This window comes from Arachis hypogaea, chromosome 8, assembly GCF_003086295.3.
Source record: "Arachis hypogaea cultivar Tifrunner chromosome 8, arahy.Tifrunner.gnm2.J5K5, whole genome shotgun sequence".
NCBI classification, from domain to species: Eukaryota; Viridiplantae; Streptophyta; class Magnoliopsida; order Fabales; family Fabaceae; genus Arachis; species Arachis hypogaea.
Genome location: NC_092043.1, coordinates 46629525 through 46747820, shown reverse-complemented (window position 1 = coordinate 46747820; position 118296 = coordinate 46629525). Strand labels below are relative to the sequence as shown.

General features: G+C 33.1%; 9 protein-coding genes, 3 long non-coding RNA genes and 1 other non-coding gene across 34 annotated transcripts; 6 read left to right on the top strand and 7 right to left on the bottom strand.

Moving 5' to 3' along the window:
* Nucleotides 1-19646: 19646 nt before the first annotated feature.
* On the top strand, nt 19647-21122 carry LOC140174623 (uncharacterized). The gene is made up of 3 exons (XR_011864360.1): nt 19647-20626; nt 20720-20756; nt 20939-21122. It is a non-coding gene; the product is annotated as an uncharacterized lncRNA (long non-coding RNA).
* Nucleotides 21123-31133: 10011 nt separating this feature from the next.
* LOC112707869 (protein AGENET DOMAIN (AGD)-CONTAINING P1) lies at nt 31134-35506 on the top strand. Of its 20 annotated transcripts, none has more exons than XR_011864916.1 (8): nt 31134-31417; nt 32011-32438; nt 32680-32973; nt 33929-34094; nt 34231-34281; nt 34412-34478; nt 34905-34986; nt 35102-35506. XR_011864916.1 is itself a non-coding variant. In XM_025759876.3 (4 exons), the coding sequence occupies exons 2-4, from the start codon at nt 32040-32042 to the stop codon at nt 34024-34026; spliced, it is 696 nt and encodes a 231-aa protein (XP_025615661.1). In that variant the 5' UTR covers nt 31134-31417; nt 32011-32039; the 3' UTR covers nt 34027-35506. The 20 variants fall into 20 exon arrangements, 3 of the variants coding, with proteins under 3 accessions (XP_025615661.1, XP_025615659.1, XP_025615658.1); XR_011864914.1 differs by having other exon boundaries at nt 34412-34730; XR_011864921.1 differs by having other exon boundaries at nt 32680-32878; nt 34412-34730; nt 34905-35506.
* A 2741-nt stretch (nt 35507-38247) lies between these two features.
* LOC112707868 (GTP-binding nuclear protein Ran-3) lies at nt 38248-40833 on the bottom strand. The gene is made up of 8 exons (XM_025759872.3): nt 40658-40833; nt 40486-40555; nt 40056-40112; nt 39840-39957; nt 39144-39233; nt 38858-39037; nt 38684-38761; nt 38248-38473 (listed from the first exon to the last, which is right to left on the bottom strand). Exons 1-8 carry the CDS (start codon nt 40763-40765, stop codon nt 38404-38406), a joined length of 771 nt encoding a protein of 256 aa, XP_025615657.1. The 5' UTR covers nt 40766-40833; the 3' UTR covers nt 38248-38403.
* A 5748-nt stretch (nt 40834-46581) lies between these two features.
* On the bottom strand, nt 46582-50745 carry LOC112707867 (uncharacterized). 2 transcript variants are annotated; one of them, XR_011864905.1, is made up of 4 exons: nt 50174-50745; nt 49982-50075; nt 48900-49396; nt 46582-47125 (listed from the first exon to the last, which is right to left on the bottom strand). It is a non-coding gene; the product is annotated as an uncharacterized lncRNA (long non-coding RNA). The 2 variants fall into 2 exon arrangements; XR_003156149.3 differs by having other exon boundaries at nt 50179-50745.
* A 1459-nt stretch (nt 50746-52204) lies between these two features.
* Nucleotides 52205-57704, bottom strand: LOC112707865 (BIIDXI-like protein At5g11420). The gene is made up of 3 exons (XM_025759871.3): nt 57515-57704; nt 56228-56728; nt 52205-52873 (listed from the first exon to the last, which is right to left on the bottom strand). The coding sequence occupies exons 1-3, from the start codon at nt 57582-57584 to the stop codon at nt 52347-52349; spliced, it is 1098 nt and encodes a 365-aa protein (XP_025615656.1). The 5' UTR covers nt 57585-57704; the 3' UTR covers nt 52205-52346.
* A 3044-nt stretch (nt 57705-60748) lies between these two features.
* On the bottom strand, nt 60749-62249 carry LOC112705436 (uncharacterized). The gene is made up of 2 exons (XR_011864906.1): nt 61520-62249; nt 60749-61422 (listed from the first exon to the last, which is right to left on the bottom strand). It is a non-coding gene; the product is annotated as an uncharacterized protein (transcript).
* Nucleotides 62250-69181: 6932 nt separating this feature from the next.
* LOC140174752 (uncharacterized) lies at nt 69182-70078 on the top strand. The gene has a single exon (XM_072200263.1). The coding sequence runs from the start codon at nt 69182-69184 to the stop codon at nt 70076-70078; it is 897 nt and encodes a 298-aa protein (XP_072056364.1).
* Nucleotides 70079-76819: 6741 nt separating this feature from the next.
* On the top strand, nt 76820-82847 carry LOC112707864 (potassium channel AKT1). The gene is made up of 12 exons (XM_025759870.3): nt 76820-77100; nt 77612-77977; nt 78398-78455; nt 78537-78848; nt 79132-79377; nt 79669-79767; nt 80282-80317; nt 80420-80605; nt 80905-81099; nt 81223-81298; nt 81624-82223; nt 82480-82847. Exons 1-12 carry the CDS (start codon nt 76862-76864, stop codon nt 82746-82748), a joined length of 2682 nt encoding a protein of 893 aa, XP_025615655.1. The 5' UTR covers nt 76820-76861; the 3' UTR covers nt 82749-82847.
* A 1116-nt stretch (nt 82848-83963) lies between these two features.
* Nucleotides 83964-87991, bottom strand: LOC112707863 (probable boron transporter 7). Its single transcript, XM_025759869.3, has 12 exons — nt 87657-87991; nt 87492-87574; nt 87159-87351; nt 86912-87050; nt 86652-86817; nt 86368-86534; nt 86046-86219; nt 85841-85936; nt 85601-85717; nt 85200-85507; nt 84737-85016; nt 83964-84596 (listed from the first exon to the last, which is right to left on the bottom strand). Exons 1-12 carry the CDS (start codon nt 87758-87760, stop codon nt 84336-84338), a joined length of 2088 nt encoding a protein of 695 aa, XP_025615654.1. The 5' UTR covers nt 87761-87991; the 3' UTR covers nt 83964-84335.
* Nucleotides 87992-90486: 2495 nt separating this feature from the next.
* Nucleotides 90487-91704, bottom strand: LOC112705433 (F-box/kelch-repeat protein At3g23880-like). Its single transcript, XM_025756263.1, has one exon. It carries the CDS (start codon nt 91702-91704, stop codon nt 90487-90489), a length of 1218 nt encoding a protein of 405 aa, XP_025612048.1.
* A 700-nt stretch (nt 91705-92404) lies between these two features.
* Nucleotides 92405-98640, bottom strand: LOC112707862 (probable boron transporter 7). The gene is made up of 12 exons (XM_025759868.3): nt 98344-98640; nt 97834-97916; nt 97532-97724; nt 96695-96833; nt 95122-95281; nt 94815-94981; nt 94541-94714; nt 94238-94333; nt 94025-94141; nt 93542-93849; nt 93040-93298; nt 92405-92935 (listed from the first exon to the last, which is right to left on the bottom strand). The coding sequence occupies exons 1-12, from the start codon at nt 98436-98438 to the stop codon at nt 92792-92794; spliced, it is 1935 nt and encodes a 644-aa protein (XP_025615653.1). The 5' UTR covers nt 98439-98640; the 3' UTR covers nt 92405-92791.
* A 2486-nt stretch (nt 98641-101126) lies between these two features.
* Nucleotides 101127-105727, top strand: LOC112707861 (uncharacterized). Of its 2 annotated transcripts, none has more exons than XR_003156147.2 (7): nt 101127-101850; nt 102315-102583; nt 104115-104215; nt 104430-104482; nt 104609-104664; nt 104742-104808; nt 105388-105727. It is a non-coding gene; the product is annotated as an uncharacterized lncRNA (long non-coding RNA). The 2 variants fall into 2 exon arrangements; XR_003156148.3 differs by having other exon boundaries at nt 102226-102583.
* A 2661-nt stretch (nt 105728-108388) lies between these two features.
* On the top strand, nt 108389-109552 carry LOC112705431 (F-box/kelch-repeat protein At3g23880-like). Its single transcript, XM_025756262.1, has one exon. The coding sequence runs from the start codon at nt 108389-108391 to the stop codon at nt 109550-109552; it is 1164 nt and encodes a 387-aa protein (XP_025612047.1).
* Nucleotides 109553-118296: the final 8744 nt, after the last annotated feature.

The window sequence follows — 118296 nt, the reverse complement described above, 5'->3', positions numbered from 1 at the left end:
ATAGAACGGAGGTTGAGAAAAGAGACACAAGTAACAGAGAACCAATTTGGATTTATGCCAGGCAGATCTACCACTGAAGCGATATACCTATTAAGAAGGATGATGGAGAGGTATCGTAGTAATAAAAGGGATCTACACATGGTGTTTATTGATTTGGAAAAAGCGTATGATAGGGTACCAAGGGAGGTCTTATGGAAGGTTTTAGAAAAGAGGAGAGTAAGGATCGCATATATTCGGGCAATTAAAGACATGTATGATGGGGCCACAACTAGTGTGAAGACTCAAGGTGGTGTGACAGAGGAATTTCTTATTGGTATAGGATTACACCAGGGATCATCCTTAAGTCCATACCTTTTCACATTAGTCTTGGAAGTACTCACAGAGCACATCCAAGAGCCTGTGCCATGGTGCATGCTTTTTGCCGATGATATCGTCCTTATGGGAGAGTCAAGGGAAGACCTAAATAAGAAGTTGGAGTTATGGAGAGAAGCTCTAGAAGTGTATGGTCTGTGCATAAGCCGTAGCAAGACGGAATATATGGAATGTAAGTTCAGTCTGAGAAGGGAAAACTCCAATATAGAGGTGAAAATTGGAGAGAACACCTTACGAAAAGTTAAAAGTTTTAAGTATCTTGGGTGCATCATACAGGATAATGGAGAGATTGAACATGATGTAAATCATAGGATCCAAGCAGGTTGGTCAAAATGGCGGAGTGCATCTGGTTTTATATGCGACAAAAAAGTGCCTTTAAAACTTAAAGGTAAATTCTATCGCACCGCTATAAGACCGGCTATGCTGTATGGTACGGAGTGTTGGGCGGCTAAAGGAGAGCACGAACATAAGCTGAGTGTGGCAGAGATGAAGATGTTGAGATGGATGAGTGGTCACACGCGATTGGATAAAATAAGGAATGAAGATATAAGGGAGAGAGTTGGAGTAGCACCCATTGTGGAAAAGATGGTTGAATCGCGTCTCAGGTGGTTTGGACATGTGAGAAGAAGACCGATAGAACATCCAGTCAGGAGGGTGGATGAGATGGAAGATGGACAAAGGGCGAAAGGCAGAGGAAGACCTAAGAAGACCATCCATGAGGTGGTCAAACGAGATCTACATGTAAACGGTCTCTCTGTAGACATGATACATGACAGAGCACAATGGCGTCGTTTGATTCATGTAGCCGACCCCACTTAGTGGGATAAGGCTTTGTTGTTGTTGTTGTTATATAGTATCTATCTATCAATTAATATGCAATTTATTTTAAATGGAGTTTAAGTGTCTTTCTTTTTACATGAAAAATAAAGCATAAGAAGCCAATGTTTTTTATTTTATTTCAGCCAATCTTTTTCTGTTTCCTTTTAAAATAACTTTTTTCTTCCATATTTCTATATATGAATGTGGTACAGGAAGAAGAGATGAATGGAATGAAAAATAAATGAGAGAAAAAGGAAATTGCAAAACATTGATAGGAATTGTATATTAAAAATTGTTCCTTGAATTCTTTTAATATATAGAAATGATTTTAGGGAGATTGTATAATGGTAAATAAATCATTCAGGTCATTGCAATTGTATGCTTTTAGGATCTTTGAACACACTTTATATTAAAGATATTTAAGTACAAATCATATATAAAAGTGATTTTTTTTAGAAGTCATGGCTGCACCGTGTGATCTTCTTTTATAAGATTTGATGCTGCTATAGTCTGGGTAAAGGACGTATGTTATGGAAATTAAATTATATTAAAGTCTTGATCATAATGTTTTGTTAGAACTTGATCCTGTGTAAGATTAGGAAAGAACTGTTTGGATAATCACATCTAGATGTGTTTCTAACTTGTATATGATTTGAAGTTGACTTAATTACTTTTGGTATGAGGCATATTGGTGTAAAACTGAAAGCAGAAGAGGAAAAATAAATAAATGGTGTTTTCATATGTAAAATTTTCAATTCATCATCATGCATAAGTTTGTGCTTCAAACTGCAAATGCTTCCAATTTTAACTTAGGGACCATATATGGTTAATGGTTTAGTTGCCCTTAGCACCCTTGCCACTTATATGTTGCGTCACTTTGAATTTCAACATGTATTCATGTAGCATTGTTGCTCGGTTATTTTAAGCGATAAACATGTCAATCTCTTCTTATAAATATTGTTTTTTCAGTCTGCTTCTCAAGTTGATTTGTCTAAGGATTATTTCTTGACAAGTTATGAAGATGTAATGTTCATACTTTGAATTTGTAAATATTGTATCTTTTGTTTTGTTTAATTGTGTTCATGTCTTGAGTCTTATTTTCTTATATTTTAATTGGTATTATTTTTTCCAATCATCTCATTCCCTAAGGCATTATCATTTTTTGACTGGAATCGTGGTGTAGGTTCTTTCTGTAACTGATAGATGCAATTGAAAATAAATTAGATCAAAACTCTCAAAAGTACTCTTGAAAAAACACAGGAGATAGATACTGAATTCACTAATGTTCATCCAATAGTTTATTAATGAATTACATGTGCTAATAACGTCACTATCCAATTACCACTACATGGATGAGATAGATACTGAATAGACATGACATGCAAAAAAAAAAAATTAATTTATATATAGCAGGGTAAAAGAAAATGATGGTAACTGTAAAACCCCACAAAATATTAAATAATTAATTGACAACTAATAAATAAATTAAATGAGAGCAAAAAAAATTAGAAAATTAATATTTATAATTTAGAGAAATAAAAATATTTACGGTACAGATTAATATACTTATTTTAAAAATTGTGGTTTAAAATTGGACAAATGGACTAAAACAAGTGAATAGAGTCTAAGTGGGCCCAAGTCCTATATACATACCCACACTTAATAAAATTTCAGCCATCATTTTCTCTATTTGAGTGAGAAATTTCGGATAGAAGAGAGAAGAGAGAGGTGAGAGCAAAAATCCTATCTTCACCATTTTCAATCAATTATAACTTTTTTAAAACTCCGATCGACGAGTTGTTTGTAGTCACAAATTCGCTTGGTTTCTTCTTCATTTTTATTTAAGTATTGTAGTGAGTAATTCGAAATTTCAGTCCCAGTTTCCTATTCAAGGCTGAAATTGCATTTTTGGTTTGGGTATTGAGAATTTTTGGTGATTTTGATATTATATGAGTTCTCTAGCTTATGTTCTTGGTGGTATCTATTACTACTTTTAGTGAGTAAAGGTAAGAAACTCTTTTTCTCTCTTAGTTCATCAGTTTATGAAAATTCTAGTTTTTAATATTGTGTCAAATTGTATAATATAATTGAAGGTTGTGGTAGGCTTAGAGAAGGGGGGGTTGAATCTATGCCTTCCTTTGATTTGCTGTTTTCACCCTTTTTATTGCAAAGTTACAAATCTGATTCTGTTTGAACTCAGCAGCGGAAATTTATGAGACAAATTATTTTTGTCTCATGAATATCAGAAAACAGAACATGACAGAGAAGAAAAAGCTAACACCAGCATATATCCTGGTTCGGTTGCTTTGTGCTATGCAACCTACATCCAGTCTCCTCCACAACTATGGAAGAATTTCACTATAGTTAACAGTATTACATACACCAATTTCACACTCAAGTTCTAACCTAACTTGACATTGGCTATGCTAACACTCAACTATTCACTCTTAGTGCTAACCCAACTAAGAAAGGGATACCAAATAGGTACAAGATACAAGACACTTAGCTAACCTAAAGAAATCTGAAAATAACTCTAGGTTTTTCTCTCAAGTGTTTCACTCAACCTTTTTCCACTCATGGCTTTTTCTTGAGCTTTCTCACAATGCCTTTTCTCACAAGAAATTACAGAAAGATAAACTTAGAAAAGTACATTACAAACAGTAAAACATGAAGGAGATTGATTTCATCAACAGCCTCTAAGCTATGTGAAAAACCAGCTTTGCAAACCTCTGAATTTGTTCTTCAGTGTTGGCAGAATGCTTCTTTGATAGAGAGCATTGTCCAAGTAGAGGAACTTCACAGGGAATACTTCACAGAACACAACTCTCAAACTCTGGTTTTCTCTCCTTAGTTCTGAATGAGCAGGAAGTCTTCTTTTATTCTCCTTGCATGTTGCTGGGATCTTCTCCCAAGGTCAACTTCTTGAGCTGTGTGCTTCACCAACTTACCACGTCACTTTTCCAGTTAATTCCCAAATTAGAAATTTGAGTCTGACTTTTTCTTGCTTGACCGAAAGCCTCAGGGAAGCAAAGAAAATTATTTTCAATGGTGAACCCAGATCTGAACCCTTAAGATACTTCTTGGTCCCCAAGAAACAATCTTGACCATTGATGTACAGTAGTGGTGAACAGAGATTGCTTTCTTCATTTGTCCCAAATTAGGGATTTCCAAGCTGTCTCCTTTTTGCTTGACCGAAGACATTTGAGCAGTATAAACAAACATTTTCAATGGTAATCCCAGATCTTGGCCATTGAAAAACAACTTGGTCCCCAAGACACATATATGACCGTAGATGCACAGCAGTGAAGATCAGAGAACACTTTTTCCATTTATCCAAAAATGGTAAGCCAGAAGATTTGAGATGAAGTGAAGAAAGTAAGTTGCATGCAAATGGAAATAAATCACCTTTTAATTTCTAACTCAACTTGATGGGTGATTAGATCTTTGCTTTATGATTAAGCTTTCTCTTTCTTTCTTCTCTGATAAAAGTAGCAGGAGGAACACAGCTCTCTTTCTAATATTTTGTTGCTGACCGAAGCAATAAGAGAGAGTGAAGACTTCAATCTTATATGAGAAGCTAGGTGGGATCAACTTGGGTAAGCATTTCGGGCTTGGGTTTGCTTTCTTCATATTCAGCCCGTTGGTTTCTTTGGCTTTGTTTCTTTTGGGTTCCACTTGACTAACCAGCCCATTAGCCTTGATGTTTTATTTTTATTCCATTTTGGGCTGCTAGACAAAGTCTTGACCTGCATTGTTTAATAAATAATTAGTAACATATCATTATTAACACTCCACACTAATTATTTATTTTACCCAAAAATAATGTTTGTCATCACTAATTAATTTAGTTAATTTCTTAACTCAACAATCTCCCCGTTGATGACAAACATAATTAAAACATTTATCAAAAGGAATTGAATTTGAATAGAGTTAAGAAACTTCCCTTTGAATGATGTCACTTGCTTTTGTGTTGCTCCCCCTTTCTCTTTCAAGAGTTGCTCCCCCTAGATTTATGCTTTCCTCTTTGTTCCTGTTTTACATTACACTTAAAGAGAGCACAATAAAGAGCTATACACATTTATCTTGTCTACGGGATATCAAATAAGCAACACTACATAATCAGCGAAATCAAGTTTTAATGCAGCAATCAGACAAAAATCCCAAAAAAAATACTAGTAGCTGCAGCAATGCCAAAAAATTCCTAGGACACATTTACCATCCTATTATCCTATTGCTATTACTCCCCCTTTTGTCATCAAGGGCGGATAATAAGCAAGATCAGCAAAAAACAGCACCTTATAACCTGGAAAAGAGAGTTAATGCACAGTCCTAATGAATTAACAAAGGTGCAATGTTATCCAAGGTTATTGCAGTCATCCAAGAGAACAAAACAGTTCAACAGTAGCAAAAGAAACAGAATTTATCAGACACAATGAGCAGACAGCAGCAACTTTATGAAACAATTCTTAGGCATCCGAACCACTTCCCTCCGAATCAACTTCTTCATCAGCATCAGTGGCAGGGTCTTCATCCTTTTGAAGGTTATCAATGAAAGTCATGATCACAGCCACCCTATTTCTTGACTTACGGAGGAAATTTTCGCGCTTGCTTGCTAGCTTCCTTTGCTCTTTGCTCATAGCAATCAAGTGATTTGATTTGAAGACAAACTCCTGAACAACATTCAGCAGGGCAGATTTCTAGCCAGTAGAGATATGGATGTCGCTTAACCTGAGGACACAGACAATAATGCCAACACAACAATCTAATGTATATACATGCTTATCTATAATTCTATGTTTGCACAAAAGTCTAATAATCCATAAAAGCACATATTGCAAACGACGGCAGCATGTAAGCAACAATTCACCAGTATAACATAAAGTTCAAATGACTTAAAGTCATCCAAGTTCAGTTCACAAACAAGTCAAACAGAGTTCAATTCATAAACCCAAGTCAGTCACCAAACACAAGACTAATCAAAACTAGTATCCAATAATCTCAGTAAGTCTTATGTCTTATCAAGCCTCATATATGCAATTTTCTCCCCTTTTGTTATCAAGGTGGGAAAAATAAAACAAAACAGAACCTGCAAAATAGTGTGTTAGAGGCATGTTAAAGCTAGATGTTGCGTTTTGAAAAAAAATTCAGAAGAGAAATAAAGATCATATTTCAACCAGCAACACCATAGATATATAACAAAACTCACAATGTTCAAATACCAATTCTTGGTAAAAAAAATAATTAGAACCAAAAAGAGAGTTTCATATCACTTGAAGGTTTCAAAAACAAAAAGAGACCACATGTATAATAAGATTCAAGCATGGTCCATGTCCATTTTTACACGACAAAAACTAGATCTCTCATTTCTTATTCAACAAATGTCTCTTTGACCTGCAAAATAGAATTCTCAAACAAGACATTAGCACAATTAAAACAGAAGTTGCAATTTTTCAAAAATTGAAATGATGATAATGAGAAATGTAGAAAAGACATGCACAATACATGAATAGGTTTGCAATTTGCAGCAGGTTACGAGAATTCTTGAAAAAATTTCAGAACCCTATTCCAAGAAGGTTCAGAGCCTAGAAGATAAAGTGCAGAGTGATGATTCTTCTTCTGCCCAGAATTGTCTCGTTCGAACCTGTGAGACCAAGACTTAACAAACACATCAGCAAAGCTCAAACAATGAATCATAGCTTAAAATCCCTAAACTAGTCCTAAGCATGCAAAATCTGTCTTCAGCTAATGGTTTAGTAAAAATATCTGCTAATTGCTCTTCTGATTTAACAAATTGAATGCAAATATCCCCCTTTTGGACATGTTCACTTATTGAGTGAAATTTCACTTCAATATGCTTAGTCCTAGAGTGCAAAACTGGATTTTTAGAAATATTTATGGCACTCATATGATCACACATTAAGGGAATATTTTCAGCATTTAATTTGTAATCAGCAAGCTGTGTTTTTAACCATAAAAGCTGGGAACAGCAAGAAGAAGCAGCTATATACTCAGCCTCTGCAGTGGATAAGGCCACTGTTGGTTGCTTCTTACTTGACCAAACATTTAAGGACTTTCCAAGGAAGCAACATAAACCAGAAGTGCTCCTTCTATCAACTCTGTCACCAGCAAAATCTGCATCACAATAACCAACTGCAGAAAAATCATCAGTCTTAGGATACCAAAGACCAAAGTTGGATGTGCCATGAACATATCTAATGATCCTTTTAACCGCAGAAAGATGTGACTCTTTAGGTTTGGATTGGAACCTAGAACACAATCCAACACTTTGCACAATATCGGGTCTAGAGGAGGTTAAGTACATAAGAGAACCAATCATCCCTCTATACCTAGTCTCATCAACATCTTTCTCATTTTCTCCCTTATCCAATTTAGAATTCGGGTGCATGGGAGTTCCCATGGTTTTGGCATTTTCAAGACCAAATTTCTTAACTAATTCCTTGGCATACTTTTCTTGATGAATGAAAATACCATTTTCAGTTTGTTTAATCTGTAGCCCAAGGAAAAAATTAAGTTCACCCATCATACTCATGTCAAATTCACTTGTCATGAGCTTTCCAAATTCAGTACAAAGGGATTCATTTGCAGATCCAAAAATAATGTCATCAACATATATTTGGACTAAAATAAAAGAATCATTAGAATTCTTGATAAATAGAGTTGTATCAGTGGTGCCTCTTTGAAAACCGTTTTTCAAAAGAAAAGAGCTAAGTCTTTCATACCAAGCTCTAGAAGCTTGTCTTAAACCATAGAGAGCTTTAGACAATTTAAAAACATGATTAGAATGCTCTTTATTTTCAAAACCAGGAGGCTGCTCCACATATACTTCTCTATCTATCACACCATTTAAAAATGCACATTTCACATCCATTTGGTATAATTTAAAACCACAAAATGCAGCATAGGCTAAGAGAAGTCTTATGGCTTCCATTCGGGCAACAGGGGCAAAGGATTCATCAAAGTCTATTCCTTCTTCTTGGTCATATCCTTGTGCCACTAGTCTTGCCTTGTTCCTTGCAATGCTGCCATCTTCTCCCAACTTGTTCCGGAATATCCACTTGGTGCCGGTCACTTTCTTTCCACTTGGCCTTGGAACCAACGTCCACACTTGGTTCTTTTCAAACTCAAGAAGCTCATCCTCCATAGCCTTAATCCAAGATGGGTCACTAAGGGCTTCCTTGACATTTTGAGGCTCCATTTGTGAAAGAAGGGCAATGTTTGAACCTTCATTTGCCTTTCTAGTGGAAGACCTAGTTTGCACTCCATGAGAGACGTCCCCAATGACAAATTCCTCAGGATAATTCTTTAAGAACCTCCATTCACGAGGTCTAGTGGACTTGGAGGCAGATTCGGTCACCAATGGAATCTGTATGCTGCTGTCTGCAGAATTTCCTTCAGGTTCATGAGACAAAATGGAATTGTCTCTTGAATTTTCAGCATTTGCTGTTTCTGGTTCAGCTTGTCCAGAATTTTCTTTTCCAAGATTCTGAGCTGATTCATCATCCTTTTGAACTTGATTTCCTGCATCACCATCTTCCAAAATGCTTTGCACCAAGTTAGTATCACAAAATGTAACATGTATGGACTCTTCAATAATTCTAGCATCTTGATGATAAACCCTATATGCTTTACTAGTTGTGGAATATCCTACAAACAAGCACTCATAGGCCTTTGGATCAAATTTTCCCAAATTTTCTTTGTTATTTAAAACAAAACATTTGCATCCAAAAATGTGCAAGTAATCTAAGTTTGGTGGGTAGCCTTTCCAAAGTTCATAAGGGGTTTTCTTCAAAAATTTCCTTATGATTGTTCTATTCAAAATGTGGCAAGCTGTGTTAACCGCTTCAGCCCAAAGGAATTTTGGAACATTGCTCTCACACAGCATGGCTCTTGTCATCTCTTGTATGCTTCTATTTCTTCTTTTCACAACACCATTTTGTTGTGGCGATCTTGGACAAGAGAAATTGTGAGATATTCCAAATTCCTCACAAAAGGATTCAAACAAATTATTTTCAAATTCAGTTCCATGATCGCTTCTTATAGAAGAGATTTTCAAATCCTTTTCATTTTGAATCTTCTTGCAAAAAGGTTCAAAGACCGCAAAGGCTTCATTTTTGTGTGCAAGAAATAAAACCCAGCCAAACCTAGTGTAGTCATCCACAATTACTAAACCATAATGTTTACCACCTAGGCTTTGAGTTCTTGTTGGACCAAATAAATCAATGTGTAGCAACTCAAGTGGTCTTTTAGTAGAGATGTCTTCCTTTGGTTTAAAAGAACTTTTTGTTTGTTTTCCCATTTGGCAAGCATCACAAGTGATGTCTTTGTCAAACTTAATCAAAGGAAGACCTCTTACTAACTCTTTCTTTACAAGTTTGTTTATTTGAAACATACTTGCATGGCCCAATCTCTTGTGCCACAACCACTTTTCAGATTCTTTAGAGTGAAGACAGGCTACATTTTGATCCTTTAGTTCATCAAGAGTAAGTCCATACATATTATTGAAACGCTTGGCAACAAACATCACTTCATTTGTTTTTTCATTAACAACACAACATTCAAGTCTTTTGAAAACTACTAAATATCCTAAATCACACAGTTGGCTAATACTCAAAAGATTGTGCTTTAAACCACAAACTAGAAGCACATCATCAATGAAAGTAGATTGCTCATTACCTACTTTTCCAACTGCAATGATTTTACCTTTGCCATCATCTCCAAAGGTCACAAAACCTCCGTCATACTTATTTAGTTTGATGAAGTAGGTTGACCTTCCAGTCATGTGCCTTGAACATCCACTATCCATGTACCACATGTCCTTTTTATTCTTGGATGCTAGGCAAATCTGCATGATGAGTTTCAGGTAGCCTTAGGTATCCAAATTAATTTGGATCCTTTGAAGTTAATCCATCTTGGTTGCCCAAGTGCATTGAAATCACAAACAACATTGTAGACCTTGTTTCCTACGACTCTCTTTTCAATGAAGCATTGTGCATATGAGTGACCAAATTTTTTGCAATTAACACAATGAATTTCTGGTGTGTGTCGCTGAAACTTAGGTGAGTTAAATTGCTTGAAGTGATTAAATGGTTGAAATTTTCTGGTTTTTTTGGGAAGACACATTTTCTTTAACAAATCGATTTTTGTTATAATTGTTCCTCTTTGCAAAACTGTTTTCACCAGAATTTTTAGAACTCTTTTGATTTTTCGAAAATGAGGTTTTGTTATAGAAAATTGGTTTCTTAAAAGCAGCCTCATTTTTCGAAATATAACCCAAACCTGGCCGGTTTGAACTCGGACCAGTTTTTGGTGAAATTTCAGCTTTATTTGTGTATTCTTCATCAGAATTTTCTTCACAAGTTGAAACATATCCGATACCTGATTTGTTTGGTATGGATTTAGTATTTGATGAAGAGGCCACAAATTTCATAGAGGAAGTGTTGGAAATAGCATCTTCCTTGGCTATGTAGCCTAAACCAGATTTTTCAAACAACGGTCTTTGACTTGCAAGTAATTTGTCCAAGTTACTAGAACCTTGAGCAAATTTTGCTAAGTCACCATTCAGCCTTTTAATTTTGTTATTTAATCTTTCATTTTCAGCAATTAACTCATGTGAGGGATCCACAATGTGCTTTCCTTTTAATTTTTCAAGTTCAGATTTTAGAAATCTGTTTTCTTCAATGATGTCTAAAGCACATTCAGTTTCCTTCACTTTTTCTTTTAAAAACTCATTTTCAGCTCTTAACACATCTCTTTCAGATCTGCATTCATTGTATTTGTCAAGCAGTTTTGAGGTGTTTGAGGTAAGATCATCAATAATAGCATGCAAGTCCTCAATGGTCAAATCATAATAGTTTACCTCATCGAGATTGTTGTTTCCAGCCATGAAACAGTCCTTGTCATCTCCTTCAGATTATTCTTCTTCATTTGAGTCATTCTCAAGATCCTCCCAAGCTGCCATGAGTACTCTCTTCCTTTCCTTCTTTCCTTTGTCCTCCTTTTTGAGCTTTGGACAGTTTGACTTGAAGTGTCCAACCTCCTTGCAATGATGACATGTCACCTTGCTCAAGTCTATCTTGTGCTCCTTTGAACTTGAGCCCTTGTATTTGCCTTTGCTCTTCAACATCCTTCTAAATCTCCTAGCAAAAAACAAAAGCTCGTCATCTGAAATACCATCACTTGACTCACTCTCTTTCGGTTCTATTTGTGACTTAAGGGCTATTCCCTTTTTCTTTGAGTCTGTGTTTGTGTGTGTGGCTTCATAGGCAAGGAGTTTTCCTCTCAGCTCATCATAGGTTATTGGACTTATGTTGTTACTCTCGGTTAGGACAGTGGCAGTGTTCTCCCACTCTTTTGTGAGGCTTCTAAGGAGTTTTCTCACCAAGGTTTGTTCTGCATAGTTTGTACCCATAGCATCAAGGTTGTTGATTATGATTGAGAATCTCTCAAATGCTTCATCAATGCTTTCTCCATCCTTCATGCTAAACATCTCGTACTCTTTTCGCAGCATATCAATCCTCGTTTCTTTGACTTGTTTGGTGCCTTCATGTGTGACTTGGAGTTTTTCCCAGATTTCTTTGGCTGTCTTGCATCTAGACACCTTCCGATACTCTTCAAAGCTGATAGCACAGTGAAGAAGGTTGATTGTTTTAGCGTTCAGCTCTATCTTCTTCTTATCATCTTCATTCCATTCAGCTTCTTCTTTTGGAGTCACCACTCCATCAGCACTTGTTTTTGTTGGGATCTTTGGACCGCTCACAACGATCTTCCATAGGTTGTAGTCAATGGATTGGATGAAGATCCTTATCCTTTCTTTCCAGTAGGAATAGTTCTTCCCGTTGAAGAAAGGTGGTCGGTTGTTTGACTGACCTTCAGTGAGGGTGTAGGCAACTGTGGTTGTGCCCAAGTTGTTCGCCATTGGATCTTTGCTCCAAGCGGTTAAGCTTGATTCTTGAGACCTTAGCTCTGATACCAATTGAAGGTTGTGGTAGGCTTAGAGAAGGGGGGGTTGAATCTATGCCTTCCTTTGATTTGCTGTTTTCACCCTTTTTATTGCAAAGTTACAAATCTGATTCTGTTTGAACTCAGCAGCGGAAATTTATGAGACAAATTATTTTTGTCTCATGAATATCAGAAAACAGAACATGACAGAGAAGAAAAAGCTAACACCAGCATATATCCTGGTTCGGTTGCTTTGTGCTATGCAACCTACATCCAGTCTCCTCCACAACTATGGAAGAATTTCACTATAGTTAACAGTATTACATACACCAATTTCACACTCAAGTTCTAACCTAACTTGACATTGGCTATGCTAACACTCAACTATTCACTCTTAGTGCTAACCCAACTAAGAAAGGGATACCAAACAGGTACAAGATACAAGACACTTAGCTAACCTAAAGAAATCTGAAAATAACTCTAGGTTTTTCTCTCAAGTGTTTCACTCAACCTTTTTCCACTCATGGCTTTTTCTTGAGCTTTCTCACAATGCCTTTTCTCACAAGAAATTACAGAAAGATAAACTTAGAAAAGTACATTACAAACAGTAAAACATGAAGGAGATTGATTTCATCAACAGCCTCTAAGCTATGTGAAAAACCAGCTTTGCAAACCTCTGAATTTGTTCTTCAGTGTTGGCAGAATGCTTCTTTGATAGAGAGCATTGTCCAAGTAGAGGAACTTCACAGGGAATACTTCACAGAACACAACTCTCAAACTCTGGTTTTCTCTCCTTAGTTCTGAATGAGCAGGAAGTCTTCTTTTATTCTCCTTGCATGTTGCTGGGATCTTCTCCCAAGGTCAACTTCTTGAGCTGTGTGCTTCACCAACTTACCACGTCACTTTTCCAGTTAATTCCCAAATTAGAAATTTGAGTCTGACTTTTTCTTGCTTGACCGAAAGCCTCAGGGAAGCAAAGAAAATTATTTTCAATGGTGAACCCAGATCTGAACCCTTAAGATACTTCTTGGTCCCCAAGAAACAATCTTGACCATTGATGTACAGTAGTGGTGAACAGAGATTGCTTTCTTCATTTGTCCCAAATTAGGGATTTCCAAGCTGTCTCCTTTTTGCTTGACCGAAGACATTTGAGCAGTATAAACAAACATTTTCAATGGTAATCCCAGATCTTGGCCATTGAAAAACAACTTGGTCCCCAAGACACATATATGACCGTAGATGCACAGCAGTGAAGATCAGAGAACACTTTTTCCATTTATCCAAAAATGGTAAGCCAGAAGATTTGAGATGAAGTGAAGAAAGTAAGTTGCATGCAAATGGAAATAAATCACCTTTTAATTTCTAACTCAACTTGATGGGTGATTAGATCTTTGCTTTATGATTAAGCTTTCTCTTTCTTTCTTCTCTGATAAAAGTAGCAGGAGGAACACAGCTCTCTTTCTAATATTTTGTTGCTGACCGAAGCAATAAGAGAGAGTGAAGACTTCAATCTTATATGAGAAGCTAGGTGGGATCAACTTGGGTAAGCATTTCGGGCTTGGGTTTGCTTTCTTCATATTCAGCCCGTTGGTTTCTTTGGCTTTGTTTCTTTTGGGTTCCACTTGACTAACCAGCCCATTAGCCTTGATGTTTTATTTTTATTCCATTTTGGGCTGCTAGACAAAGTCTTGACCTGCATTGTTTAATAAATAATTAGTAACATATCATTATTAACACTCCACACTAATTATTTATTTTACCCAAAAATAATGTTTGTCATCACTAATTAATTTAGTTAATTTCTTAACTAAATTAATTAGTTAAGAAATTGAGGAGTGCTATGTGATATTGTTGCAATTGGATATTGTGATATATGTTGGTGCTATGTTGCATGAAAATGAGTATGTATATTGAAATTTTAATTGAGAATTAGATGTATGAATATTATAAATTGTGTAAATTGGGCCGCAAATCGTGATAAGGTGAAGAAAATTCCTATGTGGTAAGTTGATGTAAGTGTTGTGAATTATTGTATGAGAATGAATTGATTGATTATGGGGTGATTGGGAATTTGGATATTTGAATGGTGTATGTTGTTGATGAAAATGGATATAATTGATAAAATAGGATAAATAAATTAGAAGTAGATTAACTTTGGCTTGGAAGGGTTGAAGATTGATGAATGAGTGTTTAGAATGTGTAGAAAAGGTTTTGGAATAGTTTAGGAGTGAATTGTATTGAGAATTGAGGGAATTGGAAAATTTTGAGAATTTGGTAAAAATAAATTTTTAACTAACTTCGACGGATTATAACTTGGCGCTTGAAGTTTCAAATTGAGTGAATGTTATTTTAAATTAAAGTTTGTTAAAAGATATTTAAAATCATCTAAAGATGAAAGAAAACAAAATTTTGTAGAAGAAGTTATCAGAATTTGAATTTTGGGGGTTTAAAATTGAATTCTGCAGATATTGCAAAAAATTGAAGTCATGCATACACGTAATAGGTGAAATAGAAGTGAGATGATTTCGTGCGAATTTTATGCTCACGCACAAAATAATGAAAACCAAAACTCAGCACACAACAAAATAAGTTCAAAAATCATGGCACGTTCCAAGAGGGGACCATCGGACAGGCCAAAGAAAAAGGAACCATTCAACCACCACATGCAACCATAGAGAACTGGAAAGACCCATAAGCCAATTTGGGATTTGAGAGGCAGAAGAAGAAATCAAGAACAGATACGAAGAGTGATTTGTGAATTTCATTTACATTTATTTACATCAAACAAACCATTAAAATCAATTGAAAACAACAATGGTCAATAACACATGTATTAAACGGGAATATGTTGAATAAAATAAAAGCAACATTGCACAATAACACATGTATTGACAAACTGGATCTGCTTGGATATGTTGAATAAAAGCAGAAAAATTGAAAACATCAATTTTTAGCAAAACGTGCACTGAAAATATGGACAGAATAAAATAAAAAAAATAAAAAATATCAGAAAATAAAAGGTTTAAAAAACTCAAGAATAAAGGAGGGGATGCCACATCAGCAGTTAAACCATCGGGTTTTAAGATTTAACTTATGATTATGATGATTATGATTTAACTTGAATTACCACCTTACTTTACGTAGAAAACTAGGGATGAAAACATAAATTAAAGGATCCCGCTAGGGAGACAATGGACTATTTGTACAATGTATACAATGGCTATTAAGTTATGAAATGAACATCCCCTATACTTTATGACAAGAGATTGTGTAGTAACCAAATCTACTAAGAGCAAATTGAAAGAAATTCATGGACAGAGTATGAAAATGACTATTAAGACTAACAAATAATATATATGGCATTGTTTACAGCAATGTATGATGAAAAAGTATCTCATGTTCTTTTAATGTATGGAATTATGCAGGGTATACTCATGTAGCTGAGAATTTAAGAGTTTAACTTAACATATTCTTCAATATGCCGTGCATGTAATGTAAGTCTTGCCTGGCACACAGATTGTTTCAGCACTTAGTCATATTCTTTTAATGAATGATTTGCTATTTGTTATATCTTTATTCTATGACTTGGTGTTCTGGTATGATAATCACTTGGTACACAATTATTATTAGCATAATTTCATAATGCTATATATGCAATGGAGGGAGAAGAGAATTGATATAGATTATACATTAAGAATCACATTTTTTGGGTATATATAAATTGATGATCATATCAGTTAAAGAATAGAATCATGGACCGAATCAGATAATATTCATGCATGATGAAAATTTATATTTGGTTATATAGTATCTATCTATCAATTAATATGCAATTTATTTTAAATGGAGTTTAAGTGTCTTTCTTTTTACATGAAAAATAAAGTATAAGAAGCCAATGTTTTTTATTTTATTTCAGCCAATCTTTTTCTGTTTCCTTTTAAAATAACTTTTTTCTTCCATATTTCTATATATGAATGTGGTACAGGAAGAAGAGATGAATGGAATGAAAAATAAATGAGAGAAAAAGGAAATTGCAAAACATTGATAGGAATTGTATATTAAAAATTGTTCCTTGAATTCTTTTAATATATAGAAATGATTTTAGGGAGATTGTATAATGGTAAATAAATCATTCAGGTCATTGCAATTGTATGCTTTTAGGATCTTTGAACACACTTTATATTAAAGATATTTAAGTACAAATCATATATAAAAGTGATTTTTTTTAGAAGTCATGGCTGGACCGTGTGATCTTCTTTTATAAGATTTGATGCTGCTATAGTTTGGGTAAAGGATGTATGTTATGGAAATTAAATTATATTGAAGTCTTGATCATAATGTTTTGTTAGAACTTGATCCTGTGACTTTTGACTCATAATAGAGACCTACAGTGTAAGATTAGGAAAGAACTGCTTGGATAATCACATCTAGATGTGTTTCTAACTTATATATGATTTGAAGTTAACTTAATTACTTTTGGTATGAGGCATATTGGTGTAAAGCTGAAAGTAGAAGTGGAAAAATAAATGAATGATGTTTTCCTATGTAGAATATTCAATTCATCATCATGCATATGTTTGTGCTTCAAACTGCAAATGCTTCCAATTTAACTTAGGTAGCATATATAGTTAATGGTTTAGTTACCATTAGCACCATTGCCACTTATATGTTGCCTCACCTTGAATTTCAATATGTATTCATGAAGTATTGTTGCTCGGTTGTTTTAAGCGTAAACATGTCAGTCTCTTCTTACAAATCCTATTTTTTCAGTCTGCTTCTCAAGTTGACTTGCCTAAAGATTATTTCTTGCCAAGTTATGAAGATGTATTGTTCATACTTTTGAATTTGTAAATATTGTACCTTTTTTGTTTTATTTAGTTGTGTTCATGTCTTGAGTCTCATTTTCTTATATTTTAACTAGTACTATTTATTTCAATCATCTCATTGTCTAAGGTATTATCATTTTTTAACTGGAATCGTAGTGCAGATTTCTTCTGTAACTGATAGATGCAATTGAAAATAAATCAGATCAAAGCTCTCCAAAGTACTTTTGAAAAAACACAGGAAGCTTGAAGGAAATGGCTCTGCTTTTAAGGTATATCTCTTAGTTTAGAATAACTGTTTTTTTATATAAATTTTAAATTCAGATTGTAAATCTAAGTCTATGTTTTTTATACATTTAAATATAATTCTTAAAAGAAAACATACAAAGTAACTGCAGAAAAAAGATTTTTTTTATTTAATAATTAAGAGAATAATATTTAAGAAGACAATAGTTTTTGTTTTTGACATTACACTTAGTATATGAGCATATAAATAACAAAAAAAAAATGAATAATTGAGGTTTACATATTTTATTGTTCTGTAAAAGCAATAGATCTTTTGCTATGAAAGATGATGAGAGGCTTTGATAATAATTAGTTTTCGCTATAATTTGAGTTTCATTTTAAATTTTTTATATTCCTATCTCTCATATTTTGGATGGAAGATTGCGGTAATAAAACAACTTAAAAACCTTCACAAAGAAAGTTGAACACCTCTAAAGTATTGGAATGGTAAGAAAGTTAATTGCTTAAGTTTAGTAGCTTTATACATGTCTGTTCATTTTGGTTGAGTGATAGTTTGGAATATTTCAAAAAATTGAAAAATATAGTAGCTTTTGAAGCATGCAAACTTGATTAAAAGTCTGAGTTTATGATGGATCTAGCAATTTTTATTCTAAATGTGTTTTAATATTTATTTTAATCTAAAGTATCTTTTAAAATTGGTTAGATGTATATATTAATTATGGTTTAAAATATTTTCTGTACGACATATATGTAAACGAAAGCAATGTAAAATAATTATTGTTGATTTTATTTTATTACTTTGATTTTATTTTATAGATTTATGATATTTGTATAGACGAAGATGATGAAGTATAAATAGTTGTTAGAGTAACACACGTATAAGGTGTGTTTGGGAAACCCGTTGGAAGGGAAGAAGCACGTTTAAATTTCTTGAAAGTTTCAACTTTTAGTTTGGCAAATTTTTTTCTCATAAACGTAGCAAAACCAGCGTTTACAAGAAGCAACTATTTTTAGCTTCTGCGTTTTCTTAACGGACTTTTAGCCATAGATACTAACCTTTTATTTATTTTTTACCAACTTTATCCTTTGTATATGTTATTGTATTATTTATAAAATTCTTGTTATTTCTATTTATATGAGCTCTAATTTTCTATTATTTATTATTTTTATTTTTTTAACCATTTATTTGACATTATACACTTTTATAATCGTGATTTTTATGTATTATGTTTGTTATTATCTTTTTATAATATGATTTATTAATTCTATTAGGTAAAGTAAATTAAATAAAAAAATTAACTGTAAATAATAATAATAGTAAAAAATTATAACATACTAAAAAAAGAGTACTAAAAATACTAAAAATATATTATATAAAAAGATCATTAAGAACTTTTAGATTTGTTTCAATCACTTAATTTTTTTTATTATTTTCAGTACTATCTTTTATAATTGTAATTCTCCTATACTATATTTTAGTGTAATTTTTTATAATATAGATTATGATTCCATTAAAAAAATAAATTAAATAAAAAATTAATCATATATAATAATAAAATCATAAACGTTGGATTTCAAATTAATATTAAGAATAAGATTATTGAGAGTACTAGAATAAGAGTACGATGTAAAAAAATACTAAGGTAACATTTAATACTTAAAAAATGTAACATATTTGATTAAATATTCTTATTTATATATATATATATATATATATATATATATATCTAAAATATATAATTTTTATTTTTATTTAAAAAAATATTTTGTCTATTTTTATATGTTATTTTTATTTTAGTAAGTAAATATTAATTTTATTATAAAATTAACTAATAAAATCTATTTAAATATATAAATTAAAACAATAGGATAATATAAAAAAAAATCTAAGTTGATGTCCATTTTAGTAATTTTTTATCTAAAAGTGATTTTGAATGGTATAAGCCAAACAACATTTATTTTACTATAATCCATTTTGATACAAAAATTACCAAACATAAATCACTTTAACACAAATCTACTTTTGACCAAAATCAAGTTTGCAAAATCAATTTTATGCAAACTCCTGTTTACAAACTGTAATCCAAACACACACTAAATAGTTGTGACTTGTGAAAAAAACTTAGTACAATAACTGATAGTGTAAAAGTCAGCTGTGAATCCTGTGATGACTATTCTTACAAGTTGAAATTAAAGTTGTTATTAATTTTTCACTAAGACTTAAATATCTCCTGTATATATATTAGATATAAGTATTCATATTACTTGGTTTCAATTTCAGTTAGATATAGTTTTCATGCTTTGAATACAATGTGAAGTAGACAAATCCTTGTATGTCTTGATAACATGCTTATTTATTTGAACTATGTGATTTCGAAAAAGTGGACTGTTGATTTCATTTATTTGAATTATGTGATTGTTGTTTTAGATTATGAGTATTTTACTAAAACTTCCACTTTTATTGGTAAGATTGTAGTAAGTTTCCTTTCTAAAATTAGGTTATTTGATTTGGAAATGGTAATATGTGCTCTCCATCTATGGTTCGCGTCTGAGGTGGTAAAATCTAATCAATATTGGTTTTTTTTTTTTTTTCATACTGCAGTTGGAGGTGGTAAAAGCCAAAATTAAGTCTGCCAAATCAAAAGATGAGTTTGAATCTCTTAAATTTACTCAAAAGAATTTGATTTACAAGGTTTGCATAGAAGAAGCCCTGAAGATACTCTGAAAAAGTCAAGTTAGGTTCTCAACTCTAGTTTCTCAGCCATCTCCTTTGATTGGTGTGCTTGCATGATGCATGGTTTTCTGTCATCCAATAGTTTAAAATATGTTCAATGTTGGTTAAATTGGTCTTTTCTTATTGCTTTTATTGCAATCGCTGCCCCTTATTGTAGGACATAAGTTGAATGAATTAAATTGGTTGAAGAGTGTAGTGAAAATGTCAGCATATGACATTTTAATAGGTATGTGACAATTATTATTGGTGTCCAGTGACCAAAATAAACACGAATTGTTAACTAGATTATATGTTAATTCTTATATTTCATCCATCTTCCAGTTAAGGCTGGAGGAGTTGGATTAACCTTAACTGCTGCAAGCACAGTTAGTTATCTTTGCAGAACAATCCTGGACTCCAAGTGACCTAATTCAGGCCGAAGATTTTGCTCATAGAATTGGCCAGGTATTCTCACACTCATTAAGTAGAAAGGAGAGAGTTGTTACTAGTTGCATAACAACATTAAGAAAACAGATAATCTCAAATGAAAAGAACTCTCATATCTAAATTTTTGAGTAACAAAGGCAACATGCACTCTTCTGGTTCTTTGAGTAGTTAGTTCTTGTTTACAGGTCTCATCAGTAATAAATATATACTACCTGTTGGCAAATGATACGGTTGATGACATCATATGGTAGGTTCTGTTATTTCTGCAGTCTTTTGCTGCTTGGTATACCAATTACTTAACATTTATTATGCATTGATGATCTAAATTTTTACATCTTAGGGATGTGGTGCAATTCAAACTGGATAATTTGGGGCAGGTACATTTCTACATCTTCTTGAACTATCATATGTAATGCAAAATGTACATAATGCTTAGTTTCAAGGTTTCTATTCTGGTTTATACTTATATTTTGTCAAGATTTATACTCAAGTAGTATCTGAGAGTTACTGTTTGATGTTTTTGAGAAACCATTCTGAATTTTAGTTATAGAAAAATCAGATGTTAGATGGCCATGAGAACACCTTAGCTGTGTCAAATAATCAGCCATTGAGTAGCCCTGCAAAGCATACGACTATTGAGCATAGCCCTTCAAAGCAGAGAACTCTTGACCAGTTTGTCAGAAGATGTGATAACGTGGATAGGTTATGTAAATATGTATTGGAAGAAAATGTTGATAAAGTCACCCATTAGATTTTAGGTTTCCACTTCTTGTTCTTTACTTTTTGCTCACCTATGTTTTGTTTTAGTCTGGGGTCTGTCCAGAATAGTACATTATCATATATGAATGAAACTTGTAAATTTCTTTACTCCATATGCATGTATTATTATATTTTGTCGAAATGATCATCTTTAAAAGAATAGACTCATAGAAGTGATAGAACCCCTTTATAGCACTTCAGTTAAAACTGACCACCACATTAGCTTATTTTGTTTATGAACATTTCTGATAATGTTACTTTTCTCCCTAAATTCATACAAACATATAATAAAAAAAAAATCATGTTAGGAATGACATTAAAAAAATTAAAAATAACATCATTATTTTCCTTCATCATCATTCTTATTATTTTCTTAACCTAATCAATCAATAATATTACAAAATATGATTCAAATCAAATTTTTAAACAAGAGTCATTCTAACTTTATATGAAACTTCAAAATGTTTCTTTTGACATAATACCTGTGGACTATTAGTTCAATTAATTATTTAAAATGCATCAAGTATTCTGAAATAGAAAGCAGTGAGTTGATCCTTTAATATGATCAGCAGCAATAATGCAAATATCTCAAAAAGCACAGATGATTAGGAAAGATTATGAAAATTAAGCATTATGTACATTTTGCATTACATATGATCAGCAGCAATGATGCAAATATCTCAAAAAGCCATGGGAGAAGCCATATATTGACTAAGTTTATTGACTGAATATGCAATATCCGGTCTAGTGATGATTACATATTGTAGCCCTTCCCAGCAAGGAGCGGAAAAGTGTTGGATCATCAAACAATTTGCCATATGTTGCTGTCAACCGGTTAGAACTGAGCATAGGTGTATTGGAATGCTGCATACCAGATTTTTCTAGAAGTTCATGTATATACTTAGTTTGACATGAATGATATGTGGCTTCAATGCCTAAGAAAAAATTGATATCACCTAAATCCTTTAATAAAAAAGGTAGAATGAAGTTGAGCAAGAATTGTTTGAATTTCCTTTTCATTGCTACCCGTAACCAACATATCATCTACATAAATGAGTATATATGTAACATGATGTCCTGAAAATTTAAAGAATAAAGAAGGGTCCAACCAAGTGGAGATTTCGGGGAAGAATCAAGCGAGAAAACACCACATCTAACTTAAAACCTTAAGATGTCAAGTTAATGGGTCTCTCATTTTATAAACTCCTCACTCTTCCATGCTTTCTTTGATGTGGGACTAACTTCAACACTCCTCACACTTGCAACATTAACACTCACCTCCATGATCAGTTTGCAATGCTTGAATAGAGAAGCCTGTTTGCTTCTCCATGAATGCTTTATATTGCCTAAAAACAGCAAACACTTGAGATTTGTGAGTGAGGAGATAAATGCTAGTGTGTCTAGAGTACACATCAATAAAGGAATCATAAAAACGATATCCATTATGAGAAGAAAGGGAAGCAGGGCCCCAAACATCAGAAACAACTAAAGCAAGAGGGTGATTATAAGGTAATCAATGGGACTTAGCTAAACAACAATAGGTGCAAAGAGAACTAGAATTAGCATTTTTATTCACTTGTATATTGCCTACATCTTGAATGGTTATGTTGTGTTCTATTTTTTCTTTTTAATTTGATTTTTTATTCTAAATTTGTTCTTGGTTCTAATTATTTTGGTGTATGTTGTTCTAATTGTTTGATTTTAATTTTTTTGGTTCTACTTTATATTTGTTTTTGGTTTTATTCTTGGTTTTGTTCTAAATTTGTTATTAACAAATCATGAAGGGGAAAGGGATGACGGCTGCTATTGAGTAATAGCTCAAATGACATAATCTTTCCATACTCAATTAAAAGGTTGTAAATTCGAGTCTTTTATCTTTCGTAAAAAAAAAAAGGGATGGCAGCTGGATAAGGTTAGGATTTTCGGTGTTTTTCATTTTAATAAACCTGGATAATTTAATAATTTTATTTATTTTAGTTTTTTTTTATTTTAAACCAAATAAAATACTGTTTCTCAATTTCAATCTCTCTTTCAGACGCTACTTAAATAGATCATGTTATACTTCACACTCCCTCAACATGCTATACTTACTGAAAGAGCCTAGCAGCGGAAACGACACAAATGTCCAACACAAGAACAATATGGAAGCACTCATAACACAATATGGCAGCAACTATAACAAGCAAATATAGCAAGTAAAGTAATAACAAGAACACACCAAGATTTTAACGTGGAAAACCCCCTCAATTTGAGAGGTAAAAACCACGGGTCGCCCAGACCAATGAAATAGCTCCACTATAATCAAATGAGGTACAAGAGAGTCTCAAACAAAGCACAAAAATGTGCATATAACCAGCCAAAACATCAATGCACCAAAGCTCACAAATAATAGGCAAGAAGATGAAATATACCAAAAAAACAGAGCTGATGTCAAAGCCAATTTCTCCCTCTGAAAACCTCCAATTAAAATCTCCACCGTTCAGAATGAAGAACAATATGTGAAGAATCTACAGTTAAAATTTTACGTTGATCCAACAGTGAAAGAATGAAAAACTGCCGTTCTAAAATTTCTGCTCTGTGTAAAAACGGGAAACCTAATTTCTCTCTTGCGAAACCAATTTCTCCTACTGCAAATCTCCAATCAACATCTCCACCGATCAGAATAAAGAACAAGATGATAGGAATATGCAGTTTAAATTTCAAGCCGATCCAACGGTGAACAACTGAGAAACTGTCATTTGAAATTTGCTGCTTTGGACAAAAACGGAAATTCTGTTTTTCCCTCTCTTTCTCACTTGGTGGCTATTCTCTCTTTCTCTCAAAAGACCTCAAAAACTGAATTAGGGTTGTGACACTAGGGTGCAAGAATACACCCCCAAAATATTGGGCTTGGGCCTCACAAAGGAGAGAAAAAACCCAACAAATCTCCCCCTTCTCGACTAGGTGGAGGCCCTCGCCATTCCGGCGATCAAACAACATGTTTCAAACTTTTCTCTTGACAATGCTTTTGTCATCATATCAGCACCATTGTCATCAGTGTGAAATTTTTCAAGTTCCAACAACTTGGAATCTAACATATCCCGTATCCAGTGATACCTAACATCGATATGTTTAGATCTTGGATGAAAAGTAGAATTCTTGGCAAGATGAATAACACTTTGGCTATCACACAACAAGACATAACGGTCTTGCTTAAAACCAAGTGCTGCAAGAAACTTCTTCATCCACAACAACTCTTTACATGCTTCAGTTGCTGCAATAAACTCTGCCTCTGTGGTAGAAAGTGCAACACACTTTTGTAGCCTTGACTGCCATGAAATAGCTCCCCCTGCAAACTTGACCAAATAACCTGAAGTAGACTTTCGAGAATCAATATCTCCTGCCATGTCTGCATCAGTAAAGCCAACTAGCAAAGGTTTCTCACCACCAAAACTCAAACTCAAGTTAGTTGTACCTTTGAGATATCTCATAATCCATTTAACAGCATTCCAATATTCTTTACCTGGATTAGAGAGAAAACGACTCACAGTACCAACCGCATGAGCAATTTCTGGTCTAGTACACACCATAGCATACATCAAGCTTCCAACAGCTGAGGCATAAGGAATTTCATCCATTGCTTGTTTCTTCTCATCAGTGGTTGGACATTGCTTGGTACTCAACTTAAAATGAAGAGCAAAAGAACTAGCAACACATTTGGCATCATTCATGCCAGACATTTGAAGGACCTTCTTTATGTACTTCTCCTGTGACAAATAAAGCTTCTTGGAATCTCTATAACGAGTAATAGTCATGCCCAAAATCCGTTTGGCAGGAACCCAAGTCCTTCATAGCAAAGAACCTGCTCAACTGTTTCTTCAACTCATTAATCCTCAAAGCATTCTTACCCACAATCAAAATATCATCCACATAAAGCAAAAGAATGATAAAATCATCATCAGAAAATTTTTGCACAAATACACAATGATCTGAAGTTGTCTTACGGTAACCATGCTTCCCCATAATAGATTCAAACTTCTTGTACCACTGTCTTGGAGCTTGCTTCAACCCATAAAGACTCTTCTTAAGCTTGCACACAAAATCTTCCTTTCCTTTAACAACAAAACCCTCCGGTTGCTCCATGTAGATCTCCTTATCTAAATCACCATGAAGAAAAGCTGTCTTCACATCCATTTGCTCAATCTCTAAATCAAGAGACGCTGCTAATCCAAGCACAGCACGAATGGATGACATCCTCACAACAGGAGAAAAGATCTCCTCATAATCAACACCTTTTCTCTGGCTAAAACCTCTAACAACCAATCTAGCCTTATACCGAGGCTTAGAATTGTGTTCTTCATTCTTGATTCTGAATACCCATTTGTTCTTCAAAACTCGCATACCCTTCGGTAGCTTCACCAACTCATAGGTATCATTCTCAAGCAAGGACTTCATTTCTTCTTGCATAGCTTCAAGCCATTGAGCTTTGCTTTCATCTTCAACAACCTCTCCAAAGCATTCAGGTTCTCCCCCATCAGTCAACAAAACAAACTCATGTGGAGAATACCTTGATGAAGGCTTCCTCTCTCTTGTAGACCTTCTGAGAGCATTTGCAGAAATTTCTAAAGTTGGTTCTTCATCTTGATCATCATCACCAACTTCATCAAGTATCGGATCAATTGTTCCATCTTCACCTGCACCTGTATCATGCTCATTATTTTGAGCTTCAACTCTACCATCTTCTACCATAGGCATAGAGGGAGTAATATCCAAGTCAGAAAAATCATCACTAGGCTGAACCATTGGCTTCTCCGCATGATCAACATCCTTCAATGTTTGGTCTTCAACAAAGACAACATCTCTACTTCGAATCACCTTCTTGTTAACAGGATCATAAAACCTGTAACCAAACTCATCCATGCCATAGCCAATAAAAATACACTGCCTAGTCTTTACATCAAGCTTAGATCTCTCATCTTTAGGAATATGAACAAAAGCTTTACATCCAAAAACTCTTAAATGATCATAAGAAACATCATTACCTGACCATACCTTCTCTGGCACTTCAAATTGCAAGGGAACACGTGGTGTCCGGTTCAAGACATGAACAACAGTGCTCAAAGCTTCACCCCAAAAGGATTTTGCCAATCCAGATTGTGACAACAAGCACCTAACTCTTTCAACCAGTGTTCTGTTCATCCTTTCAGCCAAGCCATTCAACTGAGGAGTCTTTGGAGGAGTCTTCTGATGTCTTATACCATGCTCTTTACAATAAGCATCAAATGGACCTGAGTACTCACCACCATTGTCAGTACGAATGCATTTCAACTTCTTCCCAGTTTCTCTTTCAACAGAAGCTTGAAATTGCTTGAACACATTCAAAACTTGATCTTTGGTCTTCAAAGTGTAAACCCATAATTTCCTAGAATGATCATCATTCATCAATAAAGGTTACAAAATAGATAGGACCTCCAAGTGTTCTTGTCTTCATCGGCCCACATACATCAGAATGCACCAAGTCAAGTATCTCCGACTTCCTTGAAGGCGGATGGCTCTTAAAAGAGACCCTGTTTTGTTTTCCAGCAAAACAATGATTGCACTTTTGCAAAGCAACCTTACAACCAGATAAAAGATTCCTCTTGGATAACATATTCATACCTTTCTCACTCATATGACATAATATCTTATGTCATAAATCAGTTTCATCAACAAACTCAGCAGTATTAACAACATCTTTCACAATCTTTGCTTGAGTTAAATAAAGAGTAGAGTGCCTTGTACCTTTAACAACAACCATGGAACCCTTGGTGAGCTTCTAGCTATCACGAGAAAATGAGCTATCCAAGTCTTCATCACACAACTTACCAACAGAAAGTAAGTTCAACCGAATATCCGGAACATGCTTCACACGCTTCAAAGTCAACTTGGTACCGTTGGAGGTTTCTAAGCAAACCTGTCCAACACCAGCACATTTTGCAACACCTTGATGAGCCATTTTCATGTCACCAAAATCACCAGGAGTATAGGACGTAAACAAATCCCTCCTAGATGTAACATGAATAGAAGCACCGCTATCAATCACCCAACTAGTGCTATTATCAACAAGGTTAACAGATTCAAACTCCTCAACAACAAGAAAATCATCATGAGTTACATTAACCTTGTCTTCCTTGTTACCATCATCTTTATTTGTGCTCTTGTCTTTACTTGCCTTGGCTTTCTCCTTCTTTAGCTGCCAACAAAATCTCTTCACATGTCCCTTTTGACCACAATGATGACACTCAATATTCTTATACTTTCCTCGAGACTTGCTTCTGCTTTGATCTCTACCTTTAGGACCTCGACTTTTGCTTCTCCCCCTAGACTCAGAAACAAGAACATCTGAATGTGTAGTCGATGTACCTTGTGACTTTCTTCTCATCTCTTCATTCAAAATACTGCTCTTGGCAAGATCCATAGAGATTACACCATCAGGAGCAGAATTGGACAATGACATTCTGAGAATTTCCCACGAGTCTGGTAAGGAGCCAAGAAGTAACAATCCTTGAACCTCTTCATCAAACTTGATGCCCATGGAAGATAACTGATTCATAATTCCTTGAAAATTATTGAAGTGATCTATCATTGATGTCCCATCTGTATACTTCAAAGCCAACAACTGCTTGATAAAAAACATCTTGTTATTCCCAGTTTTCCGAGCATACAACTGTTCAAGTTTAATCCAAAGGGTCCGAGCATGTGTCTCTCTAATAATATGGTTCAACACATTATCGTCAACCCACTGCCTAATATATCCACATACTTGTCTATGCAACAAAGTCCAATCATCATCAGACTTATCATTAGGCTTCTCTGTACCAAAAACTGGTTGATGAAAATTTTTGACATAAAGCAAATCTTCCATCTTTGACTTCCACAAATCATAATTAGGACCATTAAGAGTGATCATCCTACTAGTATTAGTATTAGCTTCCATTGTTCACAGAATCACAAGCCCAGAAAAATACCAACAAGCTCTGATACCAGTATGAAAGAGCCTAGCAGCAGAAACGACACAAATGTCCAACACAAGAACAATATGGCAGCAACTATAACAAGCAAATATAGCAAGTAAAGCAATAACAAGAACACACCAAGATTTTAACGTGGAAAACCCCCTCAATGTGAGAGGTAAAAACCACGGGTCGTCCAGACCAATGAAATAGCTTCACTATAATCAAATGAGGTACAAGAGAGTCTCAAACAAAGCACAAAATGTGCATATAACCAGCCAAAATATCAATGCACCAAAGCTCACAAATAATAGGCAAGAAGATGAAATATACCCAAAAAACAGAGCTGATGTCGAAGCCAATTTCTCCCTCTGCAGACCTCCAATTAAAATCTTCACCATTCAGAATGAAGAACAAGATGTGAAGAATCTACAGTTCAAATTTCACGTCGATCCAACGGTGAAAGAATGAGAAACTGTCGTTCCAAAATTTCTGCTCTGTGTAAAAATGAGAAACCTAATTTCTCTCTTGCGAAACCAATTTCTCCTACTGCAAACCTCCAATCAACATCTCCACCGATCAGAATGAAGAACAAGATGATGGGAATATGAAGTTTAAATTTCAAGCCGATCCAACGGTGAACAACTGAGAAACTTCCATTTGAAATTTGCTTCTTTGGACAAAAACGAAAATTCTGTTTTTCCCTTTCTTTCTCACTTGGTGGCTATTCTCTCTTTCTCTCAAAAGACCTCAAAAACTGAATTAGGGTTGTGACATTAGGGTGCAAGAATACACCCCCAAAATATTGGGCTTGGGCCTCACAAAGGAGAGAAAAAACCCAACACTTACTATATCGCACCTCGTACTATTTTAGAATATTATTAAAGTGTTTATATGAATAAATAATCTTAAACAAATTATTTGTGAATTTAAAACTTATATACTATAATACCAACCAAGTAATCATCCTTGTTTCAATTTTTATTATTTTGTATTTTTATTCTTTAATTTCCTTGTCTCTCCTTAACTTCATTTGAGAATATTTTGAGAAGAATAAATTAACACATAACAGATATTGGAACTTTATATAAAAAACATAATTATTTCAAGAATATCATGATTAAATTTTAACATTAAAATTATGCTGGAAATATAAACTACTAAATTTACTTTCTCATACATGATTCTATCCATGATGACCAAATTAATAACCAATATAGACTATTATATTTTAAAGCTATAGATATTTTTAATTGAACTTTCAGAGTATATTCAAATGTTCAAAGATGATTTAATACATGATAAACAAATTGCTTGACTCGATTAAATGAAACTATTTCAATTTGGACTTTTTTCGGTTTGAAAAAATTTCTTTTTTTATAATCGTTTTACTTAATTTAACAACTATGATAATGTCAAATATTGAAATCTATATATAATTTTAATTCTAGTAGATGATAGCATACAAATTTAAATCTAAATTTTAAATTTTTTATTTAATCTGTGACTTATGTGATGGTAATACATGCATATCAGTCAACAATTTTAATTTCCGAGGATAAGATAAAATGTTTTCATAGTATCACTCAATAATTATCGTATCAAACTATCAATTATTGCATTCAATTTTCTCCTTCAATATTTGAATTTTATCCAGAGTTTGAAATTTAATTGATTGATATTGTGAAGTAGCTTTAAGAATTTAAATTTGATTCGGTTTTATAAGTATATTTAATTATATAATTTTATATTAACAAAAAAATATTTTTTAAATAATTATCTAAAATAATAAATATAACTAAATAATTATGTAAAATATTTTATAATATTATTTAAAAGTAAATTTTAATTTTAAAATTTAAACCTTCAATATACATTAATTAAACTGAAAATATTTTAAACAATAAATGTTGGTCAAAAGAAACTCTCTTTTTATTTTATTTCAAAAATAATGTTACATCTAAGTCTTTTGTTAACTAAGTTAGCAAATAATTTGACGATCTTATAACGTTTGGATTATTAAATAGTTTTAGTAATAAAATATATTTTTTAAATTTTTTAATAATTATAAAATAGTTTTTATTTATCAACGAGTTATAGTTCATATGACATATTCTTTATATAAGATCGATTTTTTTTTTAAATTCAATCGATTAGAAGTGTTACACAATCGAATAAATTATGTTTCGAGTTATCTATTATGCCATAATAAATTTTTTGCATCTTTTTTATAAATTATTATTTTATTATTCATCTAATCAATTACTACAATAAAAAAATTGGTGTTGGATAATAAGAAATTGATTACTATAATAAAAAGATTAATTGGATCTCTACAGATTGTAATTTTTGCAATTACAAAGATAGCATAACAATGAACAAAAATTAAATATTAAAAAGATGGATAAACGATAAATAAAAATAATAAAAAATTGATAATAAAAAGATTGATAAATGATTATAATTAAAGATTTGGGTAATTAAAAAATAAATTAATAATAGATTATTTATCAATTGTTAAAAAAATAAAAAATTAGAGTATGTAAATTAAAATAAAATTTAAAAATTTAAAAATAAAATTTTAAAAATAAAATAAATAAATAACAAAATAGAATTTATTCCGTTATAAATAATACATTTTAAGTGCTTGTTTAGGTGATATTATTTTAATAAAAAAGATTTTTTATTTTTTAGCGTATTTGGTAAATTTCGAATAGTAAAAGTAAAAGTACTAGAAAAATCAGAAAAATATTTTTTTTGAGAATCTGTAATTTATATCTTTTTTTAAAGATCTTTTTTTTAAAAGAAGACTTTTTTATGTAATAAATAAATAAAAAAATATTTTTATATTATTATATTCAAACATAATTGATAGATAAAAAAATTTTTTTGTATGCGATATTCAAATATAAAATTATTTTTATTTTTTCATAAAATTTAAAAAAAAAATATTTAAAAAAAAACTCATTCAAAAATTTTAAATCTTATTGTTTAACTTGGTTAAATTTTGTTTACAAAGGACTTGCGCTTAAAAAAAAGATAACTAGTTTGTAGTTTCTGTTAGGCCCATTAACCGAATACCTCTCCCCCTTTTCCACCGTCATTCATATTTATTCTTTCTTGAAATCCTCATTCCTTCATTATTTTCATTATTATTGTTTCTCTTTATTTTTCAGAAAACCTTATTTTCTACGTTCTTCCAATTCCCAAATTTCCATTCATTCTTCGCTTCCAAACAGCCATAGCGATTTCTTCATCGCTTAATTCAAAGCTTATTATCAATTTCACCAAGTTAATCGTCGATCAAGGTCAGCATGATCTTCTTCGGTTGATTACACTTTTTATACTTATGTTTTATTTTCGATTTTGATTAATATTGTTATTTCGATTCGCAGTAGCTTCTTGCATGAATTTTTAATTTCATTTACCAATTTATTTATTTTAAATATTCGCCGATTACATGTAGAGTATTTGTGTAGTTTGCATTCGTAAATGTGGTTTTATCCTCATGTTTAGATTTTCGGTATTTTATTTATTTTGATTGATTTTGTGTGTTTCACTGTGGCCAAGTTGTTCGAATTTGATTCAGTGTATGTTAGCGTTTGTTGATTATAGATTGTAGTGGAATTATTATTATTATTATTATTATTATTATTATTATTATTATTATTATTATTATTAGATTGTTTTTGGAATCTATGGTTTCATTCGATCGATCTATCATTTTGTTTGATGAATTGTGATTGCTTTTTCATAGCTGAAAAGTGTTTTTGATGATTTTTTATGCAGTCAAACATGATAAGAAAATCGGTGATAATCCTTTAAATAATGCATCAAACAAGTGCACAGACTTTTATTTATTTATGGTGCTAATAAAAACAAATGTTCTTTAATGTCACAGGTTTGAGTTTGAATTGTGAAACAAACACCATGAGATTAAAAAAGGGAAGTAAAGTGGAGGTTCTTGCCAGCACTGAGGGGCCATGTGTCGAATTTCGATGTGCTCAAATTATCTCTGGTAATGGGCGAACTTACAGCGTCCAGTACGAGTGCTCTACTGTGACAAGTGAGGCAGGTGTGCAGAGAATTCAAAGGAAGGCCATCAGGCCCTGCCCCCCTCTTATTGAAGGTGTTGAGAGCTGGAAAGCTTGTGATATTGTGGAGGTTTACGATGCTGGTTCTTGGAAAGTGGCTACTGTTTTGAAGGTCCTAGGTCGGGATTTCTACCTGGTAAGGTGCTTGTCATCTTGCAAGCAGATGAAGGTTCACAAAGATGGCATGAGGGTGCGGCAATCATGGATAAATGATCAATGGATCATTAATCAACAGGTACCTTTTTATATATGTAAATTCAAATTTTCTTATTTTATTGTTTATTTTATCCTAACTAGCTATATTCTCTGAGAGGCCTATTTTACTTGTTAGATTGTATCTTCTAATCCTTTTAAATAGTTTTAAACTTCTATTTATGTAATTGATATTGTTTGAGAGTTGAGATCGTTTTTATTCCATGGTTCCTGTGAATTTTTTTGGGATGCCTTGTCCTTATGTTCTTTTATGCTTGTTCCAGGATCTTGGTAATTCGGGAGGTGGGAAGTCTAGCTGCAATTTGATTTCAAACAGTTATAAGGTGATGCATGAAGTTCAACAACCTGGTACCAGAAAAAGTCAGCAAGATAGAAGTGATTGTTTCTCAAGTACAAATGCTAATGCTCTCTACAAGCCTTTTGCAGCTTCATCTACAGGACTGAAGAGACTGTCTCCATATGGTAATTCTGCTGTTGATGCTTATCCCAAAAAGATGAGGGCTGTTATAAATAAGACTGAGTATGAAAGATCCAAAGTGGTTCCGACAGCCCAAAAGGTAGATGTTATTGCTTACCCACAAAATAAAATGGGTGAAAAATGCATGTATGATTCCATTATTAATGGTACCAACCAATATTGTGAAACATGGAAGAAACCTCCCCATGTCACAACATGTTATTTTGAAAGAATTGCGGAGCCAGATTATTCTTGTAATGATCTGAGTTCTGTTGGCAGTTGTAGTGTGATAGGTAGTAGTACAAGTAGAAGTTCCAGTAATATGTTAGCAGGTTCTTGCCATGATGAAGATACCCTTTCTAGTGACGCAGAGTCTTTAAATGTTGGAGATTTGGATAAAGGGTGTCCAATTTCTCCTGAGGAGGATGTAGCAGAAGGAATTCATAGGGTAGAGTTGCATGCCTATCGCAGTACTCTAGAGGCAATATATGCTTCTGGTTCTTTAAGTTGGGAACAAGAAGAGTTATTGACTAATCTTCGTATATCACTACATATTTCTAATGATGAACATTTGATGGAGATAAAGAACTTAGCTTCAGTTGGTCAGAATTTTTAGATATTCATACAAGGGATGTCATGTTAGAATTTTTTACTTTTAACTGTTTAAATGTACAGCATTAGATCCTGATTGTTAATCTTTCTGTATTAATAATAATAATCATTATGAGTATATCAAATTATGGAGCCAACCTTTTTGTATTTTTGTGGGTGTTTTGATGTTCTTGTTATTGTTTTCAACATTAAAAGTTGTGGATTTCCTCAATTGCTATGATTTGTCGCCTTCAACTGTTCATTTACTTCCTGTTCTCTTGTATATTATTTCATTGCGAAACAATTGTTAATGACTTGAGACCTTGAAAACTTAGTTAAAGCTTGTAATTGCACAACTTCAAGTCTATAGTTATGCTTAATTTGGATGGATGAGCTTATCAGCTCCCTATTTGCATCAATTTTTCCACTGTGAATATTATTGATGAATCAGCTACATTTTCCAGGGCCAGTGTGGGAGGCTTTGCCCTGCTTCCAATGGCTAAACATGATGTTAGGTTTGCTACTTTTCACTCCGCAATTAATCGGTGACATCTACCAATAATTTTCCTTCCAAGATAAGGAATTTCTATGGTTGCTTCTCTGCCTTTGAAATAGTATAGTATATTTCAGGTATGCATAGAATTGACATGTTCATGAGAACGTTAACTTTCATAATGCTGCTGACATAAGCATCAATTGAAAGATTATCTTGTAGTGCTCTTACTCAAATATGGCACTTCATTTCTTGTATTTGCTTGGTTTTTAGATTGATTATCTTGCTATGTGAGTGGAGACGGTCCTGTCAACTGAAATGTAGGTAAGATGGTAGGATGTTACATGATATCTTATTTCTGGTAGCTGGATGCTCCATCAATTTGTCGAAATCATAATTTTTGCTTTCTTGTGTGTGGCTACATTTCTCATGGGCATGCTTGAATTTGAAACAGCTGTGTTGAACTTGAATCTGGAATATAGAATGTGGAAGATCGCTATCTACTTTGTTGGAACATACAAGTTAGCATTTACACTGTTATTTTATTTATATTATTTTATTCAGCTGATGAGCTGTGGTTAAGGGCGAAATGCCACTCAAACCTAGAGCTAGTTGGTTCTTCCTTACATGTGTTGAGGCGCGCAGCATCTGCTTGGATGTTTGTGGTCAAACTTTTTGGTGAAATCAGTACAAACTGTATATAGTAGATATGAATTCCCCCCCCCCCCCTTGCTTTGAGCTCCCCCGCGGGGGGGCGGTGGCATGCGTGCCAGGTTAGCTTCAATTGCTGGACGCAGCTTAACTTCTCTAATTGCTATTCCAATGTAAAACAATCTCACCCCATAGTGTGTGCTGATCCACTTGGTTTGGATTTTCATTTGTCGTTATGGTAGGGTCTCATTCCGTTTACATTACTCTCGGTTGTTTCTCTTTGATCTTCAATGCAGCTAAGAGTTCCGGACAATCGCTTCCAAGCTCAAATCTCGATCGTCACCTGAGTGCAAATACTTTGTTATTGCACCTAACCTTGTATGTTCATTGATTCATTGTAATGCTCGAGTCTAATTAACGTATTGAATTGATGTGCATTTTTTCTTTCTTTCTTTTTTTTTTTTTTTTCACAACTGGCTTATCCATGGTCAAGCTTGTGGTCACCTCGATGAGTGGGACAATTGGTCTAGAGTTTTGAAGTTGTTTCATACTTAAGGTGAGATTCAAGCCCTTGACATTTGGTAAAGGGAGAATGGGTTCCTTCCACTCAACCGCATCCCCCAGGCTATTGACGTGCACATTGTTGACATTGTTTCTATTTTTTTTAAGATTGCTGAGTCGTTAATTTGAAAGCCAACTACCTCTTTGTTTAAGCAAAGTATCTATGAAAGAACTCTACCATAATTTTATCTTCAGATCGAATGAGACCATGAGTCGATGACTGTGTATGTGAAAGAATATGGATGATATTAGTTATGTTGGTCAATATTGGTCCCTCTGTACACTTGGATTTGGATTGAAGCACTAATGGAAATTTTGTAAGATAAGTTGGATGCCATTACTAGAAATTGTTAATAATGGAATTTTGTAAGAGAAATTGGATGCCATTGCCTGAACTGAGTTGTATAGTTATAGATGCCAATCTCAATCTTATAATTATTAATTTTTTTCTTGGTTTTAATGCTCTCTAACTGGAAATATTTCAATTTTTGAATAAGAACCCATGTTAATTTCAGTGAACTATACCTGGATAACTGGCTAAGGATTGACAATGAGGCAGAAATTATTTTAAGTTTACATTTATTTTGAATTTGTAGTATCAGAATGTAAAATGGGATTCTGTCACTTGAATTAGAATTGAGTGATAAAAAGTTGTAATGTTAAATTTAAATTTAACTGCTGTTGATTCAATAGTTCCTAGTTTTCTTTGAATTTTTCTGGTAGTGGCATAGTTCAAGAAAGAACATTTATGCTTAACTTAATTGCCGGTGCTTATGCCAATTGTTTGTTTGTGATTAGGGATGTTTATGGTATAGTTCTTTCATAAAACTACATTAAACTATTTTAAATAGTTTAGAAATTGCATCAAACCATTTTCTTATACAGTAAACTGGTTTTAAATCAAATTTATAATTTAATACACCAGTTTAGAACCGTTCACAAAAATAAAACCAGTTCTAATTTTAAAAATAAATTTAAATTGGCTTATATAAAAAAAAAATAGTTTTTAACATATAAAAGATCAGTTTAAGTTTTAACATGTTTATATTAAATAGCCGATTTTATGTGATAAATGTTTATATCTGCAATTTACATTTGGTAAATCATTATTGTGTTTCATGATAGGTGTAAAAATTTTGTTCGCAATTCGTGGATCTGTCCTACGATTTATTTGTTTCTACTCAAATCGTAAATCTAAATCAGAATCATTTTTTTTTGTTAATTTATTTAAAAAAAAATCCTGGCATTACATGAAACCAACTTAAAAGTGAGCTGCTCTGGCTCTCGGTCAATAGTTGTTACCTTAATTCTCTAAATTGTAGTTGGGTAAACCAGATTAGATTACGAGTGTCTTTCGGCTATGCTGGAAATTTAAGTGTGTGAAACGGATTGGAAATTTGAATTGGAAATCCTTAGTTGTTGCAGCAAACATTAGGACTACCTTAGTCGCCAAACACGAGGTTTTTATAGGATTTTTACTATTAAAAGTGATTAGGAACATCTTAACAACTGCAGAAACCACAGCTTACATATATGTGCAAAGAATTACTTAAATCAAGTGGCGTAGAGAGAAGAGGATTGGGAGTGTGATAAGGATTACTTTAATCTGGTGGCGTAGAGAGAACCCAGAGGAGAACTGGGTAATGCCACAAGAGGGACGACAAACTGTACAACGTTTGCTTGTATGATATACCCAAGGTTTTGAAAACATAAAGTAAGAAATTTAAAAATTAAAAAATTCAATTAAAATTCAGTTGAAATTAAATAAGATATAAATAATATATATAATATATATACTTTTAAAGAATTTAATAATTAAAAAAATATTTTTTTATTTAAAACAATTAAGTGTTTAAAAACTAAGTCACTATGATTAATTTATAGACTTTTTACTCAATTTTTCTGGTCTTAACAGATTTTTTTACAACTAAATTTTATCTCGAATTTGATCGATCAGGTGATCATTTCTCAATTAACCCCGTGCATTTGTTTTAACTTTCAAAAAAAGGGCTTAGATAATTTAAATCTTTATTTAATTTACAAAATCAAATCTGATGCAAGAGCTAGAAACTAATTGTTTAAGAAATTATTCAAATTCAGCTTCAGTAACTCAAAAATTATTTCTAGGGTAAACAATCAAATTGGTTTTCGAAAGATTTTAACTTTGAGAAAAAAGACTCTAAAAAATGCAAAAGACAAAATAACTTCCAAGATCTTAAAATTTGACAAAAACATCCAAATATAAAAGTGTGATGTCACAATAAACGAAAAATACTGATATAGCAATCGAAAGAGTTTCAGTGATAATGACAGAGTTTCACTGGCGTTTCCGACAAGGAGAGAAGCGGAAGAAGAGGGCGCCAGCAAAGGGAGGACTGCTGCTCACTGTCACTGTTGTTGTCGTGGTTGCAGGGGGAGGAAGCCCGAAGATAACCTTGACAGGGACGCTGGGAAGGCACAATAGAGGAGGAAGGAGGGAGCTGTCCCATCGTTGCTGTCATATACTATCGCCGCCCCTAGAGCCAGTTGGAACTGCCACCTTCGACACAACAACAGAACGTGAGGAGCCAGAGTGAGCTTGACCTTCTCTTCTCTCCTCTATTTCTCTGAGTCTTCTCTTCAAGCTAGAGAGGAAGAGAGAAAGACAAATAACAGGTGGGATACAAGATTGATAGAGAACGAGATGCGAAAATGCCATTGTCGTAGCTGCAAGCTCTCTTCCTTGCCGGAAGCTCTTCCAATTGTCAGATCAACGTTTTCTATTCACTCTAACGTTAAGCTTTCATGTTTATGCGTTTTTGTCAAATTTTAAATTGTCTTTCACATCTCTCAAGGGTCTTCTTTTATTAGTTTGTGCTTTTTTGTCAAATTTTAAATCTTCGAAAAATTATTGTCTTTCACATCTCTCATAGTCTCTTTTATTAACGCCAAAAATTTTCGGATACCCTTCTGAACGTAATCAAAGTAAAAACTGATTTCCTAGCCAAATAAGTTGAGACTAACGCATTCATGAGACAACTCACTTTCTAATTATCTTCATCGCTTTGACAAAAAAAAGATGTGGACGACTAATACGGGTTTTGAAAATTGAAGCAGAACACATATCATAAACGATTAACTCTGTTACTGAAATACTCATCACCCACGGTCAATAATACAACCCATCAAACTCAAATTGTAGCATACACAAATACCAGCAACTCACAAAGATCGTCAATCCGGGGACATAAGCTCTTACTCAAATGTGTCATCATCATCATCGGGAAGTGGCTGGTTAGCAGCTTGAGCAAGCTCGGCTTCATGCCTGCAAAACCCGACAAAACCATAAATCAATCATAAATTCACAGTAATTGAAAAAAGGACAAGAGAAGCCCACTTAGAGACTACTACGAAAGAACTAACGGATTTTGAAAACGTATTTTTGAGAAACTTGAAAAAGGTTAATCCTAAACCGTATATATTTTTGACACTGAATTTCAAAAAACCCCTCATTTTATGATGACAGAAAGCTTACTGTTGTTGCGCGGCCAAATCGATTTGAACTTCTGGAGGAGCCAGGGCAGGTGACTCTACGAAATGCAAGTTGGGATCGCTGCAAAATTAACACAAGTAACAACATATAAGTAAAAACAAACTTAAAGATTGATCATTTATTATTTTGTAGAAAGTAAAAACCACAGGTATGTACCCTGCAAGCTTCCTGGCAAGGTAAAGGAAAGGCTTCTCAAAGTTATAGTTGCTCTTGGCCGATATTTCATAGTACTGCAAATTCTTCTTCCTGTGGAAGGTAACCTGCTTTGCTTTCACTTGTCTGTTCTTCACATCAACCTTGTTACCGCAGAGAACAATTGGGATGTTTTCACAGACCCTGAAAAATCAGATATGCAGAAAAAGCACTCAGTAAGGTTCTCTGACTAGGCATTAAATGACAAGAAACAAAGCAGATAAGGGTTTAACAGAGTTCATTTACATACCGGCAAAGATCACGGTGCCAAGTAGGGACGTTTTTATAAGTCAACCGGGCAGTGACATCAAACATTATGATCGCACATTGCCCATGGATACTGAAACATAACACACCATGTTAAACACAATACACACAGGGAACAAAACCCATACCTAAACAGAAAGAAATCCGTACTAGTAGAATGGAAGGGAGAAAACAAAAGCTATACAAATATTCTTGGAGGAAAAAAAATATAACATTTCAATACCATTCCTAAAAGCTAAATTCCAACACGAATAAAATATTCATTGAAATATGGACATAGAATAATTGAAATGCATAACAGCTAAACTGAAGATAGAAGAATAAAGAATGACCAAGAAATCAACAAATTCTAATTTATCCATTATGATGAAGAAAAAAAAGAATGTAAAATCAACTAATATTTCAAATCTAAGTACCACAACATGACCATATCAAGTCACTACAGAAAATGTAATTCCAAAGCACAGAACAACAAACTGTGAAAGTATCCTTGCACAAGCAAATGGATATAACCTACACGCTAACCAAACAACCACCAAAATCTTCAAATTTACTTCTAAGCATTAAAAAGCAACATAGAATTTCACAACCTTACAAAAAAAACAATTTTAACACTATTCAGACTGCAGGGGATGTTGATTAAATTTCACATACAGAGATGTCGATAGAAAGAACTTACTAATATCCATCTCTCAAACCACCAAACTTCTCTTGGCCAGCAGTATCCCAGCAATAGAAACGAATCTTCCCGCAGTTTGTGAAAAAATCCAATGGGTGGACCTCCACACCAATGGTTGCTGTTAAAAAAAAAACATTTAATATTACGTTAAGTATTACATATATTCTTAAATTAAATCATTGTATTAAATAAGAAATAAGAAACTCGCTAGCTCACGTTCATATTTCTTCTCGAATTCACCAGTAAGATGTCTCTTCACAAATGTGGTCTTTCCTGAAATTTTTTTTTTGAAATTCCAAATAAGTTAATCCCAATCAATTGGTAACAATACATAGTTTAATAGAAGACAAAGAGCCACACATCATTCAAGCACTAAGCAAAGTCATCTTTTAAAAATAATAATATTAATATGAACCAAAAAAAACCTCTAGATAAAAAAAAAAGCAACAATGAAAAATAACGTATTCATCTAGCTACTAATAACGTGATTCAATTCAAATACAAAAGAACGAGCTACGAAATTATAAGCATCAGTCACAACCAACATTCCTTTCAGTTACACATTCGTTTAAACACGCTTAATCTAGGTCTCAAGTTTTAGGTCGGAAAAAAAGCTAAAAGAAAAAGATATTAATAAGAGTGAAACCTGTTCCACCATCGCCGACGATAACGAGCTTGAAGCTAGGGTAATCGACGGTTTGCTGATTCGGCAAAGCCTGCATTCAAGAAAACATGGAAATGATGAAAAAGAAGATCAAATTTAAAATTTCACGAATCGTAATCAAACGCAGACACAGAGAGAAAGAGAGGGAGAGTACCATGAGAGTATGCGAAGGAGAAGAAGATGATGAAGTATTAATTTGTTGGTGTTGTGGTGTGTAGCGTCGAGAAACCAGAATGGAAATACAACGAGGGTTTATAACCATATATATATATGTATGAGTTAGAGGGTTTCAATTCCTCTACTCAGCGTCAATCGGACGCTGCTCTATTTTGAAAAATATTAATAATTAATAATAACAAATAAAAAAAGGTTATTTTTACTTATTTTCGGGTTTTTTTTTTTTACACATTGAGAAACCAACTTAGCTTTGTTTTTAAGCTATTTTAAATATTTGTAAATATTTTTAAAAGGTACTTTTTTGTTTTATAATCATATTTGTAATTTTAAACAAAAGTTTTTTTTAAATATTATATCATTTTTTAAATTTTTATTGTGAAAAATGAGACAACGCAAAAGCTAATAAAAAATAAATAAATATATCGCAATGGTAGGCATGAGCACAACAATGGAAATAAAATCCTTTTCATTTATTTAGTATCAGTCTAGATAAATAATTTAATTAAATTTTTATAAAAAAATAAAATATAAGAATTTCTATTGATTTTTATTATTAAAGCACTTGATTTAAAGATATTTTAATAAATAAGAGTGAAAAAAACAAAAAGAAAAAAGACATTTTTTATTTATTCAAAAGTTGTTAAATAATTTTTTAAAAAGTTAAAAATATTAATTAAAAATAATATTAAATAATATTAATGTGATTTTTTCACAAGTTAAAAGTCGAAAAAAATACTTATGCTTTCTATACACACCCTAATCCTATACTTTAAAATAATGAACATATATATGACGTAATTTGTTTTTACTAAATCTTAGAACAATAAATTCCATAATGCAATCTTAGAAAAATTTCTTATCCAATAAGAACAATAAGAACCAAAAGAAGTAAAAAGAAGAAGATAAAATAAAAACAAAAGTTATGAATGAGAGAAACTGAAGACAAATTGAATAAATTATTATTTTTACTCATAAAAATTTAAAATATTGATATATTTATTTATTAAAAAAATATCATTTATATCCATAAAATATATACTTTTATTAATAAAACTATCTAAATTTAAAAAAATTATTTAAAATTCTCAAATTATCCTCTCCTCTTATTCTACACTACCACTTTTTTAATCCTAAATCCTACCACCATTGAAATTCTTCTTCACCACCACCCTAAACCCTAACTACTACCATCACTCAAGTACAAGCACAGGACAAACACAAACTTTAACCATATCTTGTTGTAACCCCATTGAAAGGGTAGCAGATGTGACGGTTATAATATATAGGTCTCAATCCGTTTCCACATTTGGGAACAAACCCAATAACTTCGAATATGCATCACACTTCTCCACCACCCCAACCAACCAAACCTTCACTCGGCCGTGACAGCGGCAGACTCCTGCTCTCCTTTTTCGTCACGATTCTTCCTTACTCACTGAACAGCGTCGACGGCGATGGTGGCAATGACACCCACCGGCGCCGTCGCCCTCTCCTCCTTCTCTGATATCTTGCGTGCGCTCTTCCTTCCAGACCAGCGACAACGACAGCGATGGACTCAATCAATGACGGTGATTGACGCGACGGAGCCGGCAGCAGCAAGGCACGACGACGGCGACAGTTCCCCCTTTCTCGGTTCTGGCTCTCATCTCCTCTTCGGGCTCCCTCAACAATGGCGACGATGATACAATAGCGGCAGCGAGTCCCCGCGTTGCCAATGCGGTCTCCTTCCCTCTCTTCTTCTCTTCTTCTTCCTCGGGTGGGAGTATGTGTATAATGTCTCCGTGTGTGATTTTTGGAGGGACAGGGGGTGGTGGTTGGGTAAAGAAGAGTAGGGTTAGAAAGTCTTTCATTTAAGGTGGTTGGGTGAAGGGGTGGTGGTGGGATTTGAAATTAGAAATGTGGTAGTAAAAATAAGGATAATTTAGCAATTTTAGGTCATTTTTTAGTGTCTGTATAATTTTATCGTGCAGAACCCATATTTCATGGGTATAAATGATAATTTTCTTTTTTTATAGGTAAATATGTCAGTATTTTTAACTTTTGTGGATAGAAATAGTAGTTTACTGTACGCATACATAGTTAGCGATGAAAACCAAAAAACCGAGAAAGATAGAAAATAGATTCTGTTCAACTAACTTAACTAACTATGACTTTGACTCTTCCAACTTATCAATTACATCTTTATCCTTCACACCCCCTTTAAATTCGAGTCAGGTATTTGACCTACTCGAAGTTTGCTCTTAAATCTCTCAAACGTTGCTGCTATATGGGGCTTGGTTAACAGATCAGCAATTTGATCTGTTTCTGAAATATGTACAACATGCAATGCTCCCTTCTAAAGTTTTCTAATTGAAAATGTTTGTTTCTATTATACATGATCGAATTTGCAGTTAGCAATACTATGCTAAGGTTATCACAAGAAAATTGTTGGTGGAATAGACATCTAAACACCCAACTCCTGAAACAGATTTTGCAGTCAAACTAATTTTCCTTCACAAGAAGCTAAGCTCCTAAACTCTACCTCAGTGAAAGATCTACTGATTGTGGTTTATTTTTTACAAGACCAAGAAAGAAGATTAGTACCAAAATAAATACATTAACCCAAGATAGATTTTCCGTCTTCAAAGTTTGTTGCCAATCACTGTCTGAAAATCCATAAAGCCTATAATCATCATATTTATGTAGCAGCAAGCCATGATCCTTCGTGTCCTTTAAGTACCTAAGCACTCTCTTAGCTGCTTTTCGATGAAGATTTGCACTCAATTTTAGAAACTATTCTCTTAGTGCTTGTTTCAAGCCATAGAGGATTTTATTTAATTTGCAAACATGAGTTTTTGATTGTTGGTCAAAGCCAATAGGCTGAGACATGTAAATTACTTTATAAAGATCTTCATTTAAGAAGGCATTGTTAAAGTCAAATTGCCTTATAGTGAAGTTTCTAGAGAGAGCAAGACTTAACACAACACTAATTGTTGTAGGTCTAATAACTGGACTAACAACATGCTTGAAATCAAATCCCTCTTCTTGATAGAATCCTTGAGAAACAAGCATAGCTTTATACTTTTGAACACTACCATTAAAATGTCTCTTTATAGCAAAAACCCACTTATAACCTATTATCTTAGCAATTGCAGATTTTGGAACCAAAGTCCAAGTTTGATTTTTTATTAAGGCATGATACTCATCAAACATAGCCTTATGCCAGTGTGGTATTTGTAAAGCAAGTTTATCAGTTTTAAGAGGTTGTTCATCTGTGAATTCTTTATGAACAGTAGTGTGTAAGAGTTTAGGAGTGATGGCACCTGTTTTAGAACGAATAAGCTTGTTGTGAGTGTTCTTGGGCACAATATTACCAGGTTGTGTAGTTGCAGTTCGTAATTCTGATGCTGTGTATATAGGGAGTTGAATTTTAATTCCTCAAATAGGCATCATTCTTTGAGCAATGACTTGATTCTGTGACTTAGAAAGACATTGAAAATTAATAGCACCAACAGTATTATCTAAAGAATCATTGTTTAAAGTGTTGCTTGTGTTAGAAGCAATAGTCGAACTACTTATTTACATGACCTGTGAATCCTTATTAATTTCAATAGTAGAATCACAATGCTTATTCTTGTCATTGTTAATGACAAATTTATTGTAAGAGTTAAATTTTAATACATGAATCTGTAAACCAATAGAAGGAATAATGCTATCAGACTATCAGTATTTGTTTTAGAGTCAGTGTGATGTTAGGAAAATAATTCAGAATATAGAAAGCAATTTTCATCAAACACATTTCTAGAAACATAAACTTTGCCATTAAAAAATAAACACTTGTATCTTTTATCCTTTATCTTGGAGTCATAACCGTAAACACACATTTAAAGGAACACATTTCTAGAAACATAACTCTAATCATTAAGAACCTAATATTTGGCGAAATTTTTTTTATAAATTAATCTAAAATATTACTAAATTACCTAAATCAGGGGCTAATGATTTTAAAAGCGGATATTTTAATTCCCAAAAAAAATTAATACACAGATCAATTCTCAAGGTTGTACGTTCTTAGTTTATTGGATATTTTAGCTCCAAAAAAAAATACACGGATCAATCCCCAATATTTTTTTCGTTAGACATAACAGTCATTCGTCTAAAAAAAAGTAAAATAAAATTATTATTATTATTATTATTATTATTATTATTATTATTATTATTATTAATTGCACAATAATACTGTACTATAATTTTTTGTATTTTTTTAGACAAAAATAATGATAAATTTATTATTATTATTATTATTATTATTATTATTATTATTATTATTATTAATTGCACAATAATACTGTACTATAATTTTTTGTATTTTTTTAGACAAAAATAATGATAAATTTATTTCTTAGATTCTTTTATATATATATATATATATATATATATATATATATAGTCACTCAATAATAATAATAATATTCAATAAAATTATTAGAAATTATTCTACAAGAAATTTAAGGTTGAAATTATTTGATATTTTTGTATTTAATATAATAAAAAATGTCATATTTTAAAAAATATATTTGTATCAAAAGAAAATAATTTAATTTGGATTTCAAAGCATCATTATTCACCTTCCTTATTTTTAACAAAAAAGATATATTAGTGTCATCGTCCACATGCACAAAGTTCAGCTAATAATAATAAAGGTCGACATATAGTAAAAGTAAAATGGACCGGGGACTATTATATTTGACAAAAAAAAGTTATAATTGATCTGTATATTAATGTTTCTTGGGCTGGATAATTATTTTGTTGAATAATAAACTAAAGACTAATTTGTCGAGATAAGTCTCAATATAATCCCTGAAATTGCACTCGAGCCTCATAGTAGTCCTTGAACTTAAAATTTCCTCAGAGTCATCCTCGAACTTGCACTCCGGGACTCAAAGTGGTCCTTCTAGCAATTTCAGCACACATGGCGCAACCGGAAAGCTTAGCTGGCAGCGTTGGTGACACGTGGGACTCACAACGGCTAGCTGATGTGGCAGAGTAAACTCTTCCGACTCAATTTGGTCCCTCAGGTGAAGTTAAAATCTTAATCCCCTTTTTTGAAGGCCACATTGTTCACTCTGCTGTCTCCTCGTCGGTGCTGTGTTCTTCTATTCTCCCTCTCTGAAGTTCGAAGGTTATGGCTAGTACGAGCAATGCAGCTGGGAGCTCAAACAACCCACTATCGTTTGGAAGCATCATGAGGAGAATGAACAGAAACAGAGAAGCTCGTTTGCTAGAATGGTGTGCCTGCGGGTCGAGACCGGTGCTGCAGTGGTCAGGGACGGATTCTAATCCAAAGAGACCGTTCCTGGGTTGTCCGAACTACAATGTAAGTATTATTGTTGTTGATTGCTGTATTTATGGATATAAATTTTGCTGATTGAATTTTCTTTGATGTGCAGACTGTGGGTAAGAAATGGTGTGGATTGTTTATGTGGGTTGATAAAGTTTTGGAAGATGTCATGCCATGTGATGATAGAACAAGACATTCAATTGATGATGAAGAATGAAAGATGAAGATGGCTTGAAAATTTGGTAAATTAGAAGCTGAAATTAGGGTTCTAAAAATGGGAAGAATTTTGATGTTTGTGTTCATGCTGCTAATTGTAATTGGTGTTCTTGTATTAAAGCTGGATAGACAGCAGGGTCAACTGTATCTAGCAAAAAATAAATGACATGCATGTTATATGCATTCCTTGTTCATGTACTTGTTCCTATCCTTTTGTTTGAAAGAAATGGAAATTAAAGTGTTTGATTATATGCATACTTTTGTTCTTGGACTTCTTTTCAATGAAATAGAAATGGACAGGATTTGAACTATTCTTAAGTTTGTAACAGAGGATAAGATATAAACAAAAGGTTGAGAAAACTTAATTCAATAAAGTCATAATTCATAATTCATATTGGTAATGTTTGATTCAAAAAAGACACAATATAGAGCCAAAACACCAAGTATATCAAAGTTGTTGACATATTAACTTGATAAAATTCAAATACTAAAATCCCCAATACTGAGACAATGTTTTAGGCATTGTAAACAACATCAGCAAAATAGATACAAAAAAAACAATCAGCTTTTCCTAAACATAATCATCATAATCTTCATTTTTTGTGTCTGGGTGCCTTGAATCCAGGGTTGAGCACAAACTTTATGAAATTTGCAAGCCTTGTAGCATTTCCCTGTGTTGCACCTTGCATAGGACCACTTGTTCAAATACTCCCAGGCTTTCTTATTAACCCTTTTAATCTTTTTGATGATATCAAGGAAGCCATCTTGGCTAGTACACCTTGCACAATTCCAAAGTAGCCCTCTAAGCTGGAGATCCTTCCATTGCTTATTGAAGTTCTTCCACAGATGCCAAACACAGAATATATGATGGACATCTGGAAAAACCTCCTTAACTGTATTTATAAGGCCCTGTTTCAGATACCAAAAAAAGGGTCAGATAATTGTTTTTGGGCAACAAAACTGTCCCTACAGTTATATAAGTGACATCAAAATAGTCCCTAGACTTGTTCAAGTGACATCAAACTAGTCCCTAAACTTATGTAAGTGACATCAAACTAGTCCCTACACAGTACTGTTACAGAATATTATGCAAAATAGGATAAATGAGTAACAATAGATTGACTGAACATTATGCAGCATATAATCAGTCCAGAATTAATTCTGCATATATAGACAGTAGCCCAGTGTATTAATATCATATAATCAGTCCAGGATTAATTCAGCATATATAATCAGCAATATATGCCTTAAATCAAACTGACAAATAAATCACAAGGACAGGCACCAAACTTCACTCTCCGTGTAGTTCTCCACAAAACCCAAGACCAAGACCCTTTTTTTTTTTCTTTTGCAACTGAGGGAAATATATATATACAACTATAACTTACCACCAACAAAAAAAAGCACACTGAAATAAAGAAAATCTGCCAAATTTGAAACTAAAATAATCACTAACTAGAAAGGTTAAAAATTAATAAAATAATATACAACACTGAAGGTGGAGATGAAACAAGAAAAACCATCTAGAAATAATAATGGTAAATAGTAGTTAATGAAAGCTCATTAAATGGCATCTGTTATCTTCTTCATATCATAGCATTGATTCAGTCCTAATCTTCTTCTACCATTTTCATCATCACTCTCACTCTCTCCTTTTCATTACTTGACAGTTGGCAACAAAAGCACCACTCCCTTGCTTTTCTACTTCTCCTTCTCCCTCTAATATTTTACTGTGCTATATTATCACTATATTCAAATTAACAATATAAGTTAAGTCTTTTATTATGTTGTGGTTTTCTTTTTCAAAATTTTTATTAGAAAAAGGTTATTGTGGACTGGGGTATTGAATAGAGTGCCTAACTTTATTAGTTGTTAACTGTTAAATTATATGATATTTCACCTTTATTTTGATCATGTTGCTAATGATTTGTGTCATGTGAACATAAGAAAGTGTGAAATCAAAAACATTATTTTGGTGTAACTAAGGATAGCAGTTCTCTAGACACTAACTTCAATCTTGGTGGATCAAACCATTCAAATTTACATACCCTTTCCCACAACTAATCCACTAGTCCAGACCAAATTCATCAAACAATTTGACTATTCCAATAGCTAAGTTAACTTCATTAGCAATTGCAAAACTTACTTTATATTACTCTAACTTATGTACGCATGAATCCTTTATGATTACACACTCAGTTTAACTAAACAGCATTACACATTACATTCAGTTTAACTAAACTAACCTAATACAAAGAAAGGCAATTAGGTAAATCAGTCAAATTCAGAATCTATTATCAGAGTTACAAAAAATTTCAACTCCCAAAAGATTTTTACTTCTACTGTGATCATGCAAACTCTATTTAATAAATTCATTGATCAGAATCATTGTCCTGAAACACATTAACAGTTTAGAAACTCCTCCACTAAGAGCAGTAAATCCTAACACATAAAGAACACGTTTTCATATCATCAAAACACAAGAAATACTCCTACTCTACAATTTTCTTAGCCAAACCACTACGAAAGCCAATAGTAATCAAACCCTAGCACAGAGAACAGAACAGAGGCATTCATACCCACTAATTACAATCGAAAAAAATGGCCTGAACTTTTGTGAATATTAGATTAACAACAATATCAAAAAACAGAGGAACTATATTTTTTTTCATTTTTGGCTTACCTCTTTTAGAGAAACCAGGCTTTCAATGATTTTTTTTATTTTTGGCAAATGAGCTTTTCTGTTTCTGTTCATTCTCCTCATGATGCTTCCAAACGATAGTGGGTTGTTCAAGCTCCCAGCTGCATTGCTCGTGCTAGCCATCACCTTCGGGCTTCAGAGAGAGAGAACAGAAGAACATAGCACCGACGAGGAGACAGCAGTGTGAACAATGTAGTCTTCAAAAAAGGAAATTAGAGTTTTAACTTCACATGATGGACCAAATTGTGTCGGAAGAATTTACTCTGCCACATCAGCTAGCCGTTGTGAGTCCCACTTGTCACCAACGCTGCCAGCTAAGCTTTCCGGTTGCGCCACGTGTGCTGAAATTGCTGGAAGGACCACTTTGAGTCCCGGAGTACAAGTTCGGGGATGACTTTGAGAAATTTTTAAGTTCAGGGACTACTATGAGACTCGAGTGCAACTTCAGGGACTACATTGAGACTTATCTCCTAATTTGTCTGCTGGAATAAAATTTTGAGAATTAATTTGTGTATTAATTATTTTTAGGGACTAAAATATCTGCTTTTAAAATTCTTGAAATTGATTTGGTAATTACTAATTACTCAAAAATTTATATACATTGTTGAGTTTAGAGAAATAATTAATGAATTTTTTATAATGACAAACATTGTTAGTTATTAGATTAAAAGCCCAAAGTTGTTGTGTTATGTGTTTTATTGTTGGCCCACATTAGAGTTGGAAATAATAAATGGGCTGAGTGATTGGGCTACACTACTTGACTACTAAGCTGCTGCACTACTTGATCCACTAGCTGCCCACATCTGACCAAAAATAAACCTAAAGTCTGACAAAAAAAAACTTAAAGGAAACAGGGCACATGCGCTGATCCAATATGCGGCAGCACTCCTTGTTCCAACAAAGAGACTGGCAGATAAAAACTTAATGCTTGGAAAGACTATTATAGAATCGGATAGCCTAATCCTTGTTCAAGCAGTAAAATCAAAAGGAAAAATTTGGAAAATCGATGCAATTCTCAAAGATATCTTTATGCTTTTGAATGATTTACAGGATATAGGGTTCACCTGGACGCCGAGAGAGGGAAACAGACTAGCTCATGAGATCGCAGCCAGAACATCAATGGAAAGCTTAGGAAACCAATGGAGGTTTACCCCCCACCTGAAATTGCAAGCATTGTGAGAAGTGAAAGCAGAGTCAGAACATGTTGAACAAGATATAAACATATCATGCCAAAATAGACGTGCATGTGCTACTACCTTACCAAATCAGAGGAGCAAGAGCCAGGTAGAAGATTCACCAAGTTGTTTCGGTGACAGTGGAGTGCAGGAGAAAATGTGGAGTTGCGGCATCATCGGCGACATGCACGAAGGAGGAGAGACGAATCACACGCTTCTGGCAGACGAAGATTCTTTTCGCCATCTCTGGGATTTGGGCATTGAAGTTGCTGCCGTCCACTTCGCCAGAGCTCTTCTGGTCATCTAGACATGGTAGCAAAGGAAAGTTGCCGCATTGAAGAGCGTTGTTGTTGGACATTTGGTCTCAGCTTAGTATGAAGAGGGAATTGATTGTTTGAATTGAGGGTTGGGTTGGGGTTTGATTTTCTTTTTTGGGTCTGGGCCAGTTTTTGGCCTGGATACCTGACCAAAAAAAAAAAAGAGATTAGCAGATTAAGATCAAGCACACTTAGATAGCGTTTGTTTTGAAGTACTGCAACCCAGATTGAGAGACTGAAACTCAGTATCATGTTTGTTAGTTCAGAGATTGGTACTAAAATTTCTATCTCTATCTCCAAAATTTTAGTATTTCAATACCTCCAAAAATTGAGAATACAGGGGACTGAAATTTTTAAAGACAGAGACTGAAACTTTAATAACAGTTTATACTTAAAATATCCTCATTTCAATTAATTAATTCTAATTTTATTCTTTGTACAAATTAAATTAAAGCTTCATTCTTATTTTAATTTCTGTCTCCCACTTTGTACTAAATAGAATACTAAAATTTATTTCGATCTCTATTTCTCTGAATCTCAGTCTTTTAATTTCTGTCTCTCTACCAAATATACAGATTGACTCACTAAAAAAATTTAGACATATACCCAAGGTTTGTGGTCATTGATCAACCCCTAAGAGAGATAAAAAGAATTCTTGATAATGATATTAGGGACACGATATTGCCAAAGCTTATTTCTGGTTGTTAGTTTTTTGTTGGACGAAAAACCCCTTTGTTAACCGAAAAAAAAAAAAGAAGAGAGAGAATCAGAAACCAGCTTCTTCCCCCGATCCAAGAAAAATAAAAACTAGTTTCTTCCTCTGCCACAGCTGGTTTGTCTCTCTGCAACTCTACTCCATTACCCCTGAAATTGCAACTAGCTTCTGATTTTGTTGGAACCACACCACTACTGCTGCCAATTTGATTTTGTATGGAGAAGAAGACGAGGTACCATGTCTTATGGTGCAGAAATTGTCCCAAGCAAACATCCAGCCTTGGAGGCATTAAAATTTGAGTTTTATTGAGAGTGTTTTATTAATTTTGTTCAATATTTTATATTTTAGATAGTGTTCCTTCGTCGAATAAACATTTCGCTAAGATGGAGAACTACATATGAGAGTATTAAATTAGGTTCATTCTATAGTGTTTTGAGTTATTATCTTACTTTCTTAGTTTCTTAGTTATTATATTCGAAGGAACCTTTTGTCATTATCTTACTTTCTTAGTTTGTCTTTCATTGCTTTCTCATAAAAAAAAAAGGATAATAATGAAGTATTTAAAAAAATTATTTGAGAGAAAAGACAAACAGAATTTGACTAAGAGTAATAGTCCAAAAATTATGTCAATTTTTTTATGTATTTATATTTTATATCATGAATTTATGATTTTAAGTTGAGTTAACCCTTAATATTGAGTTTAGGAGTGAACCTAACCGATTTAAGTTTGGTGAAAAGCTTGAATTATCCTGAATAAAATTTGTTGAGAAATTCGAGCTTGATGAATCTAATCAATACCAAAATTTTCAAGTTCTTTAATGCTTTATATCTTCTTCGTTAACACAATAACTTTAACAAAAATGGCACATCTATCTTTAATCGAATCTTCTTTGTTGATGTTACACTAAATAACATCGACATAAAATTATTTCGACCAAAATTTTGTTGAGTAACGATATTATGGCACCACACATCTATTATGCATATCTAGAAAAAGATATATAAAAAAAGGCAAATACCTGTTGCATTTTTTTCTTTTTTTTTTGTAATTAATACTATTAAAACTATTGTACATATTAAACAAAAATAATATAAATATTATTTCTCTTTCAACTAATACAACTTGTCTATATTTATCTCTGCATTTTAAAACTAAAAATCACACACTTAAATAAACTTTCTTTTACTTGAAAATGATAAAGTATATATTCAAATTTAGGATTTAAGAGTTATGAACGCTAATCAACCTGACATCATCAATAACCGGGCCACATAAAGATGAATCACTCTTCATGGTATAGAAGGAGCTGAGGAACACAATTCTAGTTCTTGTGCTAATAGCCTTAAACTTGAGAAACCCAAGTTTGAAGCCACCTTTACCCTTTGATTCATAAGACACTCTTGTGTTCTCTTTTGCTGCATAGACTTCAACAACCATTGGGCCTTCACATGAATCACCAGCATCTCCAACATCAAAAGTAAGGAGATAGGTTCTGCCAACAACTGTTCTTACAACTTGTGCAATGGCACTTTCTTTTCCAGCTACAAGCTCCACTGCTCTGTTTCCTTGTGGGACAGAGAAGTGTTGAGAATCTATGTACTTCACTGCTTTTAAGGACTCTACAATCCATGCTGGTATGGGAGAGTGGTCACTTAGGTCTACAATGTTTGGAGGAATTAGCACACCCCATGATGTGTTTGGGAATACGTATGGTCCTTCTTCAAATCCACCGTTCTTTAATATGTTAACTGTTCAGTGCCAAATATATTGTAGTTAGAACATGCACTAATTATTAAAAATATAAAAAAATTGAGTAATTCATTTTGTTTGATGAATTGGTTTCAAAGTTTTATTACTATTGATGGATAAGCCCATAAGAGTATGTAGTATCACCCATAAAGAAGGATCACATCAAATTTGACAGTAATTGTAAAAAGCGAACTGTATATATAATTGGTTTAAGTATTCTATCTCTATAATTTTATCAAATTTTTAATTAAGTTTCTATATTTATTTTTTTTAATTAAATATTTATACTATATCAGATTTTGTAATTAAGTTTCTAACGTGATAAAAATGTTAGAATTAATAGAATATTTTGTTTAACTGCATAAAATATTCAATCAAATGTTAAGCATATTCGTTTTGTTTAATGAAATATTCTATTAATTCTGTTGACTTAATTACAAAATTTAATACGATATAAGAATTTAATAAAAAAAAGTATAAGGTCTTAATTAAAAATTTAATTAAAAATTTAGTAAAACTATAGAGATCGACAAAGTAATTAAACCTATATCATTTAAGGTGGATATATACCTATTAAAAATTAAAATGGCTTCGACAAAGCAAGGTATTAAAAATTGACCAATAAAATTAAAAATTCAAAAATTTAAAGGTTTAGTTGATATTTAATCAAAAGTGAATCGGATATAATAAAATAATATATATATATATAATATTTAAGAAAAAAGAATTTTTTGAATTTTCTTATCTTAAAATAGTTAACACTTAAAAAATTAAATCGATTAGACTAATTTACTAGTTTTTTTATTATTTTTTAATTTTTTATTGATTTTCAATTATTAAACCGAACTATTATGATAATTAATTTTCAATTAATTCAATACGATCGGTTGGGTTTAATCCTCAAAAACCATGGAAAAAAAAAGCTTAATTAATGAAAGAAAACTATGAGGAACATTTTGCAAAGATGGTGACATATATAACTATCGTCTCCTTTAATTTATTATCTATTATTAAATAATAATAGGATAATGAGTAAAACAAACATGTTAATTAATTAACCAAGTCAGTATATGTTTTATTTGTTCTTTATAATTTCGTATTATATTGTTATACAAATAATTGTAACCAAATGGAAAAAAACGCAGTTCTATTTTTGTGTTAAGAGATGATTTTTTAATTTTCATACTACTTCTTGGCTTTCCTAAATATATGTTATATAATGATCCAAACAACCAATATAAATCTACCTATTAAGGTGTGTATACATTATATTGTTAAACCAAAGCCATAATTGGCTTTTATTGCCACGACAGGTGATTAGTGTAATAATCTATAACTAGTTGTATGGCTAAGCCCATAGGCATTAGTATAAAACAATCCCTTGTACGTGTTGTGCATCGTTATTATTATTTTGAGAAAATTTCACTCCCCTCCCTTGTAAGATGCTAAAATGACACTCTCCTCCCTTCTATTTTATAAATGTACATTTTCTTCCTTTTTAACTTTTAAAAAACCTCATTTTTAATTAATTTTAAACTTTTTGTGTTAACTAATGTTAACTTTATCCATTTCTTAAGAAAAAAAATTATTTTTTAAAAAAATATTCATTAGCAAAAATTTTGTTTTTTATTATTAAATTTTGCTTAATAAAATATTTTTTAATAAATTATTTTTTTATTAATTAAATTGTATTTTTAAAAAATTTAATAATTATGTTATTTTTTTAAATACCTTTTAATAATTTTTTAATTATTAAATTAAAATTTTACCAAAATTTTTGTTAACAATTTGTTTATATTTTACTATTAATTTTTCGATATCTATATATTATTTTAACATTAAATAAAAAATTTTAATAAAATTATTTTTCAATATCAATAAATATTAATTGTTATACATATTATCAGTGATAAGATTTTTTTATTTAATATTAAAATAATATATATTAATATAAAAAAATTAATAATAAATATAAAAATAATTGTTAACAAAAATTTTAGTAAAATCATAATTTAATAATTAAAAAATTATTAAAAAATAGGTATCTTAGAAAAAAATAATTTAATTATTAATTTTTTTGAAAATATTTCGTTAAAAATACAATTTAATTAATAAAAGAATAATTTATTAAAGGATATTTTGGTAAGCAAAATTTAATGATAAAAAATAAAATTTTTGTTAATGGATATTTTTTCAAAAAATAATTTTTTTTCATAAAAAATGGATAAAATTAACATTATTAACACAAAAAATTTAAAATGGATTAAAGAGGAGGTTTTTTAAAAGTTAGAAGGGAAGAAAATGTACATTTATAAAATAGAAGGGAGGAGAGTGACATTTTAGCATCTCGCAGGAGAGGGAAGTGGCATTTTCTCTATTATTTTATATCTATATTTGTGTCCTATCTTTGACTAATACTCCCCTCATAACAGCCATGCATGCATGGATGCTAACAATAAATAATATGATATTCATATAAAATAAAAACGTTGTGTTTTTGTGAGGTCAATGCGTGTATTAAAAAAAAATAATATAATAACTAATTAATTAATGATAACAATAATGTATATAAAAAAAATTATTATTGATTAATTTGGTGGCTAATTTTTTATATGTATATAGTATTTTTTAATGAGTAAACATATACAAAAGTAGTTTTGTATAATTTGAAAGTTGTAAATTCAGAATAAATATGAAAAATAAAGTACTTTATCAAAGTTTAAATTAATAAATCTGGTTATTATTAAACATATTTATTTTCCATTATTAACTTTTTGAATACATTCCTCATTCATCGTTGTAAAGAGTTGTACTCCATAAATACAAAAAAATCAACTACTATATAAAATAAATGTAAATATAGTTTGTCAAAAATAACGATGATGTTAAAAAATACTGATTAAAATACATCAATCACTATTAACACTTGCATAAGAATATGTACTAATTAGTTGTATATTTAAATTATTTTTCAATTAACAAAACAAAAAATCACCTGTTTAATTGTTAAAAAAAATACTAATTTTAAAATTGTGTTTAATATAAAAGGTGTATACATAGCGAGATTGTAAAGAACCTATTAACAGTAGCTGATTTTGTAGTATATATCCATAACCTTTTTTAAAAAAAAATCTCAAAACATATTTTAATTTCTATTCTATAATAATTTTATCTTTCATCTATTAGATACGAAATTGAGAGTTTAGTGTTAAACTAATGGTGAAAATTGAGATAACTTCACATAAAGTTAATAGTTAAGAACTGTTAAATGACTCTCAATTATCAACTTCACGTGAAGTTGACTGCACCTGAGTTTTCGCCTAAATTAATTTATAGAAATGAAATAAACTTACTTTTAGTTGGTCTAGGAGGGTAGAGTGCTTTGATAGCAATGGAATCAATGAGTGGTCCACAAGCTTGATCCTCTTCCTTTGATCTTGGATTATGAATAACCAACTCAGCAAGAGAGTAATCTGCTTGAAAAGACCAAGCATAAGCATCCCAACCGTCACTACTATACAACGTTTGCATAGGTAACACAACCCAATCTGGTGCCACAGAAACATTGAGTCTCTCATTTTGTGCACACGTGCGAGCCACCACAAACGTTATGGAATAGTAATTTCCTTTTATGACCTTGATTCTCTGTTTGATTGAAGCACCATTGCCAAGCCTCACTGCATGTGCACCCTCTGGCACTACTAGCAACATGTCACCTTGTTTTTGACCTGATTTTATGTACTCAACTAAGCCGGAGATCTCCCACTCCGGTATGGCGTCGCGCTTCGTCACCACCGTGCCTTTCATGTCCGACGCTTTCGGACCTTGCTCGAAATTTCCATTTGCCACTTGTCCTGCATCAATTGGTTTCTTAGAGATCGACTGGTGAAAAAATGAATCTGAAAATGAAGTGTTAAACTTGTGTCTACCTCAGAGTTTATCATCTAAATAATCTAATTATAATTAGTTCTTCATGAGCTTGATGTTTAATTTTTATTATTGAACCATACTTTTGCCAATTAATAACAAGCATTTTGTGGTGTTGTCTGAACTCTAGACTACTAGTGGTCTATGCACAATTTTAATGTACTATAACTATCGAAAAAAGCTTAAAGATTAGAAGATTTTATTATTTTTGGTCAGCACTTTTAGTCCTCGACTCAATTTTTTAAATTTAACTAGTTATCTAATAATATATTTTAACCTATATTTTTAAATGAGAAAGTCTAGGGACAACATTTTTATTAAAATTTGACCAATACTTACCAGCAAAAGAAAAGTGAGTAGTTTTACACTATTAAATAAAATCTCACACCATTAAAAATATTAATGATGGTTAATTGATAACTACAAATCACAAAACTTGCTGGTCTCCTAGCACTCCTCTAAAAATATTGTATTTTGATACAATACAAGTGCATTGATTGTTAAGTATATTAATGTAATTAGAATGATATTATTTTGAAGGTAGAAATTTAGGTGCAGATAATTTTGTGTGAAGTTAATAATTAAGAGTTGTTAAATAATAATTTAGTCAAACTGTTAAATCATTCAACGACTCTCACTATCAATTTTAAATAAAGTTAACTCCACCTGAATTTTCGCTTATTTTAAAATAGACGGAATGGTATGTATCTTACCGTCGTTAAAGGAGAATGCTACGTGACATAGAACACACAACAGAGCCAACAAAAAGAAGAGTCTTCTCATGATAGCAAGTAGCAACCGAACACACCAATGTTAACAAGATAATAGCCTAGAAACTAAAGGGAATGGAGAAAACAAATGCAGAGAATTGAATGGAATGTAGGTGTATGTATGCTTTGTTAGCTTTGGCTCCTTATATGTATGCTTTGTTACCAAACAGCACTAAGATTTCGAATAAAATAGCAAGAATGCCCTTATTTTGCACTAAAATAATACCCTAATTGAATCTTGGAAGTTTACTGGTGTAGGTTCGTATATATATAGGAGACAAGCTCATAATTGTCACATGCTCCCTTTAGTTTTAGGTCCCTTAACACCATATTATATATCACTAATTCCCTGGATGATGACTCTGCTGATTCTGCAGATAATATTTTTTTCAAAATTTTAAATTGTCAAGTACAAATATTTTATTTTCAGGCTTGAACAAGTGTAGATAATATACAAGTCATCCAACAAATGCTGAAATTCAACTTCTGACGGGAAAAAATGAGGTAACAAAGATTAAAGCTTAAATTTTTTTCTAAAAACAAAATGTTATGTACACACCACAAATCAATTACTATATCAATTATTATGTATTTGTGTATTAATATATATGTTATTTAATTAATTTTTAATTTATATTTTATATACTGATTTAGTAGTGTATGATTTTTTATATATACATATATAATTTAAAAAATACTCTAATATCATGTCATGAGTTTTCTTCCTTAAAAGTTTAAACTGTTAGATAAATACTCTTATATACTTTTGTATATAACCAACTGAACTTCAAATAGTGGGTTTGATCAAAATATCTATAATATATATGAACTTATGAGTGGATATTTTTGTATTTTAGTTTTATTTGGAGGGTCTAGCATATGCAACTAACAACTCATGTTAATTGTAAGTGGGAGATTATCCATATAGTTAATTACTAATCAATTTGTTTTATCAATGAATTGTAAGAAACATGGCATGTGCAGCGACTTGAGATGATTGCGGCGACAACTAGTGTTGCAAACTCAGTTCTTATTTGAACCGTGATAGCATCCTCATTGACATTTCAATTTGGGCTTTATATATTACTAACAAATAATCTGCAAAGAGTGTGTTGATAACTGTTTATATAAACCTGCCTTAGATGAAAAAGAAAAAGAAGAAAAAATTAAACATGCCATTTGGATTGCAATATATATATATATTCTAGAATTAAGCATAATAGCTATAGCATATTGAGGTAAAATATTATTATATTAGAGATCATTCTCAAAAATGTAATATAAAATTTAAATTTATCAAAATTAAATTTTGATTGTTGTTGATAATAAATTTGAATTTCTTAAAAATCTTATGAACACGAGAAAAGAAAATTGCTTAAGTTATACATTCATGTTGCATATATGCTTTCATATCTCAAGCACAAGTGTCCATATATTTGTGTTTTCTTTTATATGTTTTGAATATATTTTATAAAATTTAATTTTAATACTATATTAAATTAAATTTTTTTTATACGTTCATCTAATTACGTAATGTCACGATAGCAATAAGTAATGTCACGTTAGCAAAAACAAAAGCACGTACTTGTTGAGGAAATTTTCATTCTCTCAAACAAGCATGTGACTTATTTTTTGGTGTAATCATTTCAGGTTCATTACTTTGTTGACATACACAGTTCTTGAGGCGTATGGACAATTGGACACCACACTTGATATTTAGCATAGAAATGTTCATTTCAATTCCAATTCTTGAGAATTAGGATTAGCAAATTTTAAATTTTATATTTAGATTAGGTAATATAGTTAAAATATAAGTTGTAATTTTAAGTTTAATGTCAGTTATCTATATAACTTTTTATTTAAAATTAAAAGAGAATAAAAAATAAACAAATAACAATCTTGTACTAAGTAAATACTTTGTGAAAAATACATATATACGGAATAAGTTCTTAAAAATTTACAAGTTTTTATAGTATTATCTCTTATAAAAATATGGCAAAAATATAATTAATCCACAACAAAATTGTAGACTTCGACACTATAAATTTTCAAATGTACAATTCAATGCCCTAAATTTGTCAAATGTTTCATATAAATCCTGTCTACTAAGATTTTTCTCCAAAATTACCCTTCCACCAAGAAATAATTTTGATGGTAAAGTAAGAGTGCAAAACAGATCACATGAAAGGTCAATTCTGAAGCAAAAATTAATAAAGTCCTTTCTACACCATGGTGAAATTATTCAATCTCTTGGAATAAAAGGATACGAATAATATATTTTGTTTTGGTGCATGGTGCTTTTATATATATATATTTACCTAATTTACTAAAAGAAGATAAAAATTAATATTTAATTTAAAAATATAAAAATAAAGTAAGTTCGACAATTTCGACACCAAACTTATAGACACTAAAGAATTTGCCTTTTGTTTTTGTCCATATTAGAAATTAAACCGAAGCCAAGACAGTGAATTCATTAGAAACATGTTAAGAAAAGAGGATAAGGGAAAAAGGATTTGATTTTTCACAGCAGTTAATTGATACAAAACAAAATCATAGATTGAAGTTTTTACATATTTTATCAGGAAACACTTGCAAGGTGATATTAAAAAAAAATGTGACTCGTACAAGGAAGCAACACTAAGAAGCTTAGCTTTTCCAATGAAGAAATGCTAGTGAAACAAATAGAATGGTTTTAACCAATGTTTCTCCAATCAAAATAGCTTCATTCAAAATTTAATGCACTCAAGAAATTGTTCGTTGGTAGAGAGGTAAACCTCCCAAAGCTTCAATCAAAATAACACTTGATTGTTGTGAAAAAATATGTGCAGTCCTGCCCAGAACCACTATTGGCCATAAAAATGAAAAATAATGCATTAATTATTGGTGATGCTGGGTGGGAAGGATTTTATTAACATCATTGAACCATAAATCATAAGATAGCAGTACAGATCAACATGTTGAATTGGAAAAATTGAGTTAATATTCAAAATTAGCCCGTGAAATCTACATCGAATCTCAAATTGATCCTTTAAATTTCAATTGCCTCAATTTAAACCCTGAATTTTCACTTTGTAACTCATGTTAGCCCCTCAAATGATTTTCTCCTTAAATTAACAAAATGAAACAAGTAAATGATGGTCATTTCCACATATCCATCCCGACATGCCCTACTTCTCCACAAAATAATAGTATTGATATAAAATTACTATGATCAATGATTTGCAAGGAGTAACAATGATACCAAGAGCAAGTACAATTTGACATCACGTATTAAAGGAATTATTGGACTAGAATAGGAAGCAGATCAAATGAATTATCCTAAAGCAGTAAATTCCAATTGAAACATAAACATAGTACTCTGATAAATAAATTTGATAACATTAATAACAAAGTTGGTAGTGGTAGAAGGGCTTTACCAAGAGAAGGTGCACATAGGCTTTAAGAGATAATAGGCTTGGGTTTGGGTTTCATGAAGCGTAGCAGCACTTGGGATGAATTGCTTTGAAGACCATGTGGGGAAAACAAGCTTTCATGGTAGATATGAAAACTGTCAGTATAATGTGAAGAATCAAACAAAGAATGATGGTTATCACTGGGACTGTCAATCACAGGAAAATCAACGGTGCCATCATTTAAGTTATATAAAACCATTTGGAAATTTGAAGAAAGGGTCAAAAGTACATCAGTTTGCGAGATGTAGAGAGGTCGTAAAGGATGTCCCATCAAAGGGAGTTGCGGATCCGTATTCCTTCATCTGCCACATAATCCAACGTCGTGTTCTCGCATCCTCATAACAAACAGAAAGGCAGTCTCTCAAGACACATAAGTGGGTGCAGTAACCTGACTCCCTAACAGGCAGGGTAAAACGACCATAACTCTCTTTACCCAAATCAAAATAAAGAACCACATGTTTAATACTCCAATTAATAGTGCATGCTTTCTTACCACTAAAGAAAACCCCGGTAGTATTATCAAAAGCAGAAGGCATGTCAGTTATGACACGAAATAGGAATAATGGGATATCATCAATTCTTCTCCATACCAGATGGCCCTTCCTTCTTAAAAATTCCATAAACTTTGTAGGTGTCACTGAGATGATCGTAACCAAAGCCACAAAAGTGGGCTATACCGCTGATTTCCGGCGATTTGAATGTGAATCCGGTACAGGGGTTCCACAACATGGCATGACTGATCTCCTGACTGCCGCCGTAATCAAACAACAAACATGCATAACAATCCATGGAAAGAACCAACCATGTTGTAGTAGCGTGGTCCCCTGAAGCAATCGATTCTAGTAGGTTCAGAGGGATTCTCCATCATTGACTGTACGGAGAGAACTCTGATACCGACGGATGGGAAGCTACGGTGATAAGCAATTTGTGGCGGAGTCAAACTTGGATCGCGTAAGTATGAACGGCGAAGGTGGTTGCAGGTGAAGTCGGGGGCGGAGATTAGGTTTCTCCATGAAGTGCAGACGCTCCTTAAGGAAGCAAGCGTCCTTGCCGGAAGCCTCAGCAAGATTTCCCTGATCAGCTCTTCTGGAAGATCATCCTTGTATTCATAGCGCTTCACTCTCATCATTGAACAATTAGGATCTCTGTTTTCCATTCTCAAAATTGGACATATGGTTTCTGTTTCTTCGAGAACCTAATTCAATTCGGCGTGCACACAAACATATTATCCAAATACTCTAATAAACGTGTCAAAAACAGTTTTTTATAATGATTTTAATTTAAAAGGTGTGATTTATTTATTTTGTTATTTTTTAAATAAAAATAATATTTTTATAATATATAAAAATCAAATTCAAAATTCTACAATTATAAAATCTTTATTGAAATATTTATTATATATATAATTAGGTGGAAACTCACCTGCAGTCGACTGCAGGTGAAGTTGCTTCTGGATGACTGACATGTGTTACTATATGGTTTAAAAAAAACCGATTTATTTTATACAGATAGTTTATTTAAAAAACCGGTTTGAATTGGACCAAACAGTTACTTTTATTCCCTTCTTCTTCGTTTCACACGTAAACATCATTATCTTCTAATCCTTTTTCAGAACTAATATCGGTTTGAATAGATCAAATAACTACTTTTAAAATAATTTCAATTCTTTCTGTGTGTTATTCCTAAATTCCTAACAGATGAATTTGGTACGTTCTTCTTCTCTATTCTTATTGACCAATTTTTCTTTAAATTTATCTGAAACTTTTATTTATTTAATTTTCGTCAAATATATGTATACACATTGTTTGAAAAAGTAAAATTTAGTATTCTAAAAAAGAAACAAAATTCACATTTTTTTTTATAGGAATTGCATAAATGATATCATCTGTCCTTTGTTGTGTGTCTCTATTTCTATCTTCTTGATGAGTTTTGTTTTGTTTTCCATGACTTACATTTTCAGTTGCTTTCAAATTAAGCTGTAAAATTTTATGGTAATCAATCAATTAACTTTTATTTTACTAATAAACTATTTTCATGCAAATTATTGTTGATTTTTCAATATTATTCTTTAAATAAATTATTTTTTAAGATAATAAGATGATAATTTACTTGTGTAGAAATTATGATTTCACTCTCATGCATATTTTTGTGTTTTTACTTACCAACTAGAATTTATTTTTAATGAAATTAGAATTTATTTTTAATAAAACAAAAGTATCTAATCAAAATATTAATTTGGTCTCCTTAAATAATTGAACATAATATTATTAATTTTGTCTACAACAAAAATTTTTAATAAAATTTTTCAAAATAAAATCGACCCAAAAATAGAGAAAACAAAAAAAGAACAACTAATGAAAATATTTATTTTAGCATTGTCATAAAGAATAGGATAGCCATAGAAAAATCCAACCAAATAAAAAGGACCTAACTCATACAATTAAACTACCATCATATCATCACAATAAACTATAACACCACCAACTAAAGAAACATGCAACAATTATGAAAGAGATCATGCCAAAATTTCAACTATACTCATGCTATCAACCAATCCACATTATACCATAATTACATTTTTGTCTTCCATCACATGAAATTGCGACGAATTATCTTGACATTTATGATATCTTCCTTAGACTTGTAAGAAATCTATATTTTCGTTTTTCCTGTCTTCATATTAATCAACGATGTTAAACATGTTTCCCACAAAATCATTGACACCAAATTTTAAAATTAATATTTTTCACGTATTCCATTTGCTAATACAATTATTTCTCTAAAAAATAAAAAATAAAAAAATAAATACATGACTTATCTCTACACATATCTTTTAGACTTTTTTATTTGAATAAAATAAAAAAGAATTAATTTTTCTTGATTCTCTTAGATTAAATTCAAAAATATGAATATTTTAAATCTATTAATACATAAATCGTGCTAGAATATTGTGTATTAAATATTATATTAAACACCCCAATCTAGGATAATTTATACATCAAACTCCTTTAAAAAATGCTCATAAACCATTACACGCATCCCAAATTATATATAATTCGTCCTAGGATAGTTTATTTTTTTTTCACCTAAACCACAATGGGATAGTACAATTTACGTGCAACAAGCTATCCCACACTCCCTAACACGATTAACGTGCAACAACCTATCCCATACTACCCTAACACACGATTAAAAAAACATGTCTACATTTATTTAAATATATTCATATTAGTTTTAAATTAAAAGAATATATTTATTTAAAATAATAAAAATATATCTATTTAAAATTCTAAAATTTTGTATCAATCTACTTGTATTAATTTCAAAATGATGAGTACGTTTATTTAAATTTTAAATAAATCTACTTATATTAATTTTAAATTTTATTTAAAATAATATAAATATGTTTATTTAAATAAAAAATTAAAATAATAAAAGTACATTTATTTAATAAATTTTAAGTTAAAAATAATTCAAGTGTATTTATTTTTTAGTTAAGAATTAACGATTTCAAATTGTTATTTTTTTAAATTAAAAGAATATAATTAATCATATGAGTACAATAATACAAATTTTATAATTTAAAATTCAAATTATTTAAATAAAATTAAATTGATTGAAAAATAAAAATATATCATAAATAAATAAGTTCAGTTAATGTGATAAATGAATTTTATGCAAACTTTATGAAAATACTATAAAAAATTAAATACTACAAAATAACATTACTTTAATTTGTTTTGAGAATTAAAATTTTATTATATTTTATAATAGAAAAATAAATGTGATTAACATTGAATTAGTTTCAATATAGTAAATAATTTTGTTTCTTTTTTCAATTAGAAAGCTCATCAAGAAGATAGAAATAGAGACACACAACAAAGGACAGATGATATCATTTATGCAATTCCTATAAAAAAATGTGAATTTTGTTTCTTTTTTAGAATACTAAATTTTACTTTTTCAAACAATGTGTATACATATATTTGACGAAAATTAAATAAATAAAAGTTTCAAATAAATTTAAAGAAAAATTGGTCAATAAGAATAGAGAAGAAGAACGTACCAAATTCATCTGTTAGGAATTTAGGAATAACACACAGAAAGAATTAAAATTATTTTAAAAGTAGTTATTTGATCTATTCAAACCGATATTAGTTATGAAAAAGGATTGGAAGATAATGATGTTTACGTGTGAAACGAAGAAGAAGGGAATAAAAGTAACTGTTTGGTCCAATTCAAACCGGTTTTTTAAATAAACCATTTGTATAAAATAAATCGGTTTTTTTTAAACCATATAATAACACGTGTCAGTCATCCAGAAGCAATTTCACCTGCAGTCGACTGCAGGTGAGTTTCCACCATATAATTATATATGATGATAATATATCTCAAATTCGTAGGTACTTATTCTAACTCTACCAGCTCAAAATATGTAATTACTAATTATCCATTTTATATTCGGGTAGATTTTTAGCAAGGATAATATCGGATTTAGGTAATACTCATTCTTTCTTGTTCTCGTTCTGGTGGATATAATATATATATATATATTTTTAATGTATAACATATATAATATTACATAAAATAATTAATTAAATAATTAATAATATTATATTATTTTTAAGTTTTTTATTTTAATTCATGTTATATATTTGATAATAGTTATATAAATTTTAAAATTTAATTTTATTTGTTAAATTTTAATAATTATAGAGGCGGGAACGCATATCCACAAAAGCAGATTAAAGTTTTATTTTTTATTATCCGTGAATAAGAGTAGGACGAATTTTATGTAGGTTATTGTAATGTAGGATGGAATCGAATAAGGTAAACTCACTCCATTGTCATCCCATAAATGCCAAAACAATCGTGTTTGCATATTTCTTGTGTAATATTTTTATTTAGTTTTTTTAAATTTTATTGATTATTTTTAATATAAAATATATAAAAGAGATATGTACAAAAGTAAAACATCCAAGATGGGATAAAGAGGGACGAGAAGAGTTTCATAGAGAAATTACTTGCAGACCGGTTGTTGACATCCTAAAGGATTTAGAATGACAAATCATGGAGATAATCTTTTTCAATTTTACTTTGATAAGGAGATGAATGTAACATGTACTGAGAGAGGGGTTCTATGATTATTCAAAAATTTTATTCTAAATCTTAAGAGATGGAATGCGAATGATCCAATAATAGATGTTGATTTCTCTTGTGTCAATATGGATACAATTTTGGATTGCCAAAACATTACAAAACAAGAGAATCAAACAAAAAAGTTAAAAGTGTAGTGGAAGAAAGGTTGGATGTAGACCTTTTCCAAGTTAAAGATAAAGAAAATAGAATTGTAAAAGCTAGGATTAATCTTAACGTATTAAAACCGTTACGGCATTTCACCTGAATAGCAAGTCCAATAACAAAGTCATTTAAGTGGCACTCAAATGTGAACGTATTGTGACTTTCTGCAATTATTGTGAATACCTAGGACATGAAACGAGAACCTGCAGTAAATAGCTGGATGACTCTTTTTAGGGAGACGTGAAAGAAAAAGTTGGGAAGAGTGGCTAAAATCAGAACAGGATGGTAGGAGAGAGCAAGCCTCAAAAGAAAATGCTAATTCAAATTCCTATCCAACTGATATGATGAGAGGAGTCAAAGGAGCAAGAAATTATCCACTCGAATGAGCCTACTTAGGGAGATGGCAAAACTATCACTGGGTGAGAACAAAAGTAAGAAGGCTGAGGATGGCATTGAAGATGGTGCAAACCGAAAATACAAAGGATCCAACCAAAGTGGAACTTTGCTGGAAATCTTAGATGAAAATACTAGCGCAGAAAACCACTGCCAAAAAAACATGATTGAAGGAGGAACAATTGGAGGATTGGATGGTGTGAAAAATTGGACATTTTGTGAAGATAGTAATCAAAGCGGTTAGCCAAGCATAAGCAGGACTAAATTGAAATAGCTACCAAAAAAACAGATGATAAATATTACAGGTAAGAAGAGAAGAAAATGGAGAATAAAGGGAGTGACGGTCAGAAGAAAGTGTATCAGGAAGAGTCTAAAGCTGCTACTAATAGGAGGGTGCCACCCAACAAAAGACACCCGAAAATCCATGAAGATGATGATGTAGAACTGTCAAATATGAAAAATTTTCTGACAGCTCACAGCATATAAGGAATTTGAAATCCTATTCCCCAAGGTAATGTTCTTATGTGTGACAAAAATATATTACCTCGACATTAACAGAGAAGTGCAAGATGGTGGGTTTTAACAAGTTCTTTTGTGTGAATCCTAGAGACATGGTGGGTGGATTAACATTGGCTTAAAAAGATGAAGCAAACACCACAGTTCAACACAGTGAAGATTTTTTCATTCTGATATGACCAGTAAAATCGGTTACGAGTTATAGCTCGGTAACGTACCCACAATTATAACTGAACATTTGCAATGATCAGCATTTATTTCCATAACGTCGGACATGTGGTTAATTCTCTCCCCAGACGTTACGACTCGGACAAAACGATCAACTATATCCGAGCAAATATAAAGAGAGAAGCAGGAACGAAAAGGAGGTAAGCAATCTTTCTAAGAAAAACCTCCATACATATATTCTTCTATTGACTTGAGCGTCGGAGTGCCTTTGCAGGTACCCACCTCCCCAGCTCTTCCCTTGCCGGCGTAGTTCGCATCATACCTTGGAAGTCTGCCGACCTTCTCAGGAGGACGACCTATACCTTGGCTCAAGCCGGTAAGAACATTGGCGCCCACCGTGGGGCCGATAGCTTAAGATATCATCTGCTGAAGGTCCCAAAGCACCCTAACATTTGCACATGGCTGACGTTCCTCCCCCTACCCCCTCTGAGCTTATGAGGATGGTAACCGAGCTTCAACAAGCAAACCAATGGATAGTGGAGGAAAATCAAAGGATGCAGAATCAAATCGCGCAACTGATTAATGCCCGAATAGAACACAATAACGATCATCATGAGCGACAAGAAAATGACGAGCGACAGTCGAACCCGACTCATGTCTCGGAGACACCTCAGATTAATGAAGAAAGAGGCCACCATAATGAGGAAGGCCAACCCGATGATGAAGAAGAAGAACGCGACAACTCCGCCGATCCATTTACAGCCGATATAATGAACTTTCAGCTGCCTAGGCAGTTTACCCTGCCGACGACCCTGACCCCATACGATGGGCTCGGAGACCCAAAGCAACACATTAAAAAATTTCGATCTATTATGATCGTCAACGGTGCATCCGACCCAATTTTATGTCGCTGTTTTCCCTCATTTTTAGATGGTCCTGCACTTGACTGGTTTTGCTCTTTGCCTGCAGATTCCATATCACGATTCCAGGTGCTGGCAAAGCAGTTCGAGGATCATTTCGCAGCATCAGCAATCTATTTGCACGATTCTGACTACTTGACGACCATTAAACAGGGCCCGCAAGAAAGCCTGAAGGATTACATCACCCGCTTTACAAAGGTCGCCATGAGGATCCCCGATCTCCACCCAGAGGTTCATCTCCATGCCATTAAAAGCGGCCTCCGCCCCGGTAAATTTCAGGAGACTATCGCCGTGACAAAGCCCAAAACTTTGGCCGAATTTCGTGAGAAAGCCAAAGGTCAGATTGACGTTGAAGAGCTCAGGCAAGCACGGAAGACAGAAAGATCACCTACAAGCAAAAAGGACGATAAACCCCGAGATAGCAAGAAAGCATTCAAGCCGGTCCCTCGTTATGACTCATGCACTCAATTCAACACAAAGAGGGATGACATCATCAAGGAGATACTCAACTCTAAGCTAATAAGGCCTCCTCGCAAAGCTGGAAATTATCCAGAATCAAAAGGCATTGACAAATCAAAATATTGCACTTTTCACCAGAAACACGGGCACACAACCGATGAATGCGTTATTGCTAAAGATCTCCTCGAGCGACTAGCAAGACAAGGACACCTTGACAATTCATTGCAGGACATATGCAGAAGAGCACTATCCCCGCTCCCGATACATCAGCAGCAGGCACATCCTCGAAAGGAAAGGAGAAAGCTCCGGCCCAACCTAGAGGAGTAATAAATTGTATTTCAGGGGGTTACGCTGGAGGTGGACACACAAGCTCGGCCCGAAAATGAACTTATAGGGCCATGTTGGCAGTAACGGATGCCCCCAACAATCCTCAGCCGATGACGAATGTCCCAGAAGTGACCTTCAGATCAGCCGAATTCAATGGTGTCGATACCAACCTAGATGACCCTGTTGTCATCTCCATTCAGTTAGGAGATCTGATAGTGCGAAAGGTTTTACTCGACCCAGGAAGTAGTGCGGATGTCTTATTTTTCACCACCTTTGAAAAGATGAAGCTGAGAAACAATATTCTACAGCCGTACCTCGGAGACCTGGTCGGATTCTCAGGGAAACGAGTTCCTGTACTAGGATCAGTGTGGTTACAAACAAAACTCGGTGAGCAACCGTTATATAAGACACAAGATATTCAGTATCTTGTAGTCGATTGTTTTAGCCCTTATAATGTTCTTTTAGGTTGCCCCTTTCTAAATAGATTTGCTGCAATTGTGTCTACAGTTCACCTTTGTGTCAAGTTTCCTGTGCAGGACAATGTTGTAGCTACGATTCACGGTGACCTCCAGGAGGCTCGGCAATGCTATAACACAAGCTTAAAGCCTATCAAAAAAACTGGACAATCACAAATCAACTCCATCAAGTCAGAACAGATAGTACCAGCCGAACTTGACCCTCAGGCTGATTTTGAAGATCGGCCTATGCCAAATGAGGAATTAACAAAGATCACTTTAACTGATGACCCAATGAAGTTCACTTTTGTGGGCACTTCAATGAGTACTGAAGATAGAAAAAGCCTTGAAAGTTTTCTACGGCAAAATGCCGACCTATTTGCATGGACCTCTGCTGATATGCCAGGAATAGATCCGTCTGTTATAACACACAAATTGAAAATCAATCAAGCAGCTCAGCCGATCTTCCAGAAAAAAAGAAACCTCGGCACCGAGAACGACAAGCATCAATAGCCGAGGTGAAAAAGTTAATCGACGCCAAATTCATCAGAGAAATTAGGTTCACAACGTGGCTAGCCAATGTCGTTATGGTAAGAAAAAGTAATGGTAAGTGGCGCATGTGCATTGACTTTACTGACTTAAATAAAGCATGTCCTAAGGATGCTTACCCTTTACCCTGCATTGATACTCTGGTTGATAACTCTTGTGGTTACGGTACTTTAAGCTTCATGGACGCATATTCTGGTTATAACCAGATCCTTATGCACTCAAAAGATCAAGAAAAAACGGCTTTCATAACCGAGAATGGTAATTACTGCTATAATGTTATGCCTTTTGGTCTAAAGAATGCAGTGGCAACATATCAGCGGCTGATGAATAAGATCTTCGAGCAGCAAATAGGCCAGAATATAGAGGTCTACGTTGATGATATGGTCGCCAAAACAAAGCTCGGCGATCCCCATATCCAGGACCTGGCCGATATCTTCGGACAAATCCGACGATACAAGATGAAATTAAATCTAGAAAAGTGTGCCTTTGGAGTTCAGGGAGGAAAATTCCTCGGATTCATCCTCACTAGCCGAGGTATTGAAGCAAACCCAGAGAAATGTCAAGCAATACTTGACGTGCAAAGTCCATCGACAATAAAGGAGGTTCAAAGGCTAACGGGACGATTAGCCGCTTTATCTAGATTTTTACCATGTTTAGCGCCTAAATCCTCAAACTTCTTTCAGTGTTTAAAAAAGAATACAAAACATTTTGAATGGAACCAAAACTGTGAAATGGCTTTCATGAGCTTAAAAGAATTTCTTTCAAAATCCCATGTTTTACAAAAACCAAAGCTCGGCGAGCCATTATATATATATTTGTCTATCATTGATGCCGCAATTAGTTCTGCTCTTATAATAGAAACAGATAAGGACCAACAGCCAGTTTATTTTGTGAGCAAGTCATTACAGAATGCCGAGCTTCACTACCCGAGGTTGGAAAAGCTCGCCTTGGCCTTAGTTTTCTCATCCAGATGTCTCCGACCATATTTCCAGAGTCACACGATCATTGTTAGAACTGGACAACCTCTGCGGCAGGTTCTTTCGAAGCCCGAACTAGCAGGAAGGCTGATCAAATGGGCCATTGAACATTCAGAATTCGACATTCAGTATCATCCAAGAGGATCTATCAAGTCCCAACACTTAGTTGATTTCATCACTGAACTCACGGAGCCATGTCCGATTGCATCAAGTTCAGAGTGGACCTTATTTGTAGATGGCGCTTCCAACCCTCACGGGGCTGGTGCTGGAATATTACTCGAGAGCTCGGAGGGCATAGTTCTCGAGCATTCTCTCATATTCTCATTCAAGGCCAGCAAGAATCAAGCCGAATATGAAGCCCTCATAGCCGGGCTCAGGTTAGTTACCGATTTACATGTTGATAATTTAAAGGTTTACTGCGATTCATTGTTAGTAGTTCAACAGGTGAACCACAGTTTTCAAACAAAAGACCCGATCTTATTAAAATACTTGGATATTGTACAACAACTACTAAAAGATTTTTCTAGAATTGAGGTTATTCACATATCTAGAGAGCAAAACCACAGGGTAGATGTTTTGTCAAAATTAGCAACGACACAAGCCCACACCGCCACCCTTTTACAGTCAACTCTAGATAAACCAAGCATTGATGCATTTAACATCTTAAACATAGTTAATAAAGACAGTTGGCAACAGTCTTACATTCAATACATTCGTTTTGGATCCATTCTAGAGGAAATTGAAGATAAGAACAAATTCAGGCGACATGCCTCCTTTTTTACTTTGTTAAATAACACTCTGTATAGGCGAGGTTACTCTCGACCTTTATTAAAATGTTTGGACAGGTCAGAGGCCGACCTTGTTCTATCCGAGGCCCACGAAGGCATTTGTGGAATACACTCCGGAGCTAGAAGCCTCGCACAGAAAGTACTTCGAGCCGGTTTTTATTGGCTGACGATATGGGAAGACAGCAAACACAAAGTCAGAAGCTGCGATAATTGTCAGAAGCATTCGCCAATCATTAATATGCCTGCAGAGCATCTCCATCACTCAGTGGTAAGCTGGCCATTTGATAAATGGGGAATCGATATTCTTGGGCCATTCCCTATCGCCCCAAGACAGGTAAAATATTTGGTAGTTGCAATCGATTATTTTTCGAAATGGATTGAGGCACAACCTTTGGCAAAAATCACATCAACACAAATGATAAGCTTTGTTTGGAAAAGCATAATTTGCAGATTTGGTATACCCGGTCACATCATAACCGACAATGGTCGGCAGTTTATTGACCAGAATTTCAAGACTTTTTTGCAAGACCTAAAGATAAAGCAACACTTTGCCTCCATAGAACATACACAGTCCAATGGGCTAGCAGAAGCCGCTAATAAGGTCATCCTTCAGGCGTTGCGAAAAAAGTTTGACAGTGCAAAAGGATTATGGGCCGAACTTGTTCCGGAAGTATTATGGGCATATAATACTACAGCTCATTCGACAACCAAAGAAACCCCATTTCGTTTGGTCTATGGATCCGAAGCAATGATTCCTATAGAAGTGTCACAGGGCTCAATGCGGACGTTGGCCGAACAACATGATCAAGCTCGACAAGCAGAGCTCGACCTAATTGAAGAAGTCCGAGAAACAGCAGCTGTTCGGCACCGAGCATTACAACAACAACTTAGCCGACGATATGCACGGAAGGTAATCCCAAGATCCTTTAGTACTGGTGACCTAGTACTGAGAAAAACCGAACAAGCTCGCCGACCTCCCTCCCATGGAAAACTCGCAGCAACTTGGGATGGTCCATACAAAATATATGAAGTCCTGGGCCGAGGAGCTTATAAACTGGAAGAGATAGATGGCACTAAACTTCCTAATACATGGAACGCCAACTCTCTGAAATGATATTACAGTTAATAAAGCAGTATGCCAGTACTCTTTTCCCTACCATGAGAATTTTTTCCCAAAAGGATTTTTACTCGTGGAGGTTTTAATGAGGCTGGTTTACCTAAACGAGATTGTACAGGTACTGCTATTAATAAAAAGTAACTTTTTCTTTCATACATCTTTATTAACCCAATTACTCCTTCCCCTAAGAGGGACTTATTCTATGCAACGTTACACTCCTTCAAAGGAGGAACTGATCGGATAAAAAGTCGCATTAAGATAATACGAATGCGCAAAATAAGGTAATTATACCTGTCATATAAGCCAACTCAGGGCTACAAAATACATGATTAGGAAACAGAAAACCCTAATCACAACAGCTTTTTACCAAAAGTACCTAAGAACACAATATCAGTTCCAGCAACAGGGTACGAATAAAAGTCCCTCAAAACACAAAAAAACAAACTACTTATGTAACACATCAGTCGCCCAAATTATCATCCCCTTCCTCGACAGCCTCTTCGTCATCAACAAGTTTACCACCCCGAATTATCTTGCCGGGATCCATAGCGGAAAAATCTCCATCAGGGACAAGAAACCTCGCTTGATTAACAGCTCGTTGAAACCCCTCTGCGAAAGCATCTAAGATATCCACTTCCTTGCTACTCTCAAGCTCTTTCATTTTTGCCGAAACCTCGATAACTTGATCACTTAAACTCGTCAAGTCATTTTCTTTCTTTTTCAACAAACCAGAAATCTTTTCATGACATTCTTTTTCCACTTTCAACTCAGTTTCAACCTCAGACACCTTCTTCTTCAAATCAGTCACACTTGTTTCCTTCAGCAATAGCTGTTCCTTTAGCTTGGCAACTTGGGAAGTCTCACAGATTACCTTTCTATGTTTTTTCTCCTGGCTACGCCCGATACTAGCCAATCGAAACCCTAGTACCTGACGATTTCAGATCAGTATTCAATTGTCAAGCACACTTCCCTTAAAAAAAAAACAGAATAAGGCAGGTAATAGAAAACCTGTAGGAATTGGTCAACCCCTATATCCCCAACCTCCTCCACTCGTTTTATGTCTGTCATAGTCTGAACGACCTCGTTAGCCACAACGCTAAAAGGAAACCTCTTATTCCACACTGAAGAACCCTCCTCTTCTTCTTCAAATGTGTGTAACCTCTCCTGTTTTGTTAAAAAGCTTGATAAATCTTCCAGTTGCACGCTTTCATCCTTACCTTGTACCTCATCTGCCAGAGCTAATTCTGACTTCCTCTTTTTGAAAACAATCGCCTTCTTCCTCGGCGGGGGCTGATTAACTTCGGCACCACCATCCACCTTGTCTGGATTGGATAAGGATCCCTCAAAATTTTTGGTCTTAAATCGGGACCTTAAGCTAGATGCAGTTACCCCAGGAAAGTAACCAGCTGCAACATAAAAATAAAATTGATCAACCCATCAAAAATATTGAAGATCAGAATAAGAAAACAAACTTTTCAACTCCTTACCGAAATACTTTATCACAGAGGACTTATCTTCCTCCCAGGAAAGCAGATCAGAAACGGAAATTAAACCACCTTTACCAACCATCTCAATCAGAAATGAAATTGTACATTCATTTCGACTGTTAATGAATTCAGGACCCAGTATGTGTTGCGGATGACAACACCAGTACATGGGAAATTTTTCCCCCAAATGCTCGTCAAGGTAAAACGGAAATTCGTCGTCAACTGACTTTACTTTCAGAAACATTTCTTTGAAATCCTTAAAGGACGATTTATAAAGTTTGAAAATAGAAAACCCTAGAGTACTATTTAAATTAATCCACAGACCCTTCCATACCCCTTTGGCCTGGAATAAAGAAAAAAACAATTCCAGCTCTACTTCAATTTCAAGGAAATCCATCAGAGCTTGGAAACATCTGATAAAAGCCCAGCCATTCGGGTGTATTTGAGAGGGGGCGCAATTCATTTGTTTCAACACATTACATTCAAAGCTAGTAAAAGGAAGTTTAGCCTGCAGTTCCTCCATGACACAGCTGTACATATAAAAGCTTTGAAAATCATTTTTTCTGTGAAAAATGCGATCAGACCGACTGCATGGCAGCAGTTCCAGCCGAAAACCAGTCCTCACTATCCTACCCAAATTTACCCTGTTCACACTCTCACTATCAGAAAACAACGAAGCCCGTATGTGAACGTCTTTATCAACCCAGTTATAATCCTCATCATTTTTAACTGGAGGTAACAATTTTTTATTTAACTCACCCATTCTCAATGAAAACACGAAAGAAAAATTAGAAACAGTAGAAGTGAAGAAAGTTTACTAACCTCTCGTACTCATGCTTCTATGAAAACTGCTGCCTCCCACTTAAACATACTACGCAGAGAGTCAGTTTCGAACCTAAGCCACTAATTTAATAAACCTTTTAGTTCCATGATTTAATCTACGCCGTTTAACTAAAGCCACTTAAAACGGTTAAAAAAGAACATTGAAAGTTGAACCAAGTCATAATAATGACTACGCACAACGCCTAATGAAATGAAATATTTCAAAACCTCTCTATATACCAAAGGTAAACTTGAGTGAGCCACGTTGACCTGGGGGCTCCGTATACCGAGCTATAACTTGTCAAAAGTTCAACCCGTCTCCTCAAGGCCAGGCCAAGCTTGGGGGCTGTGATATGACCAGTAAAATCGGTTACGAGTTATAGCTCGGTAACGTACCCACAATTATAACCGAACATTTGCAATGATCAGCATTTATTTCCATAACGTCGGACATGTGGTTAATTCTCTCCCCAGACCTTACGATTCGGACAAAACGATCAACTCTATCCGAGCAAATATAAAGAGAGAAGCAGGAACGAAAAGGAGGTAAGCAATCTTTCTGAGAAAAACCTCCATACATATATTCTTCTATTGACTTGAGCGTCGGAGTGCCTTTGTAGGTACCCACCTCCCCAGCTCTTCCCTTGCCGGCGTGGTTCGCATCATACCTTGGAAGTCTGCCGACCTTCTCAGGAGGACGACCTATACCTCGGCTCAAGCCGGTAAGAACAGATAGGTTATTTATAATTATTAATTTGATGATTTTTTTTTGTTTAGTTATTTTATCGATTTTTATAGTTTCATCGAATTTTTAATTAGGTTTTTATATTTTTTTTTCAATTAGAAATTCCTATATCATATAAGATTTTATAACTAAATATCTACCGTGACAAAAAAGATAAAATTAACGGAATATTTTATTAAACTATATAAAATATTCAGTCAAGTGTTAAGTATATTCATTATGTTTAACGGAATATTCTGTTAATTCCAACATTTTTGTCATAGTAGGAACTTAATTACAAAATCTGATATGGTATATAGATTTAATAAAAAAATATATAAAAATTTAATTAAAAATTCAATGAAACTATAATAATTGACCGAGTAATTAAAACTTTTTTTAATGTTATAAGAACACTTTTGTTTTAATATATTGAACATATAAAAAGCTTTCAAAAATTTCTATTATTATCTTTTTAACAAATATCTTTTTAAACATTTTTTAACTAATTCCATTTATTAGTTAATAGCTTTTGGATTTAATTATTAATTATATTGTTTGTTAATATTTCACCATATATTCCACCTTCAAAATCATCCAACCGATTTTCAAATAGAGTCTTAGAAATTTGTTTACGATTTACTTTTTATTCACGATGGTTACGCGACGCACAATGTAGACACTAACTAACGTAACTAACTAACCACACAACACCATGCATGCAGTTCTCATTTTGTCCTAAACAAGCCACGGCGCGTGGTTCAATCGCACACACAAGAAAGTAGCTCTTTCTTGTTCTCAATACGGAAAATAAAGACGAATAAAAAGAAAAATGAGAAGGCGTGGAAAGAAGGTATTTGCAAGATTGTGTGGTGGTACCCGTGGTGGTGACGACGAGGAGGACGAAGAAGACACCTTTCCTGACAGCCAAAGGAGGAATCACATTGCGGAGTTTGATTATGAAGGAAGCCAATACAGCCTCGCCGGCCTCCCTCTTCCGTCGCTCGGCTCCACTTCCCACAGACTCAAGCTCCGTCCTTACATTGTTTCTCCCTTCAACTACCATTACAGGTACCTACATATACACGCGCGTGCGCACGCACTCACACACACGCATATTATATAGATGGATAGATAGAGGAACATATTTTGTGTTGTTTTGTTAGATCTGAAGAAGTGTTTCAGACTCAAGATATATATATACAGGGCAAGTGTGAGGTTGAGATTGTTAACATTGTGTTATGTATGGTTAAGCTTAAGCATAACTTAGGTTAAATTCTTGTTAGATTTAGTTAATTAATCAATTAAGTGGCATATTGCGTTATTAGTATTGGATAGTTCAATTCCCATTGGATAGCTCCCATTAGCGGATAAGAGTTCTTCAGAATAATTAATGAACTAAGCTTTCGCTTAATTTATTATGACATCAATACTTTTGTTCTATTAATTCTAATACAAAAAAATTGTATTTAGATATGATTATGTTAAATGGAGGAAGTAATATTAGTTAAGTTGCTTGATTATGCTGTCTTCTTTCATGTGCGTACCACATGTTTGATGGTTGGTAACTGATATGTTGCAGACTTTGGCAGACATTTCTGGTGTTCTTGGTGTTCTACAATGCATGGGTTTGTCCATTTGAATTTGCATTCCTTAACCAAAAAATGGTCGCAATCTTCGTAGCTGACAATGTTGTCAATGGATTCTTTGCTGTTGACATTGTTCTCACCTTCTTTGTTGCATACCTAGACAAGACTACCTATTTGCTAGTTGATGATAAAAGCCTAATTGCTTTGAGATATGCCAAATCATGGTTGGCTTTAGATGTCATCTCCACTATCCCCTCTGAAGTTGCTCATAGGTTTTTGCCCGCTGCCCTGAAAAAATATGCTTACTTCAACATGCTTCGCCTTTGGCGTCTTCGCCGAGTCAGTGCCTTGTTTGCAAGGTAACGTAGAACAATTATTACACTCGATGTTTCATATGTCCTGCAATTGCATTTTGTGTGGCAGTTAGATTAAAAGCCAAGGTAGTTATCAAGTTGTTTTCCCAGTAACTAAGGAATTCACAATCAAGAATTGGTTAAAAATTTGTTTACTTACACACCCTTATTGAATAATTATGTTATAGAAAGCTTCATTGTTTACTATGCTTAACATTGTTTGGAGGAGAAAAGATGTGAGTATGACTTATTTATTGAATAAAGAAAACTTCTTTAGGTTTAGGGTGACAAACATTGTGAACTGGAGGAGGGGTAATTCTTTTTGCCAATTAAAGGCATTAAATTAAACTGATAGCACATTTTTATCTTTGATCTTGTAAAGAACTGATTAGGCCATATCCTCCCATTTTACCTTCTTTGTGTTAGATTAGAGAAGGACAGGCATTATAATTACTTCTGGGTTCGCTGCTCAAAACTGATCTGTGTAAGTGTTTGTTTTACCATTTTATAAAGCAACTTGAGTCTCATATTGGACTTATTATTGTTGGTGCCTTGGAATTTGTAGGTTACATTATTCGCAGCTCATTTTGCTGCTTGTATTTTCCATTTTATCACTCTGAATCGTGAAACCGGACAAACATGGCTTTCGCTTCTTCCGGAAGTCGATGATCATGGTGTCATATCTCTCTATATAGCATCAATTTACTGGTCCATATCAACTCTTACAACGGTTGGTTATGGAGATCTACATCCTACGAACACAAGGGAGACTCTTTTTGATACTTTCTATATGCTCTTCAATCTTGGGCTAACTGCATATCTCATAGGTAACATGACAAATTTGGTCGTTCATGGGACAAGCAGAACTAGGAAATATGTAAGTATATTCTGCCTTGACCCTTTACTTGTTGAGCCGCACATAAATCTTTATATTTTCAAAGACTTATATGGCTTCTTTTAGTAAGTGGTTCAAGATATCAAATTTTGTCTTAGGAGACATTTTCCTATTTTTCTATTTGTATCCGTCATCATGTCCTGAATCGTGTACCTATTTCTTGAAGTTATTTTGATTCTAGATCATCATCTTCCTAAGAGGTTCATTGCTAATTTGATTGTACTTCTGATGTTTGGTTTTTTTGGCTACATGTTGTGCATATCAGAGAGACACAATTCAAGCTGTGACAAGTTTTGCCAAACGGAATAAATTGCCTGTTCTCATGCAAGAACAGATGATTGCACATTTGCATATGAAGTACAGAACTGATATAGAAGGGCTGCAGCAGCAAGAGATTATCGAATTACTCCCGAAAGCTATTCGTTCTAGCATCTCTCATTACCTATTCTATGAAATTTTGGAGGATATCTACTTGTTTAATGGGGTGTCACATGATCTGCTATTTCAACTGGTAATAGTTTCTCTCTGGTCTACTTCATTACCACGGTGTTTAAGACTAAACATTGGGAAACTATTTCAGACACCAAACTGAGAATCATATATTGTGTTTTGGTTATATCACTCATTTCTGGTCTAATCTGCTTATCGCATGAGTTTATGTTTTGCAAAAAGTAAAAAAAAAAAAAAAAAAAGCGAAAAGAAAATTGTCTATACATGTATATCGGCTCCTTGTTAGTCATTGTTAATTGGATGATGATGAACATATTCCCAGTGCATACCTTGAACTCTCTCAATTTTGTAGGTCTCAGAGATGAAGCCCGAGTATTTTCCTCCAAAAGAAGATGTGATTTTGCAGAATGAAGCACCAACAGACTTCTATGTATTGGTCACTGGTGCTGTGGTAAGTCACTAACCCCCTCAATTTTCCCCTAAGTCCATTTATGTTTTGATTGGTGTGTAATGTATAATTTGTATGTTGTTTGATTTCCAGTTTCTAAGAGGTGTATGGACCAAGGATTTATATAACTAATCTTGTTGAATTTTTATTTTTATTTATTGTTTCCTGAGGTCATTCGGCCTGAATCAATTTGCTTCAGCATGTGAAGCAATTTCCATTACAGCTAAACCTTGTCCCATTAAATGGAGTCAAATATTGGCATGGGCTTACCCAAATTCAAATTTTATTTTGCGATCATAGAGTGCATCACTGCATCAGTAACAGTCCACCGTATTTGGAAATAGAACCAGTTGTGTCAACATTATATGCTATTTCAACAAACCCATTGAATATTGTTACAAATGAAATTACATATATGTGAAGAATGTTATAAGAGATCTTTGTTTTATTAGCTGAATTTTCCTTTTCCTTTTTACTGCATGTGGAATTCTGTACTAACATACTGAACTTTCACTAGGAAGTTATTCTCAAAGGACAGAATAGAACTGAACAGGCAAGTTTATTTGTGATTAAGCATCATGAATCATCACCCACATTAGAGACAGCAGGAAAACATGTTTCTATCACTAAGAAGATGTGTGGTTTATAACTATAGGTAGTTGGTGAGATAAAGGCAGGAGAATTAGTTGGAGAAGTCGGAGTTTTATGTTACAGGCCCCAGATGTTTACAGTTCGGACCAAACGATTGTGCCAACTTCTGCGCTTGAGCCGGACTACATTTATAAATCTTGCTCACTCCAATGTTGGAGATGGGACAATTATGATGAACAATTTTCTCAAGGTACATGATTCTCAATTTTTTAAATGCCTTTAGTTTCTTTCACATAAACATTTGCTCATCAACCTTCACATTTTTTATTGATTCTACTTTATCATACTCCACGATCTTTTCTTAGAATTTATTCAACTTTGTTGAACAACGAAATACAGACCATATATCAAAACTATTAAGCTACCATCCTATTTCACCCTACACAAACTTGCTTATTTCTACCCCTTAGAAATCAAAATTCAATGTTACAATATCAAAATAAAATTGTTCTAGGTTCGACATTGTGAACCAATGTCTTCTTTTCGCAGCATTTGCATGAATCCCAGGCACCAGGGATGGATATAATTTTCCGAGAGACAGAGGCCATGCTGGCACGTGGTAAATTGGATTTGCCTATCAGCACATGCTTTGCAGTAAACCGAAATGATGATATATTGTTGCAACGGCTGCTGAAGAAGGGTATGGATCCAAATGAAGGCGACCCAGATGGAAGGACACCGCTGGTTTGTAGTGTTTCTCCCCTTTTGAGCAAACACACCTTCACATACATGCATGCACAATTATACATACATGTAAGAAAAGTAGAAAACACTAGAATCTTACAACTTTGCTTTCGCATGTAACAGCATATTGCAGCTTCTAAAGGCAATGAGAAGTGTATATCTGTGCTTCTGGAATATGATGCTGATCCCAACATCAGAGGTACTCTTCAGTCCTGTCCTGTCTGAAACTGCAATTATTTATGAAACACAGAAACTCTCGGTACTACAAATGACTTAGTTGCGTTTGATAAGTGTCTTATAATAGAAATACAGAGACACAGGAACAAAATCAAACAAGAAAAAGTTGTGTTTTGTCAAGTGTTTATATATTTGTATATTGAGACAAATACCAAACAATACTTAGTGCTATTTGCCAATACATTTCAAGAATGGAAAAAAAAAAGTGCTAAACTTTGATCATATGGGAGACAATTGAATGCAATTTAGCAAATGACTCTTCTGGTATTTACATTGTTACTATGCAGATAAGGAAGGAAATCTTCCACTGTTTGAAGCACTTATAAGTGGTAACGACTCCATTGTGAAACTCCTTCTGGAGCATGGTGCAGTATTAGAACCTGCCGATGCAGGCCACCTGGCATGCATTGCTGTTGAGAAAAATAGCATGGAACTGCTCAAAAGAATTTGTCAATATGGTTGGGATGTGACACAACCCACACACAATGGAACCACTGCTCTTCACACTGCAGTGTGTGAAGGAAACCTCCAAATGACAAAGTTCCTTGTCGAAAAAGGAGCCAACATTGATCTGCAAGACGCTACCGGCTGGACTCCGAGGACCTTGGCGGATCAACAAGACCATGATGAAATCAAATGTATGTTTCAGAAGATTGGAGAGAGCACAGGTCCAATTCCTGCTGCTATTCCACCATCAAATCGCAAGCACTTGCCTAACCTTGGAAGGTACCAAAGTGAACCAACTATGCGTAGTATTCCCCAAACAAACATTGGACAGTTCCGCTCGCCACGCAATCCAGAAGATATGTTCTTTGACAATACTAAAAGAAGAAGAAACAACAATTTTAACAATTCCATTTTTGGGATGATGTCGGCAGCTAACCATAGTAAGTATATCAAATTAACCTTCAAACAACTTGCTGCTATAAACTTGTATGAATTCTCTAGTAGCCCTAAATTTAGAAAGCAAACAAACTGCAGCATGTTTAGACAAATGTTTACAAAGGAAAGTGCAAAATTTTTTGCATATAGTTTTCAAGATGGTTTTAGATAAATGCAAGAACAGAAAGACCACAAATGAAGATTTTTCTTTGGTTTTTTGGCTATCAGAGTATGAATTTTGTTTCCATTATGACTATGCAGATCAAAGAGAGCGTGAGGCATCCAAAAAATTTAACAATAATAGGTGGAACAAGGATGACTTTGTTGGCAGAGTGACAATAAGTTGTCCTGAAAAGGGTGAACATGCTGGAAAGCTTGTTATGCTGCCAAATACCATTCAGGAACTGCTAGATATTGGAGCTAAAACGTTTGACTTTACTGCTGTCAAAATTTTGACCAAAGAAGGAGCTGAAGTGGATGATATAAATCTTATAAGAGATGGTGATCATCTTATTATTGCACATACATGAAGAGGGAAGCTAATTTTGCTAGCAAATCATTCTTTTTAGTAGGGATGCATTTGAAAATAAAAAATGCTATCTACACAATAAAAATTGGCCACCAAATTAGTTACTATATATTTATATATAAATACATGTATTGTTTAATTTACTTTTAATGTATATTTTATATTTTAATATGTATTTTATACAGATAGCTTATTTGGTGACCAATTTTCTGTATACATATAGTAGGATTGTTTTAAAATAGCACTATATAGTATATACCATATTCTTATTTCATCCTTATAAGAAAACATTTATTTGTGCAAACACAATAAAATTCAAGAGTAAGACTGACCAATTAACCTTTTCTCTAGCCACCCTTGGAAAATTGAGAGTTTAGTCATTAGAAAAAACATAAACTAGCGTTGTGTGTGTTTGTATTGAGACAAGTACGTTTTTTAACGTGTGCTTTGGGAGAGAGACAAAACCGAAAAACTATATATATAGCTTGGATTAAAAATCTCTAAAACAAAAAATATTGACTTTTCCAGAGAAAAGAGAGAACATACAATAAATTAAATTTTAATTATCTTATTTCAAATTTAATGAATAATATTCAAAATGTTATTGAACAATCTATTAATTAAATAACCTATTAAACAATTTTGTATTAAAAATTAGATTGTTTCAAAAATACACTTCAAATATGATTGTGGATGATTTTAGTTTTATGAAATATCATCGAACATATTTTAAAAAAATCAAAATTTTTAAAATATATTTTAAAACCTTAACTTTTATATAATACGATAAAATATAACTAATGTCTTAACATATAATTTTATAGATGATATTTTGTTTTTGTTGGCTCCTTCCTATGGAATTTCTAGTTTTGCGACTTAATAGAAATTAATTAAATCAAAATTAATAAGCACTAATTAAGTCACATGAACTAATTTTTAGATGTTATACTGACTACAATTAAAAAAGCATGTGTCAATCTGCTCATACAGTACTACACTAATGGGAGTCATGTTTTTTTTTTTTAATAAAAAGCACAATTGATTATTTTAATAATAACTAGATTAACTTATCAATTAGATTTGAGAGATTAAAATAGGAATTACCTTATTCCAATAATAAAGAAGAGTGTGTTGTCCTGTGCTGGACAAAAAATAAGTTTTACAAATCTTATTATAACAATGACCCAAAGCAAAAAAATGACCATACACCATCACATACTTGCTAGTGAGAAATCTCACTATTGAATCTGATAATAAAATGATAATTTTTATGATGTCGAATAAACAACAAAAGAATGACTACTCATTAATAACAATAATAATAGCCTCTACATTTTTTTTCTATGTATTTTCTAATTTCTTTGTTCTTACCATCATTCATATTCATATCAGTCTTTTAATTTCCCTCTACCCCACATGACTCAGTTCTTTCTTTCCCATTTTCCTGTAATCCTTTCTTGTTCCACAGAGTATAATCTTCAACCTTAACCATCTACACATCAATCTTGAGCATTCCTGTCTTCAAACACACTACAATAACATCAAAAACCCCATTCTGCATCTTAGAAAATGGTGAATGCAAAGATATTCAAACAGCATTTCCATTGAAGCTATGGAGGTATCTATCATTGAAACTGTGGCGGTATCTAGCATTGAAGCTGCGGCGATTTCTAACATTGAAGCTGCGATTTCTAACATTGAAACTGCGGTTTCCATCATTGTTGGAGTTCCCATCATTGAAGCTCACAGCTCTGAGTTTCAACTCTCCCCTACTGGTTGTCATCTCATCCAATATCTCAGCATCACAATAATCTTCTACACTCTCATCGCTATCCCCCGGTTCCTTATCCTAAACAAAGAAAAACATTTCCATGTTCTTAATCGAAGGGCGAAACTATACAAGAACAACACATGGATTGTAGTCCAAGCAACATAGACAAAGAAAAACACATGGATTGTAGTCCAAGCAACATAGACAATGAATCTTACCTGCAGTGACATACTAAGGGAACCGCGTGGAGCACCAAGAATCTCCTCATATTCGGAAGCGTCTAGTTCTTGAAGATCTCGAGGTTTGAAGAGTCTTGGAAGCAGGTGCTCCCTTACAAGGATGAGAAGGAAGAATGGTAATGGAAACAAAATTCCACCTATAGGTATCCATGTCATTCCATAACAGACTGCGAAATATGCTAACTGGAAGCCAGTAAAAGCGGCTATGGTCTTGAATGGTACTGTCTCCACAAATGAGGCATGAGAACCTTCCAAAATTCTGCTCATAAAAAATGATTACAAAATTAGCTTCTCAAGTATATGGAAATCTTAGGTGACTAACATTTTTCCCTTACATTTGCCTTGCATTTGAAACAACACCAGCCAACTTTTCATATTTTCTACTAAAAGTGTTGGATCTTTGGCATATTCTCCTTTTGACATAATTAAAAGGTTACTTTACCTAGAACGTCGTCTTGGAGCGATGAAGAGAAGCAATATCCTTTCCCAAAACTGATTCCCTGGTAGACTATCGATTGCCATGTAAGCGAAATATCCCCATAAAACCGAGGTAGGTATCCTTTTGATAATAGAGATGGCCAAAACTGAGAGGCCAATCAGAAGGGACTGCATTAAGTTGGTCATTCTTTGCTCATTAACCCGGACTGGTAGATAGTCATCTATGTGTTCCTCAAGATCAAAATTTTTCTTTGTACCATCCTTGGCATCAGGGTTCATTACAGCTTCCTTCAAATTCTCCAACTCTTTGGCCTACACAAAAACCAAAAAATACCATTGAATTACTCTTGAATATACCTGCAACAATGATTGCAGATGCAAAGATATCAAACCGACAAAACTGACAGTAGGATCTGTATCCATCTCTTCAAAGACAGCTTGCATCTTGCCATATATTTCAGACTTTGTCTTTTTCAGCTTAATGCATTCCTTGGCACTTTTTACCACTTCCTTTCGGATCAACTGAAAATTGACAATGTAGTACACAAATCTAAGTTGAGTTGATATCTATAGAACAAGAACAAAGTGACTTGATGCAAAAAGTGAACGCGGCAGGGGTTTTTGTTAGGGGGGAATGATGCCTACCTGCTTTCTAAGAACTGCCAAACTCTTTGTATGCATGGGAGATTGCGGAATGACTCCATTTGATGGAGGAAGGCCAAGGAGACCGCAAATCAAAGTCTAAAGACAATAAGTTTAGTTCACATACTTTATCGGCATAGAAATAACATGAAGCCAAACTATTATAACTTATAAGAAGCAGGATTTGGGATAAAACAGAACAGCATACCATTATTCCAAGCAGAAACATATCATAGTGGTAGGCAGATGGCTTTTGAAGATTGAATTCCTCCTGTTGAGCCATCTGGGAAGATACACTATGATCGAAAAAGTATAGTCCTGCTATCATGAAAGCCGGAATAATTGCCGCAACTATGTAAAGAAAGGGAACCTGCCCCATATCCTGCAGGTTTTACAGTAACTATTAGATGGAAACAAGGATTTGCCACAATGAAAATAATCAGCACATGAAGTTTACAATGTTGAACACCAACATCTAGTTTTAAAGTAGTGTGTGCACATGGCACTGGATACTAATAGTTTAGCAATACCTTCACTACTGTCCAGTGATACAGAGATGCAGATTCCCAAGGAAGCGGAGAAACCAACCTTCGAGGAACACCTTCGGGAACTTTGCCTGGCACAACATAAGACAGTGCAGTCCATAACACTACCATCAATGGAACCCCATAATCTGCAATAAAACTTCGTAGCCACCCTGCATCGAGTTGAATACCACAATTAAGTGTATTTTAAGGGGGAAAAACCAGATAAACAAATACATGATTAGAACATTTTGTGTAAGGTCTAAAGTGGTAAATATGTAGAAATTTACCTGTTCCATATAGCCATGTTCTTGCTTTTCTGGTTTTAAGGGAAGTGACAAGTACTCCAAAAGAGAAAATGATTCCAAGCAATCCATTAATGTACCTCCATTGGAATTGAAACTCTTCTGCCAACTGGTTTTCATTCTTCGGCGTGCCGAACTCCTCAACCAATCCCTGTGGTTCATTCAAATCAAACAATTGTAAGATCTATCTATCAAGTGCCAAGTTCACAAATGTATTATCATGCAAGGAAGCAAGGAAACAATACCTTAATAGCCTGTTGAAAGAAAAGAACAGTAATTAGCATGCCGAACAACTCCCCCGCAACCCTTGTAAACCTCGTTATCACAGTGCAAGCATTAAAAATCCCAAGCACAATCAAGAAGAGTGCACTCCATACATTAACCCTGTCAACACATATGCAATAGAATTACATATATGATACTTACATAAGAAAATAAAGTAATTTGAAAGCCCTAAAAGTAAGGATAGTAGAGTTAATTATCATATCATACCATCCAGCCCAAGGCAGAAAGAGTTTTGCACCAAGTTCAGGTGTTTTCTTGCTGAAATTGTAGAGATAACTGTACATTATAACAGTTGGTTCAGCAACTCCTACAATCAACAAAGGCTGGCCACCAATTATAGAGTGAATAATTCCACAAATTGCAGTAGATGCCAATGCTTCTACAGTGCTCAAGCTTCCATCTGATTAAGAAAAAACCCAAAAAAAAAAGAAAAAAAAGTTGTAAGCACTATAATTGTCTCAGTAGTGTTAAAAAGAAAGAGTCTAGTGTCTCTATATCAATTGTTCCAAACACAACCTTAAAATTACTATAATATTTTACCTGTATCTCTACTTAGTTGTTCTCCAAAAGCAATGACAGGGAGAGCAGAAGCAAAGAATATGTAGAATGTTGGAGCCAATAATCTAATTCACAAACCATAGAAGTTGCTGATTAATTGAAGGGGACAAAAAAACCAAAAACGAAAAAGAAAAAAGAAAATGGTACCTTAGACCAGAGCAGAATGACAAAACCCAATCTTGCTTGTAGCATTCAGCTCTTCCTTTTACATCTTGAATTATTCCCTTAAATGGGGTTCCCAACTTCCCCATTTCTGACGAATAATGCTAGTAGTTGAAGTGAAGGTGAGTAGAGAAACAGAGAGAGCATGAAAAAATGATAAGCTAATCACTAATGAGGTTTTCATTATAAGAAGAGAAAAAGACATGACAAAGACAGAGGTATAAGGTGGGGTATGTCATGTGTGACAGATAAAAAGAAAACGGTAATAGTCCAAAATGGACAATATTGAAACTTTAAAAAATGGGTGGATGCATGTGAATGTTGGAACGCATTCTCCAATTAATTCTTTTTATTCATACTCACTCTCATACCAATAATAGAGGCACCAAAAAAAAAAATAATAAGTTGCAAATATTTAGAGCTCATTTGGGGTGCCACTAATTAGGGGGTCTTTGCAATGCCATCTGAATCCGTTTTGGAAAAACAAAAAAATCAACTTCATCTAAAGTATATAATTTATTGCTTTTATTTCTAAATCTAAATTATTGTGATTTAGATTGATTCAATTTATTTCATTTTTTAAAAATAAAATTTTAAGATTTTATTATTAAAAAATAAATTTAAATTAATCAAACAAATAAATAAATTTTATATTTATAAAATACTTTTTAAATAGTAATAATATATAACAAATTATTCATATTATATGTAAAATTTAAATTTAATAATAAATGAATAAGATAAAATAGCATTTAGTATCCAATAAATATTTTTATCAATAAAAATTATATTAATAACACTTTTAAAATATTATATTTATATTTGTGCATACAATAACTTAATTCTTGTAATATAATATTTAAATATAAAAAAGTAATAAATAATAAATAAAATTAATTACTTTATAAACAAATATAAAAATAATTATATGAAATCAAATCAATAAATCTTAAATATTTTCATTATTTGACTTATAATTCAATTTTTTGTAAATTTTTTAATTTCATAATATTAAATTTTAAATTAATTTATATATTCTATGAAAGTACATATATCTATCTCACTTTTTGCGCAATGTACGGGTGTAGAATAGTAGATCTGGATGTGAATAATTTTTATGTGTAAACTAATTCTATATTATCATCTTATAGAAACTAATTTTTATGTCATTCTTTTCTAAAGTAGTTTAATATAAGGTTGATATGATACTTTCTTGTATTTTATTGTGTAACAAATGTCATTTTTTAATTTAAATGTTGAAGGGAGAATGGTGTAGAACGTAGATATAGAGTATATAGGTACTTTATGTAACTGTGATGTCAGAACAAAAATTTGATCGTTTGACTTTTTAGTACACAAATTGGACTCTCCGATTTGTGTTTAAAAAAATTAAAAACATTTGGAGTACACACATTGGAGGATCGATTACCTTCACCAAAATTTAAATTTTCTCTTCTACACTAATCAGACTATTCGATTAGTAAACTTGGTCCGATTTTTTCATCCCTGTTTTAGAAAAAAACAGTTTTCATATCCATGTCTAGCACCTACATTTTTCACAATAATACACAATACACATACTTTTCATATCCCAAAAAAATGCACAACACACACAATAATTCATGTTGTTGCATAAAAATCTATTATCTAATATGAAGATTAAAATTCAAACCTAAACTACCTACGTTGACGTTGCAAAATTAAATCCTATACGGTTCGATCTAATCGACTGGATTTAGTTACGATAATCGGAGAAGATAAAATAATAAAAAAACGATACAAAAATAGAAAAATAAAAGATAGTATTTTTATATTTTATTTGTAATAAATTAAAATAAATTATAAAATTTTGTTTTTTCTTATAAAAAAATAAAAATTATAATAATATAATTATAAATATTTAATAAAAATAATAAAAAAAATAAAAAATATATTTTTTATTGGTGTTTATATCATTTTATAAGGACATAAAAAAATATAAAATATACTAATTCAATATTTTTAGATAAAATATTTTTATTTAAGTTTTATTTATCAAATGTAATTTTGTGTTTCTATGTAACTGTTTTAGTATTTGGTACTACTGTTTCTATATATAGCGTTAGAATAAGTGTGTAAATACCAAATAGACATTGGGTTCATTTGGTTGAGAACTTGAGAGAAAAGAATTGTGTGAATTCTATGAAATTGATGTATGTAATATTTTAAATTCTGTTTTTTGATATTTATGAGACAAAATGAAATTGTCTCATAAAATTTCTGTTACACAGTTCAAATAGATTTTAATTAAAAGTTTGTAAGACTTATTTTATTAAAATAAAAGAAGGTCATGGATTTAACCTCCCTTTTCTAAGCCTTCTATAATCTTAAAAAGTACTTAAGATAAAACCTTTTAAAATTATCTTATACTTATTAAAATTAAAAAATCTAATATAAACTTTTATATTAATTAATGTCAAAATTTTATTTTTATATTTATGTCTGTTATAAATTTTTTTAATTTTAAATTTTTTTTACCAAACACAATTATAGTTATAATTTGATTTTATCAAACACATTTATACTTATTAAAACCCACTTATTTTATCCTAGGCAGGTGGTATGGTTTTAAATATTTTTTTAATAAAACTATTATCAATACATGCCTTAATTTGTCCACTTCTAACATACCATGAATATTGTGAATTTGCAAGGAGGAACAACAATCATAGGGTTAAAAAAGCATACATAAATTAAATTATTTTATTTAATAATTAGAACTGCAAGTTATGGAGTACAAAAATACATATATAATATGGAATCCCAGAAATTAATCTTAGGAGAAACATGAAACCAAACTTTCATGGTAAACATGAAAAAACTTTCCATAAGAAAACTTAGACAAAGGATAAATCGACAAGCTGTCACTTGAGATATCAATCATAGGATGAACTACTTCTCTTCTACGAAAATTATACACAAGCAATTTAGTCCGATAAAATTCTCCGTATGCCAAAAGAATATAATCTTCTGACATGTACAAGGGTTCTAGCCAGTTACCCGGCGTGATTATTCTACCATTGAATGGGATTCTTAACACTATAGTCCAAGATTCTTCAACTCCATACTCCTTCATTATCCAAATAGTGTAAGCAGCTGTGTTATCATAGGCAGGATGAAAACATATAGAAAGAAAGTTCTTGAGAACATGCAAAGAAGGGACGTCCTCAAAGAAGCCTGGGAGAGTGTGATTGTTTCTAGGTAGGCGTAATCGACCAAAGAAGTTGTTTCTAGGTAGGCGTAATCGACCAAAGGACTCCGTTTCCAACTCAAAGGTAAGAATGAAATACTCCAATAGTAGTCTAAATGGATCATCATCCTTCCGATTCTTACTAGGATCATGCGCTATCCAATTGAGAGTGCCGCTCACGAATGTTCCGCTATGACACCATGTAAAATATGGAAATATTGGATGATCAACCGTTTTCCAAGAAGGATTTGCATCCAAGGTGCAAACTATAGCTCTACTTCCCAATCCACCGACAGTAATAGATGTCTTAGAACACGTAACAAATTTATACTTGTTACGTAGGGCATCATACCCTAAGCCACAAAATACAGGGTGTCGATCATCGCCGTTGGGGTACTCGAATGGAACGATTAGGGATACCCAACGGGTACAAGGATTGAACAACGTTAGAGTTTTATAGGGAAGACCTTCACACAAGCAAAGCAACCCGTTGCAAGATCCCTGAATGCTTTTGTATTTAATATGAAGTGGCTCGATTCTAGTTGGTTGAAGCTGATTATAAAGAAGAGATGATACAGAGCACTGCATGACGTCAAGCCCCTCAGATTCCAAACTACAATACACTAATCGAGGTTGAGTTGAGCGTTGATGGTGGTGCATGACGAATTCATGGCTGGAGATGAAGGAATTCCATGCACGGCAGACGGTCCTCAGGAGCAGGAGGAGCCTCCCTGGAAGCCACAGCAAGATTTCCCAAATCAGGTCTTCCGGAAGATCGCATTCATCAGATTCATCCTGCCTCATTCCCGTTGGACAATTAAGGTTAGGGTTTGGGTCTTTGTTTGTTCAATGTGATGGAATATCAATAACGTAGAAGAAGATAGAGCGTGGCACACATACACACACTTTGGATTTTTATTTGATATATAAGATTTGTTTGGATAGGCTTTTTAAAAAATAAATTTTTAAAAATCTTAAAAATACGATCTTAAATGATTAGATATTAAATATATTCTAAAAAAATTTAAAATTCAGGTTATCATGTGATCTTTTGTGAACATTACTAAAAAGATAAAAAAAAATATATTTTTAAAATTTGATAACTTATGTTAAGTGATATTTTAAAAAAAATTATTGTAAATGATAAATTTTTTTAAAAAATAAAAAATATTATAGAGATCAAAATTTGTTCTTATTTTTTTATACCTTTTAAATAATTATTCAAATGTCTTCACATAAATTCAGATCAAATGTACAATTTATTTATTAAATATAACAATTTTTTGTCACTTATAAAAATATAATATTTATTAATTATTTTTGTCGCATTTTTAAATTATTTAAAGTCTTATTGTCATTCGTATCTTTAAGTATTATTTGTATTAACAGCGGAAACTTTCGAGTGCTTTTTAAACAATTTATCCTAATAAATAATATTTCTCATTACAATATTGTCCCAAGAGAAAAAAATATACTTGGAAATGTATTTCGTAAGAGAAAAAAAGAAATAAAACAAACTCTGTATTATATAAGAGAAAAAAGTGTTAATACATCTGATAAACAATAAAAGAATAACTTTTGTAAACCAAAAAAGGATAAATACATAAAAGAATAACTTCAAAGTGATTCTTATATCTTCTCTTTTTCTTCCATAATACATTTCAGTTTCCCCTACATCCCATCTGACCCATTGGAATTTTATTCCTCCCTTTTCCAAATCTAACTAATTAAGGGAAAGTTTATTTGAAACATTTTGATATGCATTCTTTTTGAATGCATTTCAAGATTAAATACTTTCTTGTTCCACAAAAGATCACCTTCTTATTCTACCTGCTGGTATGTTTATCATGTTATCTGCATCTTAGAAAATGCAGGAAAAAATTCATCAGATTCAAACATGATCAACGGAGGTGCGTTGGCCTCTATCGAAGCTCACGTTTCTATGTTTCAACTCTCCCCTGTGTGTTGTCATCTCATCCAATAGCTCTGCATCACAGAACTCATCTTCTTCTCCGCTGTCCTCGGTGTCAGGTTCCTTATGTTGCAAGAAAAGAAACAAACAAACAAATTTTATACATGTTATCATCTGAACAAACGAGATAATAATTTATTGAGCAAAAGAAGGACAATAGATCCTACCAGTTGCGGAGCACCCTCAACCTCCTCATATTCAGAGGAATCAAGTTCTTTGAGATGATCCGGGTTGAACATTTTGGGAAGCAAGCGTTCCCTAATAACAATGAGAAGGAAGAATGGTAGTGGAAACAAGATTCCACCTACTGGCACCCATGTCAACCCAAAACAGATTCCAAAGTATAATATTTGCAAGGCTGTAAAAGTAACTATCGTTTTATATGGTACTGTCTCCACATATGAGGCATGAGAACCTTCCAAAATTCTGCTCATAAAAAACAACCATTAGCAAAAGAGTTTACAAAAAAGAAATAACGCTACACATCCAAGTCTATTTATAAACTAAGTCCAACCAGTCGTAGTTATAACTGATTTTTGTTATGTTAGACCAATTTCGTTGAACTTGATTAACAAAAAGACTTGGATGTGTAGCATTGTTTATGAAAAAGTGTATGAATGAACTTATCTGATCTGATTCGATCCAAATTGTAACAAATTATATACTTGCCTGGTACGGCGGCTCTTAGTGACAAAGAGAAGTAGTATCCTTTCCCAGAATTGATTGCCGGGTAAACTATCGATTGCCATGTAAGCGAAATATCCCCATAAAACGGAGGTAGGTATCCTTTTGATAACAGAGATTGCTAAAACGGATAGGCCGATCAGAACGGACTGCAATAAGTTGGACACTCTTTGCTCTTTAACCCTCACTGGTAGGTGCTCATCTATGTGTTTCTCAGGATCAAAACCTTTAGAAGTTCCATCCTTGTTGTCAGGGTTCATTACAGCTTCTCTCAAATTCTGCAACTCTCTAGCCTGTGCCAAATTCATTATATTCAAAAACCTTTAGAAGTTCGCGTAAAATTATCTTTATATGAAATTGATAATTAAAATCGTTAGATGTCAATTTTATCAAATGTACAAATCATGTAATAATTTGAAACTATTAATTTCATACAAAATAAGTATATTTGAGAACAATAATACTTACAGTAGGCTCAGCATCCATTCGTCTGAGAACATCATGCATCTCTCCGTATATTTCAGAATTGGTCTTGTTCATCCTAATGCATTCCCGGGCACTTTTCACCATTTTCTTTCGGAGCATCTGCAAATTGATGATGTTGAACAAATATTTGAGTAACAAAAATTAGGAGTCTTGATGTTGATGATGTGGAAAGAAAGAAAGGAAAATGATGCATACCTGTCTCTTAAGAACTGCCAAACTTTTTGTATGCATTGGAGACTGGGGAAGGACTCCGTTTGAGGGAGGAACGCCCAGGAGACCGCAGATCAGAGTCTATAAAGAAAACAAACTAAGGTTATTTCATTTACTTTATCAAAATTGATTAAGACTATTATGTTTTTATTGAATAACTAATGACAGAAATTGATTTATTTAACAAAATACATAAAAGATTGGAGACAAATTTAGTTATTAGAATTGATTGAAGTGTTGGACTGAAAATTCGAATGATTTAGAGAATTACTCTTAAGAAAAAGTTACCATTATTCCAAGCAAAAGCATATCACAGTGGTAGGAAGATGGCTTTTGAAGATTGTACTCATGTTGTTGAGCCATTTGGGAAGCTACGTTATGATCGAAAAAGTATAATCCCGCGATCATCACTGCCGGAATAATCCCCGCGAATATATAAGGAATCGGCACCTTCCCCATGTCCTAAACATTTTACATAGATATATATGAACAATAATGTTGAAAACATGCATGGTTGTGGATAGAGAAAATGAATATATAGAAGTCTGCATGAAATTAATACCTTTACTATAGTCCAATGATAGAGAGATTGAGGTTCCCATGGAAGTGGAGAATCCAACCTTCTAGGAACATCTTTAGGAACACCTCTTGGCTTAGCATAAGATACTGCTGTCCATAACACTACCATCAATGGAATCCCATAATCAGCAAGAAGGCTTCTCATCCACCCTGCACCCACAATGCTAACATCAATAAGCAGCATTTACGAGGCGGAATTCGAACATTCAACACTTACTTTAGCAATAAGTGAGCTGATAACTCGATCAATGCATATTGGTAAATATATTTGGATATTAATATTTAATTACCTGTTCCATATAGCCATGATCTTGCTTTCCTGGTCTGCATGGAAGTGAGAAGCACTCCAAAAGCGAAAATGACTGCAAACAATCCGTTAATGTATTGCCAATAGAATTCAGCTTTTTCTCCATGTTCAGATTTTGGCTCGCGGAATTCCTCCACTACTCCCTATGGTTCAAATCAAACAAATGATTTATTTGGCCTGAATGAGATAATTTTTTCGGTCTAAGATGTCAATTCCTTTTTCTAAAACTTATTTTATCAAAAAAATTATTTTTTAAGAGAATTAATAAAAAAAATTTATAATTTAATCAAATTTATAAATAGGTTGTTACTTACTTTTTAAAGTTCATAATTAGATTCTCGTATTTTATAAAAAAATTTAATTAAATTTATGCTGTTACAAAAACGTAAAAAGAAATTAAATGTTTGTAAATATATTTTTGTAGGTACTTAATTGAAAAAATTAGTAAACAATAATAAGGACTCAACTATAAATTAAATTATATTGTCATATACCAAAGTTTTTTTTAATTAAAAAAAGATCTGATTATTTGTTATTTGTGATTATAAAAAGTGAAATAGAAGATAACCATTTTTCTTTTAAAACAAAAATCTTGAAAATAAATGTTTTATAATTATATTATATGAATTTAAATATAAAATAATAATTAAGACTTCTAATTCATCCTCTAAATATCTTTATGGTTTTCAAATTTGTAACAATATATATTACTTTTGAAAACATAAAAAAATATATAATCTTTTATTTAAAAATTAAAAAAATAATTAAGAGAATAATTTAAAACCTCCAATTATTTTCCTTAGATATATCAATGAACTAAATAAAATTAATGCGATCAATAAAACAATTATAAGAATAATCTTAATATTTTTTAGTTTTTTTATATATAGGTAAACTATTAAAATAGTATCCAAAAGTTAGCATAGTTGACAAAAATAATTTCAAAAGTTACTAATGATAAATAAATTTATGAAAGATTTAAAAATTCGATAATAATTAAATATTAAATATATATTCATAAAAAGATTTTAAAAATCAAATTTTGATGTGATTTTTTTCAAGTATTATTAGAAAATTAATATTTTTTTTATCCTTACAATTTGAAAATTAGATGTCAAGTGAGTTTTTTTTAAATTTATGTGCCCACGCTTCTTTGAAAAATAAAAAAATTCTAAAGATCAAATTTTACTTTGTGTTTTGTGTGCATTTTTTAAATAGTTATTCAAATGTTACCATAAAAATTTGGATTAAAGAAATAAATTATTTAATAAATACAAAAAAATTTATTATAAAAAATATAATATTATTAATTATTTTTTATCATATTTTTAAATTTATTTGTTGTTTGTATCTTTAAAAATTATTTTTATCAATCAAAATAAATTTTTAGATATTATTTTAATAATTTATCTTTCATTTATATTATAAAAAATAAATGAATAAAAATATTTTAGTTTCATATATATTTATAATTTATTTTTATTTATAATAAAGTTTTTATTGTTTTTTTTAATTTAATACCTATAAATAGATTATCACCGTGGAAAGAGGATTACCTTTACAGCCTCCTGAAAAAAGAGAACTGTAATTAGCATGCCAAATAATTCGCCTGCAACTCTTGTAAACCTTGTGATAACTGAACAAGCATTAAAAATTGCAAGTAGAATCAAGAAAAGTGCACTCCATACACAAACCCTACAACAAAAATTGATGTATATAAGTTAAAAACACATGTCTTATAAAATATAAGATCCTATTTTAAAGAGTGGTATAAAAAGATAAAAATAAAAACAAAAGTTCTATTTTTATAGTTAATTGTCTCTTTTATTATATTTCTAACTAATAACACTATTGTTTTTATCAAGTAAGAGTTTTTTATTTTTTATTTTTTTGGTAGATAATAGCATAGATCATTAGTATAAATTTAGTATTTTATGTTGATATAACATAATAAAATAGAATATAATACAAGAAAAAGTATTAAGTATGATATAAAAGAAAAGATAACAGTGTTCAATGTTGATATCATCTAATTTTACATTCTAAAATAGTATTATAAAAAATGTAGAAACTATATTAAGGCAAGAAAATAATAAAGCAAATGAATAAATATTTAAAATGACTTTTGAAATTATAATTTATATCTTAAAAAAAATTCTTTTACTTAAGAAAATTTCTTTTACTTAAAATAAATTGTTAATAAAATATATTTAAATAAAATATCAAATGTTTTTATTTTCTAAGATTTTTTTAAAATATCATTTAAAATATGTTTTCTTTTAAAAACTAAACCAATTAACACAAAATCGACAAAGTAATGGGAAAAACTAGAGGAAAAATTATAAAGAAAAATATTATAAAATGAATTTGTAGTAATAAGTGTGGTAACATACCATCCAGCCCAAGGCAAAAAGAGCTCTTTGCCAATTGCAGGAAGGCTTATGCTAAATTTGTAAAGATAACTATACATTATAACAGTTGGTTCGGCAACTCCTAAAATCAATAAAGGTTGTCCTCCAAATATTGAATGAATAATTCCACATAGTGCTGTGGATGTCAATGCTTCTACTGCGCTCAACCGTCCCTCTGTTTAGTAGCAAATATAATAATAATTAAAAAAATTGTTATCTCTTATATTAAAAAGAAAAACCCTTAAAAATATTGAAAAAAGATGAATATTTAATTTGTTCAATACCTGTGTCTCTGCTTAGTTGTTCTCCGAAAGCAATGACAGGAAGAGCGGACGCAAAGAATATGTAGAATGTTGGTGCCAATATTCTGTTTTACACACCATATATAGAAACATCAATTAAAACTTTATTCATAAAGTGCATGTGCATGTTCATGTTTTGAGTGTCATTATTAGGGTCAATTCAAAACCAAAAACCTATTCAAGTTTTATACATACTACACTTGAAAAAAAATATTAAATAAACCAACTTATATAAAATACATAGACGCATAATAACTAATTTGTTATGTACATTAGTATTTTTTGTTTGAGAAATTTAACAAAAATTGCCAGAAGGAAGAAAACAAGAGGAGGAATAATTTTAAGCCTTCAAAAATTCTTTTAAAGAGAAAGATTTGTTTGCGAAATTCATCTAAAGGAGCAATATCGCAATGGATATCCACGCCTGGTCGAGACAATAAGAAGAGGAATAATTGAAGAAAAAAGGGGAAAAAAAGGAAAAATTATTGGTACCTAGCACCAGAAGAAAATGCAGAAACCCAATCATGTTTGTAATATTTTATTCTTCCTTTGAAATCTGTAGATATACCCTGAAATGCAGCTCCCATTTTCTTTTTTCCAGAATTAATGAGGGGAATCACAACGTTTCCTTGAATGGGAACACAGGAAGCGTGGGTCCCCCACAGGATCCCCAAATTATGGAAGTTGGGTCCCTTTCTTTTCTGCTAACTTTTCTTGCTTTTTTTTATTATTATTTTGGGTTTGGGAGATTATTATTTCTCCCTATCATCAGAGGAGTATTATGTTTTGGAATTATTAAATATAAACGAGTTTAAAAAATGGAAATTTTCTGTTTGGTCAACGTTTTTTAAGAATTTGCTCTAGAAGTTGTAGTAACAATTTCTTTTTCTTTTCTTTTTTTAGTAAGAGTTGTAAAACAATAAAATTTGGTAAACAACGTTTTAAAATTAGGGTATTTTGTATAGGCAGCTAAATTTTAGATGATATTTTTAGAATTAATTTTGGAAATGATTTGAATGGAAATATTATTAGCACTCATCAATAAATGCCCTTCTTTCGTTTTTAAAAAACAATAATAATAACCTATTAATTAACCTACATAAGTATATTATTCAAACTTAGTATTACTAATTAAGTTATACTACTTACTGTACAAATTTTATTGAATGTAAGTTAATTAATATATTTTGAAAAGTTCAATATATATTTTTTATTTTTAAATTATCACTAAAGTTTAGTATTGGTCTGAGTATATTGCCAAAGTCTATGACTCACGCAACGATTACTTGTGGTTGTATAAGCCGATGTTTGGTTGAGAGGAGCGGAAGAATGAGTTTTGGCTTTGCACCAACTTATTTTAGAAAAGTACAAGTGTTTGGCTTGGTTGTGTTTTAAAGATGCTTGTCCTACCGCAAGTTTTCATTTCATAAGAGAGATGTTGTCATCGGATAGATGTTCTAGATACCTTTCTAGTTAGGAGTCAGTTTTACATTGTATTCTGGATTGTCCAAAAACTCGGCTTGTATGACATAAGTTGGATATTTCTTGTCATCCTCTGAATTTGAAGAACTGGTTCTTATATCATAGCAAAGAGCATCCATTCAGGTTCTTTTCAGGACCTTGGTGAATATGGTAAGTAAGGAATAATAACATCTTTAATCTTCATGAGACTGGCCTTTGGAAAAAGTGATTTGTCTGACGTTAGTTTCAAAAAATGAGTTTAAGAGTATTTTTGAATTACAACGTATATCCCTCCACTTTATTCTAAGTGGTTCTTGGAATAAACATCCATTGGTACTTTTAAGATTAATTGTGATGTTAATTATCATGTTTCTGGTGATTGTGTTGGTTTTGTTTACGTTATTAGAGATTGTAACGAGAGAAGCGGGTGTTTGGGAATGATTGAGAATAATAATAGTATTCTTCAAGAAAAAATTGTTTGCTATTTGGAGAAAATATCTCTTAACCTGAAAAGTGGATCAACGAGATGTCATTTGTAAAACGGATTATGTGGAAGCGTTTAATCTTGTTACTAATCACCAAGATGATTTTAGATTTATTGACTCGTTGGTGCTCAAAATAAGGGATATCATGCATTAGAATTAGTTTGTTAACTTTTGTTTGATTATAAGAGATGTAAATATGATAACAAATACCATAAAAAAATAGTGATGAGATTACAACTTCATCAAATAAAACTTTTTTCTCTTATAAAGAGTTTAAAAATAATTTTAAATGAAACTATCCTCTATTTAAATATTTTTTTATTTATCTTATTTAAATCACAAAAAAATTATTACTAAATAAATAACGACATTACCCTGTCTAAATTAAAGAAGACTAAAGTGAACTTCAAATCTTTTATGAAGGAGAAGGATCTTTAAAATTGAATTTGGTGCATTAAAAAAGTTCAAAGCTTAACATATATAGGAAGTGCAAATTTATTAATGCTGACCTCTCTCCATTGGGAACAATTCACAACTCACATCCTAGTTGTAATTTGTAAAGTTTGTGATTTCTTTCTCTACTACAAATCAAATTAAAAGTAAGGCTGTTTCTTTATCGAGACAAAACATTTAAACAGAAATACAGAGACATAAAATTATATTTGACAGAAGAAATATAATATTAAATTAGTATATTTTATATTAATCATAATAAAAAGAACATAAAAATACTAAAACACAATTTATTTTTTATTTTATCTTTTATTATTCTTGTTGATTTTTTATAATTATATTTTTTTATTATTATATTTTTTATCTCAAATTTTTGGATGAAAAAAAAATCTACTTTATTACCAAATAAAATAAAAAAACACAAAATTTTGTATTTTTATTCTTTATGTTTTATTCTCAGTGTTTTGTCTTCGCCTGTTAAAACAAATGCATAGATATATATCCACTACAAGAAAAATACCCATTCAGCCACACTTTTTTTAAGCTACATTTGAAAAGCGTAGCCTATTCATAGAATAGGCTACGCTTTTCTCAGTGTTGCCTTTTTTTAGAGAAAAGGAAACACAATTCTGGCATCATTTAAAAAGTGTAGCTTTAGATATTATAGAAATCACTTATAAAGCGTAGCCGTATGTTAATATCTATGGGTACACTTTTATATCAAAGAGAGCGCTTTTTAAGAGTAGCCTATTTATTAAGTTTTGGGTGCGCTTCAAAAGTGTTGCCTAATATATCTAAGTGAAATGTCCAATAACACTTAGAAAATTTTTTGAATTTTCCCCAAATGATACATGCGTACAAACACTTAGCCAAATCAGAAAACATAACACTCGATCATCACTACCCTTAGCTTTTCAATTCTTCGCGCCACTCATCACCCCCAAATCAGAAAAAGGGATCGCCATCACTACTCAACACTCACCACTCACCACTCACCATCTCCACCAGTCACTCATATTCGTCACTCACCACTCACCACGCCATCACTAGTCTTCATCGTCGCTTCTGTTCGCTGCGCTCTCACATTAGGCAAAATTTTCCCCCCTTTTCGTATCCATTCAGCCTCACTCACGCACTCTCATCCTCCCTCAACTCACACACACGAAAGAGAAGAAATCAGAAAAGGGGAGCACAGGAAGAAGAAGAGAAGAAGAGAGGAGAGGGGAAGGAAGGAAAGAAACGACGACGCCGCATATGGCTCCACCGCTGTCGAGCGCCAGTGAAAGAGAGCTCGAGGGAGAGAGAAAACGCGATGGAGGAGAGAAGAAAGGGGTGCTTGGTCGCCGCTGAAACTCCACCGCCATTGCTAGGGCTTCTTCCACCGCTATCATCTCCTCAAGATTCAGATTCCCTTCTTCTCTTGCATCAATTTCTCGTTCCACGCTATCATCTCATCTCTCCCCGCTTTTCAGATCCTCATTAAATTTCTCATCATCTCGTTCTTCTCGCCATCATATCGTGGTCAAAGCCACCGATGACTCTTCCAACCTATCCGGTGATGATCCTTTTCGATCTTTCCCGTGGTTCCAATCCGACTCTGGTAATCTTTCCTTCTTTTTCCTGAAATTTCATTCAAGTAGCTGGATTTTTCTTTCACTAATTGTTGTAATTGAAGTTCATTTCAATTGCGGAATTTGATTCTGCAGCGCTAGTTGTGATTGTGCAAGTTGTGAAACATATTTTTGTATATATAATATTCAAATGTGTGTGCTTTTTTAGAATATTTGAGCTGAAATCTTGAAAATTAAAATTAGTTTTTGTTGAAATGAAATGGTGGAGCTTTTGCTTCTTCTTTTCGATGTTTATGTGCTCTAAGTTATGGTTATTTTGTTTCTTCAAGGCCTAGTGATTTTGCTGCTTTAGTTGAGTTAGGTATTCTTCAAGTATAATTTATAAACTTTCAGAGGATTTTTAGGTTATTGAAGGGTGCAGTGCTTTTTGGATTCATGGCATTTGGTACTTTTTAAGTTTTAATTGATCGATAACTGAGATTGCCTTCATCAGAGTAAGAAACAGAAGGCAGCAAAGAGAGGGAGAAAGAGAGCAGAACCAAGACGGAAAGAAGGAGAGACAGGACAAGTTCCTCCACTTCTTCTTCTACTTATATGAGTGCTTGCTTCATCTGGGTCATCACAGACACACACAAATAGAAGAAAGAAAAGAATGAAACGGAGTTGAGGGAGAAGGGAGGAGTGACCGAAACTTCAATTTTGTGTGGCTAGGATTTTTAATTCAAGGAAGAAGCACAAACAGAATTTTGAACTTCAAAAGAGGTAAGGGTTTGAGTGTTTAGAAGGATATGTTTGTGACGGATTGATGGTGCTGTTGGTGAATTGTAGGTTTGATAATGTTATTTGGGGTTTTAAGTTGCTATGTGCAGAATTTACTTGAAGGCTAAAGGCCATGTTTTATGATTGAATTAGTTGGTAGTATAAGTTGTTGTGCTTGAGATGGGTTCTGTTATAACTAAACCCAGTTGGATGATGATGAATGATGATTTATTATGTGAATGAATGATAGAAAGTACATGTGAAAATTCTGTTTTTAACATGATGCAGAAAAATGAATGTTCACTTGTGTATAAGCACTTGAAAACTTGGAAAATATTGACTCTGGATTTTTGGGACTGCGCTAATCACTCTAGCAACTTTGGTTAGTCACAAGAAAGTTGGAATTATGGTTTTAGGGGAGTTTTTGGCTTAAATATAAGATTTGGTATGTGAGGTTGTTGGAATTACTTGATGCAGAATTTCTGCATATTTGGCAGTGACTTAAAATAAATTCTGGTAATAGTCCAGACCACCTTTTTGGATAAAATTATTTTTCTGTAAAACTCAGGTGTGTCTTGAATGTGCCATAAAAATTTCAAGGGATTTGGCCAAGTGGTTTAAAAGATATGAATTTTTGAAAACAGTAGCTGCTGCAGAATTTTTCTGGTTTTCTGGTTCTGCAACATTGATTTCAAACCACTGGAACTTTTGTTTTACGTAACATTTTAAGTTGCCACCAAAGGGGTTTTGAAGATCTGCATCTTCACTTTAATTGAGTACAAATTTCATGTTCATATCTATTTTGTAGACTTAATTAAGTCACTTGGAAGCTGGGTTGCTTGCTGGAAATTCTAAACTGATTTATGAAAACAGGGCATTACTTCCAATGGAGAATTAATTAATCAAATGAAGTGATATGAACTTAAAACTTGTTTGTTTTGAAACTTAGGAAAGTTGAGTGTAATCTACCCAAAATTTAGAAGCAGCGGATTAGAATTGAAATTATTATGGATTTTATAAAAACGCTGCTGCTTGCTGTTTTTCTGAATCTTTACAAGTGCAGTAGCAGAATTTTAAAACCTTGTATAAAATTCAATTCTGGTCCAAATGTAGTAAAATATAATTCAAAGTAAAGGTTAGGATCTCTAGAGTTACTTTGATAAGAGAGATAGTCCGTGCGTAGGCTTTCACAACATAAAAACCACATAACAAGACAGCAAGGTGCTGTTCCTACAAACCTAGAATAACAGTCTCGGTTTTTCCTCAATAGCTGGAGATAGACTGCCCAGAAAAATATGATTTCTAGACCTTTAGAAACTTGAGTTTAATACGAACATGTGGACATGAAATTTGTGAGTCCGAGTCCGTTTGTGATATTAATCGTTAGATAGAAAACCGGTCGCCAAAAGGGTATTAGGCTAAACAAGCTAAGAAATGAATAAGAATGTACGATAGATGGTATTCATTTGGATTGTTACAGGTGTAATTTATTTGCTAAGTACTATATTGCTAATTTGTTTCAATGATTTCTCAGAAATTCAATGGGTTCATGAGGATAGAATTACATTGTTCACCGCTGATGGACTGGTGCAGATTGGAGGCTCCATCACCCCTCGCCATGTTAGCTCTTCAGATGTATGATTTTATTATGCAATTTCATTAACCATGCTTGTTGGTGTTGGGGTTTTAACTTTTTAGGATTTATCTTGGATTTATCTTGGCTTTAAAGAGAGAAGACCTAATACAAAATTTACGAAATCGCTTAGGAGTTATTTGATTTGGTTATGACTTATGAAAACACTTTGTTGTTGAATAGCTTAATATAAACTGGTTTTCTTTTGTGGTATAGGTAGTACCGAAGACTATTGGAAAAGATAGGATGCTGCTCAAGTAATGGCTCAGGTTGAGGACTTGTGTTTTCTTCACTTTGCATCGATCTGTAGAATTTTTCTTCTACAAAATTCCTCAGCTGATTAAGAATATATAGTTATTTTGTTTACTGACATGATGGTGTTTGTGTTGTTGTAGTTAGTATGGGAAGGACTTGGACTCGGAGGAGGGACAGATGTCCGAAACTGGGGCAGGTAGAATGATAAAACCGATTGTGCTCTTTTGTGTCTAATGAATTTCCATATGAACTGCTTCTTTCCTTGTTTTGCAGCCTGGTTTATCAGGCTATTTCAATAGCAAATAATGCATGCTGGGCTATTGGAGAACTTGCAGTTAAGGTATGTTAATGTTATGTGCTACATTCTGATTAAATTTTGTAGAATTGTATTGTGGCTGGAATCTAATTGGCTTAGTCAGAGTTATGTGCATAATGTAGTTTTAAACTGTTAGTTTCAAAAGCCAATTAGGACAAATGGTTCTGCTCTTTGTGATTGCTATTTGACTGTTATCTTTTAATTTTCCACTTATATATTTTTGTCTTATGAATTTTTTTTGTCTAAAACAACACTTGTTGGCACAATTGACAATAAATGTATGAATTTAACTAAATTTAACTAAATTCCAATGGATATATATGTGTGTATATATATTAATGTGAAGTTGAGCGTACATATTAGGAGGTTAATAAAAAGAGTAGTAGGTTTGGTAAGCTTTCACTGCTATATCTTTATGCCTTTTAGGATGGCTATGAATGCTATAAACAATGCTTGTAAGAGATATTGGCATTTGGGATTTGATGAGTTATAGGTTATTCTTTTATTGATGGGGTGATTCTTTTGTTGTTGCCTGTCAAAGTTGCTGCCTTTAGACTTTATAAGTTAAAAAAGGATTCACTTGGTTGCTGGAATTGATTGCAGATTTGAGTTATTTTCTGTGGTCACCACATTTTAAAGCAACAGCTCAAAGAAAAAGCGACAACTTTAAAAGATGAACTTGGAGACATGAAGGCCAAACAGTAGCAACAAGAGGAAGAGATTCATGGATTGTGGAATATGGTTTAGTTATTAGAAAATACTTATGTAAGATATAATATTTTAGTTTTTCGTAGAGTATTAGTAGTAAATTCTAAGTGGTCTCTTGCTTATTTTGATATGACTATGCTTAATTTGGTGTGAGATGTATGAATATTCAAAATTAATTTCATTTTAATATTTTTGGTTCTTTATAAATATATTTTGTTTACAGATAATTTTTATTATTTAAATAAATTTAGTATAATTTTATATTTATTTTTATTTTATTTTATTTAATTCATTTAACTAAAAATACAAAATTATATATGTAATTATATTATTAAGTATTATATTGTACAAAAGATTATTGGAATATATATATATATATATATATATATATATATATATATATATCAAAAATTAAAAAAAAATAATGAGGGACCTAAGGCTACACTTATATAGAGTAGCTATAAGTATACTATTTGTTACGTTTATAAAGTGATGCAGTAGCCTTGAAAAGTGTAGCCTATTCTTTTGAATTCTGGTAATTATTAGTGCTGAAAAGCGTAGCCTTTGGTCCTGGACAGCATCACTTGAAAAGCGTAGCCTATTCCCAAACGCCAAAAGCGTAGCCCTTGGTGCAGAAAAGCGTAGCCTTTGAGAATAGGCAACGGCTGAATAGGAATCACCCCAAAAAGCGTAGCCGTAGCCCAAAAAGCGTAGCCGTAGCCTAAGGCATCATTTTTTTTCACTTTTGGCTACACTTTTCAAGTGTACCTGAATGGGTGTTTTTCTTGTAGTGATCCCTCCTTTATGTTTTGTCGTTCATGTGGAACTCCCTCATCTCCATCCATGAATTCGTCATGCACCACCATTAACGCTCAAGTCAGCCTCGATTAGTATATTGTAGTTTGGAATCTGAGGGGACTGACATCATGCATTGCTCTGTATCATCTCTTCTTTATAATAATGAGCTTCAACCAACTACAGTTGAGCCTCTTCAGATGAAATACAAAACCATTCAGGGATCTTGCAACGCGTTGCTTTGCTTGGGTGAAGGTCTTCCCTATAAAATTCTAACGTTGTTCAATCCTTGTAACCGTTAACCGTTCCATTCGAGTACCCCGGCGGCAAGTATCGACAACCTGTATTTCGTGGCTTAGAGTATGATGCCCTACGTGACAAGTATAAGTTTGTTACGGGTTCTAAGTCATCTACCGTAGCTGCCGGTGTGTTGAGAGGTAGAGCTAAATTTGCACCTTCGATGCAAATCCTTTTTGGAAAGGAAAAGTATATGGAACTATCACCTAAAAAATAAATAATTTAACTAATTTATAATTATATTTAATTAATTTTATTTATTTTCAATTTATAATATTTGATATTAATTGTTTCTCACTTTAAATTAAAATTCTAAGATTACTTGAAAAATTAAGGGCGGAAATTCTAAAACTCTACTTCCAACAATCTCAATTCCTAATTTTAAATTTATCCAAAGACATTTTAGTTCGTTTTTAATTGATACCTTCTTAATTCCCTATCATCGTTGTCTTGAAAACAGTTGATCATCCCGTGTTTTCATATTATACATGGTGTCATAGCGGCACATTTGTGGGCGGCGCTCTCAATTGGACTTATATTGTTTACAATCCCATTTGGGGAAGAATAATTCTGCCAGACATTTGTTTATCCTGTGGTTAATAACTCACGTGACACTTTGTCAAAAAAATTTTTTGTCTAAGTTTGCATATGGGAGGTATTTTCATGTTTATCATAAAAGTTTGGTTTTATCTCTATCCTAAGATTTACTTTTAGTTTTCCATATTATATTGGCTCCATAGTTGCCGTTCTAATTATTAAATAAAATAATTTAATTTATGTATGCTATTTTATCCTGTGATTGTTCCTCTTTGCAAAATTCACGACATTATGTTATAGTATATTTTTACTGAAATTTGATAAGCTCAAAAGTGGACAAATTAAGGCATGGATCGTAATACTTTTATTGAAAAAGTATTTAAATTTGGTTTGGTAAATTTTTTATTTATGGCACTGTTTGATTTAAAATATAAAAATTAGATTGATAAAAGATAAGATTAGGACATCTAAATAAAAATAAAATAAAAAAGTTGAAGATAAAATTTTAAATATTAGATAAATAAATGATAAAATAATAATTTACAAATAATTCTTATTCAATTTTATTTACAAAGTAATCATTCATCTTTTATTTAATTTTAAAATTTATTTTTTTATATGTATTAATTATTAATCTTAGTATTGAAAAAGATAAGATTAGGATATCTAAATCAAAATAAAATTAAAAAAATTGAAGATAAAATTTTAAAGATAAGATAGATAAAAAATAAAATAAAAAATAAATTTTAAAATTAAATAATAAATAAAAAATTAATTTATAAATAAAATTAAATAAAAGTTATTTAATAATTATAAAAAACTTAAAAAATATATTTTATTATTAAGATCATTTAATAGTCCAAACGTTATTGAACCATCAAATTTACTATGTATTTAATTTGTTTAGGTGTTATGAAATTGTTAAAAAAAGAATTTTTTTTAAACAAAATTTTAAAAATAAAAAAATGCAAAAAAATAAAAATAAAAAAATTTTAAAAACCATAATTTATATTTTTTTAAAATATTTTTGATATAATAAATAAACATACTTACTAAATAGAAAATATTTTTATATCAGATATATAAATATAAAATTATTTTTATTTGTTAAACTTTTTTTAAATAAATTCACTTTAAAAAATTTTCTTAAAAATTCAACAAAAAAAAAGTGTGTATGTGTGGCGCGTCCTACCTTCTCCTATTTATTGATATTCCATCACATTGAACAAACAAAAGCCCAAATCCTAATCCTAATTCTCCAATGAGAATGAGAAACCATGAATACGATTTATGCAATCTTCCGGGAGACCTGTTTAGGGAAATCTTGCTGAGGCTTCCAGTGAAGCTCCTCCTGCAGCTGAAGACCGTCTGCCGTTCATGGAACTCCTTCATCTCCAGCCATGAATTCGTCATACACCACCATCAACGCTCAACTCAACCTCGATTAGTGTATTGTAGTTTGGAATCTGAGGGGCTTGACATCATGCAGTGCTCTGTATCATCTCTTCTTTATAATCAGCTTCAACCAACTAGAATCGAGCCACTTCATATTAAATATAAAACCATTAAGGGATCTTGCAACGGGTTGCTTTGCTTGTGTGAAGGTTTTCCCTATAGAACTCTGACGTTGTTCAATCCTTGTACTCGTTCCGTATCCCTAAACGTTCCATTCGAGTACCCCGGCGGCGATTATCTACAACCTGTATTTTGTGGCTTAGGGTATGATGCCCTACGTGACAAGTATAAGTTTGTTACGGGTTCTAAGTCATCTACTGTAGCTGCGGGTCTGTATAGATATAGAGCTAAAGTTTGCACCTTCGATCCAAATCCTTCTTGGAAAACGGTTGATCATCCCATGTTTCCATATTTTACATCTTGTTATAGCGGCACATTTGTTAGTGGCACTCTCAATTGGATGGCGCATGTTCCTGATAAGGATGATGAGTGGTTCATTCTTACCTTTGACTTGGAAACAGAGTCCTTTGGTCGATTATGCCTACCTAGAAACAATCACACTCACACTGGCTCCTGTTACTATGCCCCTTCCATGCAAGTCCTCAAGAACTTCCTTTCTATGAGTTTTCAACCTGCTTGTGATATCAACACTGCTTGCACTATTTGGATAATGAAGGAGTATGGAGTTGAAAAATCTTGGACTGTATTGTTTACGATTCCATTCGGCGATGCAATATTCCGATCAGACATTTGGCTAGAACCCTTGTACATCTTAGAAGATGAAATTCTTTTGGCGTATGGTAAATTCCACTGGAGCAATTTGCTTGTATATAATTTTCGTAAAGGAGAAGTAGTTCATCCTATAGTTGAAGTTGAAGGCTCACGTGACCGTTCAACAATTTGTCCCTTGTCTACATCCGTATATGAGAAGTATTTTCATGTTTATCATGAAAGTATAGTTTCATGTTTACCCTAAGATTAATGTTTGGTTTTCCATATTATATTATGGTTGAATTGTAATTTATTTTTGGATTCCATAGCTTGTGTTTTAATTATTAAATAAAATTAATTTAACTAAACTGTGGGGTTTAAATTCCACCTTGTGTTAGTAAACTACAGACTCTTAAATGAAACACATTACTTTTTTAACTTTGATTGTTCGTCTTTGCAAATTCACAACATGTTACCGTGTATTTCTATGGTAGTTTGATAAGCTAAAAAGGTGGAGAAATTAAGTCATGGATCGATAATAGTTTTAGTGATTGAATATGAATAAACAGGAGAAGATAGGAGCGGCACACATACACATACTTAGGGTTTTTGTTTGATAATTGATATATACGGCTAAAGACTTTTGATTCATCTTTTAAAAAATTATAAAAATAATTTTATATTTAAATATTTCACATATATTTTTATTTAATATTATGATTGAGTATAATAATATAAATAATTTTTTTTATGATGCTAAAAATATATTTTTTTAGATAAAAAATCTTTTAAAAAATATAAATTATAACTTTTAAATTTTTGAGTTTTTTAAATATTTTTAAATATTTTATTTTTTTATTTTATCAAATACAAGTAAATAGTTAAATTCGTCCTAAAAAATTATACAACTTTTAAATTAATCTTTGAAAAAATTTTTTAATCAAATTTATCCTTAAAAATTTTTAAATTAGTCACATTAATTCTTCCATTATCTTCTTTAACAACGGTGTTAATAAAAACCGACATAACACGTTAAGTTACTTTTCAACACATAAAATATTTTTTTTACGGGCTAGCCCAATAAAGATTTAAACTCGACCCACCCGCCCAAAACCCTCACCCATTAGCCATCTTTCCTTTGCTGAACTCTTGCCTAAATGACCAGCCACTGGAATCGTAGGACACTGGAATCGAAAAACCCTTCCCATGAATTCACCGGTAACTACCGCTGAAGAAGCGGATCAACTGCAACGAAGCAAAAAGAAACTCCGTAATGACAGAGGAGAATTTAAAGGGGAGACATCAAGGATAGCTAGAGAAGAGGAGTGGATGTGCGAGAAAACGTCTTTTGTGGGAACTAATGGCAAAAGAAGAACGTATGCCGATCTTGTTATGAATGGAAGTGCAGAACCAAGATCGGATGACGAAGAGTCTGACTCTGATAGGAGTTCATCAGATGATTCTGAAGAGGAAACGGAAGAGCAAATACCGATGGAAGAGCTTTTCAATATGAGCCAGATGCAAAGAGACGCTCTAAAGAAGGAGAGAAAGGAGGCCAACCGTCAACCATCAATTTCTGTTGAAAGACTCCCTAACGGCACCATCAGTATTACAGTTAATAAAACAGAGAAGAAAAGGTTAGAGAAGCCTTGGAAACACACGTTGATAGTGAAACTCCTGGGGAGGCAGATTACGTATGGAGTGCTGAAAAGAAGGTTAGACACCATGTGGGCCAAGTCAGGAGGCATGGACCTCATCGATGTTGGTAATGACTTCTATGTGGTGAGATTGTTTAATGAAGAAGATTACTGGCATGTGATGGAAGGAGGTCCCTGGCTACTTTTCGATCATTATCTAACGATAAGAAGTTGGACCCCAGACTTCAACCCCTTCGGAACTACCATCAATAAGGTGGCAGCTTGGATTAGGCTCCCAGACCTTCCCATTGAATACTACGACAAGCGTTTCCTGGGGACAGTAGGTGATCAGATTGGTAAGACGCTTAAAGTCGACATGAACACAGCGAATCAATCCCGGGGTAAGTTCGCGAGACTCTGTGTTGAACTAGACTTGAGCAAGCCCTTGGAAGCCTCCTACTTGGTGAATGGAAAAAGATTCTACATAGAATATGAGGGCCTGCATATGGTATGCTTCAGTTGTGGAAGGTTTGGCCATGTGAGTGATAGTTGCATGGCTAATACCAATCAAGAAGGTAAGGGAGGAAAGGCTAAAGAAGTGCAGCATCAAGAAGCAGAAAAGAATACTCCGACGGAAGAGATGCAGGCTGATCCTATGAACAAAGAAGGAGGGAAATGTAACGACAAGGGTAAAGAAGTCATTGTAACAAGCCAAAATTTTGGTGTATGGATGATAGTACAAAAGCAGAAAAGGACAAGAAGAACACCCACTAATAAGGACACCTCCAACATAAGTAGTGGGTCGAAGCATAAAAGCGAAAGAGACAAAATAGAGGCAGTGGAGGAAAAAGGAAGGTACGAGATTCTGGCAGAAAAGGACAAAGGGGACCAACCAATGCATGATCAAGGCAGTCTTCAGAAAAACAATGTGTCCCCTGTTAGGAAGCAGGCTGAGATTGTTTCGAAGGAATTTCTAACAGGTTCCCAAATGAGAAAGGCCAAGGCTACCACTTCAGTGCAGATCAATGATGAATATCCTTCTGACCATCCAAACCTAGCCCAATCATCCAAACGCAAACCCCAAAGCCCAACTTATTCACAACAACACCACCAAGCTACTCCAGCCTCATCACAGCCAACCCCTCAACTGTCCCTAAGACAGCCCATGACCCATCAAGCCCATATTATAGCCCCCATTTCTGACCCTACCCCCAGCCCAATCTTATCGCATGTGTCTCAATCTTTAGAGACATCTGACACTCATATGGTGTTGGAGACCCAAGTGGACCTTTGTATGGATCCAAAACCCCCAGACCCAAGGCAACCTTTCCTTTCGGGCTCGGATCTGGACGAAGTCATGGCCGAAGGGACTACGACAATAGTGGAATGGGGAAAAAGAGAAGCCCCGAAGGGGAACGATGTGCACATGGCCTAGTTGGGCCAATCATGGTTTAACTTGTCTCTGAATTTTGGATCCTTGAAGCTTTGGGCTTCTTTAAAAATAAGTCTTAATGATCATTTTTTCTTGGAATGCTAGAGGGGCTGCTGGCCCAAGCTTTGCAAAAACATTAAAGGAATATACTCAGCAATTTAAACCTGACTTGGTTGCGATTCAGGAGACCAAGTGTGGCGGAGAAGTAGCAAAGAGATCTATTCAGAATTGTGGCTTCAATTTTCATCTGACGGTGGATGCCCAAGGCTTCTCTGGAGGGATCTGGCTTTTGTGGAATAACCCAAATTTTCACATTCAAGAAATTAGCAGGCATAACCAAGCCTTGCACGTTCAGATTGAGAATGGTATGGAGCATTGGAATCTAACCGTGGTATACGCTAGTCCTCAGGAGACCAAGAGAAGAGAAATTAGGAGCTTCATTAGCGACATTGCAGACACAGTCCAAGGCCCCTGGTTACTTTGTGGAGACTTCAATGATATTGGAAGAATAGATGAGAAAAAGGGTGGGGCTCCTCCAGATAAAGCTCAAATTAGGAGGTTTACAGAGTGGATTGACCGTTGCAGTCTTATTGATTTGGGTTTTAATGGCACAAAATTTACTTGGAGAGGACCAGTTTGGCAAAATGGGGAGCGTATTTTCAAACGTCTGGACAGAGCTTTGTGCAATGTGGATTGGAGACTCAGATTCCAGGAAGCGGTGGTAGATACTTTGCCAAGGGTTAGGTCGGATCATCACCCTATCCTCATTAAATGCAAAGGTACGCACAATCACCCTAGGGAAAAACCATTCAGATTTGAGTTTATGTGGATGCAACACCATGACTTCCAACCCTTTATTAGACAAGCCTGGCTCGGCAACCACCATTTGACTAGTGCCATCAGCTCTTTTGTGGAAAAAATTAAATTGTGGAATCGGGATAATTTTGGGCATCTGTTTAAGCAAAAAAGAACCATCTTGAACAGGCTTCGAGGCATCCAAAACTCACCCAGATATGGGAAGAGTGAATTTTTGGATAGTTTGGAGGAAAGGCTCAATGGCGAGCTAGAAGCTATTCTTGATAGGGAGCAAACGTTTTGGCTCCAAAAATCGAGGGAGAACTGGATTGTGGAAGGGGACCGCAACACGCGATATTACCACACCAAAACCATCATTAGGAGGAGGAGGAACAAGATTTTAAAGCTGAGGGATGATAGTGGGGTCTGGATGGAAGACCACGAAGCTCTAAAAAGTCATGTTTGTCAGTATTTCCAAAACCTTTTCCAGGACAAATACCCTAGAAGAAATAGTGTGATCAACACCACAACCTTCTACCCCCCGATGGAAGATGGGGAGATACACAACCTGAGTCAATTCGTCAACAAAAAGGAAATTGAGGATGCAATTTTTGCTATGGGATCCCTCAAAGCTCCCGGAGATGATGGACTCCCGGCAGGATTCTTTAAAGAAAATTGGCAGGTAGTTGGAAGCAGTGTCATTAATTTTGTATTGGACTCATGGAGGAACCCAAGCGGCATCAAGGATGTGAATAACACTCTCCTGACTCTCATTCCTAAAGTGGACCACCCTGAGTTTGTGAATCAATTTCGCCCAATCTCTCTTTGTAATGTATCTTACAAGACCATAACAAAGATTTTGGCTAATAGGATCAAAACCACCTTGAATAACCGTATATCTCCTGCTCAGTCTAGCTTTATCCCGGGTAGAAAAATTCAAGATAACATTATTATCGCACATGAGATCATCCATTCGATGAGGAAGTCAGCAGCTAAGCATGGGCACATGGCGATCAAAATTGACCTAGAAAAGGCCTATGATAGACTTAGTTGGAACTTCATTGAGAGATGTCTTCAAGATTACTCAATACCTCCAGAGCTTATCAGTGTCATTATGAATTGCATTAGGTCGACCAGCTTTCAAGTTTTGTGGAATGGGGAAAAAACTAATGTCTTCTCTCCAACTTGCGGCATCCGCCAAGGTGACCCTCTTTCACCATATATCTTTGTCATATGTATCGATAGGCTGTCTCATCTGATTGAGGACATGGTAAATGAGGGGCAGTGGATTCCTTTCCGTGTTGGGAGAAACGGACCTCTTATATCCCACTTGATGTTTGCCGATGACATCATGTTGTTTGCTGAAGCTTCTCAGGGACAAATTCGTAACATCAAGAAATGTCTTGAAATTTTTTGTGAGGCCTCGGGTCAAGTGATCAATGCCCAGAAAACACAAATCTTCTTCTCAAAAAAGGTGAATAATGAGTGTAGAGAAATGATTGTTAAAGAGGCAGGCTATAAAGAAACAAAAGAGATTGGAAGGTATTTGGGATCTTATATTGTGGAGGGACGGGATAGCAAGAGAAATTATGGGCACATTCTAGACAAGGTGAAGAATAAACTCAAGGGATGGAAGCAGAAAAGCTTGTCCATAGCGGGAAGGGTAGTGCTAGCTCAATCTTCTATTGGCCCGATTGCCAATTTTGCGATGCAACACAGCAAATTGCCAAAAGGCATTTGCAGCAAAGTGGAGAAAGCTCAACGTAATTTTGTTTGGGGTTCGGACGAAAATCACCGCAGGGTGCATCTCATTAGTTGGGAAACCCTCTGTCTCCCGAAGGATGCTGGAGGCTTGGGGTTCAAAAGGCTGGAAGTGATGAATCAAGCCTTCTTGTTTAAAATTTGTTGGAATTTGAACGAAGATCCTGACACTTTGTGGGCGAGGGTGTTATGGTATAAGTATTGTAATGGGGACACTAATAGACCTCATAACCCTACAGTGGGATGCTCCAACCTTTGGAGAGCTTTGCAGCAAGTATGGCCAACCTTTGAGGAGAATATTGTTCACAGAATTGGCAACGGGGAAAATACCAAATTTTGGAAGGATAAATGGCTTAACATGGATGGGTGCCTTGCGGACCATATTAGGCCTAACGTGCAAATTGAAGATATGGATGCAAGTGCCCAGAATTATGTGAACTCAGAGGGAGAATGGAACTTGGAGGTGCTCAACTCTGTAATTGAGACAGAGTGCATTCCCTTAATTAAAGCCATCCCTGCCCCTAGACCCTCAGATCCTCCTGATAGCAGAGCATGGAAGAATTCCTCAGATGGAAGATTCTCAGTTAGAGAAGCTTATAAAGCTATTATCCAACCTCCTATTGGTACCAGCAATGTGTGGAAGAAGATTTGGAAATGGCACGGCCCTCAAAGAATAAAAATATTCATGTGGCAAGCCATACATGGTAGATTGATCACTAACTACAGAAGGAGTAAATGGTATGGGACTTCCCCCCTCTGCCATTATTGCACAAATCAAGTTGAAGACACTATGCATGTTTTGAGAGATTGCGAGGGGGCAAAGGTTATCTGGAAAAAGCTGGTTAGAAGCGAGTTAGCGTTGGAGTTCTTTTCCATTCCAACGTCTGATTGGTTCCATGAGTGTTTGAACAAGGATTGGGGTTGCTCGATTCAAGCGGAATGGATTAGTATCTATATGGTTGCTTGTTGGAGGATTTGGAATTGGAGAAATATGGAAATATTCCAAAGATCCTTCAAGAGACCAGTGGTAGCGTACAATCTTATTCAGGATTATGTTAACACCATTCAAAAAGCCTTTGAGAAGTATCTCGTTGGGACCAATACTCACAGGAGAATGACTATCAGTATCAAGTGGCAACCCCCACAAAGTAATTGGATTAAAATTAACACAGATGGGGCAGTAAAAGATAATCCAAGGAGGGCGGGATGCGGTGGTATTCTAAGAAATAGTGAAGGAAGATGGATCATGGGTTTTTCCAGAAATCTGGGTGTCTGTTCCGCACACCTTGCTGAGCTTTGGGGGGTATACACCGGCCTGGAAATAGCCTGGACGATGGGGTTCAGAAGAATTTGGCTTGATTGTGACTCAAGTGCAGTAGTAAACAGTGTCAAAAACCCTTCCTTGAAGAGGAATTCTGGGTCGGTCCTCTACTACAGGATCAGCGAGCTCCTTGACAGGGGTTGGCAAGTTAGGATTGAGCACGTTTATCGCGAAGCAAACGGTTGTGCAGATTTTCTCGCCAATCTTGGAGCGGCACAAGAACAAAGCCTCATGGTATGGAATTCCCCTCCTCCAGGGAGCGATCTTTGGGTACTTAGTGATATTACTGGCACCTCTTGGCCCAGAATGATTAATTTAGTGTAGTTCCTTTTGTTGTTTGGGCTTCTGGCCCCTTACCTTAACCAAAAAAAAAAAAAAAAAAAAACTCTTGCCTAAATAGCCATGGATGTGTTCTTCTCTGAAATTCCGTAGCCACCACAGTGCCGTATTGTTGGCCTTCATCACCGCAGCGTTCAAGATTCCATTTTGCCTCCCCGAATATCGTACTGCACTTCACGCCATTTATTCCAATGCTTGTTTTTTCCATTGTCGGTGGCTAGGCGATTTCTTCGACTCTCTTAAAAATCTGCAACTCTCTCACCGAGTTCTGCCAATTCTTTCCCCTTGTCATTATGAACGACTTCTACCATTAGTACTTGTTCTGCAGGTTCGAAAGCATATTTGAAGCCTCGTATGTCTTTGATATCGTCGACGACTACGACAAGTTCAATGTACTTTATCACACCATGTTCAAAGAATATCAAAAAACTCTTCTCTGCTTGAAGTCTTGAAATTTTACCATAAGATAAGATCTATTGGGTTAAGCCTGATGCATATAAGATGTTTGATAGAATGCTTCATAAAACATTTTACCATAGAACGAAGTTGTACGGTTTTCTATAATGATTGGTGGTGAATTAAAGGAAGTAAAGCTTAGAAAAAAGGGTGGTACATATCAGAATAAAGGAGAGAGAAGAGTCAAGGCTAAAAGAAAAAAATAACACTCCACCATCTTCAGATTCATAGGTATGGAGGAAGTACAATCAGAAAATTAAAGGCTCCCCTTACTCGAGAGGATACTATAGATGTAATAGCTCAAATGAAAGAGTGGCGGGGAGAGTAAACAACCCTCCTTCAATTTTGTTTTTCTATTGGAAGTGCGAAATTTTTCCAATTTTTAAATTTTTTTTCAATTTTTAATTTAATTTAATTTCGTTTATGTAACTTAACGACCAAGTTGGTTTTTATTAACGTCGTCAATGAGAAAACTAATTTAGAGATCATGTGATCTTTCAGGAATCAATCTGAACATTTATTCTGTTAAATACACTTAAAAAATTGTTTTTTATTAATTTTTTTAATAATTTAATAACACTTAAATAAACACATAATAATTATGATAAGTCAGTCACGCGTTCTAGTGAGATGGACTTCTTTATTAAGTTGTTAGTTGTCAGCTCTTTTGAGGCTCGTTTGGGATGAAAGCTAAGGACAAAGGGCTTAAGAACGAACTAATTAGTAGAAGTTTAAATTTAACCTTGTATATATAACAAAACATTAGTTGAATTAAGAGATATTGTGAAAAAAAAAATAAATAAAAACTGAAGAACCAATCTCCTGCTCTTCAAAGATTTGGCTTCTCCTAATGTACATAAAGTTAAATTTTAATTGCTCATTTTGTACTGGTGATATAAAAATAAGAAATTAAAACCTCCAAAATTTAAAAATATATTTGTCTCTACAAATTCCGATTTTGCTTCCCAAAAATAGAAAATTTGATTTTTACCCTCTAAATTAAATAGTGTTATATTTGTGATTAATATTCTTATCGTCCATAAATCTAAAAAATACCATTTTTACTGTAATATGAAATTAAAAATAATTTGAAAATTTTTTTGAAAACATACTAATACTTTTTAAAAATATAAACTTTTAGTTTTGTGTTTGATAAATTATGTATTTATACTTATAGAAAAGCAAATACTTTTAAAAGTACTTAAAGTAAAAATTTTTAAAATTATTTTATACTTATTAAAATTTAAAAGTTTAATATAATATCAAAT

What these genes read in the sequence shown, in the direction of transcription:
- LOC112707869 (XM_025759873.3), top strand. Translation starts at nt 32,040, where the DNA reads ATGAGATTAAAAAAGGGAAGTAAAGTGGAGGTTCTTGCCAGCACTGAG. An exon ending in AATGGATCATTAATCAACAG is followed by an intron (nt 32,439 to 32,679) that starts GTACCTTTTTAT and finishes TGCTTGTTCCAG; the next exon opens with GATCTTGGTAATTCGGGAGG.
- LOC112707868 (XM_025759872.3), bottom strand. Translation starts at nt 40,765, where the DNA reads ATGGTTATAAACCCTCGTTGTATTTCCATTCTGGTTTCTCGACGCTAC. An exon ending in CGTCGGCGATGGTGGAACAG is followed by an intron (nt 40,113 to 40,485) that starts GTTTCACTCTTA and finishes AAAAAATTTCAG; the next exon opens with GAAAGACCACATTTGTGAAG. An exon ending in ATTCGAGAAGAAATATGAAC is followed by an intron (nt 39,958 to 40,055) that starts GTGAGCTAGCGA and finishes TTTTTTTAACAG; the next exon opens with CAACCATTGGTGTGGAGGTC.
- LOC112707865 (XM_025759871.3), bottom strand. Translation starts at nt 57,584, where the DNA reads ATGAGAAGACTCTTCTTTTTGTTGGCTCTGTTGTGTGTTCTATGTCAC. An exon ending in AGCATTCTCCTTTAACGACG is followed by an intron (nt 56,729 to 57,514) that starts GTAAGATACATA and finishes CAATTGATGCAG; the next exon opens with GACAAGTGGCAAATGGAAAT. An exon ending in CCCTCCTAGACCAACTAAAA is followed by an intron (nt 52,874 to 56,227) that starts GTAAGTTTATTT and finishes GGCACTGAACAG; the next exon opens with TTAACATATTAAAGAACGGT.
- LOC140174752 (XM_072200263.1), top strand. Translation starts at nt 69,182, where the DNA reads ATGTTGGCAGTAACGGATGCCCCCAACAATCCTCAGCCGATGACGAAT.
- LOC112707864 (XM_025759870.3), top strand. Translation starts at nt 76,862, where the DNA reads ATGAGAAGGCGTGGAAAGAAGGTATTTGCAAGATTGTGTGGTGGTACC. An exon ending in TATTGGTCACTGGTGCTGTG is followed by an intron (nt 79,768 to 80,281) that starts GTAAGTCACTAA and finishes AACTTTCACTAG; the next exon opens with GAAGTTATTCTCAAAGGACA. An exon ending in GACAGAATAGAACTGAACAG is followed by an intron (nt 80,318 to 80,419) that starts GCAAGTTTATTT and finishes TTATAACTATAG; the next exon opens with GTAGTTGGTGAGATAAAGGC.
- LOC112707863 (XM_025759869.3), bottom strand. Translation starts at nt 87,760, where the DNA reads ATGGGGAAGTTGGGAACCCCATTTAAGGGAATAATTCAAGATGTAAAA. An exon ending in TTTCTGCCTTGGGCTGGATG is followed by an intron (nt 87,051 to 87,158) that starts GTATGATATGAT and finishes ATGTGTTGACAG; the next exon opens with GGTTAATGTATGGAGTGCAC. An exon ending in TGTTTCTGCTTGGAATAATG is followed by an intron (nt 85,937 to 86,045) that starts GTATGCTGTTCT and finishes TATTGTCTTTAG; the next exon opens with ACTTTGATTTGCGGTCTCCT.
- LOC112705433 (XM_025756263.1), bottom strand. Translation starts at nt 91,704, where the DNA reads ATGAGGCAGGATGAATCTGATGAATGCGATCTTCCGGAAGACCTGATT.
- LOC112707862 (XM_025759868.3), bottom strand. Translation starts at nt 98,438, where the DNA reads ATGGGAGCTGCATTTCAGGGTATATCTACAGATTTCAAAGGAAGAATA. An exon ending in TGCTTTTGCTTGGAATAATG is followed by an intron (nt 94,334 to 94,540) that starts GTAACTTTTTCT and finishes TTTTCTTTATAG; the next exon opens with ACTCTGATCTGCGGTCTCCT. An exon ending in TTGAGGGTGCTCCGCAACTG is followed by an intron (nt 92,936 to 93,039) that starts GTAGGATCTATT and finishes TTGCAACATAAG; the next exon opens with GAACCTGACACCGAGGACAG.
- LOC112705431 (XM_025756262.1), top strand. Translation starts at nt 108,389, where the DNA reads ATGAGAAACCATGAATACGATTTATGCAATCTTCCGGGAGACCTGTTT.